At 46.1% G+C, this 144,179-nt stretch overlaps 8 protein-coding genes and 1 pseudogene across 8 annotated transcripts; 1 reads left to right on the top strand and 8 right to left on the bottom strand.

The window, feature by feature from the left end:
• Window positions 1-50,336: 50,336 nt before the first annotated feature.
• On the bottom strand, window positions 50,337-52,382 carry LOC123074313 (uncharacterized; annotated as a pseudogene).
• Window positions 52,383-81,913: 29,531 nt separating this feature from the next.
• Window positions 81,914-82,523, top strand: LOC123077779 (uncharacterized). Its single transcript, XM_044500104.1, has 2 exons — window positions 81,914-82,053; window positions 82,135-82,523. The coding sequence occupies exons 1-2, from the start codon at window positions 81,990-81,992 to the stop codon at window positions 82,296-82,298; spliced, it is 228 nt and encodes a 75-aa protein (XP_044356039.1). The 5' UTR covers window positions 81,914-81,989; the 3' UTR covers window positions 82,299-82,523.
• Window positions 82,524-83,955: 1,432 nt separating this feature from the next.
• On the bottom strand, window positions 83,956-86,098 carry LOC123077778 (CBL-interacting protein kinase 5). Its single transcript, XM_044500103.1, has one exon. The coding sequence runs from the start codon at window positions 85,776-85,778 to the stop codon at window positions 84,384-84,386; it is 1,395 nt and encodes a 464-aa protein (XP_044356038.1). The 5' UTR covers window positions 85,779-86,098; the 3' UTR covers window positions 83,956-84,383.
• Window positions 86,099-87,545: 1,447 nt separating this feature from the next.
• On the bottom strand, window positions 87,546-92,158 carry LOC123077777 (protein MALE DISCOVERER 2). The gene is made up of 12 exons (XM_044500102.1): window positions 91,478-92,158; window positions 91,244-91,376; window positions 90,922-90,993; window positions 90,303-90,446; window positions 90,134-90,235; window positions 89,947-90,011; window positions 89,397-89,861; window positions 88,934-89,124; window positions 88,713-88,845; window positions 88,465-88,622; window positions 88,149-88,334; window positions 87,546-88,050 (listed from the first exon to the last, which is right to left on the bottom strand). Exons 1-12 carry the CDS (start codon window positions 91,572-91,574, stop codon window positions 87,793-87,795), a joined length of 2,004 nt encoding a protein of 667 aa, XP_044356037.1. The 5' UTR covers window positions 91,575-92,158; the 3' UTR covers window positions 87,546-87,792.
• A 958-nt stretch (window positions 92,159-93,116) lies between these two features.
• On the bottom strand, window positions 93,117-96,308 carry LOC123077776 (multiprotein-bridging factor 1a). The gene is made up of 4 exons (XM_044500101.1): window positions 95,979-96,308; window positions 94,453-94,536; window positions 93,580-93,662; window positions 93,117-93,493 (listed from the first exon to the last, which is right to left on the bottom strand). Exons 1-4 carry the CDS (start codon window positions 96,118-96,120, stop codon window positions 93,374-93,376), a joined length of 429 nt encoding a protein of 142 aa, XP_044356036.1. The 5' UTR covers window positions 96,121-96,308; the 3' UTR covers window positions 93,117-93,373.
• A 1,617-nt stretch (window positions 96,309-97,925) lies between these two features.
• LOC123074312 (peroxidase 2-like) lies at window positions 97,926-99,123 on the bottom strand. Its single transcript, XM_044497190.1, has 3 exons — window positions 98,771-99,123; window positions 98,331-98,681; window positions 97,926-98,249 (listed from the first exon to the last, which is right to left on the bottom strand). Exons 1-3 carry the CDS (start codon window positions 99,002-99,004, stop codon window positions 97,926-97,928), a joined length of 909 nt encoding a protein of 302 aa, XP_044353125.1. The 5' UTR covers window positions 99,005-99,123.
• A 3,872-nt stretch (window positions 99,124-102,995) lies between these two features.
• LOC123077773 (peptide-N4-(N-acetyl-beta-glucosaminyl)asparagine amidase A) lies at window positions 102,996-106,017 on the bottom strand. The gene is made up of 2 exons (XM_044500099.1): window positions 105,769-106,017; window positions 102,996-105,630 (listed from the first exon to the last, which is right to left on the bottom strand). Exon 2 carries the CDS (start codon window positions 105,453-105,455, stop codon window positions 103,689-103,691), a length of 1,767 nt encoding a protein of 588 aa, XP_044356034.1. The 5' UTR covers window positions 105,456-105,630; window positions 105,769-106,017; the 3' UTR covers window positions 102,996-103,688.
• On the bottom strand, window positions 105,652-109,007 carry LOC123077774 (F-box/LRR-repeat protein At2g43260). The gene is made up of 3 exons (XM_044500100.1): window positions 108,870-109,007; window positions 107,093-108,265; window positions 105,652-106,023 (listed from the first exon to the last, which is right to left on the bottom strand). Exons 2-3 carry the CDS (start codon window positions 108,242-108,244, stop codon window positions 105,919-105,921), a joined length of 1,257 nt encoding a protein of 418 aa, XP_044356035.1. The 5' UTR covers window positions 108,245-108,265; window positions 108,870-109,007; the 3' UTR covers window positions 105,652-105,918.
• Window positions 109,008-114,658: 5,651 nt separating this feature from the next.
• LOC123077772 (peptide-N4-(N-acetyl-beta-glucosaminyl)asparagine amidase A) lies at window positions 114,659-116,864 on the bottom strand. The gene has a single exon (XM_044500098.1). The coding sequence runs from the start codon at window positions 116,692-116,694 to the stop codon at window positions 114,880-114,882; it is 1,815 nt and encodes a 604-aa protein (XP_044356033.1). The 5' UTR covers window positions 116,695-116,864; the 3' UTR covers window positions 114,659-114,879.
• Window positions 116,865-144,179: the final 27,315 nt, after the last annotated feature.

The raw sequence follows: 144,179 nt of genomic DNA, 5'->3' as shown, positions 1-144,179 counted from the left end.
AATCTCATATCATAGTCTTTGATGAGCTCCAACCATCTCCTCTGTCTGAGGTTTAACTCCTTCTGCGTGAAAATGTACTTCAAACTCTTGTGATCCGTGTACACCTCACAATGGTTTCCGATGAGGAAAATGTCTCCATGTCTTCAATGCATGCACCACGGCTGCTAATTCCAAATCATGCGTAGCATAATTCTTCTCATGGGGTTTAAGTTGTCGTGAAGCATACGAAACAACTCTTCCTTCCTGCATAAGCACTGCTCCAAGTCCTCGACGAGAAGCGTCGCAATAAACTTCATAGTCCTTGCGTTGATCTGGCAGAATCAACACTGGTGAGGTAACCAATCGTTTCTTCAACTCCTGGAAACTAGCTTCGCATTCCTCAGTCCAATTGAATTTGGTGTCCTTCTTCAATAGCTCAGTCATGGGCTTAGCAATCCTTGAGAAATTCTCGATAAATCTCCGGTAGTATCCTGCAAGTCCAAGGAAACTCCGGATTTCTCCAACTGTCGTGGGTGATTCCCAACTTGTCACTGTGTCAACCTTGGCAGGGTCTACTGCTATTCCTTCTCCAGAAATAACATGTCCAAGGAATCCAACTTCCTTCAACCAAAACTCACATTTGCTGAACTTGGCATATAACTGATGTTCTCTGAGCTTCTCAAGTACCAATCGTAAATGCTCCTCATGCTCTTCTTCATCCTTGGAAAAGATTAAAATATCATCAATGAACACCACGACGAACTTATCCAAAAACTCCATAAACACTTTGTTCATCAGGTTCATGAAATAGGCTGGTGCGTTAGTCAGTCCAAACGACATAACGGTATACTCATACAATCCATATCTGGTGGTAAATGCCGTCTTGGGTATATCCTGCTCTCGAATCTTTAACTGATGGTATCCTGATCGTAGATCGATCTTGGAAAATACTTTAGCTCCTTGCAGGCGGTCAAACAAATCATTGATCATCGGCAGTGGGTACTTGTTTTTGATGGTCACTTCATTCAATCCTCGGTAATCAACAACCATCCTTAGTGATCCATCTTTCTTCTCCACTAGAAGTACTGGTGATCCCCAAGGTGACGAACTTGGGCGAATATAGCCTTTATCCAGTAACTCCTTGATCTGCTTCTTAATTTCCTCCAAATCCTTTGCGGGCATCCTGTACGGTCTCTTAGATATTGGCCCTGTGCCTGGCAAAAGTTCAATCAAAAACTCAATGTCTCTATCTGGTGGCATGCCTGGCAACTCTTCTGGAAATACATCCGGATAATCCTTCACCACTGGTACTTCCTCCTGTACAACTCCTGATAAGGAATTCACTTGAGTCCTCTTCGGCATATGCCTGGATACATACTTGATCCTTTTTCCTTCCGGGGTGGTAAGCAAAATAGTCTTGCTGGCACAATCGATGTTTCCTCCATACAACGATAGCCAATCCATTCCCAAAATCACATCCAAACCTTGCGATTCCAAAACAATGAGGTCTGAGGGGAAAACATGCCTTCCAATGGCCAACGGTATCTGAAAACATCCTTGGGTGGCCATATACTCTGCTCCTGGCGAGGTTACTAACATGGGGCTTTTGAGAACTTGGGTGGACATCTTAAACTTGTTTACGAATCCCCTTGATATGTATGAATGCGATGCACCAGTATCGAAAAGAACAGTTGCAGTAAATGACTTAACCAAAAACTTACCTATTACTGCATCAGGCTGAGCTTCAATCTCCTCCACGCTCACGTGGTTCACATGTCCTTTGTTGAACGGGTTCGGCTTCTTCCCAGAGCTTCCATTGCCATTTCCATTTTGGGCTTCGGGACAATCAGTTGCATAATGTCCCGTCTTCTGGCACTTGAAACAAGTAATGTGACTTAGATCTCTCTTGGTTGGGGTAGATGGGTTGGTGCGGTTCTGTCCGTTTCCTCCTCCATTCCCATTACCATTCTTGGAGCCATTATGGTTGTGCGAACTACCTCCTCCATGGGTATGCTGAAACTGTCCTCCCGGCTTCGGGGTAAATCGTGGCTTCTGCTGGGCTCCAGAATTATACTTCCCTTGTCCATACTTCCTCTTGCGGTTTTCAATCTGCTGTTGCTTCCCTTCTATCATGAGAGCTCTATCTACCAGCTCCTTGGTAGTTGTTGAAAGTTGCTACCATCAACTGCATACTCAGCTCATCATTCAATCCTTCCAGAAACTTCTCCTGCTTGGCAGCATCCGTAGCAACGTCATCTGGTGCATAACGTGCTAACTTACTGAAATCTTCCACATACTGGCCTACGGTGCGTCCTCCTTGGCGTTGGTTGCGAAACTCACGCTTCTTCATAGCCATAGCTCCTGCTGAAACATGAGCTGTACGGAAAGCTTGCTGAAACTGGTCCCATGTGACAGTGTCAATAGGGTGCGTGGCTGTATAATTCTCCCACCATGATGCTGCGGGTCCATCAAGCTGATGTGCGGCAAAACGCACTCTTTCCGCGTCTGTGCATCCTGCAGTGGTCAACTCCCTTCCAACTTTGCGGAGCCAATCATCTGCAACAATCGGCTCGGTGCTACTGGAAAACACCGGCGGGTTTAGCCTTAAGAAACGGGCTAAGTGGTCAACAGGTGGTGGTGGCGGTGGGTTGTTGTTGTTGTTGTTGTTGTTGTTGTTGTTGTTGCCTTGGTTCTGAACTAACACTTGCATCAAGGCATTCTGTTGTTGAATCAACTGGGTGATCTCTGGCGGGAAAACAAATCCGGGGTCGCGTCTCGGAGGCATCTGATAGGTTTAGAAAAGATGAGATTTAAGAATAGAATGAGGTCTAGAGAGAAAACACTACCCATATGCTCATGAGACAAATTCAATCAATATCACTCAATCAATCCAAACAAGGCAAAACCATCGATCTAACTAGCGTTACAAAGTGCTTGAGCTATACTACTAAATGGGGGAAGCTACTACTGATATGGTAGTCTACTAAAAATTCTGATCCGTTGAAGACTCCATGATGTCTGCTCCAGCTTCATCAATCCATTCCTCTTCACTTGGTTCCGAGTCGGTGTCGTCGATGATGATGTAGTTATCCGGACAAGTGCATTCGTCGACTTCTGCTTTTGGCACTGGATTTCTCACGAATGCTCCAATCTTATTCTCCAGGTCGTCAATCTTCCCGACTAGTGCGTTGATTTCTTCCAAATAGTCTTCGCGTGTAGTCTTGAGTTCTTCTTGGAGTTCCTTGATCTTCGTGAATGCCTTCTTCAGTTCTTCCTTGTCCGTGCATATCTGGTTCTCCTGGCGTCGAATATGTTGGTTCTGCTCCTGGATGAAAGCTGCAATTGATCCATCCTTCTTGGTCTTGATCATCTCGCATTGCGCGTCTCGACGTCCACAAATTTGATAAATTGTATCCTTAAGCTCCTGGTGATAGACTTCTCCAATGCGTCCCATGGCGATGTGCGCGGCCATGCTCTTCCCTAAACTCCAAGTTGGTGCTTCGAAAACCAATCTTATGGGTTCCGTAATTGGCGCAAACGTTCTTCCTGGAATGATAACTTGAATCTTCCAGCTCTCCTCTTCAGGTAATGTGGCGTTGTAGGTTCCGGTGACGCTTGGTATGCCTATGTTCAAGTACTTGGTGACTTCCTTCAGATGTCGACCAAACGGCGTGTCTTCATCTGGTTGCATGAACTTGCTCCTTGCATTCGCCATTCCTAAAAGAGTAGAAAGTGGAGAGGGGTCAGAAATGAGAAGAGAGAAGTTTTCTAGGGCTTAAGCTTAGTGGTCGTGTCCTATAGTCAGCGTGTGCTCTGATACCAACTTTGTGGCGACCAGACCTCAAATGGCCTGTGCTGCTGTGCACCAGTGTCATCCCTGGATCAGTAATGCTGACACGCACAGTACAAATGGAGGATTTATAACAGAGTAGCAATCACACACTTATTACATCGAATATCTCCAAAGAGATTAAGTATGATAAACATGGCTTAAGGCCATCTAATAACGATAACAGCGGAAGACTTGGAAGATAAGTGAGTCCATCAACTCCAGCGGCATCACTGAGTATAAGACCACGACCTAAGGCACCTTACTCGTCGTCTGAAAAGTCTGCAACATGAAACGTTGCAGCCCGGAAACGGGTCAGCACATAGAATATGCTGGCAAAGCAACACGTAGAGAGCAATGAACAATAATAATGCTATACTATATGCATATATGGCTGGTGGAAAGGCTCTATGGTTACAGTTTTTGCGAAAAGCCAATTTTATCCTACTACAAAGGAATAAATTTTTATTTAACTATCATGGTGGTTGAAAAATTGAGAAGGTACCTCCAACTCAATCCCAATTAAGTAACATCATTAACCCAACAAATTAATTATAAGTATCACGGTGATGAGATTCAAATGATAATCCAGATACTAGATACTCAAGTTGTCCATAACCGGGGACACGGCTAATCATGATCAGTTTGTACACTCTGCAGAGGTTTGTGCACTTTTCCCCACAAGACTCGATCGCCTCCGCTTGATTCTCGCACTACATGATGTTTGAGAAACGGATGACCGAGACACAGTCTTTCAGAAACAGTCACTCTCTACTCTGGATGGACCGGTACACCTACTTTCCCCTACATCTGCTAGTCCACCTCTTCAAGAGATCCTGTAACCTACTCAGCTATGCTAGAGCCCATAATAGCTTGCGGCTGCACACGGAAGTTTCTAGCATGAATAATCTTATGATCCCTTTGAGCCTGGGTGGCGGACCTTATACATACAGACAACACTGGGTTCTCCAGGTGCCTCAATCCACCCAGATGTGAGTTTTAGTTGCCACCTTAAGTTGAACCATTATTAAACAATCTCACATCTGTCATGGATATCTCTCAAACCCAATCCACGTCTACGCATAGCATGGCAATAATAAAAGCAACGTAGAAGTAACTCCCAAGGGTTTGATAGATAACAGGTGATAGGTACTACCTCAACTACTTCCCAATATCCACAGGTTAATTAGATCCTAATCATGCAATGTGTTTGAGGAAATAGATCTAATGCAATAAAACTGGGTATGGAAGGTACATGATCAAAGTGTTACTTGCCTTGCTGATGATCCGCAAAACCTAGCGAGTCCAAGTAACAAGCGGCACACTCCGGGTACTCTATCGCAAACAAACAAGCATACAATCAGTACTCATCTAATGCACAGGTAAAACTCGAAAGAAAGATCCAACCAGAAAGTTCAACTTAAGAACTCCGGTTTGCAAAAAGAATCAACTCGAAAGAAACAACGAAAGTCAAACGGCGAAAGAAAGACACTTCGTTTGCTAATCTGGATCTAGGTCAAATTTTACTGTAGCAAAAACTTGTTTGAGTAGATTAAACGGAAAGAGAATTTCGAGACGAAACTCTAGGCGCTTGAATCGCCTGATTCCGATAAACGAGTGAAAAGCTAAACAGATTCGAAAGTTCGATCAAAAATCGAATCTGAGAAAATAACGAGAAAAATCCGACGAAAAAGAAAAACGGACGAACGGTTAAATAACGGACGTTCGTTAACAGAGAAAAACCGACGAACGCGTTCGTTAAAACGAACGGTTCGGTGAACGCTCGTGAAATAAGAAAACCGAAAAAAACCGATCTAGGGTTTTTTGTTTTTTTTAAACAAAAGGTTTTTTTTTCAGAAAACCGGTCACAACGGACGGCAGTACCTCGTCGGGCTTCTCCGGCGAGGGGCTCCGGGCTTGGCGCGAGGGGCGGCGGGGTGCGGGCTCGGGGGGGGGGGGCGGCTCTGGCGGCGAGGGGGCGGGGCTCCGGTGGCGGCGGCAAGGCAAAAGGCGGGCGGCGGCGGGCGGCTTCCTCCGGTGGCGATGGTGGCGAAAACGGAGGGGGGTATATATGAAGGGGGGCGAGGGCGGCTTGGGGAAGGGGCTACCGAGGCGGCGGCGGCGTCGTGGCGCTCCCGGACTCCGGCGGCGTCGTGGGGAGGAAGGAGAGCGCGGGCGGGCCGTCGGCTGGGCCTTTGGCCCAGTCGGCGCGGGCGCATATATTTTTTTTTAAAAAAAATGTTCCACGGAAAATATTGCATAGAAAAATAAATAAAAATCAGAAAAATATGAAATAACTTTTCCCCGTCTAGTTAGAAAATCTAGAATAGGGTGAACATTTTTAAAATCAAAAAGAAATATTTTGAAAACATGCATATTTTTTAAATGCAATAAAAATTGCAAATAAATCCAAATAAATTTCAAATAATGATTTTAACATTTTCCTCCAGTATTTCAATATTTGGAGAAGTCATATTTTCTCCTCTCGTTTATTTAAAAATGAAATATTTTTTCGGAGAGAAAATAATTAAAACCAAAAATCCTCGTTTGAAAAATCAAATAAGAAAATTCGAGAAAATCCCCAACTCTCTCCGAGGGTCCTTGAGTTGCTTAGGATTTATCGAGGATTTGTCAAAATGCAACAAAACATGATATGCAAATGATGATCTATGTATAACATTCCAAATTGAAAATTTGGGATGTTACAAGCGAACGTTAAGCGTGCGTAGAGTTGTATCAGTGGTCGATAGAACTTGAGGGAATATTTGTTCTACCTTTAGCTCCTCGTTGGGTTCGACACTCTTACTTATCGAAAGAGGCTACAATTGATCCCCTATACTTGTGGGTTATCAAGACCTTTTTCCGGCGCCGTTGCCGGGGAGCAATAGCGTGGGGTGAATATTCTCGTGTGTGCTTGTTTGCTTTATCACTAAGTAATTTTTATTTTCTGTTCTTAGTTGTTTTCTATCTTTAGTTATGGGTAGGAAACGCAAAATACCAAAAAAATTAGTTGTACCTACTTAACCAATGGTTGAAGAACCGCTCAAAATCTATCACACTGCTGATGCTTATTACTTGGATCATCTTCGATCCCTATGTGCTCGTGCTGAAACCCCAACTAGCTTAGTTGAGGGCAAATCTTTAGATGAGCATGCTTGTTATGTGCGACACCGTATACCTAAAAAAGGGAAACTTTTACTGGGTCAAATTCATCGTTTGCAATGTTATGCTTGGAATTTATGTGAAATATATAATTTTACTTGTTGTTCTGAAAACCCTAAGAAACACCTTCCCTATCAATGTGAGTTTAGTGATAATGGAATCGTATCTTCTTATGCTAAGGGTGTTTATGATTACTATGATGTTCAACAAATTGAAGAATTTGTTGCTTTTAAGGGTGCTTATGAAATTGCTTCTTTTATTGAAAAGTATGGTGCTACTCTTTACAAATCTGAAAATTTTGCCATACTTAAATATTGTTATGATAATTATGCTTCTAATGCCTATGTTAAACCATATATTGAGGACTCCTCCGCTGTCCAAGAAGAGACTAATATTTTGCAGGAGTCTATGGAAGAAGAAATTGATGAAACTGTGAGCTCATTGGATGAAAAAGATGATGAGGAGAGCGAAGAACAAAAGGAGGAAGAGCGGATTAGCTACCCGTGCCCACCTTCTAATGAGAGTAACTCTTTAACTCATACATTGTTTAATTTCCCTTCGTGCTTACCGAAGGATGATTGCTATGATGATTGTTATGATCCCGTTGATTCTCTTGAAATACCCCTTTTTGATGATGCTTGCTATGCTTGTGGCCAAGATGCCAATATAAATTATGCTTATGGAGCTGAACTTGCTATAGTTCCTTATGTTAAACATGAAATTGTTGCTATTGCACCCACGCATGATAGTCCTATTATCTTTTTGAATTCTCCAAACTACACTATATCGGAGAAGTTTGCCCTTATTAAGGATTATATTGATGGGTTGCGTTTTACTACCACACATGATGATTTTGATAAATATAATACGCATGTGCTTGCTTCTCCTACTTGAAATTATTATGAGAGAGGAACTACATCTCCGCCTCTCCATGTTTCCAATACGATAAAATTTCAAGAAACTGCTTATACTATGCATTGGCCTTTACTTGGTGTGCATGAATTGTTCTTTTATGACATGCCGGTGCATAGGAAGAGAGTTAGACTTCGTTATTGCTTGATTTATGTTACTTTGTGCTCACTACTAAATGCCAAATCATTGCTAATTAAAATTGGCTTTGATATACCTTGGGATCCGGGTGGATTCACTACTTGAGCACTATATGCCTAGCTTAATGGCTTTAAAGAAAGCGCTGCCAGGGAGACAACCCGGAAGTTTTAGAGAGTCATTTATTTCTGTTGAGTGCTTTTATATAGTTTAAAAACAAAAAATAAAGAGGGGAACCCAAAACTTTTTCAAAAAGGAAAGTGAAAGTGAGGCAGACAAGCATTGTTGAAGTGGGAGCTAGCCTTGAACTTTGTTCATGCTCACAGAAACTTTGTGAATCTTGATTGCAGAAACGTTTCAACAAAAATAATTATCCCCTTGTACAATTCCATTGTATTATAAAAATAATGTGCCAAGGTTTGCCTTTAGGATGTTTACAATGCTTGTTGGTTTGTACGGTGCAGGACAGAAACTTTGGCTGTAGTGCGTGATTTTACATTTTTTTACTGGAATGTCAAAAGGTTCTGATTCTTTTTGCACTGTCTTTATATACAATTTTTTTATTTTTCCTAATTGTTGCAGAATTTTTCAAGTATCATAAGTATGGTGAATGTTCAGATTATTACAGACTGTTCTGTTTTAGACAGATTCTGTTTTTGGATGCATAGTTTGCTTGTTTTGATGAAACTATCAATTTCTATCAGTGGATTAAGCCATGAAAAGGTTATATTACAGTAGACACAATGCAAAAACAAAATATGAATTGGTTTGCAACAGTACTTAGAGTAGTGATTTGCTTTATTATACTAACGGATCTTACCGAGTTTTCTGTTGAAGTTTTGTGTGGATGAAGTGTTCGATGATCGAGAAGGTCTCGATGTGAGGAGAAGAAGGAGAGGCAAGAGCTCAAGCTTGGGGATGCCCAAGGCACCCTAAGTAAATATTCAAGGAGACTCAAGCGTCTAAGCTTGGGGATGCCCTGGAAGGCATCCCCTCTTTCTTCAACAAATATCGGTATGTTTTCGGATTCGTTTCATTCATGCGATATGTGCAATCTTGGAGCGTCTTTTGCATTTAGTTTTCACTTTTCTTTTACGCACCATCCTGGTATGAGATAGTCCTTGGTTTATTTATAGAATGCTCTTTGCACTTCACTTATATCTTTTGAGTATGGCTTTATAGAATGCTTCATGTGCTTCACTTATATCATTTGAAGTTTGGATTGCCTGTTTCTCTTCACTTAGACAACCGCCATTTGTAGAATGCTCTTTTGCTTCACTTATATTTGTTAGAACGTGGGCATATCTTTGGTAGAAAGAATTAAACTCTCTTGCTTCACTTATATCTATTTAGAGAGATGACAGGAACTGGTCATTCACATGGTTAGTCATAAAATCCTACATAAAACTTGTAGATCATTGAATATGATATGTTTGATTCCTTGCAATAGTTTTGCGATATAAAGATGGTGATATTAGAGTCATGCTAGTGGGTAGTTGTGGATTGTAGAAATACTTGTGTTGAGGATTGTGATTCCCGTAGCATGCACGTATGGTGAACCGTTATGTAACGAAGTTGGAGCATGAGGTATTTATTGATTGTCTTCCTTATGAGTGGCGGTCGGGGACGAGTGATGGTCTTTTCCTTCTATCCCCCTAGGGGAATGCGTAGTAGTACTTTGCTTCGAGGGCTAATAAACTTTTGCAATAATTATATGAGTTCTTTATGACTAATGTGAGTCCATGGATTATACGCACTCTCACCCTTCCATCATTGCTAGCCTCTTCGGTACCGTGCATTGCCCTTTCTCACCTCGAGAGTTGGTGCAAACTTCGCCGGTGCATCCAAACCCCGTGATATGATACGCTCTATCACACATAAAACTCATTATATCTTCCTCAAAACAGCCACCATACCTACCTATCATGGCATTTCCATAGCCATTCCGAGATATATTGCCATGCAACTTCCATCATCATCATATACATGACTTGAGCATTTATTGTCATATTGCTTTGCATGATCATAAGATAGCTAGCATGATGTTTTCATGGCTTGTCCGTTTTTTGATGCCATTGCTACGCTAGATCATTGCACATCCCGGTACACCGCTGGAGGCATTCATATAGAGTCATATCTTTGTTCTAGTATCGAGTTGTAATATTGAGTTGTAAGTAAATAAAAGTGTGATGATCATCATTATTAGAGCATTGCCCAAAAAAAGAGAGAGGCCAAAGAAGCCTAAATAAAAAAAGGGGGGCCAAAGAAGCCCGCAAAAAAAGGAAGAAAAAGGGGCAATGTTACTATCCTTTTACCACACTTGTGCTTCAAAGTAGCACCATGTTCTTCATATAGAGAGTCTCTTGAGTTATCACTTTCATATACTAGTGGGAATTTTCATTATAGAACTTGGCTTGTATATTCCAACGATGGGCTTCCTCAAATGCCCTAGGTCTTCATGAGCAAGCAAGTTGGATGCACACCCACTTAGTTTCAGTTTGAGCTTTCATATACTTATAGCTCTAGTGCATCCGTTGCATGGCAATCCCTACTCCTCACATTGACATCAATTGATGGGCATCTCCATAGCCCATTGATTAGCCGCGTCGATGTGAGACTTTCTCCTTTTTTGTCTTCTCCACATAACCCCCATCATCATATTTTATTCCACCCATAGTGCTATATCCATGGCTTGCACTCATGTATTGCGTGATGGTTGAAAAAGCTGAAGCGCGTTAAAAAGTATGAACCAATTGCTCGGCTTGTCATCGGGGTTGTGCATGATGTGAATATTTTGTGTGGTGAAGATGGAGCATAGCCAGACTATATGATTTTGTAGGGATAACTTTCTTTGGCCTTGTTATTTTGAAAAGACATGATTGCTTTATTAGTAGGCTTGAAGTATTATTGTTTTTATGTCAAATGATAGACTATTGCTTTGAATCACTCGTGTCTTAATATTCATGCCAAGATTAGATACATGATCAAGATTATGCTAGGTAGCATTCCACATCAAAAATTATTTTTTTTATCATTTACCTACTCGAGGACGAGCAGGAATTAAGCTTGGGGATGCTGATACGTCTCCATCGTATCTATAATTTTTTATTGTTCCATGCCAATATTATACAGCTTCCATATATTTTTGGCAACTTTTTATACTATTTTTGGGGACTAACATATTGATCCAGTGCCCAGTGCCAGTTCCTGTTTGTTGCATGTTTTTGTTTCGCGGAATATCCATATCAAACGGAATCCAAACGGAATAAAAACGGACGGAGAATATTTTTGGAATATTTGGAAGATATGGGAAGAAGAATCAACGCGAGACGGTGCCCAAGGTGGCCACGAGGCAGGGGGCACGCCTGCCCCCTGGGCGCGCCCCTGACCCTCGTGGGCCACCCGTAAGGCGGTTGATGCGCTTCTTCAGCCGCAAGAAAGCTAATTTTTGGAAAAAAAATCACGGCGAAGGTTTCAGTCCAATCGGAGTTACGGATCTCCATATATATACGAAACGGTGAAAGGGCACCAGAGGAGAGCGCAGAAACAGAGAGAGACAGAGAGGCAGATCCAATCTTGGAGGGGCTCTCGCCCCTCCCACGCCATGGAGACCATGGACCAGAGGGGAAACCCTTCTCCCATCTAGGGAGAAGGTCAAGGAAGAAGAAGAAGAAGGGGAGCTCTCTCCCCCTTGCTTCCGGTGGCACCGGAACACCGCCGGGGCCATCATCATCACCGCGATCTTCACCAACACCTCCACCATCTTCACCAACATCTCCATCACCTTCCCCCCTCTATCTACAGCGGTCCACTCTCCCGCAACCCGCTGTACCCTCTACTTGAACATGGTGCTTTATGCTTCATATTATTATCCAATGATGTGTTGCCATCCTATGATGTCTGAGTAGATTTTCGTTGTCCTATTGGTGGTTGATGAATTGCTATGATTGATTTAATTTGCTTGTGGTTATGTTGCTGTCCTTTGGTGCCCATCATATGAGCTCGCGCGTGGATCACACCATAGAGTTAGTTGTATGTTGATAGGACTATGTATTGGAGGGCAAGAGTGACAGAAGCTTCAACCTAGCATAGAAATTGATGCATACGGGATTGAAGGTGGACCAATATATCTTAATGCTATGGTTGGGTTTTACCTTAATGAACATTAGTAGTTGCGTATGCTTGCTAATAGTTCCAATCATAAGTGCATAGAATTCGAAGTCAGGGATGGCATGCTAGCAGTGGCCTCTCCCACATAAAACTTGCTATCGGTCTAGTAAAGTAGTCAATTGCTTAGGGACAATTTCGCAACTCCTACCACCACTTTTCCACACTCGCTGTATTTACTTTATTGTGTCTTTATCTAAACAGCCCCTACTTTTTATTTACGTCCTCTTTATATTCTTGCAAACCTATCCAAAAACACCTACAAAGTACTTCTAGTTTCATACTTGTTCTAGGTAAAGCGAACGTTAAGCGTGCGTAGAGTTGTATCGGTGGTCGATAGAACTTGAGGGAATATTTGTTCTACCTTTAGCTCCTCGTTGGGTTCGACACTCTTACTTATCGAAAGAGGCTACAATTGATCCCCTATACTTGTGGGTTATCATTCGACCCCTTGTGCTGTCTTTTTCACTCCGATTCCTAGCACAAGGACAATGCCATGTTTCTTGCCACGATTGAGATTGATCCATCCAACAAAAACTTCCTTAGGTCTAGTTTGATTCGAAAATTTTAGGGTTAGCTCTCCGCAGAACTCATCTCGGACCGACCGAACTGCAGAAATCGGTCTCACCGATTTGGCCTTGGTCGTTGCACATGCGCTTCTCGGTCTGACCGAAACGTGCAAATCGGTGTGACTGAGTTCAGGATTCTGTGAAACCCTAGCAATCTCGGTGCCACCGAACGGTGACTCGGCTCTACCAAGTTCACTAGTTTAGGTTCCAAGTGTTGCTTCGGTATCACCGAGTCTGACAATTCGGTAGCTCCGAGATCACTTCTGTAGAGAACTAAAACTAAGCTTTTTGACTCAATTATTTTGCAAAACCTCTGTACTTTGTGATGCTCATCTACTCTACCTCATCTACAACCTATTCACAGGGTCTGCTGTCAGTGAGCTTGAAGAAATGTCTGATCAAAGTGACAGTCAGAACAAGTCAGAAGAGCAGGTTCAGTTGAGTGAGGGAACTAGTCCCTCAGGCAGCTATGATGAGGGCAGTAGGAGCACACCTAGTAACTTGCCAAAGGCAGCTACCAGTACAAGGAAGAAGAAAACCTCGGATTCTGAAGATGAAGATTATGTGGCTGTTGAGGATGAGGCCACCTCAAGAAAGAAAGTGCTGAAAAAGGAATATAGCACTGCTGCTGCAACAAAGCCTGGAATGAAAACAAAGGCTCCAGCAAGAAGAGTTTCAATGTCAAAAGCCAGAGCCTCAACTGCTGAAGCTTCCAAGCCAAAGAAAGTTGCCACAGGTGAAACTATGAAGTTCACCATTGAATCAGATGATGGTGAAGCAGCAGGTGATGGTAAGAAGAAGAAGAGGGCAAGAACCACTACTGCCAGAGTTCCTGGCAAGCCCTCAATGATGAAAGATTCTGAAGGAGAAGAGGAAGAGGAAGAGGACGAGGATGCTGCACCAGCACCCAAAACTCAGAAGCTCATGGGAGATGCAATCAGATCAGGGGCTGCTCCATCTAAGCCCAAAGCTACTCCCAAGGCTGCTGCTCCAGCTCAGAAACCCCCCAAAACCAAAGAGAAGCACCAGGAACATTCCTGCTGAGGAGAAGAACAAGGCCCCAGTGCCTGAAGCTGCTGCTGAAGAAGAAGAAGACTCATATGTTTTGAGAAAGCTGAAGCCCAAGATCCTTGACCACAATGATGCACACCCTGTTGCAGAAAACATGAAAATCAGGAAGGATTCAGGACTGAGATTATGGAGACAGTCTGATCCATATGCTGTCAGGAGGAGAACCGCTGTTGACTACAGGTTTCACACTAAGGAACAGCAAGATTTTTATGAGACAATTTTGCTTGTCAAGAAGCCCATAGTGTGTGACATGAGATGGGTTGACTGGGAGTACATCAAGGAGAATGAAGATCACTATCCAGGTGTATATGATAGCTTCAAGGCATGTGGAGTTGATACATTTGTTGCCCAGAAGCTCACCAAGTGGAATGATGAGCTGATCATGCAGTTTTACTCCACTGCCCACTTCTACCCAGATGGAAAGATCATTTGGATGTCTGAAGGTACAAGGTACCAATCTTCTATTGAAGAATGGGCTCAGTTGATCAATGCTCCAGAAGAAAGTGAGGATGACTTGGATGTTTATGCTGAAAAGAAGAAAGACCACAACACGATGGCCAACATGTACAGAGAGATCCCAGATGATGCTTTGGATACTCATAAGTTTGGATCTGTCCACTTCTTGTTGTCTGGTCTGCCAACCATCAACTAGATCCTAAGGCACACACTGCTACCCAAGTCAGGCGACCACAAGATGATCAGAGGACATGCTATCAACTTGCTACATTTGTTTGATGTGCCTCAAAAGTTCAAAGTCATGAGTCTGATTGTGGAGACAATCAAGAGGACAACAGCTGATCAGAAGAGACGTTGTGGGTATGCCCCACACATTCAGGAGCTCATCAACTCCAAGATGGGTAAAGGCAAATATCTACTGGACAAGGAACACCTGCCCATCTACCCTGAATATGAAGACAACACAGTTGTCATGAATGAGAATGAACCATCTTCAGCTCAAGCACATGAGAAGAGAGAGAAGGCAAGGCCAGAGAAAGCTACAAAGATGCCAACTGTAGAAGAGGCATCTCAAGTGTTCTTGAAATCCAAGCAAGATCAACTTGGATATCTGATCCAATCCAATTTGAGGATTGAGAAGGGCTTGGCCACCCTGACTCAAAACCAGGAGAGTTCGGAGAGGATCATTGAGCAGAAGTTCTATGATCTAGATGTCAAGGTAACTGAGATCCAAATTGCTGTTGAGCAGCTATAGGAGGAAGCAGAGGAGAAGAAGGGAAAGTCTACTACAGATGCTTTTGCTAGAGTGCCCAGAAGCCAGAGGTCTGCTGCAGTGCCAGTCACAGATATTAGAGCTACAGCATCAGCTCCAGCAGCTACAGCCTCAGTGCCACCAGCTCCAGCAGTCACTCCACCAACTCCAGCTACATCAACAGAAGCTTTCGTCCTTGGAGTCATCTCTACACCACCTACCGAAGGTCAAGCCTGAGAGTCGTTTAGCACTATGCATTTTTTAACTTTTTGGTAACTTGTTGCCAAAGGGGAAGAAAAATGTATAGATCATAGGCTTCGAGAGAGAGTGTTGCTTTTTATCTCTCTTGCTTTTTTGGTTGAAACTTTTTATTGTGTGCTTGTGTGAGATACTTTATGTGCTTGTGAGATACTTGTTTGATCATGTGTTTGATCATATGCTACCCTTAATGCTTGTTGGAAGATATTATCTCTTATATCCTTATATGATCATTCACTTGCTTGGTGATGAGTGCATGCTTTTAACTTATATCATTTTGAGCGCTCCACCAAGATGTATGTGACATGGAAGAGTAACCCATGATCCTAATCGATTGTGCATTTGCATTCAAAAGCAAATTTTTAAATAATGCACAAATTTAGGGGGAGCTATTGCTTATCACCTACTTCTCAAAGCGACGATGTTTTTCAATCTTATTTTCATTTGTCGAAGCTTTGATCTATATGTTGTCATCAATTACCAAAAAGGGGGAGATTGAAAGTGCAACTATCCCTGGGTGGTTTTGGTAATTCCTAACAACATATAGCTCATTGAGCTAATGCTATTTCAAGATAAACATTTTAGGAAAGCTCAGTGATTGGCATGGCATGGATGAGAAAAGTGGACCCCTCAAAATGCTAAGGACAAAGGATTGGCTCAAGCTCAAAGCACAAGACTCTACATTTTCATTTTAGTGATCCAAGATCACATTGAGTCCATAGGAAAAGCCAATTCTATCAAGAGGGGGTGAGGTGTTGCTTAATGAGTTTCTTGCTCAAAGTGCTTAGTGATATGCTCCAAAAACCCTCAACTACTTTCTCACATCCACATATGTCTCAAACCAAAAGTCAAACTCGGCCCCACCGAAACTTTCTATCTGGCGCCACCGAGTTCAATTGACATAGCCACTGCCAGAAACCCTAGTCTTTTCGGTCTCACCGATAGGGATCTCGGTCTCACCGAGATGGGATTTTAATCTCTCTGTTTCCCTTCGTAACGTTTCGGTCAAACCGAGATGAGCGATCGGTCCCACCGAGATTGCAATGCAAACTCTCTGTCACCCCTTCGTAATGTTGTGGTCAAACCAAGATGAGCGATCGGTCCCACCAAGATTGCAATGCAAACTCTCTGTCACCCCTTCGTAACGTTTCGGTCCAACCGAGATGAGCAAATCAGTCCCACCGAGTTTGCCTGACCAACTCTCTTTTTGACTATTACCAAAATCGGTCTCACCGAGTTTGTGTAATTGGTCTCACCGAGATTACGTTATGCCCTAACCCTAACAAAATCGGTCTCACCGAGTTGACGTGTCAGTCCCACCAAAAATCCTAACGGTCACATTATGAACTAAATCGGTCTGACCGAGTTTAACGATTCGGTGCCACCGAGTTTGGTAAATTGAGTGTAACGGTTATATTTTGTGTGGAGGCTATATATACCCCTCCACCCACTCTTCATTCATGGAGAGAGCCATCAGAACATGCCTACACTTCCAACATACATTTTCTAAGAGAGAACCACCTACACTTGTGTTGAGGTCAAGATATTCCATTCCAACCACATAAATCTTGATCTCTAGCCTTCCCCAAGTTGCTTTCCACTCAAATCATCTTTCCACCAAATCCAATCCTATGAGAGAGAGTTGAGTGTTGGGGAGACTATCATTTGAAGCACAAGAGCAAGGATTTCATCATCAACACACCATTTGTTACTTCTTGGAGAGTGGTGTCTCCTAGATTGGCTAGGTGTCACTTGTGAGCCTCCGTCAAGATTGTGGAGTTGAACCAAGGAGTTTGTAAGGGCAAGGAGATCGCCTACTTCGTGAAGATCTACCCGAGTGAGGCAAGTCCTTCGTGGGCGACGGCCATGGTGGGATAGACAAGGTTGCTTCTTCGTGGACCCTTCGTGGGTGGAGCCCTCCGTGGACTCGCGCAACCGTTACCCTTCGTGGGTTGAAGTCTCCATCAACGTGGATGTACGATAGCACCACCTATCGGAACCACGGATAAAAAATCTCCGTGTCAACATTGCGTTTGCTCCCTCAATCTCCTCCCTTTACCTTCATATGCAATTGTTTTACTTTCCGCTGCTATACTCTTAGAATTGCATGTGTAGGTTGATTGCTTGACTTGTGCTAAGTTGCTAAAATCTGCCAAGAACTAAAATTGGGAAAAGGCCAGATTTTTAATTGGTCAAGTAGTCTAATCACCCCCCCCCCTCTAGACATACTTTCGATCCTACACCTACGGGTTCGAGAACTATGTAGACATGACCAAGACTCATCTCCGATGAATAACAACCAGCGGAACCTGGATGCTCATATTGGTTCCTACATATTCTACAAAGATCTTTATCGGTCAAAACCGCAATGACAACATACGTCATTCCCTTTGTCATTGGTATGTTACTTCCCCGAGATTCGATCGTCGGTATCCTCATACCTAGTTCAATCTCGCTACCAGCAAGTCTCATTACTTGTTCCGTGATCCATCATCCCGTAACTAACTCATTAGTCACATTGCTTGCAAGGCTTATAGTGATGTAAATTACCAAGAGGGCCCAGAGATACCTCTTCGATACTCGGAGTGACAAATCCTAATCTTGATCTATGCCAACCGAACAAACACCTTCGGAGACACCTGTAGAGCATCTTTATAATCACCCAGTTACGTTGTGACGTTTGATAGCACACAAAGTGTTCCTTCGGTATTCGGGACTTGCATAATCTCATAGTCAGATGAATATGTATAAGTCATGAAGAAAGCAATAACAATAAAACTTAACGATCATTATGCTAAGCTAACGGATGGGTCTTGCCCATCACATCATTCACCCAGTGATGTGATCAATTCATCAAATGACAACACATGTCTATGGTCAGGAAACTTAACCATCGTTGATTAACGAGCTAGTCTAGTAGAGGCATACTAGGGACACTTTGTTTTGTCTATGTATTCACACATGTATCAAGTTTCCGGTTAATAAAATTCTAGCATGAATAATAAACATTTATCATGATACTAGGACATGGGCCCGTGCGTTGCAACGGAAGGATTACTCCCTCCGTCCCATAATATAAGAATGGGACTGAGTAGTATCACACAACCTTTTCACATTCCTTGCCCTCCAAGATCCTTATGTACGATTTTTGTTGATATGTGGAAAATAGAGAAAAGAGAGAAAATATTACATAATCGGTTTTAGTGTTATGCTAATTTCCAACATTAGTTCAAGTGGTTTATATAATTCTACTACCCTTTATTTTATATATATAATTTTTTATGTGAGTTGCATACTAATTTGTAGTCGTTCACCTCCTCCCATCATGACCACGTGGTTTGGCCACATTTGAGCACCATGACCACGGGATCTCGCGGGCGTCCCTCCTCCGTAGTTGTAACAACCCAATACCAATTTTGTCCTCATTATAGTGTTTATTTTATTTTATTTTTACATTTCATGATGATTGAATATTTCACACCAAATTAAAACTATGGACATTTTTGGAAAATCATTTGAGCCTTCCTTGTATTTTATTTAATTGTTTTTCCAATTTCCATTCCAACCTTCTCCAAAATCCCTTGCATTTTCAATTAGAAGTTTGGCCCCCAAAACTTTTTCCAAAATTCTGCAAATTTCGGTGGAACTTCTTTTGTGGACCTAAAATCATGCATGCCACAGGAAAAGTTTCATATTTTTGCATGCAACCTAGCTAGCTATTTATTTTTTCATCATTGTCTCTTCTCCTAATTTATGGGAAAAGGCCAACCGTCCAGGCCGGCCCACTAACTAAGGCACCTAAACATATCCCCCCGATCCCAACTCCCTCAATCCTCCCAATCCCCAGCACCACCACACGCGCTCACAAAGAGTCGGGAGCCCCGTGCGCTGCCGGTCTGCCCTTCCCTCCTCCGGTCATCTCCGCCGACGTTCGCGGCAGACCGGCTCTGGCCTCCCGCCACCATCTCACGGCCGGCCTCTGTCGTCCGCGCCGGAGCTCCGGGCGTCCAGCGTGCTGCGCCTCCGCTTCCTCCCCCCGGCGACGCCCTTTGCCCTCCGTGCCGGAGTCTCCACTTCCTCCCCCCAGGGGACAGCTTCGCGCATGACTGCCGGTCATGTCTGCCACCTCCCTTTTTTTCTTGATTCGATTCTTCACTCGAATCCTCCTTCCTTGTACATGTTCTGTGTATGTTGTACAATTTCCCTTCGTTCTTGTTCTGTGTTGTTTTTTCAGGAAATTTCCCTAGGTATATAAACTGGTAGGCTTTCATGTAAGCAATCGAGGTGAGATTACTGTGAGTACTTGTGTGAAAATCAGGTAAGGTATAGAAGCATGGATGAAAATCAGGTAAGGTACATGCAGGCCGAAACGTGCGTGCAAGCCCAATAAGAGATTGTGGATGCGGACCAATTGGATGGGAAAATTTTTTAGTACCGCCTCGCAATTGGACGGACTGCCCATCAAAATTAACGGAAAAGACTTATCGTCGGACGAAACCAAGAATATCACCTTCCTTATTAGTAGGTATAGATAAGGAAATATAAATAACAACTTTATTATTGCCTCTAGTGAAGAAAATATGCCCTAGAGGCAATAATAAAGTTATTATTTATTTCCTTATATCATGATAAATGTTTATTATTCATGCTAGAATTGTATCAACCGGAAACTTAGTACATGTGTGAATACATAGACAAACAGAGTGTCACTAGTATGCCTCTACTTGACTAGCTCGTTGAATCAAAGATGCTTAAGTTTCCTAGCCATAGACATGAGTTGTCATTTGATTAACAGGATCACATCATTAAAGAATGATGTGATTGACTTGACCCATTCCGTTAGCTTAGCACTTGATCGTTTAATATGTTGATATTGCTTTCTTCATGACATATACATGTTCCTATGACTATGAGATTATGCAACTCCCGAATACCAGAGGAACAATTTGTATGCGACCAAACGTCACAACATAACTGGGTGATTATAAAGGTGCTCTACAGGTGTCTCCGATGGTACTTGTTGAGTTGGCATAGATAGAGATAAGGATTTGTCACTCCGATTGTCGGAGAGGTATCTCTGGGCCCTCTCGGTAAAGCACATCACTATAAGCCTTGCAAGCAATGTGACTAATGAGTTAGTTGCGGGATGATGCATTACGGAATGAGTAAAGAGACTTGCCGGTAATGATATTGAACTAGGTATTGAGATACAAACGATCGAATCTCGGGCAAGTAACATACCGATGACAAAGGGAACAACGTATGTTGTTATGCGGTTTGACCGATAAAGAACTTCGTAGAATATGTAGGAGCCAATATGAGCATCCAGGTTCCGCTATTGGTTATTGACCGAAGATGAGTCTCGGTCATGTCTACATAGTTCTCGAACCCGTAGGGTCCGCACGCTTAAAGTTCGGTGACGATCGGTATTATGAGTTTATGTGTTTTGATGTACCGAAGGTAGTTTGGAGTCCCGGATATGATCACGGACATGACGAGGAGTCTCGAAATGGTCGAGACATAAAGGTTGATATATTGGACGGCTATATTCGGACACCGGAAGTGTTTCGGGTGATTTCGGAGAAAACCGGAGTGCCGGAGGGGTTACCGGAACCCCCCGAGGAAGCATTGGGCCTTAGTGGGCCTTAGGGGAGAGAGAGGGCAGCAGCCCAGGAGGCGGCGCGCCCCCTCCCAAGGGGAGTCCAAATTGGACTAGGGGAAGGGGCACAGCCCCTCTTTCCCTCTCCCTCTCCCTATCTTTCCTTCCCCCTTCCTCCTCCTAGTTGGACTAGGAAAGGGGGAGTCCTACTCCTACTAGGAGGAGGACTCCTCCTCCTCCTTGGCGCGCCCCAAGGCCGGCTGCCCCCCTTGCTCCTTTATATACGGGGGCAAGGGGGCACCCTAGAGACACAACCGACATTGTTCTTAGTTGTGTGCGGTGCCCCCCTCCACCATAATCCACCTCGGTCATATCGTCGTAGTGCTTAGGCGAAGCCCTGCGCCGGTAACTTCATCATCACCGTCATCACGCCGTCGTGCTGACGAAGCTCTCCCTCGAAGCACTACTGGATCGTGAGTTCGTGGGACGTCATCGAGCTAAACGTGTGCAGATCGCGGAGGTGACATACGTTCGATACTAGGATCAGTCGATCGTTAAGACGTACGTCTACATCAACCACGTTGTCATAACGCTTCCGCTTTCGGTCTACGAGGGTACGTGGACAATACTCTCCCCTCTCGTTGCTATGCATCACCATGATCTTGCGTGTGCGTAGGAATTTTTTTGAAATTACTACGTTCCCCAACAGTGGCATCCGAGCCAGGTTTATGCGTAGATGTTATATGCACAAGTAGAACACAAGTGAGTTGTTGTTGGATGAAGCGGCCTGGACCGACATTACGCGTATGCTTACGCGAGACTGGTTCTACCAATGTGCTTCGCACACAGGTGGCTGGCGGGTGTCAGTTTCTCCAACTTTAGTTGAATCGAGTGTGGCTACGCCCGGTCCTTGTGAAGGTTAAAACAGCACATACTTGACGAAATATCGTTGTGGTTTTGATGCGTAGGTAAGAACGGTTCTTGCTCAGCCCGTAGCAGCCACGTAAAACTTGCAACAACAAAGTAGAGGACGTCTAACTTGTTTTTGCAGGGCTTGTTATGATGTGATATGGTCAAGACGTGATGATACATAAATTGTTGTATGAGATGATCATGTTTTGTTGAAGTTATCGGCAACTGGCAGTAGCCTTATTGTTGTCTCTTTATTGCATAAGATGCAAGCGCCATGTAATTGCTTTACTTTATCGCTATGCGATAGCTATAGTTGCAAAAGCAATAGTTGGCGAGACAACCATATGACGACACGTTGATAGAGATCAAGATGATAGAGATCATGGTGTCATGTCGGTGATGATAGAAATCATGACGGTACTTTGGAGATGGAGATCAAAGGCACAAGATGATGATGGCCATATCATGTCACATATTGTGATTGCATGTGATGTTTATCTTTTATACATCTTATTTTGCTTAGTTCGGCGGTAGCTTTATAAGATGATCACTTACTTAAATTTCAAGGTATAAGTGTTCTCCCTGAGTATGCACCGTTGCGACAGTTCTTCGTGCTGAGACACCACGTGATGATCGGGTGTGATAAGCTCTACGTTCACATACAACGGGTGCAAGCCAGTTTTGCACACGCAGAATACTTGGGTTAAACTTGACGAGCCTAGCATATGCAGATATGGCCTCGGAACACTGGAGACCGAAAGGTCGATCGTGAATCATATAGTAGATATGATCAACATAGTGATGTTCACCATTGAAAACTACTCCATCTCACGTGATGATCGGACATGGTTTAGTTGATATGGATCACGTGATCATTTAGATGACTAGAGGGATGTCTATCTAAGTGGGAGTTCTCAAGTAATATGATTAATTGAACTTTAATTTATCATGAACTTAGTCCTGATAGTATTTGCATATCTATGTTGTAGATCAAAAGCTCGCGATGTAGTTTCCCGTTTATTTTTGATATGTTCCTAGAGAAAAATAAGTTGAAAATGTTAGTAGCAATGATGCAGACTAGCTCCGTGATCTGAGGATTATCCTCATTGTTGCACAAAAGTATTATGTCCTTGATGCACCGCTAGGTGACAGACCTATTGCAGGAGCAGATGCACACGTTATGAACGTTTGACAAAGCTCAGTATGATGACTACTTAATAGTTTAGTGCACCATGCTTTACGGCTTACAACCGGGACTTCAAAAATGTTTTGAAATGTCATGGAGCATATGAGATGTTCCAAGAGCTGAAATTGGTATTTCAGACTCATGCCCGAGTCGAGAGGTATGAGACCTCTGACAAGTACTTTGCCTACAAGATGGAGGAGAATAGCTCAACCAGTAAGCATGTGTTCAGAATGTCTGAGTACTACAATCGCTTGAATCAAGTGGGAGTTAATCTTCCAGATAAGATAGTGATTGACAGAGTTCTCTAGTCACTATCACCAAGTTACTGGAACTTCGTGATGAACTATAATATGCAAGGGATGACAAAAACGATTCCCCGAGCTCTTCGCGATGCTGAAATCGGCGAAGGTAGAAATCAAGAAAAACATCAAGTGTTGATGGTTGAAAAGACCACTAGTTTCAAGTAAAAGGGCAAGGGAAAGAAAGGGAACTTTAAGAAGAATGGCAAGCAAGTTGCCACTCCCATGAAGAAGCCCAAAGCTAGACCCAAGCCTGAAACTAAGTGCTTCTACTACAAAGGAAATGGTCACTGGAAGTGGAACTGCCCTAGATACTTGGCGGATAACAAGGATGGAAAAGTGAACAAAGGTATATTTGATATACATGTTATTGATGTGTACTTTACTAGTGTTTATAGCAACCCCTCGGTATTTGATACTGGTTCAGTTACTAAAGAGTAGTAACTCGAAACGGGAGTTGCAAAATGAACAAAAACTAGTTGAGGGCGACGTGACGATGTATGTTGGAAGTGATTCCAAGGTTGATAAGATCGTCATTGCACACTCCCTATACCTTCGGGATTGGTGTTGGACCTAAATAAATGTTATTTGGTTTTTGCGTTGAGCATGAATATGATTTGATCATGTTTATTGTGATACGGTTATTCATTTAAGTCAGGCAATAATTGTTGTTCTGTTTACATGAATAAAACCTTCTATGGTCATATGATGTCTACTACACAACCTTCTTCTTGTAGACATTGTTGGGCCTCCAAGTGCAGAGGTTTGTAGGACAGTAGCAAATTTCCCTCAAGTGGATGACCTAAGGTTTATCAATCCGTGGGAGGCGTAGGATGAAGATGGTCTCTCTCAAACAACCCTGCAACCAAATAACAAAGAGTCTCTTGTGTCCCCAACACACCCAATACAATGGTAAATTGTATAGGTGCACTAGTTCGGCAAAGAGATGGTGATACAAGTGCAATATGGATGGTAGATATGAGTATTTGTAATCTGAAAATATAAAAACAGCAAGGTAGCAAGCGATAAAAGTGAGCGTAAACGGTATTGCAATTCTAGGAATCAAGGCCTAGGGTTCATACTTTCACTAGTGCAAGTTCTCTCAACAATAATAACATAATTGGATCATATAACTATCCCTCAACATGCAACAAAGAGTCACTCCAAAGTCACTAATAGCGGAGAACAAACGAAGAGATTATGGTAGGGTACGAAACCACCTCAAAGTTATTCTTTCTGATCGATCTATTCAAGAGTCCGTAGTAAAATAACACGAAGCTATTCTTTCCATTCGATCCAGCATAGAGTTCGTACTAGAATAACACCTTAAGACACAAATCAACCAAAACCCTAATGTCACCTAGATACTCCAATGTCACCTCAAGTATCCGTGGGTATGATTATACGATATGCATCACACAATCTCAGATTCATCTATTCAAACCAACACAAAGTACTTCAAAGAGTGCCCCAAAGTTTCTACCGGAGAGTCAAGACGAAAACGTGTGCCAACCCCTATGCATAGGTTCATGGGCGGAACCCGCAAGTTGATCACCAAAACATACATCAAGTGGATCACGTGATATCCCATTGTCACCACAGATAAGCACGGCAAGACATACATCAAGTGTTCTCAAATCCTTAAAGACTCAATCCGATAAGATAACTTCAAAGGGAAAACTCAATCCATTACAAGAGAGTAGAGGGGGAGAAACATCATAAGATCCAACTATAATAGCAAAGCTCGCGATACATCAAGATCGTACCATCTCAAGAACACGAGAGAGAGAGAGATCAAACACATAGCTACTGGTACATACCCTCAGCCCTGAGGGTGAACTACTCCCTCCTCATCATGGAGAGCACCGGGATGATGAAGATGGCCACCGGTGAGGGATCCCCCCTCCGGCAGGGTGCCGGAACAGGGTCCCAATTGGTTTTTGGTGGCTACAGAGGCTTGCGGCGGTGGAACTCCCGATCTATTCTGCTCCTGGCAGTTTTTAGGGTATATGGATATATATATAGGCGAAAAAAGTCGGTCAGGGGAGCCACGAGGGGCCTACGAGGGTGGGGGCGCGCCCAGGGGGCAGGCGCGCCTCCCTGCCTCGTGGCCACCTCGTTGCTTCCCTGACGTACACTCCAAGTCTCCTGGATTGCTTCCGTCCCAAAAATAACTCTCCCGAATGTTTCATTCCGTTTGGACTCCGTTTGATATTCCTTTTCTTCAAAACACTGAAACAAGGGAAAAAACAGGAACTGACACTGGGCTCTGGGTTAATAGGTTAGTCTCAAAAATAATATAAAAGTGTAAAATAAAGCCCATAAACATCCAAAACAGATAATATAATAGCATGGAACAATCAAAATTTATAGATACGTTGGAGACGTATCATCATACATCCAATGTAAATGGTTTACTGAATCTCGATCGTAATAATACACATATTCATAATAGTGATGCTAAAAGATGCAAAGTTAATAATGATAGTGCAACATATTTGTGGCACTGCCGTTTAGGTCATATTGGTGTAAAGCGGATGAAGAAACTCCATGCTGATGGGCTTTTGGAATCACTTGATTATGAATCACTTGGTACTTGTGAACCATGCCTCATGGGCAAGATGACTAAAACTCCGTTCTCCGGAACAATGGAGCGAGCAACAGATTTGTTGGAAATCATACATACTGATGTATGTGGTCCGATGAATGTTGAGGCTCGCGGCGGGTATCGTTATTTTCTCACCTTCACAGATGATTTGAGCAGATATGGGTATATCTATTTGATGAAGCATAAGTCTGAAACATTTGAAAAGTTCAAAGAATTTCGGAGTGAAGTGGAAAATCATCGTAACAAGAAAATAAAGTTTCTACGATCTGATCGTGGAGGAGAATATTTGGGTTGCGAGTTTGGTATTCATTTGAAACAATGCGGAATAGTTTCGCAACTCACGTCACCCGAAACACCACAGCGTAATGGTGTGTCCGAACGTCGTAATCGTACTTTCCTGGATATGGTGCGATCTATGTGTTGGGGAACGTAGTAGTTTCAAAATTTTCCTACGCACACGCAGGATCATGGTGATGCATAGCAATGAGAGGGGAGAGTGTGTCCACGTACCCTCGTAGACCGAAAGCGGAAGCGTTAGCACAACACGGTTGATGTAGTCATACATCTTCACAATCCGACCGATCCAAGTACCGAACGTACGGCACCTCCGAGTTCAGCACACGTTCAGCTCGATGACGTCCCGCGAACTCCGATCCAGCAGAGCTTCACGGGAGAGTTCCGTCAGCACGACGGCGTGATGACGGTGATGATGATGCTACCGACGCAGGGCTTCGCCTAAGCACCGCTACGATATGACCGAGGTGGATTATGGTGGAGGGGGGCACTGCACACAGCTAAAAGATCAATAGATCAACTTGTGTGTCTTGGGGTGCCCCCCTACCCCCGTATATAAAGGAGGGAGGGAGGAGGAGGCCGGCCCTAGGAGGGGCGCGCCAAGGGAGTAGGTTTCCTCCTTTCCTAGTCCAACTAGGAGAAGGGGGAAAGGAGGGGGAGAGGAGAAGGAAGGGAGAGGGGGGCCGCGCCCCAAACCCCTTGTCCAATTCGGACTGGGCTTGGGAGGGGCGTGCGCCACCTCCTGGCTGCTGCCTCTCCTTCCCACTAAGGCCCATTAAGGCCCATTGACTCCCCGGACGAAATCCCGTAACTCCCCGGTACTCCGAAAAATACCCGAATCACTCGGAACCTTTTTGATGTCCGAATATAGCCTTCCAATATATCGATCTTTACGTCTCGACCATTTTGAGACTCCTCGTCATGTCCCCGATCTCATACGGGACTCCGAACTACCTTCGGTACATCAAATCACATAAACTCATAATACCGATCGTCATCGAACTTTAAACGTGCGGACCCTACGGGTTCGAGAACTATGTAGACATGACTAAGACACGTCTCTGGTCAATAACCAATAGCGGAACCTGGATGCTCATATTGGCTCCTACATATTCTACGAAGATCTTTATCGGTCAAACCGCATAACAACATACGTTGTTCCCTTGTCATCGGTATGTTACTTGCCCGAGATTCGATCGTCGGTATCCTCAATACCTAGTTCAATCTCGTTACCGGCAAGTCTCTTTACTCGTTCCGTAATGCATCGTCCCGCAACTAACTCATTAGTCATAATGCTTGCAAGGTTTATAGTGATGTGCATTACCGAGAGGGCCCAGAGATACCTCTCCGACAATCGGAGTGACAAAATCATAATCTTGGTCTATGCCAACACAAAAAACACCATTGGAGACACCTGTAGAGCACCTTTATAATCACCCAGTTACGTTGTGACGTTTGGTAGCACACAAAGTATTCCTTTGGTATTCGGGTGTTGCATAATCTCATAGTCATAGGAACATGTATAAGTCATGAAGAAAGCAATAGCAACATACTAAACGATCAAGTGCTAAGCTAACGGAATGGGTCAAGTCAATCACATCATTCTCTAATGATATGATCCCGTTAATCAAATGAAAACTCATGTCTATGGCTAGGAAACTTAACCATCTTTGATTCAACGAGCTAGTCAAGTAGAGGCATACTAGTGACACTCTTTTTGTCTATGTATTCACACATGTATCAAGTTTCCGGTTAATACAATTCTAGCATGAATAATAAACATTTATCATGAAATAAGGAAATAAATAATAACTTTATTATTGCCTCTAGGGCATATTTCCTTCAGTCTCCCACTTGCACTAGAGTCAATAATCTAGTTCACATCGCCATGTGATTTAACACCAATAGTTCACATCATCATGTGATTAACACCCATAGTTCACATCGCATGTGACCAACACCCAAAGGGTTTACTAGAGTCAGTAATCTAGTTCACATCGCCATGTGATTAACACCCAAAGAGTACTAAGGTGTGATCATGTTTTGCTTGTGAGAGAAGTTTAGTCAACGGGTCTGCCATATTCAGATCCGTATGTATTATGCAAATTTCTATGTCAACAATGCTCTGCACAAAGCTACTCTAGCTAATTGCTCCCACTTTCAATATGTATCTAGATCGAGACTTAGAGTCATCCAGATCTGTGTCAAAGCTTGCATTGACGTAACTCTTTACGACAAACCTTTTGTCACCTCCATAATCGAGAAACATATCCTTATTCCACTAAGGATAATTTTGACCGCTGTCCAGTGATCTACTCCTAGATCACTATTGTACTCCCTTGCCAAACTAAGTGTAGGGTATACAATAGATCTGGTACACGGCATGACATACTTTATAGAACCTATGGCTGAGGCATAGGGAATGACTTTCATTCTCTTTCTATCTTCTGACGTGGTCGGGCTTTGAGTCTTACTCAACTTCACACCTTGCAACACAGGCAAAAACTCTTTCTTTGACTGTTCCATTTTGAAGTACTTCAAAAAATTGTCAAGGTATGTACTCATTGAAAAAACTTATCAAGCGTCCTGATCTATCTATAGATCTTGATGCTCAATATGTAAGCAGCTTCACCGAGGTCTTTCTTTGAAAAAATCCTTTCAAATACTCCTTTATGCTTTCCAGAAAATTCTACATTATTTCCAATCAATAATATGTCATTCACATATAATTATCAGAAATGTTGTAGAGCTCCCACTCACTTTCTTGTAAATACAAGCTTCACGGCAAGCCTGTATAAAACTATATGCTTTGATCAACTTATCAAAGCGTATATTCCAACTCCAAGATGCTTGCACCAGTCCATAGATGGATCGCTGGAGCTTGCATGTTTTGTTAGCACCTTTAGGATCGACAAAACCTTCTGGTTGCATCATATACAACTCTTCTTTAAAAAATTCATTAAGGAATGTAGTTTTGACATCCATTTGCCAGATTTCATAAAATGTGGCAATTTGCTAACATGATTCGGACAGACTTAAGCATCGCTACGAGTGAGAAAATCTCATCGTAGTCAACACTTTGAACTTTGTCAAAACCATTTTCGACAAGTCTAGCTTTGTAGATAGTAACACTACTATTAGCGTCCGTCTTCCTCTTGAAGATCCATTTATTTTCTATGGCTTGCCGATCATCGGGAAAGTCAACCAAAGTCCACACTTTGTTCTCATACATGGATCCTATCTCAAATTTCATGGCCTCAAACCATTTCGCGGAATCTGGGCTCATCATCGCTTCCTCATAGTTCGTAGGTTCGTCATGGCCAAGTAACATGACCTCCAGAACAGGATTACCATACCACTCTGGTGCGGATCTCACTCTGGTTTACCTACGAGGTTCGGTAGTAACTTGATCTGAAGTTACATGATCATCATCATTAGCTTCCTCACTAATTGGTGTAGGAGTCAAAGGAACAGATTTCTGTGATGAACTACTTTCCAATTAAGGGAGCAGGTACAGTTACCTCATCAAGTTCTACTTTCCTCCCACTCACTTCTTTCGAGAGAAACTCCTTCTCTAGAAAGGATCCATCCTTAGCAACGAATGTCCTGCCTTCGGACCTGTGATAGAAGGTGTACCCGACTTTCTCCTTTGGGTATCCTTTGAAGACACATTTCTCCGATTTGGGTTTGAGCTTATCAATATGAAACTTTTTCACATAAGCATCGCAACCCCAAACTTTAAGAAACGACAGCTTTGGTTTCTTGCCAAACCATAGTTCATACGGTGTTGTCTCAACGGATTTAGATGGTGCCCTATTTAACGTGAATGCAGCTGTCTCTAATGCATAATCCCAAAACGATAGTGGTAAATCGGTAAGAGACATCATAGATTGCACCATATATAATAAAGTACGGTTACGATGTTCGGACACACCATTATGCTGTGGTGTTCCAGGTGGCGTGAGTTGCGAAACTATTCCGCAATGTTTCAAATGAAGACCAAACTCGTAACTCAAATATTCTCCTCTACGATCAGATCGTAGAAACTTTATTTTCTTGTTACGATGATTTTCCACTTCACTCTGAAATTCTTTCAACTTTTCAAATGTTTCAGACTTATGTTTCATCAAGTAAATATTCCCATATCTGCTCAAATCATCTGTGAAGGTCAGAAAACAATGATACCCACCGTGAGCCTCAACACTCAGTGAACCGCATACATCGGTATGTATTATTTCCAACAAGTCAGTGGCTCGCTCCATTGTTCCGGAGAACGGAGTCTTAGTCATCTTGCCCATGAGGCATGGTTCACAAGCATCAAGTGATTCATAATCAAGTGATTCCAAAATCTCATCAGCATGGAGTTTCTTCATGCGCTTTACACCAATATGACCTAAACGGCAGTGCCACAAGTAAGTTGCACTATCATTATTTACTTTGCATCTTTTGGCTTCAATATTATGAATATGTGTATCACTACAATCGAGATCCAACAAACCATTTTCATTGGGTGTATGACCATAGAAGGTTTTATTCATGTAAACAGAACAACAATTATTCTCTAATTTAAATGAATAACCGTATTGCAATAAACATGATCAAATCATATTCATGCTCAACGCAAACACCAAATAACATTTATTTAGGTTCAACACTAATCCCGAAAGTATAGGGAGTGTGCGATGATGATCATATCAATCTTGGAACTACTTCCAACACACATCGTCACTTCACCCTTAACTAGTTTCTTTTCATTCTGCAACTCCCGTTTCGAGTTACTACTCTTAGCAACTGAACTAGTATCAAATACCGCGGGGTTGCTATAAACACTAGTAAAGTACACATCAATAACATGTATATCAAATATACCTTTGTTCACTTTGCCATCCTTCTTATCCGCCAAATACTTGGGGCAGTTCCGCTTCCAGTGACCAGTCCCTTTGCAGTAGAAGCACTTAGTCTCAGGCTTAGGTCCAGACTTGGGCTTCTTCACTTGAGCAGCAACTTGCTTGCCGTTCTTCTTGAAGTTCCCCTTCTTCCCTTTACCCTTTTCTTGAAACTAGTGGTCTTGTTAACCATCAACACTTGATGCTTTTCTTGATTTCTACCTTCGTTGATTTCAGCATCACGAAGAGCTTGGGAATCGTTTCCGTTATCCCTTGCATATTATAGTTCATCACGAAGTTCTAGTAACTTGGTGATGGTGACTAGAGAATTCTGTCAATCACTATTTTATCTGGAAGATTAACTCCCACTTGATTCAAGCAATTGTAGTACCCGGACAATCTGAGCACATGCTCACTGCTTGAGCTATTCTCCTCCATCTATTAGCTATAGAACTTGTTGGAGACTTCATATCTCTCAACTCGGGTATTTGCTTGAAATACTAACTTCGACTCCTGGAACATCTCATATGGTCCATGACGTTCAAAACGTCTTTGAAGTCCCGATTCTAAGACGTTAAGCATGGTGCACTAAACTATCAAGTAGTCATCATATTGAGCTTGCCAAACGTTCATAACGTCTGCATCTGCACCTGCAATAGGTCCGTCACCTAGCGGTGCATCAAGGACATAATTCTTCTGTGCAGCAATGAGGATAATCCTCAGATCATGGACCCAGTCCGCATCATTGCTACTAACATCTTTCAACTTATTTTTCTCTAGGAACATATCAAAAATAAACAGGGGAGCTACAACGCGAGCTATTGATCTACAACATAGATATGCTAATACTATCAGGACTAAGTTCATGATAAATTAAAGTTCAATTAATCATATTACTTAAGAACTCCCACTTAGATAGACATCCCTTTAATCATCTAAGTGATCACGTGATCCATATCAACTAAACCATAACCGATCATCATGTGAGATGGAGTAGTTTTCAATGGTGAACATCACTATGTTGATCATATCTACTATATGATTCACGCTCGACCTTTCGGTCTCAGTGTTTCGAGGCCATATCTGCATATGCTAGGCTCGTCAAGTTTAACCCGAGTATTCTGCATGTGCAAAACTGTCTTACACCCGTTGTAGATGAACGTTGAGCTTATCACACCCGATCATCACGTGGTGTCTCGGCACGACGAACTTTGGCAACGGTGCATACTCAGGGAGAACCCTTTTACCTTGAAATTTAGTGAGAGATCATCTTATAAAGCTACCGTCGAACTAAGCAAAATAAGATGTATAAAAGATAAACATCACATGCAATCAAAATATGTGACATGATATGGCCATCATCATCTTGTGCTTTTGATCTCCATCTCCAAAGTACTGTCATGATCTTCATTGTTACCGGCATGACACCATGATCTCCATCATCTTGATCTTTTATCAACGTGTCGTCACATGGTCGTCTCACCAGCTATTGCTTTTGTAACTATTGCTATCGCATAGCGATAAAGTAAAGCAATTACATGGCACTTGCATCTTATGCAATAAAGAGACAACCATAAGGCTCCTGCCAGTTGCCGATAACTCTGTCACAAAACATGATCATCTCATACAATAAAATATAGCATCATGCCTTGACCATATCACATCACAACATGCCCTGCAAAAACAAGTTAGACGTCCTCTACTTGTTGTTGCAAGTTTTACGTGGCTGCTACGAGCTGAGCAAGAACCATTCTTACCTACGCATCAAAACCACAACGATATTTCGTCAAGTTAGTGCTGTTTTAACCTTCACAAGGACCGGGCGTAGCCACACTCGGTTCAACTAAAGTTGGAGAAACTGACACCCGCCAGCCACCTGTGTGCAAAGCACGTCGGTAGAACCAGTCTCGCGTAAGCGTACGGGTAATGTCGGTCCAGGACGCTTCATCCAACAATACCGCCGAACCAAAGTATGACATGCTGGTAAGCAGTATGACTTGTATCGCCCAAAACTCACTTGTGTTCTACTCGTGCATATAACATCTACGCATAAACCTGGCTCGGATGCCACTGTTGGGGAACGCAGCAATTTCAAAAATTTCCTACGCACACGCAGGATCATGGTGATGCATAGCAATGAGAGGGGAGAGTGTGTCCACGTACCCTCATAGATCGAAAGCGGAAGCGTTAGCACAACGTGGTTGATGTAGTCGTACGTCTTCACGATCCGACCGATCCAAGTACCGAACGTACGGCACCTCCGAGTTCAGCACACGTTCAGCTCGATGACGTACCGCGAACTCCGATCCAGCAGACCTTCAAGGAAGAGTTCCGTCAGCACGACGGCGTGATGATGGTGATGATGATGCTACCGACGTAGGGCTTCTCCTAAGCACCGCTACGATATGACCGAGGTGGATTATGGTGGAGGGGGGCACCGCACACGGCTAAAAGATCAATAGATCAACTTGTGTGTCTTGGGGTGCCCCCTGCCCCCGTATATAAAGGAGGGAGGGAGGAGGAGGCCGGCCCTAGGAGGGGCGCGCCAAGGGAGTAGGATTCCTACTCCTAGTAGGAGTAGGTTTCCTCCTTTCCTATTCCAACTAGGAGAAGGGGGAAAGGAGGGGGAGAGGAGAAGGAAGGGAGAGGGGCCGCGCCCCAAACCCCTTGTCCAATTCGGACTGGGCTTGGCAGGGGCGCGCGCCACCTCCTGGCTGCTGCCTCTCCTTCCCACTAAGGCCCATTAAGGCCCATTGACTCCCCGAACGAATTCCCGTGACTCCCCGGTACTCCGAAAAATACCCGAATCACTCGGAACCTTTCCGATGTCCGAATATAGCCTTCCAATATATCGATCTTTACGTCTCGATCATTTCGAGACTCCTCGACATGTCCCCGATCTCATCCAGGACTCCGAACTACCTTAGGTACATCAAATCACATAAACTCATAATACCGACCGTCACCGAACTTTAAGCATGCGGACCCTACGGGTTCGAGAACTTTGTAGACATGACCGAGACACGTCTCTGGTCAATAACCAATAGCGGAACCTGGATTCTCATATTGGCTCCTACATATTCTAAGAAGATCTTTATCGGTCAAACCGCATAACAACATACGTTGTTCCCTTTGTCAGCGGTATGTTACTTGCCCGAGATTCGATCGTCGGTATCATCATACCTAGTTCAATCTCGTTACCGGCAAGTCTCTTTAATCATTCCGCAATGCATCATCCCGCAACTAACTCATTAGTCACAATGTTTGCAAGGCTTATAGTGATGTGCATTACCGATAGGGCCCAGAGATACCTCTCCGACAATCGGAGTGACAAATGCTAATCTCGATCTATGCCAACTCAACAAACACCATCGGAGACACATGTAGAGCACCTTTATAATCACCCAGTTACGTGTGACGTTTGGTAGCACACAAAGTATTCCTCCGGTATTCGGGTGTTGCATAATCTCATAGTCATAGGAACATGTATAAGTCATGAAGAAAGCAATAGCAACATACTAAACGATCAAGTGCTAAGCTAACGGAATGGGTCAAGTCAATCACATCATTCTCTAATGATGTGATCCCGTTAATCAAATGAAAACTCATGTCTATGGCTAGGGAACTTAACCATCTTTGATTCAACGAGCTAGTCAAGTAGAGGCATAATAGTGACACTCTTTTTGTCTATGTATTCACACATGTATCATGTTTCCGGTTAATACAATTCTAGCATGAATAATAAACATTTATCATGAAATGAGGAAATAAATAATAACTTTATTATTGCCTCTAGGGCATATTTCCTTCACTCTCCCACTTGCACTAGAGTCAATAATCTAGTTCACATCGCCATGTGATTTAACACCAATAGTTCACATCATCATGTGATTAACACCCATAGTTCACGTCATCATGTGACCAACACCCAAAGGGTTTACTAGAGTCAGTAATCTAGTTCACATTGCCATGTGATTAACACCCAAAGAGTACTAAGGTGTGATCATGTTTTGCTTGTGAGAGAAATTTAGTCAACGGGTCTGCCAAATTCAGATTTGTATGTATTATGCAAATTTCTATGTCAACAATGCTCTGCACGGAGCTACTCTAGCTAATTGCTCCCACTTTCAATATGTGTCTAGATCGAGACTTAGAGTCATCCAGATCTGTGTCAAAGCTTGCATTGACGTAACTCTTTACGACAAACCTTTTGTCACCTCCATAATCGAGAAACATATCCTTATTCCACTAAGGATAATTTTGACCGCTGTCCAGTGATCTACTCCTAGATCACTATTGTACTCCCTTGCCAAACTAAGTGTAGGGTATACAATAGATCTGGTACACAGAATGTCATACTTTATAGAACCTGTGGCTGAGGCATAGGGAATGACTTTCATTCTCTTTCTATCTTCTACCGTGGTCGGGCTTTGAGTCTTACTCAACTTCACACCTTGCAACACAGGAAAAAACTCTTTCTTTGACTGTTCCATTTTGAACTACTTCAAAAAAATTGTCAAGGTATGTACTCATTGAAAAAACTTATCAAGCGTCTTGATCTATCTATAGATCTTGATGCTCAATATGTAAGCAGCTTCACCGAGGTCTTTCTTTGAAAAAATCCTTTCAAATACTCCTTTATGCTTTCCAGAAAATTCTACATTATTTCCAATCAATAATATGTCATTCACATATACTTATTAGAAATGTTGTAGTGCTCCCACTCACTTTCTTGTAAATACAGGCTTCACCGCAAGCCTGTATAAAACTATATGCTTTGATCAACTTATCAAAGCGTATATTCCAACTCCGAGATGCTTGCACCAGTCCATAGATGGATCGCTGCAGCTTGCATATTTTGTTAGCACCTTTGGGATCGATAAAACCTTCTGGTTGCATCATATACAACTCTTCTTTAAGAAATTCATTAAGGAATGTAGTTTTGACATCCATTTGCCAGATTTACCGCTATCGTTTTGGGGTTATGCTTTAGAGACGGCTGCATTCACGTTAAATAGGGCACCATCTAAATCCGTTGAGATGACACCTTATGAACTATGGTTTGGCAAGAAACCAAAGTTGTCGTTCCTTAAAGTTTGGGGCTGCGATGCTTATGTGAAAAAGCTTCAACCTAATAAGCTCGAACCCAAATCGGAGAAATGTGTCTTCATAGGATACCCAGAGGAAACTGTTGGGTATACCTTCTATCACAGATCCGAAGGCAAGACATTCGTTGCTAAGAATGGATCCTTTCTGGAGGAGTTTCTCTCGAAAGAAGTGAGTGAGAGGAAAGTAGAACTTGATGAGGTAACTGTACCTACTCCCTTATTGGAAAGTAGTTCATCACAAAAATCTGTTCCTGTGACCTCTACACCAATTAGTGAGGAAGCTAATGATGATGATCATGTAACTTCAGATCAAGTTACTACCGAACCTCGTAGGTCAACCAGAGTATGTTCCGCACCAGAGTGGTACGGTAATCCTATTCTGGAGTTCATGTTACTTGACCATGACGAACCTACGAACTATGAGGAAGAGATGATGAGCCCAGATTCCGCGAAATGGCTTGAGGCCATGAAATCTGAGATGGGATCCATGTATGAGAACAAAGTGTGGACTTTGGTTGACTTGCCCGATGATCGGCAAGCCATAGAAAATAAATGGATCTTCAAGAGGAAGACGGACGCTGATAGTAGTGTTACTATCTACAAAGCTAGACTTGTCGAAAAAGGTTTTGACAAAGTTCAAGGTGTTGACTACGATGAGATTTTCTCACTCGTAGCGATGCTTAAGTCTGTCTGAATCATGTTAGCAAATTTCTACATTTTATGAAATCTGGCAGATGGATGTCAAAACTACATTCCTTAATGGATTTCTTAAAGAAGAGTTGTATATGATGCAACCAGAAGGTTTTGTCGATCCTAAAGGTGCTAACAAAATGTGCAAGCTCCAGCGATCCATCTATGGACTGGTGCAAGCATCTCGGACTTGGAATATACGCTTTGATGAGTTGATCAAAGCATATAGTTTCATACAGACTTGCGATGAAGCCTGTATTTACAAGAAAGTGAGTGGGAGCACTACAACCTTTTTGATAAGTATATGTGAATGACAAATTGTTGATCAGAAATGATGTAGAATTTTCTGGAAAGCATAAAAGGAGTGTTTGAAAGGAGTTTTTCAAAAAAAATACCTCGATGAAGCTGCTTACCTATTGAGCATCAAGATCTATAGAGACAGATCAAGACGGTTGATATTTTTTTCAATGAGTACATACCTTGACAAATTTTTGAAGTAGTTCAAAATGGAACAGTCAAAGGAGTTCTTGCCTGTATTGCAAGGTGTGAAATTGAGTAGACTCAAAGCCCGACCACAGCAGAAGATAGAAAGAGAATGAAAGTCATTCCCTATGCCTCAGCCATAGGTTCTATAAAGTATGCCATGCTGTGTACCAGATCTATTGTATACCCTACACTGAGTTTGGAAAGGGAGTACAATAGTTATCGAGGAGTAGATCACTGGACATCGGTCAAAATTATCCTTAGTGGAATAAGGATATGTTTCTCGATTATGGAGGTGCCAAAAGTATGTCGTAAAGGGTTACGTCGATGCAAGCTTTGAAACTGATCCAGATGACTCTAAGTCTCAATCTGGATACATATTGAAAGTGGGAGCAATTAGCTAGAGTAGCTCCGTGCTGAGCATTGTTGAGATAGAAATTTGCAAAATACATAGGGATCTGAATATGGCAGACCCGTTGACTAAACATCTCTCACAAGCAAAACATTATCATACCTTAATACTCTTAGGGTGTTAATCACATGACGATGTGAACTAAGATTACCGACTCTAGTAAACCCTTTGAGTGTTTGTCACATGGCGATGTGAACTATGGGTGTTAATCACATGGTGATGTGAACTATTGGTGTTAAATCACATGGCGATGTGAACTAGATTATTGACTCTAGTGCAAGTGGGAGACTGAAGGAAATATGCCCTAGAGGCAATAATGAAGTTATTATTTATTTCCTTATATCATGATAAATGTTTATTATTCATGCTAGAATTGTATTAACCGGAAACTTAGTACATGTGTGAATACATAGACAAACAGAATGTCACTAGTATGCCTCTACTTGACTAGCTCGTTGAATCAAAGATGGTTAAGTTTCCTAGCCATAGACATGAGTTGTCATTTGATTAACGGGATCACATCATTAGAGAATGATGTGATTGACTTGACCCATTCCGTTAGCTTCGCACTTGATCGTTTAGTATGTTGCTATTGCTTTCTTCATGACTTATACATGTTCCTATGACTATGAGATTATGCAACTCCCGAACACCGGAGGAACACTTTGTGTGCTACCAAACGTCACAACATAACAGGGTGATTATAAAGGTGCTCTATAGGTGTCTCCGATGGTACTTGTTGAGTTGGCATAGATCGAGATTAGGATTTGTCACTCCGATTGTCGGAGAGGTATCTCTGGGCCCTCCCGGTAATGCACATCACTATAAGCCTTGCAAGCAATGTGACTAATGAGTTAGTTGCGGGATGATGCATTACGGAACGAGTAAAGAGACTTGCCGGTAACGAGATTGAACTAGGTATTGAGATACCGACGATCGAATCTCGGGCAAGTAACGAACCGATGACAAAGGGAACAACGTATTGTTATGTGGTTTGACCGATAAAGATTTTCGTATAATATGTAGGAACCAATATGAGCATCCAGGTTCCACTATTGGTTATTGACCTAAGATGAGTCTCAGTCATGTCTACATAGTTCTCGAACCCGTAGGGTCCGCACGCTTAAAGTTCGGTGACGATCGGTATTATGAGTTTATGTGTTTTGATGTACCGAAGGTAGTTCGGAGTCCCGGATATGATCACGGACATGACGTGGAGTCTCGAAATGGTCGAGACATAAAGATCGATATATTGGACGGCTATATTCGGACACCGGAAGTGTTCCGGGTGATTTCAGAGAAAACCGAAGTGTCGGAGGGGTTACCGGAACCCCCCGGGGAAGCATTGGGCCTTAGTGGGCCTTAGGGGAGAGGGCAGCAGCCCAGGAGGTGGCGCGCCCCCTCCCAAGGGGAGTCCGAATTGGACTAGGGGAAGGGGGCGCGGCCCCTCTTTCCCTCTCCCTCTCCCTATCTTTCCTTCCCCCTTCCTCCTCCTAGTTGGACTAGGAAAGGGGGAGTCCTACTCCTACTAGGAGGAGGACTCCTCCCCCTCCTTGGCGCGCCCCAAAGCCGGCCGGCCTCCCCCTTGATCCTTTATATACGGGGGCAAGGGGGCACCCTAGAGACACAACAGACATTGTTCTTAGCCGTGTGCGGTGCCCCCCTCCACCATAATCCACCTCGGTCATATCATCGTAGTGCTTAGGCGAAGCCCTGCGCCGGTAACTTCATCATCACCGTCATCACGCCGTCGTGCTGACGAGGCTCTCCCTTGAAGCTCTACTTGATCGTGAGTTCGTTGGACGTCACCGAGCTGAATGTGTGCAGATCGCGGAGGTGCCGTATGTTCGGTACTAGGATCGGTCGATCGTGAAGACGTACGACTACATCGACCGCGTTGTCATAACACTTCCGCTTTTGGTCTATGAGGGTACATGGACAACACTCTTCCCTCTCGTTGCTATGCATCACCATGATCTTGCGTGTGCGTACGAATTTTTTTGAAATTACTACGTTCCCCAACATCTAGGGCATATTTCCTTCAGTAGCACACTTAAACATGGCAGTTTTCAAGCAAAGCAGTACAATATTGTCGATACTAAACCAGCTGGAGCAATGGTGAGTGGTCCTAGACGTTCACGGCAAGGGCCTTGCCGTGCCTCCCGCACTTGGTCACCACTTCAATGCCATCGTCGTTGAAGATGATGACCTTGAGCGTGTCGGGAGTCAGCAACTTGAAGGTCACCATGTACCCGATCTTGATTTGGTGGACAACAGTGAAGGTGGCCCAACCCTGATCGAGGGTGACCCTGCCGTTCATCAGCCTCATAATTACCCTCCATGAGCATCCGGTGTTCATCTTGAGCTTGAACTCCGTCGGCACGGCCGAGAAGTTCTTGGTGAAGTCTAGGGGCATTGGAATGCACTCGAGCTTTGGGGCAAGGATCACCTTGCAGAAGTGAGTTGACCCGTCCTCCTCATGGTAGTGCCCGTACTTCCGACGCTTGCCGCTGGGGGGCTCCTCCGGTGCCACATTATCGTCTGTGACCGACACCTCCTCAGGCATGGTTGGCACAACATCCAAGGGCGGCACCACCTTCTTGCCTTTCTCCATGGGCGGCACCACCTCCTTGCCCTTGTCATTGTTCTCCATCTCGATCTGTGTTATGAACAACACAAAGTGTATAGTGTTATGAAGAGCACAAAGTTCAAAGATTGATAAGCATTAAAACCTACCATCCAAAGCCCCTATGTTGACCCACCCTGACAATCACTACTTACCTATCGGATCTCGGGTTCCGGCAAAACCCTCAAGGTTCGAACATTGGGGTGCGTGCGGAGATTTCCTTCCTACCGATCTACGTCCTAGCTCGCTAAGATCTCGCGGACGAACTCGACGAACTCGCAACACAGAGACACAAGATTTATACTGGTTCGGGCCACCGTTGTGGTGTAATATCCTACTCCAGTGTGGTGGTGGTGGATTGTCTCTTGGGTTGATGATGAACAGTACAAGGGGAAGAACAGCCTCCTGAGGTTGGGGTGTTCTTGTGTTCGGTGTGTGGCTAAGGATTGGCTCTCGATCAGATGAGATCAAGCTACCTCCTTTGGTGGTGGCTAGTCCTATTTATAGAGGCCCTGGTCCTCTTCCCAAATATTGAGCGGGAAGGGAGCCAACAACGGCCAATTTGAAAGGGAATAGTTAGTACAGCTTATCCTGACAAAAGCGGTCTTCGCCTGCAAAAGGCTCTGGTGGTGACGCCGTCTTGGGCTCCATGATGACCTCCGTCCTGCCGTCCGACTGGTCTTGGTCTCATTGCACTGATATGGAAACCTTTGCCTGATGCCTCGGTACTCCGTGCCTGCGCTTGCCTCCTTAGCACCAAAGAGGAAACAAGGACGCTACGTGTGTTGGCGCCTGCCTGGTCTTGATCGTCATGGCTCACGTCACGAGAGCCTCGCGAGATTCGCATCTCCTTGATATCTCCGCTTCTCGTGAGGCAGCCTGGTGAGGCCGCTCCCGTGGAGGTCTTGTGTTGTCCGCCTCGCGAGGCTTGGCCCCTCACGAGGGTCTTGACTGTCTCGTTGATGAAGATGGGCCGTACAGGCCTGCAGCACAGCCACGCCGTGGGCCGCAGGCAGGCAAGTTTGGGGACCCCCGTTCCCAGAACACCGACAGTAGCCCTCGGGCCCAAGGTGCGCTCGGGCTTGGCTTCACGGCGAAGCCAAAGGTCAAGCACAGAGCACCGCGGGCCCCAAAAGCCTGCGGCCTTGGGCGACGTGTGGCGGTTGATTGGACGTGGGCGTCTCCGCTTCCCAACGCTGCCTCGGCAACTGCTCGACTTGACAAGTCCTTGCTATTTCCTGACGTTCACCCTTGGTTGACCAGGCCGATGCCTTCGGCGAAGAAACGGAAGGAGGACACGGCGGCCACGCCCCCTTTGTCGGAGAAAGGAGGTGGCAGCACTCGCACCTCCCCAGCCCGGTCGCCCTCGCGAGGCCAGGGGAGACATCATCGGGAGGAGTCAGCCCCCGTGGCCCCGCTGGCTCCGGAAGTGCCGGCACCTGTCTCGGCCGATGGGGTCCCAGAGGCTCTGGAGCCCTTGATCTCCCATGCCCAGGTAACGACATCGCCCCCTCCTTCTGCCGCGCTCCTGGCTCCAGGTCCTTCTGCTTCCTCCATCGCCCTGGAGTGCTTTCTTTCCGATATGGCTCGGCTGCGAGAAGATCTTCTGGGCGCGGACCTGCGCCTGGTAGCCGGGCGCCTGGAACTGGCCTCCGGCTAGCTTCAATCTGACTCGGCGGTTCGAGCGACGCTGAGCTAGGCCGCGGCGTCCTCCGAGAAGGAGAAGCAGAGCGCCATCAAAGCCGCGGCTGATCGCGATGCGGCATTGAAGGACGCTGAGGCCGCCTGCGGCCGCTGTCAAGAGTTGGAGGACGAGTTGAAGCGTCTGCGCGACCAACACGCAGAAGAAGCACGCGACCGCCAGGTGAAGGAGGAAGAGATGAGGGCCTGGGAGGACGCCATCAAGAACCGTGACACCGATTTGGAGGAGCTGGAGAAGGCGCAGGCTGCTGAGCACAGCCGGCTGGAGGAGTTGGAGCGGGAGGCGAAGGCGAAGGAGGCCGATCTTGACGCCAAGACGAAAGTTCTGGCTGAGGACCGCGCGGCCTTTGTTGATCTTGAGGAGAGGTCTCGCGCAGCACTGAAGACGCTCTACGAGAAAGGCTTGCAGAGGCCGCTGGCCACCGATGAGGACGGCCCTGCTCAGTTGCTTCCCTTCTTGGTGGAGGCGCTCGACGAAGTTGTGGAGGGCGTCGGTCCCATGGCAGAGGCGAAGGCTCGTGTTCTCTCTTCAGCTGCGTTGACCCCAGCGCTCGTCTTGACGAGCTGCTGGAGCCTGTGGCTGATGAACACTGCACAGCTGCCGCTGCTGCCATGCAAGGTCAGGTGGAGGCCTTGCTGAAGAAGTTCTGTGGCTTTGCTTCCACGCCCTCGACCGGGGGCGACACTACCATGGGAGGAGTGCCGCCCGTGGGCATCGACGGTGCTCAGGGGTGACCTGCGGCTCCTTTCCTGTTTTTATTCCTGCAACCATGCATCAGGCCTCGTGGAGGCGTTAAACTTGCGTTTTGGTATTGTGAGAACAATATGTCTTGTAATATTTGCTTCGAGGTTTTGCGTTTTTCTTCCTATCTGCTTTGTGTTCTGCGTCGGCAGAGCCCGGCCCCGCGCATACCTCAACCGCCGTTGGGCCGACCGGAGACTAGGACGGACCAAGGAGTGAGGGGCTACGTGACCAGTTAGGCTCCTGAGTCGCAATGCTCAGGAGTCCCCCTTGACGCGCAAACAACTTATAGGAAAAATGCGCGAGGATAGGTTAATGTTCTACGTCGGCAGAGCCCGGCCCCGCGCATACCTCAACTGCCGTTGGGCCGACCGGAGACCAGGACGGACCAAGGAGTGAGGGGCTACGTGACCAGTTAGGCTCTTGAGTCGCGATGCTCAGGAGTCCCCCTTGACGTGCAAACAATCTCCATACCTGCCCTCGCCGAGGCCTCGGGAGGGGCGTGCTACGACCAGGTCCGGGAGACCTGGTTAGGTGGCGTGCGCTTGGGCGTGACCCGAGCGCAACCCCCAGGTCCGGGAGACCTGGTTGGGTGGCGTACGCTTGGGCGTGACCCGAGCGCAGCCCCTGTGCCCAGCCCCCTCGCGCGGCTCTCCCGAGGGGAGGCGTTGCGGTGAGGCTGGACGCTGAGCTCTGGGGCTCCCTGAGGTTGGTACGGCCGTGAAGCCGCCCTCAGTTGTTTATCACCAGCGCGGAGCGTAGTGCTTCCGCTTGTTCACGGGCATAGCCGCTCCTCGGCAGTGTCGATGGCCAGCGCGGAGCATGGTGCTTCCACTTGTGCGTGGGAGGGGGCTCCCTCTGAGGAGAGCCCCCGGGGCGTGTACAGCCCTGCCCTGACACGTGGCTTGCACGACAGGGCTGCGAGGTGTATCTGGGCACTCGTGAGCCAGCGTGGGACTCACGAGGCCCTACCTCAAGGCGGGTTGCGCCTGGTCTTGGGTCTTGATAGCTGTATGTTCCTGCGAGGCGGTTAGGTACAGATGCTCTACGTCCTCAGGTTCCGGCCCTCGAGCGAGCTCAGCCGCCGCTGGTATGCCAGGTCGCGATGCCGTGGTCAAGGCCAGGGATGAGGGCTGGAGAGCCAGTAAGAGCTCCTGAGTCGCGATGCTCAGGAGCCCCCCTTTTAACGCGCAAGCGAATTGCAAGAGAGAGGGGTGGACCCATGGCAGGTGGCGATCGAGCAGGTGATAACCACATGTAGATTATGCGTGAAAGGCGGGTCAGCTTGGGTAAATGCAACAAGATACATGCCACTGGGTCAGGCCCGAGCGACTTGGGGATGATGCGGCCCGAGGGGCGCCCCCAACAGGGTAAGCTAAAGGCATGCGCAAAAGTGATACATGCCACAGGGACGGACCCACGTGGCCTGGGAATGATGCAGCCCAAGGGGCGCTCCCAGCTGAATGAACTTGGAAAATGTCACCTGGTTTTGTTGATGAAGAGATGTCGGAGCAGCCGAAGGTACGCGGGGACGGGGTCGCCTCTCACGAGCCACCAGGGTCCTGAGCCTCGAGAGGCTCTGGGGGCCCAGGAGGTTCCCTGAGGACCGTCTCCATCTCTGCCAGGACGGCCTGGTGCCTGGCCTCCTGAGCCGCCAGGACGCGCCGCAGGTTGCGCTGGTAGACGAACAACACGCTCGGCATGCCAAATGGCATGCGAACGTAGCTGTGCAGCGGACCCTCACACCGGCCCACGCGCGAAGGCCAGAAAAGCTCCTGAGAAGCGGCCCTGTTGAGCCCTGGGACGTCGATGCAGACGCGCAGCCCGGCATCCTTGCCTGGATGGGGAGCTGCGCCTCGCAAGCGGTGATCGCCGCGCATGGCCCTTGCGTCCTGCAGTTCCTGAGTGGTCTTGGTCATGAACTCCTGAGCGGTGGGCACTCCTTGCCCCGTGTCCTCCTGAGGGAAACGTGCCTTGAAGCACGCCTCCAAGTGGTGCCCGAGCGCCTCCCTCGTGATGTTGGCAAGGTCTGAGGCCCTCCAGAAGAGAGCCCCCAAGCCCTGCCCGAGGAGGGCGCTGGGGGCGCCTTCCTATGCGACGGAGGGAGGCGCCCCTGGAGCGGGCGCTGATCCTGACGAGGTTCCAGCCGCGACGCCACCCTCTTGAGGTCCGGCATGGCGCAGCTGCTTCTTCTTCTTGGGGATGGCCTCCGGAGGGCCATCGCCCTGGCTGTCGGGGTCGTCGATTGCCGCAGCTTGAAAGGCACGCTCGAGGGAGCATACCGCGTGTCTTTCTTCGCATGGGACGGTGATGATTCCGCCGCTTCCCGGCATCTTGAGGACGTTGTAGCCGTGGTGGGTTACTGCCATGAACTTCGCTAGGGCTGGATACCCAAGGATGGCATTGTATGGCAGGCGGATGTGCGTGACGTCGAAGGTGATGAGCTTGGTGCGGTAGTTCTTGCGCTCTCCGAAGGTGACAAGGAGGCGGACCTGCCCTATTGGTGTGGTGGAGCCGTCGGTCACTCCCGAGAAAGGCTTGGTAGGCTGAAGCTGGTCATATGGCACTTGGAGGTTGTCGAACGTGTCGACGGACGGGACATTGAGCCCTGCTCCACCGTCGATGAGGGTCTTGGTAACTTGCACGTTGTTGATGACTGGTGAACAAAGCACCGGGAGGGCGCCAACGGTGGCCGCGCACTTGAGCTGATCTGCCGAGTTGAAGGTGATGGCGCACTGGGACCACCTGAGCGGGCGTGTGACCTCAAGCTTGGGGAGGACTGCATTCACTTCACGAGCAAACTGTTTGAAGATACGCTGCGAGGCTGGGGCCTGAGCTCCGCCCAAGATGCAGGCGATAGCGCGCAGCTCCTGGAAGCCCCCAGCCCCCTCATCTTGATGGTGGTCGTCGTTCCTTCTTGGTGGTGGCGGCAGCGGGGGAAGACCGGCGTTGCCCTGAGGTTGATCCTCACGAGGCTGGTCCCTCCAGGTTCCCTCGCGAGGATGATCCTGCCAGCGGTCCTCACGAGGCCTGTCGCGCCACTCCTGGCACGGGCCACGGTCGTCCCAGCGCCCGCCACCACGTCCTCCCCCTCGGCCATAACCCCGGTCGCTGCGCTCCGGGCGTCGACCAAAGCGTCCTTCTCGAATGGCTCTCAGCTCTTAACAGTCGCTGGTGTTGTGGGTGTTCAGGTTGTGGAAAGCGCAGAACGGTCGGCTACTCTTTGACAACTCGGGCTGATCTCTGCCTCGCTTGGTGTCTGGCTCCGCTGCGAGCACGGCTGCTTCCTTGCGCTTCACGTCCTTGGTCTTGGCTTTCTTCTCCTCCGGGCCTGCAGCTGGCAGCTCGAGGAGGGAGAGGCGCCCTTCCTCGGCTCTTGCGCACTTGGTCGCCAGATTGAACAGCTCCTGAGATGTGCACAGCTCCTCGTGGATAGCTAGCTCTTCCTTCATCTTGATGTCGCGGACACCGTCTGAGAATGCGGAGATGATGGCCTCGTCCGTGACCTTGGGGATCTTGAGGCGAGTGTTGTTGAAGCGCTGGATGTACTTCTGGAGGGTCTCTCCTGGTTGTTGCTTGATGCGGCGCAGGTCACCCGTGGCCGGCGGGCGGTCGCGAGTGCCCTGGAAGTTGGTGACGAAGCGGTCGCGCATCTCGTCCCAGGAGGAGACCGAGCCCTGAGGCAGGTTCAGGAGCCACGAACGGGCGCCGTCTTTGAGTGCCATAGGGAACCAGTTCGCCATGACTTTCTCGTCGCGGTTGGCCGCCTCGATGCTCAGCTGCAAGAACTCCACGGGGTCGAGGGTGCCGTCATAGCGAGGACGCAGATCCTGGCTTGAACTTGCCCGGCCAGGCGACGCTACGCAGCTCGGGGGTGAAGGCGCGGCAGCCGGCCGTGGTCGCCGGGGCCTGTCTTGGAGGCGGAGCCTGGTCTTGACGCCCACGCGCCGCTACGGCAAGCGGCGCGGGGGCCTGCCGCGGCAGACGATCCTGGCGCGGTGGTGCGAGGAGTGGCGGGGCGTTCTCTTGCGGTCGAGGAACTTCTTGGAAGCTTCCTTCTTCACGCGCGGGCGCCGGACGCGGCGGATCGCGTCGCGGCAGCGCACGCCTTGGTACCAAGGCGCCATCTTGGGGCAGAGGCGGTGGAGGCGCTCCGTGAGCTGCGTCGCCTGAAGCTGGCGGTGGGCCCGGCGGAGAGAGGGACGGCGCAGGGGAGCCCCCTGCAGCGCGGACAAGCTCGGCGATGCGGTGGAGCCAATCCTCATAGAGGTCGTCGACCGGGCGGTAGCGCAGGAGCTCGTGCGCCATGAGGAGTGCGGCCCGTGCGTCCATGGGAGCGCGACGAGCGTGAGACGACGAACCAGCGGGAGTCAATGATGGAGTGGCGGTGCGGCCGTCCTGCCGCACCGAGGGGTGCAACGAGGACGCCTGCTGCTCGTTCCCCGCCGGGCCGGTGGCGGCGTTGGCGGCGGGAGACGGAGAACGACGAGGTGGCCCACCGACGGGAGCCGTTCGAGCGACGCGGGTGGCTAGGGCAGCCCGGCGCTCAGCACGAGCACGGCCAGCGTCCGTCATGAAGACGACGGAGCGACTGGACGCGAACGACGGAAGGGAAGTTCCGGCGCACCCCTACCTGGCACGCCAAATGTCGGATCTCAGGTTCCGGCAAAACCCTCAAGGTTCGAACACTGGGGTGCGCGCGGAGATTTCCTTCGTACCGATCTACGTCCTAGCTCGCTAAGAACTCGCGGACAAACTCGCAACACAGAGACACAAGATTTATACTGGTTCGGGCCACCCTTGTGGTGTAATACCCTACTCCCGTGTGGTGGTGGTGGATTGCCTCTTGGGCTGATGATGAACAGTACAAGGGGGAGAACAGCCTCCTGAGGTTGGGCTGTTCTTGTGTTCGGTGTGTGGCTAAAGATTGGCTCTCGATCAGATGAGATCAAGCTGCCTCCTTTGGTGGTGGCTAGTCCTATTTATAGAGGCCCTGGTCCTCTTCCCAAATATTGAGCGGGAAGGGAGCCAACAACGGCCAATTTGAAAGGGGACAGTTAGTACAGCTTATCCTGACAAAAGCGGTCTTCGCCTGCAAAAGGCTCTGGTGGTGACGCCGTCTTGGGCTCCATGGTGACCTCCGTCCTGCCGTCCGGCTGGTCTTGGTCTCGTTGCACTGATATGGAAACCTTTTCCTGATGCCTGGGTACTTCGCGCCTGTGCTTGCCTCCTTAGCACCAAAGAAGAAACAAGGACGCTGCGCGTGCTGGCGCCCGCCTGGTCTTGATCGTCATGGCTCACATCACGAGAGCCTCGCGAGGTTCGCCCCGCCTTGATATCTCCGCTTCTCGCGAGGCATCCTGGTGAGGCCGCTCCCGTGGAGGTCTTGTGTCGTCCGCCTCGCGAGGGTCTTGACTGTCTCGTTGATGAAGATGGGCCGTACAGGCCTGCAGCACAGCCACGCCGTGGGCCGCAGGCAGGCAAGTCTGGGGACCCCCGTTCCCAGAACGCCGACATTACCCAAAACCGCACTCAGTTAATCCTCTCTCCTCTATGTCTATCACTCTTCCTCCTATCCATCACCATGAACTCCAACTCCAACCCCAACCCCTTGCCTTGGGGCATTGGATGGAGGGCTTTCTTCCTCGGGTGCTCGCTCGGTGACCGCACCAAGTTCAAGAACGCCATGGAAGTGTGCTCGAACTTCAGCAACATCGAAGACATGCACAAGGAGGCAGATGTTGTGGTGAAGAAGGCGACGATGGAGGAGTTGAAGATGCTGATTCCTGACCCAGTGAAGGGCGCTATGTCGTCCGACATCCTTCGCTGGACAGATGGCAAGATGGGCCAAGAATAGGGAGTACAGGGCTCCTCATGACCAACATGCCGCAGCATACTGGAATAGGACTTTGGTGGCGCCAGAGGTCATTGGTTTGGAGCCCGAGGAGGAAGAAGAAGCGGTGGAGATGGTTGTCAGGGCATCAGAGCTAAGCTACCGTACTTTGCCAATCGACCTGGACTCCGGTGAGGACGACGAGATGATGGTCCAGCCGGAGAACAAGAACAAGAACAAGGCCAAGGCCACCCGTCGCTCCAACCGCCTCAAGGGTCATCGGGGCTAAGATTAGAAAGTGTTGTGTAAGATTTACCCCCAATCCCCATTCCCCTTGTACTCAATCCGGATCGGAACCCTAAAATACATCTCTACTAGGAACTCATGATGATGTTATAATCAGTACTATGGCTATTTACCCTGATTACCCATTCCCCTAGAATGTGGATCAATGCGAAATAGTAAGTGAGGATGGTGAAAAAAGTGCTTGCCGCCATTACCGAAGTGTTGCGGGTGATGTTGCGGATCGGATACCGCTGATGAAGGCCGATGGTCGCCTTGCTGTTCTCCGATCCGCTGAACACCGCCGCTGCTGGTAAGAGTGAGAGAGTGGGGAGAGGGGAGAGAGAGTGGTGAGGAAAGGTGATGGCAATTATTGTCGACGCTTCGGGAAGCAACACGGCTTCTCAAGCGAGGCTCCCCACGTGCAGCCGCCGCCGCCCACGTGCATCGAGTGGGCCTAGCTCTGGAAAAATCGCCGATTTGAGCGTTCCCAACGGGCCTGGCTGGGAGGTGCTTTAAGGTCCGTGCGATGCAGACCCAACAATGAACACAGGAAACCAAACAACCCATTTTCTTCCCGTGCGGGTCTGGTTGGCCTCTATGTGGGCTACCAAACACGCCCTTATGTGATTCAGAACTCAAGAGTGTGGAAGCATCTTTGCTCACCAAAATGCAGGGTAGGGCTTGTGTCCATGGACGGGAACGTTTGGCTCTCGGATGTAATTACACCCGATTTTTTTAAATAGTAATTTGTAAGAAAGTCAAAAAAATCTGAAACTTTTTGCGAACAAAGTAGATTTATTGTTGCACTCGTATAAAATCTTTCACGAAGAAATGACTTTCATGTTGTTGTGGACGTAAAATAAATAAATTTGTCACTATATACGAGGTACTGTTCACTTGTCAGAGAATATTTGTCATTTTTGTCACAGAATATTTCGTTACAGAATATTTTTCTACGACAGAAGCGACGACTCAAGTTTGTTGGAAAATTTTTGGAGCGTTTTGACTTTTACTGAATGTTTTAAAAATAAAATCAGTTATCATGCATGTAAGCGAGCGAGATTACAGGCTAAAGACCATGGTGGGAAGTTCATCAATGCAGAATTTTACAGAATTTGACTAACTGTAAATTGCATCAGCACAACTCTGGAAAGCTGCTTAATAAGACAGAATTAGGAAACTTACTACTTGGCAGACACTTGCCCCACGAAAATTTAGAGCAGCAACTAACTCTATAGAAATGCTTAATCAGCACAACTGTAGGAAACTACTACTCCTACACAGTCACTTCACAGAAACTAGCACAAAGAAACATGAGATCGGATCATTACACGATCATCCAATTTACTTCACATCTTAACATAACAGAAACAGAATGGTCACTGTAAGTTCACGAGCCAAAACCGAAACGGCAGTATGAAAGATATTTAGTTACCTAAATCCTGGATGACATTGGGGCTGCATATGCTCCATTGTGGAAAACACAGAATATGCACATGATAATGATGACCAGAACAAATTGAAGTACACAAAGATCCTGGAGATCAAACCATCACAGGATCACCCCAAAAATTCAATTTAGCACAGTACTTCTTAGCACAAACAAGAGTGCAAGACAGACAGTCGGTGTAAGCCGAAATCTGTAAACGAACATGAACAGAGGCAGTCAGGCAGAGCAACCAGATCAATCAAATTCGTACCAAAATTCATTCAAGCAATACTCTACTGGATAAGGCGCAGCAACCATTCCGTGTCACAAAAATGTGACCGGAAGTAGGACACATTACATTACTCATCACGACACCATACGACTGCCCAGTCTCTCATTCGAACTACTAGCAGTAAATCCATCATGGCTAGAAACATAGAAGAACAAAATGATCGAGAAGACTCACGAATCACACACCAGGAGCTACTTGCCCCTTGGGAGAGGTCGTCGCTGAGGAGGGGCGGTCGCCGAAGGGTCCCCCGACGCCGCAGGTGCTGTTCGTCTGGACGGCGGAGGCGGCGAGGTTGACGAGGTGGGGGCGGGGGAACGGCATGTAGACGCCGTGGACGGCGATGCGGGAGTTGACCACCACGTCGAGCTCCTTGATCGGCATGTAGTTGATGCTGACGTCGTAGTTGTAGGCCGAGGCGGAGCCGGCGCCGTTGGTGACGACGAGGCTCTGGCCCTCGCCGGCCAGCGTGGGGAGTATCGTGCCAGGGCGGAGGCGAAGGAGGCCGGCGTGGGTGAGGCGGTGGTCGGGGACGATGTGGAAGCGCAACGCTGAGACGTAGTGGTGGCCTCCGCCGACGAAGATGTCCTGGTCGTCGAGCGCGAAGAGCGTCAGGTTGGCGAACCTCTCGAGCTCGGCGAGCTGGACGCGCATGGCCAGCGCCATGAAGCCGTAGCCCCGGTCGCGGAGGCGCGCGATGGCGTCGCGGATCATGATGCGCACCACGGAGGCAGCGGTCGCCGCGGAGGCGGCGGCGGAGCGGGCGGTGCCGGTGAGGAGGTGGTGGTGCGGGCCGTCGAAGCAGGAGTGCGTGAGCGGGCGCAGGAAGCCGTGGATGCCGTGGACGACGTAGCGGCCGTCGTTGTAGAGCTCGGGGTGGGACACCTCGACGCCATCGGCGTAGATCCTGGCGTAGTGGATGCCGAAGGGGCCCCGCTCGGTGAGGACCTGGATGCAGAAGCCGACGGAGGCGGAGGGGATCTTCATGGTGGCCGCGGCGGCGAGCTCGGAGTAGGGGTAGTAGCCCATGGCGATGTGCTGCTCGAGGAGGTCTCGGCGCGAGCACATGGGGCACGAGGGCCTGGACGAAGACGTCGGGTGCCGCGAAGACGGTGATCGCCCCGGGCCACCTCGCGAGCGGCGGCGCGAGGGCGAGGAGCGGCGCCTCCGACGCCAACTCGTTGTACCCCAGGGAGGCGAGAACCCTGGAGAGCTGCTGCAGCCCCTGCTCGGCGTCGGACCCGGCGAGAGGCGGAGGCGGGCTCGCTGCCGCCACCATGGCAGGGAGCGGAAGAAGCGTCGTCGATGTCGACGCGGACCCCTCCTCTTGCGGCTGCGGCGTCGCCTGTGCGAGATCCGGCGCCGCTACGAGCGTGGGAGGAGGCGAGGCCGCGGCCGCTTGGGGCGGCACGACCAGAGCGGGACGGACATCCGCCGACTCCGTGTCGGCGAGGACGGGGTCGACGACGGCGAGCAGAGACTGGGTGTCCGTGTCGAGGTGGTTTTGGTGCATCGAGGGCGCGGCGCTAGGGACGGGGTGGAAGTGGGCGGTGGCCGTGAGCGTGACCGTCGGGGGCCGGTGGCGGTGGTGGTGGCTGCGCGCGGTGCTCTCCGGCGAGTGGGTGGCGGAGGCGGTGGATCCGGGGGGGGGGGGGGGGGGGGTGAGCACGAGGAGGAGGAGGAGGAGCAGGTGGTGAAGATGAAGAGCCATGGCTGGAACGAACGATTTGAAATGGAATGGGGAATGGGGAATGGGATAGATGGATCCACCGAGCCGGGGTTTAAAGCCGCGCTGCGCTACGCTGATGGGAGGGAGCGGAGCACGCCGTTTGCACTTGGTGGCTTGGTGTTGCAGCCTTAAAGGACGGTCAGCGCAACTTGGGGCAGAAGCCATACGCTCACGTCACTCACGTACCACCGTCAAGTGTCCAGACAGATTCACTTTTTCTTTAACAACTCTAGCCGATCCCTAAAAAGCTAACCGACACCTTAGCCGATCTCCTAGTGTGAAATTGGGTAGTAGAAAGGGCGAGGAAGATAGGCACATAATGGACTGAAATACTGAATACTGAAGAAACAAATAGCCATGCAGTTTCAATGCCAAGTGTGCCTCTGAATCTAAACACTAAAGGCTAGTTTCAGCTGTGGGCACATCACAACAGCTTAGGCATAGCTTTAGTCTTACATGACTTTGCTATTTGCCGGCGTTTTTTGTGTGCGTGTGTTGGTGTTGGTTGTGTGCATCTTCGCTATGCAGAGGCCGGGTGTGTGCTCATTGTATTTTTATCCTCTTGAAGCTTCATTTTAAGTAATAAAATCCACCCTTTGTAAAAAAAACCTGACAAATGAAGGGTAAATAGATTGAACCGCCAAATACTAAGAATGGCGCTCACAAATGACGACCCGGCCTGCAAAATCAACATTGACTAACAAACACGGCATCAAAGCAACAAACGAGTTTCTTCAATGTGGTTATGAAAATAATTAATTAGTTTTGGAGCATTCATCCAGTATGGCACATTCCTTTAGTTAGAAAAAATGAAATCCAGTATGACAAACACGAACTGCGCGGAATGGAATTGGGGATGAGAATCAAAAGAGGGATAACGGATCTTACAGTTGGGGAACCACTTTAGCAGCATACTTCATCTATCCCCCTAAAAAGCTAAACGACACCTTAGCCGATCTCCTTAGGGCATGGCCATCGCGTCGCCCCAGACCGGTCACCCCACGAACCAACTGGGCTCAGACGCCATGGTGGCAGACGAGCCGCTGCTTGCAGGTGACAGTCGCTGCTTGCAGAGGAGGCTGGTTCTCCATGGGAAAAAGGGGGAGAAAGGAAAAAAGTAGAAAAAAAAGGCAGGGAGAGTTGGGACAGTTCGTCATTCCTTGACGCCATGCTGCAGTTTTCTTCACCGGTGGCTTCAGGATAATGTGGTGGCTTCAGAAAAGAGCGTTGGATGTAGAAAAATAGAACCTATATCCTCATTTGTTTTCATCTAGCTGGATGTACGGAGGCAGCACCTAGGTGCTGCCCCCATTGTACATGCCCTAAACCGTATAGCAAAGTAAATATTTTACTCATCGGCAGCAAAATTTTGTGTTCTGGCCCTTTTTGCTAACAATTTCAGGATCTGACCCCCCTTTGAATTTTTTTTGGGATCTGACCCTTTTGCCTACCGCTAGGGGTGGCGGCGGTAGATTTGCACGTCCTACCGCCATGGGCTATGGTGGTAGGTACGTTGACGGCGTCTGACGGCCGTCGACTTGTGCTGACGTGGAAAAGGGCCTACCGCCATGGGATGTGGCGGTAGGGTACTGAAGCCTACTGCCAGCTCCTCTGGCGGTAGGGTCCTGGGAGGTGGATAAGGGTGGGAGGGGCTGGATATTTCCTCCCCCACTCCTCAACCACTCATTCAGCCCACCCACTCCTCTCCTCTCCCCCGAGCTCAAGTCTCCCCCTCTCTCTTTGAAGCACAAGAGCCTCTCAAATCTCTCTCATTTGTTTGAGATTTCTCTGGTGGATTCTTACCATTTTCATCACCCAAGGTAGCATTATCATTTCCCCTCATTTTGATTGGTTGATATCTTTGTTTAGTTTGCATTTGCTCATTTGGTTGCAAACCCTAGCTCATGTGGTCAAATCAATTACTATGATCCATTTAGGGTTATGTTTGTGATTTCCTTATGTATGATGTGCCTAGAATTGTTTGTAGAATTGTTTGTGTACCTAGATCTAGTGCTAGTATTAGTGTACATAATTGGGGTTGGGTTAGGCTTAATAAACCAATTAAACCTAAGTTCACTTTAATAGCAACTTTCGAAATGTAGGATGGCGCCATTCGTTTTTTTTGAAGCTTCTGCTGAGGCGGCGGCGAAGCGTGAACGCGAAGTGATTGAGGAAAATATGAACTCCTGGATGGAAGCCATTGATGTGTTGAATGCAGCGTGTAGGGCCTTTTCACATTATTATTTCACTAATGACCGTTCCGAAAATTTTATCAAAAAAAGCAGAGGCAGATCACCAAGCTCAAGACGGCGGAAAATAACTGTAAGCGTGATCTTGCAATGCAAATTGCATTGTGTGCGACAAGGGGAGAATATGTTGAGATAGACATGGGAAATCATGGCCAGATCATTGATTGGTTAGTGAGCCAGCCATTCTAGTCGGACGAGAAGCGGGCTTCTCGTTGGGCATGGGTCAAGGAAAGAAATGATATTATTTGTTGCAACCCGGGACCATACGCCAAATAGAATTGCATGAGGCTATGTAATCTTTGTCATTTGGACTGTAATGACATGTACCCTTTGCTTGGTCGTCATTTGAACTACTATGACTTGTGCCCTTAACATTTGAACTCATTAAGAACTTGGTGTTGTATGTTATATCAAGTAACCAAGTGTTGTACTCCATTGAATTTATTTTCTGTTTTGTTCTATGTCATCTTAAACCCGTATATTCATGTAGGATGGACATTCAATCCATGACTATGAACATAGCGTGTGAGAAGCTCATGCCGGAGCGACACCGTTGCTTGAAGAGAGAATGTGAAGCATGGTTGAAGAGTTGTGATGAGGCAAATGCGGCCATGAAGGATTTCAGCAAGTATCACGTTATCGAGGAACCTTCTAATGCTAAGGAGAAAAAACTTTCCGAAATCTTGTGAACGTGAAAGAGAGGATGCTTGATGAGTTGCAAGACCGGGAATATGCTTGCAGACACGCTTTGGCAATTGAGATTGTGTTCACTGCTAGCAAAGAAGAATTCTGTGAGATGGACTTGAGGAAACCCGGCCAGGTGATAGGATGGGCAATCAAACAAGGCATGTCAAAGAATCTGGCCCGCCATGCTGCATGGGCCTAGTTCCGTGAAACGAATGGTGTGTTGGGTCATTGGGCAGGATCCACCGACTTTCAACTGAAGCGTAATCAAGCGCGTGATGATCAAATTGAACGTCTGATAAGTATGAGAAATATGTTACCTGTTTAGAAAATGTGTCGTTGAGCTTGAGCTATTAGTTTCAACCGATGTCATCTGAACCGGGTCATGTTTTAATTAGTTTGAACATGTGTTATTCGTGAATGTAATGAACTATGTTGAGTTGAGTTATGTATGTGCTTGCGAGATGATCATTCTAATATTTGATAGAAGTGGGTATATTTTTAGAGTTGGCCTTAGATGAGGGGCAGAACAGAGAACTTGCTCTGTTTTTTACCCTACCGCCACAGACACTGATGGTAGGTTGCTGGATCCTACCGCCACAGCCCATGGCGGTAGGGGGCGGCATAGTTGCTGTGACGAGAAAAATCACCTTGGCGGTAGGGTCAAACCCTACCTCCATAGGCTCTGGCTGTAGGCTTACCCTACCGCCAAGGTGGTGTTGGAAATATGCCCTAGAGGCAATAATAAATTGGTTATTATTATATTTTATTGTTCATGATAATCGCTTATTGTCCATGCTAGAATTGTATTGATAGGAAACTCAGATACATGTGTGGATACATAGACAACACCATGTCCCTAGTAAGCCTCTAGTTGACTAGCTCGTTGATCAATAGATGGTTACGGTTTCCTGACCATGGACATTGGATGTCGTTGATAACGGGATCACATCATTAGGAGAATGATGTGATGGACAAGACCCAATCCTAAGCATAGCATAAAAGATCGTGTAGTTCGTTTGCTAGAGCTTTTCCAATGTCAAGTATCATTTCCTTAGACCATGAGATCGTGCAACTCCCGGATACCGTAGGAGTGCTTTGGGTGTACCAAACGTCACAACGTAACTGGGTGACTATAAAGGTGCATTACGGGTATCTCCGAAAGTGTCTGTTGGGTTGGCACGGATTGAGACTGGGATTTGTCACTCCGTATGACGGAGAGGTATCTCTGGGCCCACTCGGTAATGCATCATCATAATGAGCTCAATGTGACTAAGGAGTTAGCCACGGGATCATGCATTACGGTACGAGTAAAGTGACTTGCCGGTAACGAGATTGAACAAGGTATTGGGATACCGACGATCGAATCTCGGGCAAGTAACGTACCGATTGACAAAGGGAATTGTATACGGGATTGATTGAATCCTCGACATCGTGGTTCATCCGATGAGATCATCGTGGAACATGTGGGAGCCAACATGGGTATCCAGATCCCGCTGTTGGTTATTGACCGGAGAGGCATCTCGGTCATGTCTGCATGTCTCCCGAACCCGTAGGGTCTACACACTTAAGGTTCGGTGACGCTAGGGTTGTAGAGATATTAGTTTGCGGAAACCCGAAAGTTGTTCAGAGTCCCGGATGAGATCCCGGACGTCACGAGGAGTTCCGGAATGGTCCGGAGGTGAAGAATTATATATAGGAAGTCAAGTTTCGGCCACCGGGAAAGTTTCGGGGGTCACCGGTAGTGTACCGGGACCACCGGGAGGGTCCCGGGGGTCCACCGGGTGGGGCCACCTATCCCGGAGGGCCCCATGGGCTGAAGTGGGAAGGGAACCGGCCCCTAGTGGGCTGGGGCGCCCCCCATGGGCCTCCCCCTGCGCCTAGGGTTGGAAACCCTAGGGGTGGGGGGCGCCCCACCTGACTTGGGGGGCAAGTTTCCCCCCTGGCCGCCCCCCCCCCCTTGTAGATGGGATCCAGGGCCGGCGCCCCCCTCCCAGGGGGCCTATATATAGTGGGGGGAGGGAGGGCAGCAGCATGACAGCCCCTGGCGCCTCCCTCTCCCCCTGCAACACCTCTCCCTCTCGCAGAAGCTTGGCGAAGCCCTGCCGAGACCCCGCTACTTCCACCACCACGCCGTCGTGCTGCTGGATCTCCATCAACCTCTCCTTCCCCCTTGCTGGATCAAGAAGGAGGAGACGTCGCTGCTCCATACGTGTGTTGAACGCGAAGGTGCCGTCCGTTCGGCACTCGGTCATCGGTGATTTGGATCACGGCGAGTACGACTCCATCAACCCCGTTCATTGGAATGCTTCCGCTCGCGATCTACAAGGGTATGTAGATGCACTCCTTTCCCCTCGTTGCTAGTATACTCCATAGATGGATCTTGGTGATGCGTAGGAAATTTTTAAATTCTGCTACGATCCCCAACAGTGGCATCATGAGCCAGGCCTATGCGTAGTTACTATGCACGAGTAGAACACAAAGCAGTTGTGGGCGTTGATGTTGCCAATTCTTCTTGCCGTTACTAGTCTTATCTTGATTCGGCGGCATCGTGGGATGAAGCGGCCCGGACCGACCTTACACGTACTCTTACGTGAGACAGGTTCCACCGACTGACATGCACTAGTTGCATAAGGTGGCTAGCGGGTGTCTGTCTCTCCCACTTTAGTCGGATCGGATTCGATGAAAAGGGTCGTTATGAAGGGTAAATAGAAATTGGCATATCACGTTGTGGCTTTTGCGTAGGTAAGAAACGTTCTTGCTAGAAACCCATAGCAGCCACGTAAAACATGCAACAACAATTAGAGGACGTCTAACTTGTTTTTGCAGGGTATGCTATGTGATGTTATATGGCCAAAAAGGATGTGATGAATGATATATGTGATGTATGAGATTGATCATGTTCTTGTAATAGGAATCACGACTTGCATGTCGATGAGAATGACAACCGGCAGGAGCCATAGGAGTTGTCTTAATTTATTGTATGACCTGCGTGTCAATGAAAACGCCATGTAATTACTTTACTTTATTGCTAACCGTTAGCCATAGTAGTAGAAGTAATAGTTGGCGAGACAACTTCATGAAGACACAATGATGGAGATCATGGTGTCATGCCGGTGACGAAGGTGATCATGCCGCGCCTCAAAGATGGAGATCAAAGGCGCAAGATGATATTGGCCATATCACGTCACTTTATGATTTGCATGTGATGTTTATCATGTTTACATCTTATTTGCTTAGAATGACGGTAGCATAAATAAGATGATCCCTCACTAAAATTTCAAGAGACGTGTTCCCCCTAACTGTGCACCGTTGCGAAGGTTCGTTGTTTCGAAGCACCACGTGATGATCGGGTGTGATAGATTCTAACGTTCGAATACAACGGGTGTTGGCGAGCCTAGCATGTACAGACATGGCCTTGGAACACATGCGAAACACTTAGGTTGACTTGACGAGCCTAGCATGTACAGACATGGCCTCGAAACACAAGAGATCGAAAGGTCGAACATGAGTCGTATAGTAGATACGATCAACATGGAGATGTTCACCGATGATGACTAGTCCGTCTCACGTGATGATCGGACACGGCCTAGTTTCACTTGGATCATGTATCACTTAGATGACTAGAGGGATGTCTATCTGAGTGGGAGTTCATTAATCAGATGAACTTAATTATCATGAACATAGTCAGAAGGTCTTTGCAAATTATGTCATAGCTTGCGCTTTAGTTCTACTGGTTAAGATATGTTCCTAGAGAAAATTTAGTTGAAAGTTGGTAGTAGCAATTATGCGGACTGGGTCCGTAAACTGAGGATTGTCCTCATTGCTGCACAGAAGTCTTATGTCCTTAATGCACCGCTCGGTGTGCTGAACCTCAGCGTCGTCTGTAGATGTTGCGAAACATCTGACATACACGTTTTGATGACTACGTGATAGTTCAGTGCGTAATGCTAACGGTTTAGAATTGTGGCACCAAAGACGGTTTTTGAAACGTCGCAGAACATATGAGATGTTCCGAAGACTGAAATTGGGATTTCGGACTAGTGCCCACGTCAAGAGGTATGAGACCTCTGACAAGTTTCTTAATCCTGCAAACTGAGGAAGAAAAGCTCAATCGTTGAGCATGTGCTCAGATTGTCTGAGTACCACAATCGCTTGAATCGAGTGGGAGTTAATCTTCCAGATGAGATAGTGATGGTTCTCCATAGTCACTGCCACCAAGCTATTAGAGCTTCGTGATGAACTATAACATATCAGGGATAGATATGATGATCCTTGAGCAACTCGCGATGTTTGACACCACGAAAGTAGAAATCAAGAAGGAGCATCAATTGTTGATGGTTAGTAAAACCACTAGTTTCTAGAAGGGCAAGGGCAAGAAGGGATACTTCATGAAACAGCAAATCATTTGCTGCTCTAGCGAAGAATCCCAAAGTTAAACCCAAACCCGAGACTAAGTGCTCCTGTAATGAGGGGAACTGTCACTGAAGCAGAACTACCCTAGATACTTGGTAGATGAGAAGGCAAGCAAGGTCGACAGAAGTATATTGGATATACATTAAATGAATGTGTACTTTACTAGTACTCCTAGCAGCACCAGGGTATTAGATACCGGTTCGGTTGCTAAGTGTTAGTAACTCGAAATAAAAGCTGCGGAATAAACGGAGACTAGCTAAAGGTGAGATGACGATATGTGTTGGAAGTGTTTCCAAGGTTGATGTGATCAAGCATCGCATGCTCCCTCTACCATCGAGATTTGGTGTTTACGTTGAGCATGATTGGATTATGTTTATCGCAATACGGTTATTCATTTAAGGAGAATAATGGTTACTCTGTTTATTTGAATAATACCTTCAATGGTCTTGCACCTAAAATGAATCTCGATTGTAGTGATACACATGTTCGTGCCAAAAGATATAAAATAGTAATGATGGTTCCACATACTTGTGGCACTGCCATTTGAGTCATATTGGTATAGAACGCATGAAGAAGCTCCATGTAGATGGATCTTTGGACTCACTCGTTTTTTGAAAAGATTGAGACATGCGAACCATGTCTATTGGTATATATGCATGAAGAAACTCCATGCAAATGGATCGTTTGTACTCACTTGATTTTGAATCACTTGAGACATGCAAATCATACCACATGGGCAAGATGACTGAAAGGCCTCGTTTTCAGTAAGATGGAACAAGAGAGCAACTTATTGGAAGTAATACATTTTGATGTATGCAGTCCAATGAGTGCTGAGGCATGCAGTGGATATCGTTATGTTCTTACTTCACAGATGATTTGAGTAGATGCTGAGAATATTTACTTGATGAAACACAAGTCTGAATTATTGAAAGGTTCAAGTAATTTCAGAGTGAAGTTGAAGATCGTCGTGACAAGAGGATAAAATGTCTATGATATGATCATAGAGATATCTGAGTTACGAGTTTGGCACACAATTAAGACATTGTGGAAAGTGTTTCACAATTAATACTGCCTGGAACACCACAGTGTGATGGTGTGTCCGAACATCATAACTGCACCCTATTGGATATGGTGCATACCATGATGTCTCTTATCAAATTACAACTATCGTTTATGGGTTAGGCATTAGAGATAACCGCATTCACTTTAAAAGGGGCACCACGCAATTCCGTTGAGACGACACCGTTTAGAGAAACCTAAGTTGTCGTTTCTTAAAAGATTGGGGCTACGATGCTTATGTGAAAGAGTTTCAAGCTGATAAGCTCGAACCCAAAGCGGATAAATGCATCTTCATAGAAAACCCAAAACAGTTGGGTATACCTCCTATTTCAGATCTGGAAGCAAAAGTAATTGCTTCTAGAAACGAGTCCTTTCTCGAGGAAAAGTTTCTCTCGAAAGAATTGAGTGGGAGGATGGTGGAGACTTGATGAGGTTATTGAACCATAACTTCAACTAGTGTGTAGCAGGGCACAGGAAGTTGTTCCTGTGGCACCTACACCAATTGAAGTGGAAGCTTATGATAGTGATCATGAAACTTCGGATCAAGTCTACCAAACCTCGTAGGTCGACAAGGATATGTACTACTCCTGAGTGGTACGGTAATCCTGTCTTAGATATCATGTTGTTAGACAACAATGAACCTACGAGCTATGGAGAAGCGATGGTGGGCCCATATTCCGACAAATTGTTAGAAACCATGAAATCCGAGATAGAATCCATGTATCAGAACAAAGCATGGACTTTGGTGAACTTGCCCGATGATCGGCAAGCCATTGAGATAAATGGATCTTTAAGAAGAAGACGGACGTGGACAGTAATGTTACCGTCTATGAAGCTCGACTTGTGGCAAAGAGTATTTTCACAAGTTCAAGGAGTTGACTACGATGAGATTTTCTCATCCGTAGCGATGCTTAAGTCCGTCGGAATCATGTTAGCATTAGTTGCATTTATGAAATCTGGTAGATGGATGTCAAAAACAAGTTTCCTTACCAGTTTTCGTAAGGAAAGGTTGTATGTGATACAATCAGAAAGGTTTTGTCGATCCTAAGGATGCTAAAAGGTATGCTAGATCCAGCGATCCTTCCATGGACTAGAGCAAGCATCTCGGAGTCAGAATATACGCTTTGATGGAGTGATCAAAGTTTTTGGGTTTGTACAAAGTTTGTTAGAAACTTGTATCTACAATAAAGTGAGTAGGAGCACTACAACATTTCTGATAAGTATATGTGAATGACATATTGTTGATCCGAAATGATGTAAAATTTCTGGAAAGCATAAAGGGTTTTTTGAAAAGAGTTTTTCAAAGGAAGACCTGGATAAAGCTGCTTACATATTAGGCATCAAGATCTATAGAGATAGATCAAGACGTCTGATGATACTTTCAAAGAACGCACACCTTGACATGATTTTGAAAGAGATCAAAATAGATCAGCAAAGAAGGAGTTCTTGGCTGTGTTGCAAGGTGTGAGTATTGAGTAAGACTCAAGACCTGACCACAGCAGAAGAGAGAGAAAGGACGAAGGTCGTCCCCTATGCTTTAGACGTAGGCTCTACAGTATGCTATGCTGTGTACCGCACATGAAGTGTGCCTTGCCATGAGTTGGTCAAGGGGTACAATAGTGATCCGGGAACAGATCACATGACAGCGGTCGAACTTGTCCTTAGTATCTAGTGGACTAAGGAATTTTCTCGATTATGGAGGTGAAAAGGAGTTCGTCGCAAAGGGTTACGTCGATGCGAACTTTGACACTAATCCGGATGACTCTGAGTAGTAAACCGGATTCGTATAGTAGAGCAGTTATTTGAAATGGCTCCAAGTAGCGCGTGGTAGCATCCACAAGATGATATAGATATTCGTAAAGCACACACGGATCTGAAAGGTTCAGACCCGTTGACTAATAACCTCTCTCACAAGCATGACATGATCAAACCAGAACTCATTGAGTGTTAATCACATAATGATGTGAACTAGATTGTTGACTCTAGTGAACTCTTTGGATGTTGGTCACATGGTGATGTGTCCTGTGAGTGTTAATCACATGGTGATGTGAACTAGATTATTGACTCTAGTGCAAGTGGGAGACTGTTGGAAATATGCCCTAGAGGCAATAATAAATTGGTTATTATTATATTTCCTTGTTCATGATAATCGTTTATTGTCCATGCTAGAATTGTATTGATAGGAAACTCAGATACATGTGTGGATACATAGACAACGACATGTCCCTAGTAAGCCTCTAGTTGACTAGCTCGTTGATCAATAGATGGTTACGGTTTCCTGACCATGGACATTGGATGTCGTTGATAACGGGATCACATCATTAGGAGAATGATGTGATGGACAAGACCCAATCCTAAGCATAGCATAAAAGATCGTGTAGTTCGTTTGCTAGAGCTTTTCCAATGTCAAGTATCATTTCCTTAGACCATGAGATCGTGCAACTCCCGGATACCGTAGGAGTGCTTTGGGTGTACCAAACGTCACAACGTAACTGGGTGACTATAAAGGTGCATTACGGGTATCTCCGAAAGTGTCTGTTGGGTTGGCACGGATCGAGACTGGGATTTGTCACTCCGTATGACGGAGAGGTATCTCTGGGCCCACTCGGTAATGCATCATCATAATGAGCTCAATGTGACTAAGGAGTTAGCCACGGGATCATGCATTACGGTACGAGTAAAGTGACTTGCCGGTAACGAGATTGAACAAGGTATTGGGATACCGACGATCGAATCTCGGGCAAGTAACGTACCGATTGACAAAGGGAATTGTATACGGGATTGATTGAATCCTCGACATCATGGTTCATCCGATGAGATCATCGTGGAACATGTGGGAGCCAACATGGGTATCCAGATCCCGTTGTTGGTTATTGACCGGAGAGGCGTCTCGGTCATGTCTGCATGTCTCCCGAACCCGTAGGGTCTACACACTTAAGGTTCGGTGACGCTAGGGTTGTAGAGATATTAGTATGGCGGAAACCCGAAAGTTGTTCGGAGTCCCGGATGAGATCCCGGACGTCACGAGGAGTTCCAGAATGGTCCGGAGGTGAAGAATTATATATAGGAAGTCAAGTTTCGGCCACCGGGAAAGTTTCGGGGGTCACCGGTAGTGTACCGGGACCACCGGAAGGGTCCCGGGGGTCCACCGGGTGGGGCCACCTATCCCGGAGGGCCCCATGGGCTGAAGTGGGAAGGGAACCCGCCCCTAGTGGGCTGGGGCGCCCCCCATGGGCCTCCCCCTGCGCCTAGGGTTGGAAACCCTAGGGGTGGGGGCGCCCCACCTGACTTGGGGGGCAAGTTTCCCCCCTGGCCGCCGCCCCCCCTTATAGATGGGATCCAGGGCCGGCGCCCCCCCTCCCAGGGGGCCTATATATAGTGGGGGGAGGGAGGGCAGCAGCATGACAGCCCCTGGCGCCTCCCACTCCCCCTGCAACACCTCTCCCTCTCGCAGAAGCTTGGCGAAGCCCTGTCGAGACCCCGCTACTTCCACCACCACGCCGTCGTGCTGCTGGATCTCCATCAACCTCTCCTTCCCCCTTGCTGGATCAATAAGGAGGAGATGTCGCTGCTCTGTACGTGTGTTGAACGCGGAGGTGCCGTCCGTTCGGCACTCGGTCATCGGTGATTTGGATCACGGCGAGTACGACTCCATCAACCCCGTTCATTGGAACGCTTCCACTCGCGATCTACAAGGGTATGTAGATGCACTCCTTTCCCCTCGTTGCTAGTATACTCCATAGATGGATCTTGGTGATGTGTAGGAAATTTTTAAATTCTGCTACGATCCCCAACAGGTGGTGGTTTTTCTCGTCACAGAAACTATGCTGCCCCCTACCGCCATGGGCTCTGGCGGTAGGATCCAGCAACCTGCCGCCAGGGTCTGTGGCGGTAGGGTTTGAGCCAACCGCCAAGGGGTTGCTTTTCTTCGTAAGAGAAACTATGCCCCCCTACCGCCATGGGCCCTTGCGGTAGGGTCCAACAACCTACCGCCAGGGTGTGTGGCGGTAGGCTTGAAAATAGAGGCTTTCCTCTGTTCTGCCCCTCATCTGAGCACAACAGTTTATAAATAAAAATCGTCACAGAAATTGCTGACAAACGAAAGTTTTCACGACACCTTGCAAACATCTCCACACCAAATTCAATAGAAATGGCAAATTCATTCACGACAAGTTCACGACACATGGCTTCTTGCCTTAGTACTACATAGTTCATGATAAATGATAAATGTGGCATGGCTTCATCCGGTTACATGACGAGTCCACCGAAGCGAAGGCTTTACTGAGTCATACGGGGCCATTTCCCCTTCTTGTCACGTGCCTCATCCTCCTCTTGTGCCTTGCGAGCCTTTGCAAGCTTTCTTGCCCTCTCCTCCTCACGAGCAAGCTTCACTTGCCGTGCCCTCTCCTCCTCGCGTTGCTTCCGCTCCATCCTCTCTTTCTGACGACGCTCTTCCTCCAAGCCTCTTTGAAACCTTTCTTCGAACAGCCACTGGCGCCTAAGACAATCTTCATATTGGTCCTTTTGGACATCTTTTGTCACTTCAAGATCTATCCACGTGAAGTACTTGCATAGAGGAGGCGGTGACTGCATATAAAATGGATGTTAGTGTTGACACACATTTTGGAGTAACATGTTACTTCTCTAGCATACCGGTGGAAGGTCATAGCCGTTAGTTGGAAGCGCACGATCATAAGCATAGTTGGGGCAAACAAAATATCTCCTTCCTTCCGTCCATGACTTCTTTCGGTCGGCGGACACCTTCACCTTGCAAACATCTCCACACAAACATGGCGGAATCTTCACATCTTTCTCCTTCACCTTGTCCAAAGATGCGTTCTTCCACTTGTGCGGCATGTCTTCTTGGTTAGCACACGGTGGCCTCGTCATGGAACCAGATGAAGCCATGCCTACAAAAATTAAAGATGTTAAATCAAAATATGAACACATTGACATGTAAAGAGGCAAATATATCAACACATGAACATATTAAAAGTAGTACCATTCACATTATTTCAACCATCCGGATTGAGCAACACGTTGATAGGCCTTCCCCCATCAACCCGACATGTCCTAGAACCACGACCCCCTCTAAGTATTGTTCTTCCTCCACGGCCACGGCCCCCTCCAAGGCTAGTTCTTCCTCCATGGCCCACTCCAAGGCTAGTCCTTCCTCCACGGCCACGGCCCCCTCCAAGGCTTGTCCTCCGTCCGCGTGTTTGACTAGTGGCCATGTTGGTTCTAGGTTTCTTCATGCATGTCCTAAAGTTGTGTCCTGTGTCGTTGCATTCTCCACAATTGTTGTTGTCCGGTGCCTCCATGAAATGACCACTACCAAATTGCTTCCTTCCGGTGTATCCAGCTAGATCATCCATGTCACTCCTGAATCTCTTCTTTCTTCTTCTTCCCCTCATAGGCACCATCAGTGCGGGATCTGGCACAATGTCTGGACCATGATACTCAGGCCACTGTGAGGCATCAAGGAAAGGATTAAACTGAGGCGCCCACGTCAACCTTGTTCGTTCCAATGTGAACTCGTGCAACCGCACCGTTGTGCCATCCCATACCGGCAAGTTTCTCGCCCATGTTGCGGTCATCAAATGCGAGCAAGGCCAATGATACTTGTGTGGCCTCTCACACTGGCACCAATAGTTTTTGAGGTGCACCTCGTAAGCAACTCCACCATAAGACCTACCGTCCCTTGTTGTCCCACCCGGCTCATCGATTTGATAGATCATTTCTTTTTCATTATATTTGATCACTTGTTGTTTGGAAGACTTGCACGCTTGATGCAACAACCAATCCTGAACCTTGAATGGATAGTCCATCTTTTCGCCAATCTACTTGGTCGTGCTTTCAGAATGCTTTAGGAAGTACTCGTTGAGCTTGATGAAAGTGTACTTGAGTATTACAGTCACCGGCAAGGAACGGACACCCTTCAACACATTGTTGAAGCATTCCACCATGTTGCTTGTCATGTCCCCATATCGCATACCTCCTTCATCGTAAGCGTGTGACCACTTTTATTTATCCGGCTCGTGCCTAAGCAAGAATTCTTTCCCCCTTTGTTCTTCTCCAAAGCCTTGAGGAGTTTATCATATCGGCTTTTGAATGTGTCGGTGTTGAATGCAACGCAAACAAGGGTAAGGTCTTTGCAAAACTCCTTGCTCTTGCATGCCCGGTAAAAGTTTGCAACAAAGTGTCTCATGCACCAACGGTGTTGAAGCTTTGGAAGACCGGGAATATCAACGTCTATTGCTTTGAGAATCCCATGATGGCGATCCGATATAATGCATACCTCTCGCTTGCCTATCACCTTGGTTCTCACATGCCCCATGAACCACTCCCAATTATCATCGTGCTCCGAAGGCACCAAGGCAAATGCCACCGGCAACACGTTATCATTTGAAGAGTGGGCCATCGCCACCATCAATGTGCCCTTGTATTTGCCGGTCAAGAATGTACCATCTATAGACAAGACCGGCCGACAATACGTGAATGCCTCGATGCATTGTCCAAAGCTCCAGAAGGCACGACGAAACACTCTGTCAATTGACTCCACCCGATGGCGCATGCCCGGGTTTCGATGAGCAATGGCTGCCAACATCTTGGGCAGAATGTTATATGTGGCCTCATAATCACCATGCAACATCCTAATAGCGTTTTCCTTGGCCATCCATGCCTTCCCATACTTGACCGGGTATCCGAATAGTTCCCCAATCGAAGTCATGAGAAACTTGACCTTCACGGTTGGATCATGTGCTATTTGATTCAACAATTTGTAGCCTAGATACTCAGACGTGAGTTGACGGTGTCTTTTGCTTTGGCCGGCCTTGTCCGGGGGTACGCATGTGTGAGTGCCAACATGACTCTTCAACACCCATTGCCCGATTTCTTTGATTTTTCTACCGCGGACCTTCCATTTGCAACCTTCTTGGTCACATATGACTGTGTACCGAACTTTTTGATTTGAATGACCAACAACAAACGGCCTATGGTTCCTAATGGCGTAGTCACACAACCATATCTTGAACTCTACCAAAGAACCAAACTTGATGCCTTTCTTCAAATGAGCATTCTCATCCTCATTTTCTGGCCGAGGGTCACTGAATTTGGGGCACAGTGTTGGCTCAAAAAACCCTAATCTCAGCCCACCGTCAACAACGGCATTGTCCGCAAGACTGACATCCCTAAACAACGGCGGCCCTCTCTCCTTGCCGGTCACCTTCTTGTAGATTTCATTTTCTTGCTCAGTCAACCCATCCTCATCCAATTCTTCCTCCGGACCCTCGTCATCCGAGTTATATGCACACATACGGTTATAAGGGAGGGTACGGTCCATGTCTTATTGCCGCATGATGTCTACTACACAACCTTCTTCTTGTAGACGTTGTTGGGCCTCCAAGTGCAGCGGTTTGTAGGACAGTAGCAAATTTCCCTCAAGTGGATGACCTAAGGTTTATCAATCCATGGGAGGCGTAGGATGAAGATGGTCTCTCTCAAGCAACCCTGCAACCAAATAACAAAGAGTCTCTTGTGTCCCCAACACACCCAATACAATGGTAAATTGTATAGGTGCACTAGTTCGGCGAAGAGATGGTCATACAAGTGCAATATGGATGATAGATATAGGTTTTTGTAATCTGAAAATATAAAAACAGCAAGGTAACTAATGGTAAAAGTGAGCGTAAACGGTATTGCAATGCTAGGAAACAAGGCCTAGGGTTCATACTTTCACTAGTGCAAGTTATCTCAACAATAATAACATAATTGGATCATATAACTATCCCTCAACCTGCAACAAAGAGTCACTCCAAAGTCACTAATAGCGGAGAACAAACGAAGAGATTATGGTAGGGTACGAAACCACCGCAAAGTTATTCTTTCCAATCAATCCGTTGGGCTATTCCTATAAGTGTCACAAACAGCCCTAGAGTTCGTACTAGAATAACACCTTAAGACACAAATCAACCAAAACCCTAATGTCACCTAGATACTCCAATGTCACCTCAAGTATCCGTGGGTATGATTATACGATATGCATCACACAATCTCATATTCATCTATTCAACCAATACAAAGAACCTCAAAGAGTGCCCCAAAGTTTCTACCGGAGAGTCAAGACGAAAACGTGTGCCAACCCCTATGCATAGGTTCATGGGTGGAACCCGCAAGTTGATCACCAAAACATACATCAAGTGAATCACGTGATATCCCATTGTCACCACAGATACGCACGGCAAGACATACATCAAGTGTTCTCAAATCATTAAAGACTCAATCCGATAAGATTACTTCAAAGGGAAAACTCAATCTATTACAAGAGAGTAGAGGGGGAGAAGCAACATAAGATCCAACTATAATAGCAAAGCTCGCGATACATCAAGATCGTATCACCTCAAGAACACAAGAGAGAGAGAGAGATCAAACACATAGCTACTGGTACATACCCTCAGCCCCGAGGGTGAACTACTCCCTCCTCGTCATGGAGAGCGCCGGGATGATGAAGATGGCCACCGGTGAGGGTTCCCCCCTCCGGCAGAGTGTCGGAACAGGGTCCCGATTGGTTTTTGGTGGCTACAGAGGCTTGCGGCGGCGGAACTCCCGATCTATTCTGTTCCCCGATCGTTTTAGGGTATATTGGTATATATATAGGTGAAAGAAGTACGACAGGGGAGCCATGAGGGGCCCACGAGGGTGGAGGGCGCGCCCAGGGGGGTGGGCGCGCCCAGGGGGTGGGCGCGCCCCCCTGCCTCGTGCCTCCCTCATTGCTTTCCTGATGTGCACTCCAAGTCTCCCGGGTTGCTTTCCTTCCAAAAATAACTTCTCCAGAAGGTTTCATTCCGTTTCGACTCCGTTTGATATTCCTTTTGTTCGAAACACTGAAACAAGGGAAAAAACAGGAACTGGCACTGGGCTCTGGGTCAATAGGTTAGTCCCAAAAATAATATAAAAGTGTTTAATAAAGCCCATAAACATCCAAAACAAATAATATAATAGCATGGAACAATCAAAAATTATAGATACGTTGGAGACGTATCAGCATCCCCAAGCTTAATTCCTGCTCGTCCTCGAGTAGGTAAATGATAAAAACAGAATTTTTGATGTGGAATGCTACCTAACATATTTCTTAATGTAATTTTCTTTATTGTGGCATGAATATTCAGATCCATAAGATTCAAGAAAAAAGTTTAATATTGACATAAAAATAATAATATTTCAAGCATACTAACTAAGCAATTATGTCTTCTCAAAATAACATGGCCAAAGAAAGTTATCCCTACAAAATCATATAGTCTGGCTATGCTCTATCTTCACCACACAAAATATTTAAATCATGCACAACCCCGATGACAAGCCAAGCAATTGTTTCATACTTTTGACGTTCTCAAACTTTTTCAATCTTCACGCAATACATGAGCGTGAGCCATGGACATAGCACTATATGTGGAATAGAATGGTGGTTGTGGAGAAGACAAAAAAGGAGAAGATAGTCTCACATCAACTAGGCGTATCAACGGGCTATGGAGATGCCCATCAATAGATATCAATGTGAGTGAGTAGGGATTGCCATGCAACGGATGCACTAGAGCTAAAAGTATATGAAAGCTCAACAAGAGAAACTAAGTGGGTGTGCATCCAACTCGCTTGCTCACGAAGACCTAGGGCATTTTGAGGAAGCCCATCATTGGAATATACAAGCCAAGTTCTATAATGTAAAATTCCCACTAGTATATGAAAGTGACAACATAGGAGACTCTCTATCATGAAGATCATGGTGCTACTTTGAAGCACAAGTGTGGAAAAAGGATAGTAGCATTGTCCCTTCTCTCTTTTTCTCTCATTTTTTTGTTTGGGCCTTTTCCTTTTTTATGGCCTCTTTTTTTTCTTTTTTTTTCGTCCGGAGTCTCATCCCGACTTGTGGGGGAATCATAGTCTCCATCATCCTTTCCTCACTTGGGACAATGCTCTAATAATGATGATCATCACACTTCTATTTTCTTACAACTCAAAAATTACAACTCAATACTTAGAACAACAATATGACTCTATGTGAATGCCTCCGGCGGTGTACCGGGATATGCAATGACTCATGAGTGACATGTATGAAAGAATTTTGAACGGTGGCTTTGCCACAAATACGATGTCAACTACATGATCATGCAAAGCAATATGACAATGATGGAGCGTGTCATAATAAACGGTGGAAAGTTGCATGGCAATATATCTCGGAATGGCTATGGAAATGCCATAATAGGTAGGTATGGTAGCTATTTTGAGGAAGGCATATGGTGGGTGTACGATACCGGCGAAAGGTGCGCGGTATTAGAGAGGCTAGCAATGGTGGAAGGGTGAGAGTGCGTATAATCCATGGACTCAACATTAGTCATAAGGAACTCACATACTTATTGCAAAAATCTATTAGTTATCAAAACGAAGTACTACGCGCATGCTCCTAGGGGGATAGATTGGTAGGAAAAGACCATCGCTCGTCCCCGATCGCCACTCATAAGGAAGACAATCAATAAATAAATCATGCTCCGAGTTTATCACATAACGGTTCACCATACGTGCATGCTACGGGAATCACAAACTTTAGAACAAGTATTTCTCAAATTCAAAACTACTCAACTAGCATGACTCTAATATCACCATCTTCATATCTCAAAACAATTATCAAGTATCAAACTTCTCATAGTATTCAATGCACTTTATATGAAAGTTTTTATTATACCCATCTTGGATGCCCATCATATTAGGACTAAATTCATAACCAAAGCAAATTACCATGCTGTTTAGGACTCTCAAAGTAATAAAAGTGAAGCACGAGAGTTCATCTATTTCTTCAAAATAAAACCACCATTGTGCTCTAAAAGATATAAGTGAAGCACCAGAGCAGACGACAAACTACTCCAAAAAGATATAAGTGAAGATCAATGAGTAGTCGAATAATTATGTAGCTATGTAAAGACTCTCTCTCATTTAAGAGTTTCAGATCCTAGTATTTTATTCAAACAGCAAGCAAAGCTAAAGAAAATAAAATGACGCTCCAAGCAAAACACATATCATGTGGTGAATAAAATTATAGCTCCAAGTAAAGTTACCGATGAACGAAGACGAAAGAGGGGATGCCATCCGGGGCATCCCCAAGCTTAGGCTCTTGGTTGTCCTTGAATATTACCTTGGGGTGCCTTGGGCATCCCCAAGCTTAGGCTCTTGCCACTCCTTATTCCATAGTCCATCGAATCTTTACCCAAAACTTGAAAACTTCACAACACAAAACTTAACAGAAAACTCGTAAGCTCCGTTAGCGAAAGAAAACAAAACACCACTTCAAGGTACTGTAATGAACTCATTATTTATTTATATTGGTGTTAATCCTACTGTATTCCAACTTCTCTATGGTTTATAAACTATTTTACTAGCCATAGATTCATCAAAATAAGCAAACAACACACGAAAAACAGAATCTGTCAAAAACAGAACAGTCTGTAGTAATCTGTAACTAAAGCAAACTTCTGGAACTCAAAAAAATTCTGAAATAAATTGGTCGACATGAGGAATTTGTCGAGTAATCATCTTCAAAAAGAATCAACTAAATAGCACTCTCCAGTAAAAAGTTGAAGCTAATCTCGTGAGCGCTAAAGTTTCTGTTTTTTACAGCATGATCATAAAGACTTCACCCGAGTCTTCCCAAAGGTTCTACTTGGCACAAACACTAATTAAAACACAAAACCACATCTAAACAGAGGCTAGATGGATTATTTATTCCTAAACAGAACCAAAAAGCAAGAAACTAAAATAAAATTGGGTTGCCTCCCAACAAGCGCTAACGTTTAACGCCCCTAGCTAGGCATGATGATTTCAATGATGCTCGCATAAAAGATAGGAATTGAAACATAAATAGAGCATCATGAAGAATATGACTAGCACATTTAAGTCTAACCCACTTCCTATGCATAGGGATTTTGTGAGCAAATAACTTATGGGAACAATAATCAACTAGCATAGGAAGGCAAAACAAGCATAACTTCAAGATTTTCAACACATAGAGAGGAAACTTGATATTATTGCAATATGTAGAAGCATATGATCCTCTCTCATAATAATTTTCAGTAGCATCATGAATGAATTCAACAATATAACCATCACATAAAAGCATTATTTTCATGATCTACATGCATATAATTTTTATTACTCTCCACATAAGCAAATTTCTTCTCATGAATAGTAGTGGGAGCAAACTCAACAAAATAACTATCATGTGAAGCATAATCCAATTGAAAATTAAAATCATGATGACAAGTTCCATGGTTATGTTTATTCTTTATAGCATACGTGTCATCACAATAATCATCATAAATAGGAGGCATGCTTTCATCACAATAAATTTGCTCATCAAAACTTGGGGGACTAAACATATCATCTTCATCAAACATAGCATCCCCAAGCTTGTGGCTTTGCATATCATTAGCATCATAGGTATTCAAAGAATTCATACTAACAACATTGCAATCATGCTCATCATTCAAAGATTTAGTGCCAAACATTTTAATGCATTCTTCCTCTAGCAACTGAGCACAATTATTGGAATCCTTATTTTCACGGAAGACATTAAAAAGATGAAGCATATGAGGCATCCTCAATTCCATTTTTTTGTAGTTTTCTTTTATAAACTAAACTAGTGATAAAACAAGAAACAAAAAGATTCAATTGCAAGATCTAAAGATATACCTTCAAGCACTCACCTCCCCGGCAACGGCGCCAGAAAAGAGCTTAGTTGACGGGGTGTGAGTGCCGCTTACCTAGCCTCCCCGGCAACGGCGCCAGAAAAGAGCTTGATGTCTACTACACAACCTTCTTCTTGTAGACGTTGTTGGGCCTCCAAGTGCAGAGGTTTGTAGGACAGTAGAAATTTCCCTCAAGTGGATGACCTAAGGTTTATCAATCCGTGGGAGGCGTAGGATGAAGATGGTCTCTCTCAAGCAACCCTGCAACCAAATAACAAAGAGTCTCTTGTGTCCCCAACACACCCAATACAATGGTAAATTGTATAGGTGCACTAGTTCGGCGAAGATATGGTCATACAAGTGCAATATGGATGATAGATATAGGTTTTTGTAATCTGAAAATATAAAAACAGCAAGGTAACTAATGGTAAAAGTGAGCGTAAACGGTATTGCAATGCTAGGAAACAAGGCCTAGGGTTCATACTTTCACTAGTGCAAGTTCTCAACAATAATAACATAATTGGATCATATAACTATCCCTCAACCTGCAACAAAGAGTCACTCCAAAGTCACTAATAGCGGAGAACAAACGAAGAGATTATGGTAGGGTACGAAACCACCTCAAAGTTATTCTTTCCAATCAATCCGTTGGGCTATTCCTATAAGTGTCACAAATAGCCCTAGAGTTCGTACTAGAATAACACCTTAAGACACAAATCAACCAAAACCCTAATGTCACCTAGATACTCCAATGTCACCTCAAGTATCCGTGGGTATGATTATATGATATGCATCACACAATCTCAGATTCATCTATTCAACCAACACAAAGAACCTCAAAGAGTGCCCCAAAGTTTCTACCGGAGAGTCAAGACGGAAACATGTGCCAACCCCTATGCATAGGTTCATGGGTGGAACCCGCATGTTGATCACTAAAACATACATCAAGTGAATCACGTGATATCCCATTGTCACCACAGATACGCACGGCAAGACATACATCAAGTGTTCTCAAATCATTAAAGACTCAATCCGATAAGATTACTTCAAAGGGAAAACTCAATCCATTACAAGAGAGTAGAGGGGGAGAAGCAACATAAGAGCCAACTATAATAGCAAAGCTCGTGATACATCAAGATCGTATCACCTCAAGAACACGAGAGAGAGAGAGAGAGAGATCAAACACATAGCTACTGGTACATACCCTCAGCCCCAAGGGTGAACTACTCCCTCCTCGTCATGGAGAGCGCCGGGATGATGAAGATGGCCACCGGTGAGGGTTCCCCCCCCTCCGGCAGGGTGTCAGAACAGGGTCCCGATTGGTTTTTGGTGGCTACAGAGGCTTGCGGCGGCGGAACTCCCGGTCTATTCTGTTCCCCGATCGTTTTAGGGTATATGGGTATATATAGGTGAAAGAAGTACGTCAGGGGAGCCACGAGGGGCCCACGAGGGTGGAGGGCGCGCCCCCCTGCCTCGTGCCTCCCTTGTTGCTTTCCTGACGTGCACTCCAAGTCTCCCGGGTTGCTTTCCTTCCAAAAATAACTTCTCCAGAAGGTTTCATTCCGTTTCGACTCCGTTTGATATTCCTTTTCTTCGAAACACTGAAACAAGGGGAAAAACAGGAACTGGCACTGGGCTCTGGGTCAATAGGTTAGTCCCAAAAATAATATAAAAGTGTTTAATAAAGCCCATAAACATCCAAAACAAATAATATAATAGCATGGAACAATCAGAAATTATAGATACGTTGGAGACGTATCACTGCAGAATGATATCCAAGTTACCAATTGGATTGTAATGAATCTCTTCATCCTCCACGTAAGCATCCTCTTGAGCAACAATAGCATCATCATCAACATGACCACTATCATCTTCTTCAACATGAGGAATAGCATCATGCCGGAGTACTATGGCGCTAGCATTGATATGATCTTCATTGGGTTGGCTACTTGGTGGTTGGCTAGAACAATTGGGGATATACACCTCGGCGCTATCATCATGTATTGGGGAGGATGCATTGCGGTTCAAATCAATTTGCAAGGGAGGAGGAGGATCAACCTTTGTGGCAAAGATCTCAAGAGACTTGTCTTGTGATGCGTCTACTTTGTCCTTGTACAGATTCCAATGAAATTGGGAGGTGATGGCCATACTCTTTAATCGGGACTTCACTCCCAATCCAACGGCGTACCTCCCAATAAGCTTAACCTCGGCATTTAGGTCATTCCAATGTAAGACACTTCTCATTTTAACTACAAGATCATCAAAGCTTGGACTTGTGTCAAAAACCATAGCCTCTTTCCCTTCATCGTCATTTCCAAGCATAAATGTCGTCTTGTCCAAATAATGAACATTTACGAGCTTATGCATCTAAGAAATTGGAAACAATAAAATCAATCCATATATGTCATCCAACCAACTCAAATGGACAAATAAACTAAATTTTGCACAAATTGAACAAATAACTACTATTCAGTCAAGTTAACCTAACCATTAATCCTAATCCTAACCATAACCCCCAACATAACCACTATAACCCTATCCCTAACCCTAACACTAACCCCTAACATAACCCTAACCCTTGCCATAAATTCATCATAAATGTGTCATAAATGCACACAACAAGATCAACACCTAGGGTTTGCAATAAATTTGACCAAATCAACACAAAACAAAGATCTCAACCAATCAAAAGGAGGGGAAATGGGGGAGGTACCTTGGGTGATGAAAATGCTCCGGATCCACCGGTGAAATCTCAAGCAAATGGAGGGGATCTAGGGGGGTTTGTGAGGGGGAGAGAGGGGGGAGGGCTGAGCACGGGGAAGAAGATGAGTGGGGAAGAAGAGTGGTGGTGGGGCCCACAAACCAGCCCCTCCCACCCTTATCCACCTCCCAGGACCCTATCGCCAGAGGAGCTGGCGATAGGCTTCAGTATCCTACCGCCACATCCCATGGCGGTAGGCCCTTTTCCACGTCAGCACGAGCCAACGGCCGTCAGACGCCGTCAACGTACCTACCGCCATAGCCCATGGCGGTAGGACGTGCAAACCTACCGCCGCCACCCCTGGCGGTAGGCAAAAGGGTCAGATCCCAAAAAAAATTCAAAGGGGGGTCAGATCCTGAAATTGTTAGCAAAAAGGGTCAGAACACGAAATTTTGCCCTCATCGGCTCGACGGGCGACTAAAATCACTCGGCCTCGACCCAGCCGAGTAAACTTTACGGCCACTTTACCACCTCCCCACCCCCACTGCTACGTCGCCGGCTCACCTCCCGGTGACCGTCTACCGCCCCCGCCGCTACCTCGCAGCCTCCTTTGGCCATCCCCGCCCTTTTACCTGAGTCCGAGCCCTTCGCCAGCCGTAGCTGATAACCCACAAGTATAGGGGATCGCAACAGTTTTCGAGGGTAGAGTATTCAATCCAAATTTATTGATTCGACACAAGGAGAGCCAAAGAATATTCTCAAGTATTAGCAGTTGAGTTGTCAATTCAACCACACCTGGAAAACTTAATATCTGCAGCAAAGTATTTAGTAGCAAAGTAGTATGGAAGTAACGGTAACGGTGGCAAAGGTAACAGTAGCAGTTTTGTAGTAATTGTAACAGTGGCAACGGAAAAGTAACTAAGCAAAGATCAATATGTGAAAAGCTCGTAGGCATTGGATCAGTGATGGATGATTATGTCGGATGCGATTCCTCATGCAACAGTTATAACATAGGGTGACACAGAACTAGCTCCAGTTCATCAATGTAATGTAGGCATGTGTTACGAATATAGTCATACGTGCTTATGGAAAAGAACTTGCATGACATCTTTTGTCCTACCCTCCCGTGGCAGCGGGGTCCTATTGGAAACTAAGGGATATTAAGGCCTCCTTTTAATAGAGTACCGGACCAAAGCATTAACACTTAGTGAATACATGAACTCCTCAAACTACGGTCATCACCGGGAGTGGTCCCGATTATTGTCACTTCGGGGTTACCGGATCATAACACATAGTAGGTGACTATTGACTTGCAAAATAGGATCAAGAACTCACATATATTCATGAAAACATAATAGGTTCATATTTGAAATCATGGCACTCCGGCCCTAGTGAGAAGCATTAAGCATAGCAAAGTCATAGCAACATCAATCTCAGAACATAATGGATACTAGGGATCAAACCCTAACAAAACTAACTTGATTACATGATAAATCTCATCCAACCCATCACCGTCCAAGCCTATGATGGAATTAATCACGCACGGCGGTGAGTATCATGAAATTGGTGATGGAGGATGGTTGATGATGACAACGACGACGGATTCCCCTCTCCGGAGCCCCGAACAGACTCCAGATTAGCCCTCCCGAGAGAGATTAGGGCTTGGCGGCGGCTCCATATCGTAAAACGTGATGAATCCTTCTCTCTGATTTTTTTCTCCCCGAAAGTGAATATATGGAGTCGGGGTTGACGTCGGTGGAGCCTCAGGGGGCCCACGAGGCAGGGGGCGCGCCCTCCACCCTCGTGGACAGGGTGTGGGCCCCCTGGTGTTGATTCTTTCGCCAGTATTTTTTATTAATTCCAAAAATATTATCCGTGAAGTTTCAGGTCATTCCGAGAACTTTTATTTCTGCACAAAAATAACACCATGGCAATTCTGCTGAAAACAGCGTAGGTCCGGGTTAGTTCCATTAAAATCATGCAAGTTAGAGTCCAAAACAAGGGCAAAAGTGTTTGGAGAAGTAGATACGATGGAGACGTATCAGTAGCCATCGCCAGAATCGAGGTGAAACACCGCCACCGCCTAGATCAGTTCGTCGGATTTTTTCCCCTTTAGTTTTGTTTCATACAATTGAATTGAACCGAGCCGTTTGAACTGAAGATGAAGAGGCTAAGAGAGATGATCTTCGAGGACTAATCGTCATTCAAAGAGGAAGAAGACGATGATGACTTTGAAACTGTTCTTGGCATGAATTTTAATGATGATATTCGGCGGCCGAGGAGAGGATCGTAGTTTGGCCGCATACAACTCAACTGTGATAGAGCGAAGGGCCATGCCAAGATCATGATAGGTTATTTTGATCCAAATTCAACCTATCCGGAGAAGTATTTTCGTCAGCACTTTCGGATGAACACAAGTCTTCTCTCACCATTGCAAAAGTCATTGAGAAGTATGGTGATTGGTTCAAGCTTAGAAGGAATGCATGCCGAGAGATAAGTGCAATCCCTATGATGAAGTGCATTGCGGGCCTTTGAGTTTTTGGCATATGGGTGTTTGGCCGATGCAATTGACAACTATGTAGAAGACACAATCTTGGAGGTCGTTCGAAGGTTCACAAAAGTAGTGATCGATGTTTTTGGACGGAGTACTTGAAGTCACCCAACGAGGAAACACCGAGAGACTTATGGCACAGAGTGAAGCAAGAGGATGGCAAGGGATGCTTGGATCAGTTGACTGTATGCACTGGACCTGGAAGAATTGTCGTGCTGGTGGAAAGGGCAGTACAAATGCAACTGCAACAATCCAACTATAATTCTTGAGGCTGCTGCATCGGATAATCTATGAATATGGCATTCATTCTTTGGATTGCCTGGATCTCACAATGACCTGAATGTGCTATCGAGATCACCACTGTTCGTTAGGCTTATTACAAGAGATGCTCCTCCTTGCAACCATACGGTAAATGGTCGAGACTACACGATGGGTTACTACCTTGCAGATGGCATCTATCCTCCATAGGCCACATTTGTCAAAACAATTACACGTCCAAAAGGTAACAAAAGATCTCACTTTGCTACACGTCAAGAAGCGGCTAGGAAGGATGTGGAGAGAGCCTTCGATGTGCTTCAGAAGCGCTTTGCAATCATTCTTGGCCCTGGCGAGTGCTGGAGCTCAAGGTTCTATGGCTTGTTGCATCATTTTGCATAACATGATCATTGAAGATGAGAGAGATATGCCAGCGAACTTTCGATACATCACCAACAGGACTCCTGTTGAGCAAGAGCACGATCAAAATAGGATCCAGGCATTCCTCGAAGCACATCGTAGGATCAAAAACCGATAAGTTCGTACCCAGTTCCAAGATGATCTTGTCGAGCATCACTGTCATCTTCATATCACTTCCTAGTTGTGCTTTTACCATGTTATTTTCTTCATTTGAACCATTCAGTGTGTTTGAATTTGAATAATTTGGTTTGTAAACTTTGGATTCGATTTGTAAACTATATTCGTGATTTGCGTGAACCTTCATTATTATGTTTGGTTTTTATATGTGTGCTAATATGTAGTTCAATGTAAACTAGAATTGAAATAAGTTCGAAAAAACAAAATTTTACTCCGTTATAATTAGAGGATTGGCTAGATCCTGCAAATATTTAGTGGACTAAAATTACTCCACTAAGCTTTGCCAAGACGGTTTACTCTATTTTTCTAGAGAATCGGCTAGAGATGCTCTAAGCACGCAAAAAAAAAGAACACGCACTGGAATTTTGTGTTCTTCTTTTGTTGTGAAAGGAATTTTGGGTTCTAATTAACTAAGTTGCTTTTATAAATTCTAGGGTGGAGTATTCACAAGTCTGCACATATATACTCTAGCCCTAATGTACATACTCATACTGTACACACTCATACATTCCCTCTTTGTTCTTTTTTTTCTTCCCTGACTTAGAACTGAAATTGTGGTAAATAATGCATGTGATTTTCTCCTTCTAGTAATGGCATTCGTTCATCTTTTTCTGCATGTGCTGATAGTCATAATCATGTGACGATTGTAGAATGGAAGTTAGCAGTCGACTTTGTTTATGTTTACCTTTCGCAAATTGAAACCACCTAGTGGCACACATAATATACATCTCCTCCTGCTTCTTCTTTTCTCGTTGTAGCATTCTCCCAAAATAATAACTGTATATATATCGGGTTCTTTTGATGGAAGAATTTCCAAAACTCAAATATATAGCATTAGATTGTTTCGCTAGGGTTTTGCACTAAATTGAGGGTTGGCTACACCATAGGGAAAAGAGAAATTTAAAGGGAAAAAATACTAGGATTCAATTATGTGAATCAAATAACCAACATAAGAAAATTTCTAAGGATCCTAATCTTCCAAATTTCTATACAAATCATTTCAATCAAAGGAGCCCTTAGCATGCACTCAAACCGCTTGGAAAGAATCCTTTATTGTTTATATGGGCCAATCAAACAAACCAAAATCTTGTAGGATTCATATGGGCATGACATTGCAATTCTATATTTTTCCTATTCATGCATTTTTGGAATCCTTTATTGTTTTTGGAATTCTACATTCATTTTAGCGACAACTAATATGAGACGGAGGAAGTAATTACTATTATTCAAAAACTAGTTTAATTGGTGCATGACTATTGCTATACATGGAAATATATTTTGGGCTTTTATTTGTGTCGGCTTTTGTTACGGAGAACTTAAGAGAGAGGAATGGTTGCATGCAACATTCCGCGGTCTTGCTCACCGTAAAAAATGCAACCATTTCTTTAGGGAAATAGCAGGGCTCTGCTGCGTATTTTTGTTATTTTTTAAATAAATAAATACAAAGAAGGTACCAAAATAAAATAAAAGAGCTATACAGGTCCTAGGGCAAGAAAAGCATCAGAAAAAAGAAACAAAAACAACAATACCACAAATACAAAGGTTGTGATCATCTGGAGGCATTGACCCAGTCTGCCAGACCACTGTACTCTTTCTCGGCCCTGTATGTGATCCATTTCATCTCCACCTTGGCAACCATTTTATTTCTTTTGGTGTTTTTAGATAATTTATATCTTTTTGAATCAAAGTTTATGGATTTCTGACAACAAGACCTTATTTGAAACAAGATCAATCTAGGGTACATTTGAAACTAGTTCAAATTCAAGTCTCACTACAATTTTAGTAATTTATTTACACGGTGAAATTGAAACCATTTGACTTCCTATCACCCTTTTCGTTCATGATTACTTTCATTTCGAATTATATTTTTACTTTAATTTTTGCTTTTTATGGTGGCATACATGATCTTCTTAAAACAATATTAACATATATTCATACATGCACGAATAACTCTTTTTAACAAATGGGCCTTTTTCAAATACATGAATATGTTATTGTATACAAGAACATTTTTAAATACATGAGATAAAACTTCATCTCAAATATGTGAACATTTATTACATCCTAGTCTATGAAACTTTTTCCTTTTTTTTTGCAATGTATGATTTTTTTTTCTTTATATCTTAACATGGTTTCTAGAGCATGTTAAATGAAAAACATAATAATAATGTAGGAGTATCTGTTAATGGGCCGTGTGCCAGTTGCGAGCTCATTTAGAAGTTGTTGAAGCGAAATGCTGACTACATGTCATGGCCCATGTCTGTATCTCGCACAGAAACAACATAGCCCGAAAAGGAAACCGAGAAAACAAGCCCGCAAATCATAGCCCAGTCCAAAGCAGTTCCCATGTCCGCCGCCGGCGAAGCCTCCACCACGGTCCTCCGTTTCTTCTCCTTCATCGGCGCCGGTGGTGCGCATCCTGCTCTCTCTGTTTTACATTCCTGTACTCATATGCTTTACCCAGGGGGGCTTAACGCCTCTGTCTCCGCAGTGATCTGCACCAAGGCCATCAACATGTATCTCGACCACGAGCGCAAGCAGGAGGAGGCGTCCGCCGCGGCTGAGGCAGCAGCGGCCGCAGCCACTTCCGACTCCGCTGTGTTGGTAGCAGCCGACGCGTCTCCGGCGAGCGCCGTCGCCGCCGCGAAGCCCTGACCTCGGAGGAGGGGCCGTCTTTGCTGGTTAGGGTTCTCGCGATGTTGCTTGCCACTCGCGAAAGGGGGGGAAATAGTACCACTTATTCTGTTTGTATAATGTTTTTTGATGACATGAACCGACGACCATCCTTTTTTTACAATGTGAAATTGTGAATGATGCGAGCTTGAATCCACCTGCTCAGCTGTGTCCTGATGAATAATAATATTACACTTTTGTTCGCTATGGAGTCGTGAGGCTGCGATGATTTACATGTTATTAGTTCTATCAGGAAAGCTTTCAATGTTGTTTCGGCCGATGTTCATGTGGTAATTTGGCAGAACCGCTCATCAAACCTTAGGTAGTTTACTGGTAAAACCTGAGTTGCAGCATTCTCCTAGTTATAAACGTTTTTCTCTTTTACTTCAACAGTATGCACAGATTGAAGTAACATATAAACACTCTGGGGGCTTTTTTCTGTCGAGATTCTGTGATGCTTAGGATCAACTTTTGCCAAGTATAAGCATATGCAATTAGGGATTCTTGATTTGCAGTTATGGGTTCTGTGAATTGATCTTACAATGGTGAAAACTTCATTTATTTCATGCTGCAAGGGATTTTTAGGATCCTTAGGTTCTTGTTGTTGCTCTATCAGATTCTTGCAGCAACTAGGGTGAATTTAAATTCGATGGAAAGACTCTTCTTTATAGCAACTAGACAGCTAAATGTTTGTGTGTTTACCATGTAGGTTTCCTTCTAGACCAGGTCTTGGGACACTCTTGGTTTTAGTATGGAAATTATCCACTTCCTTGATAAAATCTGTGCTATAGCATTTCAGGAGCCATGGTATTATTTTTGCTTTCTATGTGATTTCAGTGACCACGGCAGATTTGATGGTATCATGGAGAGTTTTTTTAATGGCTATGAATAATTGTTAGTGTAACTGCTTGAGTAGGTGATATGTTGGCAGTCTTCAAATACATAAGAGTATTATGTCTTCAGATTCGCAAAAGGGCTCTTTATAAACTATCTAATTCTTGATTTACCCTGTGGACCTCTCCAATACAATCCGCCTCTGTCAAGTTTGATTCAAGGTTCTTTCCTGGTTTGGATCTGTCGCAAATAAAGTTATATCAAGAAGTTTGGGTGGGTGAAAGGTCATCAACTATGTTGTTCAAATTTCATTTGGAGTTGGTTTATTTTGTATGTCAACTGGTTTGATAATGTTTATTACTCAATTAGAACAATAAGTCAATAATGCCATCATAAGACCGTGATTTCATATTTTCCGTGTATGGACAACAAAGATAAAGCTCTCTGCTTCTTTGACTTCTGGTGATGTCACTTTGTATATCTCACATGATTTTGATAATATGTAAGTTGATTGTGGCTTGTTTCTGCTGAAGAATTCTTATCCTAAGTTGTTTGACCAGAATCATTCATTTCTGGTAGAAGCATGCATTTGTAACATCACCAAGTGAAGAGGTTGATTATTTTGTACGAGCAACTCTGGTGGTTAACAGGTTATATATAATATTGGTCCCGTGGTTTATTTCTGCTTTAATATACTCACTCCGTCCCAAAACAAGTGACTCAATTTTGTACTAACTTTGTACTAAATAAATAATTGTTGGGCACTTCAGAATTTTATTTCTGCGCTCCATCAAATCCATGCTACTTGTTTAATGCATCTGTATTTTACTTAGAACTTCATAACAAGTAGGATGTACTCAAGTCGCAAGAGAACATACCGGGAATATGACACAGAGAGGAATCTGTTCTATGCTATCTGCCATGGTCATTTATGAAGTTCTAATCATCCTATAATAGCTTTGGCTCTTACAAAATCTTTTTTGCAGGTGATGGTATGCTTGTCCCAGAGCAACACTGTAAGAGTGTTACCGTCACCTTTTGTGCTTCTATTGGTGAACAGAACAGGAGAACCATATACTACAATTGCTACCACAAATTGGAAACTGCAAAAAAAGATTAACAAAGAGCCCTAAAGCTTGATGCTCAGCTCAAGTGAGCAAAGTCTCAGCTCTTTGAGGAGGGAAGAAAGAGAGAGGAGAATAGATTGTAATTGCAACTCGGAAGATATCACACTTAAATGCCATTTCTTTTGGTCGACTTGGAGGACGGAGTTGGAGGTACTGACTCCGATACTGATGGAAGCTTTTCCTCTGACGGACCATTCCAGCAGATGTCCTTGAGAGAAGGCCGTAGGCCCTTCTTGCAGAACCGTTCGTACTCCAATGTGTCTCCTGCCGACTTCTTCACCTCAACAACATAGAAGGATGGAGTCACTTCAAAGATCTCCGCATCAATCGCAAGCTGCCCCTTCCTCCCTTCTTTGGATCCCTGCAGCGTCACCAGTCCGTCCTGCTTCTTCACCTTGAAGGACTCTGTCTCAGCTATCTGCTCCAGCTTTGACACTATTGCTGATGCGGGTTTTTGGGTCATGAACCGCGAGTTCGACTTCTGCTCTTGGTCCTTCTCAAATAGGCCAGAAAGATCAAAACCTTTGGAGAGGGAGATTATGTCAAACGCATTCAAGCTCGCTGGCTTCAATGGGCTATTTGGTTGTTCTGCCCTGTTGCCTTTACCATCCTTTTGGTCCGTGCTGAAAGCAGCCTGGACATCATTAAGATCCTTTGAGGCACGTGGCGTTGCCAGAGTCACTGCTGGTTTGTACCCTTTCTTGAACCACGGGTGCTCAATCAGCTTGTCCATGGTGATCCTAGTGTTTGGATTAGGGTCGAGCAGCCTGGATAGAATCTTCCGGGCATCAGAACTGAACCACTGTGGATGCCTGACATCACCTTTGCTGATCTTCCGGTACATCTCCATCAAATTTGAGTCTTGGAATGGGAGGTAACCAGCAAGCAGAACAAAAAGTATGACACCACAAGACCATATGTCTGCCTTTTCTCCATCATAGCCCTTCTTGTTGATTATCTCCGGCGCAACATATGCAGGTGTGCCACACGTTGTGTGCAGCAGCCCGTCTTGCTTCTGACACTCCTTGAGGGCACTCAACCCGAAGTCGGACACCTTGAGGTTTCCATGCTCATCCACAAGGAGGTTCTCCGGCTTGAGGTCCCGGTGATAGACATCACGGCTGTGGCAAAAGTCCACAGCCCCTATCAACTGTTGAAAGTACTTCCTTGCAGCATCTTCCTTGAGCCGGCCCTTGGCCACCCTGGCAAAGAGCTCGCCGCCCCGGACATACTCCATGGCAAAGTATATCTTGGTCTTGCTGGCCATGACCTCGTGCAGCTGGACGATGTTTGGGTGGCGAACCAGGCGCATGATGGAGATCTCCCGCTTGATCTGGTCAATCATGCCGACACGCAGCACCTTCTCCTTGTCAATGACCTTGATGGCGACGCTCTGGTTGGTCGCAAGGCTCCGCGCATGGTACACCTTGGCGAAGGTGCCTTGCCCGAGCATACGACCAAGCTCGTACCGGTTCATGAGAATGGCGGACTTCCTCTCCATCCTATCGGATCCTTGTGCACAAGAGCAGCAGCAAGCTGGGTGGAGGTAAAATTGGGTGTTCACAAGCGTCTACTCTGCGCCACTTCGTGCCTCTGTGTCCCTCCCTCCCCGAGAGGGAGGAGAGGTGAAGGGCGAGAGCGCGCTGTGATTGGGGGGAAAACTAATACACGACTGGTCTGTTTTCTCAGAATCCTCCAAGGATGAAGGAGAGGATGGTGGGAGAGAAGAATAGTCTGCGGTGGCTAGAGCTTTCCTCGCGACATGAGGCCAGGAGCTCGCCCTTCCCTCTCTGGAGCTGGAACAGGCCGCCTAATAATAAGCCGGGCACGTTGCGTTGGATGGCTGTGGTTTCTGGTGCTATTTGTAGGCAGGGGGAGCCTCACCGGCCTGCTCTGAATGAACCCATCCACACATCCTAGCCTTCCATCCCAGCCTTCCATCTTTCTGTGCAACAATTACATGTGTCTTTCGTGATGGGAACTGCTTGCTGGTGCATTGCATTATGTGAATAGTAGTAATTGAATGTCATATCCATGATTGGCTTGTTTAACAAGATGTGGGGTGGGTGGGGTGTTGGGCTGGTGACCACTTAGCTTGGGCCGCGCATGTGGCCATCACGGCTGATGTCTCCGAGCAAGGTGTTAGGTTTTCCATAATCGACCAGTTTGCCGAGCTGAGGGTGCAACAATGCATGTGCTGAGCATATGTTTCTGGGGTGGTTTGGCCGTGGTCTTGCGTGATCTGGATGCAACTGATGCCAACCTCCCTTTGCTTCTTCCTTTGTTTTTCATTTACATACATTGGGTTTTTGCTTGAAGAATTCTCACTTCTCCACAATCAGAGACAGAGCCACACGCATGCTGTACATATGCGTTCAGGTGGTACTTTTCTTTCGTTCTGAATCCTGGCAATAGGTGTCCATCCTTTCTCATTTTTAGCTGACAAATGGACGATGGTGAGAATCTTCCAGGACATTGACCCTAGTTTAGTCTCTTGCCACAAACGCCAGGTATATTTGGTTGGCTGAAACTTGAGGCGAAACTTGATACAGAGAATGCAGCACTCGGCTTGTCACATCCAATCTATTTATTTCTTGAAACTCGTGTCACACTCAGATGTTGATTAATCAGTAACCCACATCCAATCCATCCCGTCATGTCCTTGCGTGGCCAGTTCTTTCCCATGGGTTTCTGCGGTATATTTTTTCGACGACAGAATCGGCATGTTTCAGCCGTAGACTAGATCGCGCTGTTCCTTCCCCGACCATGTGGTCGGCGCATGTAGCCTGCTAAATCCACGTGTCAATCGCATGACATTTCTCTCACCATACTGATTTTTCAGAAGAAAAAAATTGCCACACATGAATGTCCAATTTGGTGTGGTTGTAGGTCATGGTCGTGCCATGTGTCGAGTGCATGATTTGCAAGAAGCTAGGTTAAAAATAACACCTGAATTCCATAATTTCTACTTATAATATCTGGCTGCTTGTCGATAGAACAGACCCTAAAAGGATTGATTATTGATTGGGTGAGTAGCTTCTGAATACTTGGTGCACGATTTCACCGAGCAATAGAGAGACAGACAAGAAATGAACATAGTTGAAATGGATGAATTTTCATATGGAAAACTTAAACCATGCATTGGTTAGACCTAGTTTTATCATCAGAGCTTTGAATCAGGTGGCATATTCAGAAACTAAAAACTGAAGATTCACATGGTAGGTGGTAGCACCAGGCACTTGTTCGAAAAAAAATTACACCAATAAAATGAATAATACTCAGTAGTACTGTACATGCCCATGGTATTCCCTCATCTTGAGTAAAGATCAACATGTGCATTTAAATCAGTAGCTGCATCACATCTGTCATTTACAACCTTTTCCCTGCACGGGTGATCACAGCGCTCAGCCAAAGTTTACAGCGAAACTGTTCGTAGGATCAAGAGGGATGATGTTACAACGGCACGTTGGTGCCCACCCAAACAAATGGTATACATATGCAGCAGCAGCATCCTACTAGGTCGACTTTATGGACAGTAACTCGAGCTCAGCCCACCAGAGGGGCGAGAGCCGCGGCGCCGCCGCCTCCGGCGAGACGCCAAGAACCTCCCTGAGCTTTCCCGTCACGTCTCGCATTGCTGGCCGCCGCGTCGGGTCGGGGTCGGTGCACTCCTCGATCACCTCGCAGACGGCCTCCAGCTCGTTGGCCTTGTGTTCCTCGAGCACAGTGTCGACGAGCTCGACATAGTTCTTGGCTTTGAGATGCTTGGCAGCCTGCGCGGCAGAAAGCAAGTTGACAGTTGTAACGATGCAATGTTTTCGGAAATTAAGTTTGGAGTTTGGAGTTGCGCGGTTCGTTCGTCGTGTTATACCCAGATGCAGGTCAGTTCATGGCCACCTGGTTCAGGAAGCTTTCCGGATATGATCTCCAGCAGAAGCATGCCGAAGCAGAAGACGCTGCCCGCGAGATCGGGAGGAGGTTCAGAGCGGCTGCTGCCGTCCTGCTTTGCAGCCTTTGCTCTGTCCGCGAGTTCTTTCCACATGCCAACATCGGCAATCTGCAAATCAGTGTCCATCTCACTCAATGGTTGTGTTAATTATAATGTGGTAGCTTATTAATGAACCATGCCTGCACTGAACTCCGTGTTTCAGAAGAAGAAAAAAAACTGATTTCCTTCAAATGGATACCTTAGCAGCATAGTCATCTGTCATAAAGATTGCGTCGGAGCGTATATCGTTTATCGCCACAGGCGGATTGAGCTCATGGTGCATGTACTGGAGGCAGTACGCCAGGCCCATGATGATCCTCATCCTCGCAGCCCAGTCGAGATCCTCAAACACCTTGACTGCGAGGTTAGTAATTCAGTTTGGAGGCGGATATATAGAGTATACATAGCTTATGCGCAAGGAAGTAATGCGAAAGTAAAATTCCTTACGATGAAGATGCTCAGAAAGAGTTCCATTCGGAGCATACTCGTACACCATCATCCTCATGAAGGGTTTGTTTTCTATGCAATATCCGAGGAGATTGACAAAGTTCTTGTGGTTGACTCTTGACACTGTATCTATCTACACAAGGAAATGGGGTGATTAGAAAGGTTACTAGAACTTGCAACTTGTTTATTGTTGGCTACTACTAGAAGATGTTCGGAATCACCTTTTTTCTGAAGAACGTTTCTGAACTCTTGGACCACTCCTTGACCGATGAAATGGAAGTGGAGACAACACAGATCTCGACTCCACTGGATAATGTCCCCTTGAACACGGTACAGAAAGGCAGAGCGTTGAGAATGTTGCTGAAATCCTCGCAAGCGGCCTCGAGTTCTAGTCTGTTTAGCTGTGGAACACCTGAATGAAAGAATTGAGCTATCGAAAGTTAAATTGTATTACCCGGAGGCAATGGCATCTCAACAAATATAATGGAAGCACAAGCGTCCTGAGCTGATCATGTGCCAGTTTTAAATAAGAATATCTGGTGCATATAAAATACAAATTGTATCACAGAAGACCCACATGTTCTTGAAATGTTGTCAGGCTATGCATGTGTTTATTATGTTTCTTTCATGAGATATATTGACTTCATAAACAATAAAAGCCAATAGGATAGTTAGAATGTTTGCCTGTTACAAATGCCTTCCGAAGTTGGCCGCTTAGCCCTGCTTTCCAGGGGGCTATTGATCCATCCCCTCGCTTCCGACAGACCAAGATCGGCGCAATAATCAGGCTAATGAGCAGTATTGCAGCTAGAAATATGAGGACATAAGTCCAAATGCCATACTTCGCACCAGATGACTCTTTGTCGTCTGATTGGGTCACTGCGGCAGGCACCTGCTTTGGTGTTGCAGCATCAACATTCTCAACGGATTCTGGAACCGAAGGCATCAGGATTTGGCCATCCGACTTTGGGAACGCAGGAAATGAACCAGTCCCTAGAGATAGAACATCAGCAGGTCTCTGGATTCCTGTTGAATTTTCCAGGTCATTATTCCCTGAAAGAGCAGGCAGATTGCCAGCTTCAAGCAGCCTGCGGCGCATCGCACTTGCTATGGACTGCAAATTCTGCATTATGTGTGACTCGGTAAAACCTGACAGACAAAATGTAATTGTTTAATGATGTGTAACACATCAGACAAAAAATGTTGAGTCGACATCCTGACAATGCCCAATTACTTGGTAGATTGTTGCAATATTTCCCACGGAGGACGTTGAAAGAAATCCAATTCTTAGACCCCAGCCTGTAAAACGAAAATCTGTTAGGATGTGAAATAAAACTTTCAGAAATGAAACCTATGAATAGTTGAAGGCTAAGTTGAGTGACCACAAAAGTAGGGCCGGGCACATCCATGTAGCCACTTACCAGCAACCTAGTTTTCTGCTCAAGCAGCATGTCTGCTCAGCAGCTCCACCTTGTATGTTGAAAGATGAGACGCCTTCTTGGAACTGATTATTGTGAAGTGATCTGAAACACAATGGTACTTCATTCTACGAAGCAAAGAAGAGATCACAAATGATGCAATTGGCCTTACAGCTGTTTGAGTAGTGGCATCGTCCCTAGTTCTTTTGGAATTGTTCCATCCAAGTTGTTGGCACTCAAATCCAGTACTTCAAGGGCAGATAACCCTCCAAACTCTCTGGGGATTTGCCCATGGAAATTGTTCTTTGGAAGTAAACTAGACAGAAATAAGAATTAAGCCAATATCACCCAACACACGTATTCACATAATATTGATCAAACAAAAGAACATTTTGGGCAAACGCTTGCTAACGTAGGTGCAATGGTGCATCTAGAAATTTTCATCAAAAACTAACATCATTTTTGACATGTACGAAATAAACGAGATAAGTGAATAGTACCCGATACAGTTCATTTATGTCCTTTTGTTTTTGTACAAGGTACAAAAACTCATAACTTTAAATGAAAGTTTATAGGTGCACATGATATAGCGTAATGTATGTCCATGCTTTTTTGCATGATTTTTCGAAACCAGCAAGGCTGTAAGTGCGACATGCAATGCTTGCAAATGCAACCGTCTGTGATTCAGAATTATCCTGATCAAATACGCCATTATATAGAAATAAGCATCAAACAATGGAATTCTAAACTAACCTCTTATAATCCAGATAAAGTATAGTTAAAATACTCACAGTGATCTTAGACATTGTAGGCTTCCAATCTCAGGTGCGAGGGTTCCAGCCAGTTCATGACCTGTTAAATTCCTATATGTTGAAGAAAATAAGAACTAAAGGCACATGATGCACAATTACTACACTACCTTAGCTAATCGTATTGGCACAAATGATTTGCAAACATCTTAATTTCAACTTGGAAAGAAGCTATTTCCTGACATAAATCTGGCACGATATGATTTGAACAATGTAGGCAATTACAAAATTTGGCACATAAATAATCGCGTGGAGGCATTGCATCAACATTTGGAAGAAAATAGAGGGGGAAAAACAGACTTACAGAATCTCCACATTGCCGTCAGAGCATTGGACGCCGGACCAGCTGCAGGGATTGTTGTCCATGGGATCCCAGTCATGGAAGACTCCATGGGGATCTCCCTCCACCCTCGCCCTCAGCTCCAGCAGAGCCAATCCTAGCACATGTACAGGATTGCACCACACCCATGAATCATCCAGGCACAACCACAAATCGAGCGCTACCATCGGTCTCTCGTGTGATGGCATTGTGAGTTACCTTCGCCGTTGAGCGGAGCGGCGCCGGCCCATGCCTGCGCCTGGAGCAGCACGACGAGGACGAGGAGCAGCATGAGCCCCCGACGCGCGCCACCCATGGCTACGACGCGGGCGCCTCCCGGCGGCCACTCGCTGGCTGGACACACCGACGCCGTCCTCGGACGGACACCCGCGGTCTCTCAGAGCGGGGCAGAACAAGACGAGTAACTAAGACGGAGACCGGTGGACGAACGGCACGGCCGGCCCGGAGGCGCTAGCTAGCTCCGGTGGGGCCTTGCTTCAGGGCGGGCGTTTCTCCTCGGCTTGGCCATCTATCATGCCGGGAGAGCAGAAGAGGGGGAGGAAGGCCCGGGAGGGCAGGACGCCGCGGCGCTGGTTCCGGCGAGCTATTCGCCGGCGGCCATGGGTGGATGAGGGAGGGAGGCAGCTGCTGCCCGGGTTTGGCCTCCTGCTCCGCGAAAGCTGGGGGGTTGTCCCGGCGGAGCTGGATAGGTTCCTGCCGGGATGTGCGGTTGGCGGCGGCGCGAAGGGGACGGGGGATTTCGCGCGCGAAGGCGGTGGGTGGTGGTCAGATTCGGACGGGGGGAGGGAGGGAAGGCCGCGAAGACGGTTGGCGGCGGCGCGTCCCCGTCGCCGCCGCGCGCGGCAAACCGCAGAAATAGAGCATGGCCATTTCAGGTCCTCTTTGCTTCAAAAGAATTCTATACCCCTTCCGTGTCTTTTTAGAATTTAACTAAATTGGTACAGAAAAATATGAAGCTTTTTACAATATAAAATAAATACTACTAGAATCATCATGGAATATATTTTCATATTGAACCTATTTGATATTCTAATATTTTTCAATTTTGCTAAGTCTCAGATTCGATACTATCTTTCTTTGATTTTACATGGAGATTCGTGCAAAAAATTGTTTTCAGTTTTTCTTTTTTTCTTCTTATGCTATATCACTTGATATTGTAAAGCTTCATGTATTTTTTCTACAAGCTTGATCAAACTTCAGAAAGTTTGATTCAAGACAAAGCTACTATGCAGAGTTAAGAAAAAGGAGGGAGTACCAGAAATTTAGAGATATTTTGTTACCAGAGAATTTTAAATAATTTTTGGGGGAGTATGCTCCATGTGACTTTTTCCAAATTGAAAACCGTGTTTGTTTTTCTCCATAATCTAGTGCAATTTCAAAAGAAGATTTTCATATATATATATATATATATATATATATATAATATATATATATATATATTTGTCTTTCTTTCAGTGACAAATATGTCATGCACTTACCATGCCATTTCAGTTCTTCTAGAATTCTTTAATACTCCCTCCGTTCCAAAATAGATGACCCAACTTTGTACTTGTACAAAGTTGGGTCATCTATTTTGGAACGGAGGAGCAAGAATTATGTGTTTTCTGTGTGACACACCCAAAACATCTTATTACATGTTCAGTTCTTCTACTAGAACTCAACATGCCATGGCATCCAATTCATGCATTTTCAAAACCCTCAAGATAACAAGGGCCCTGACATTAACATGAAATGCCCAGTAATAACATCCTACTAGTAGAAATAAAAATAAACCGAGACGCAGAACTCCAAAAATAAAAATGAACACGCGGGAGCAAGTGTTAATAATGCAGAGACATTTGGTAACAGAGACAAGTTATATAAAGGTTCAGGCATTCAGAACAGTTCACATTCACGAAGACACACTGACGAAACGAAACCCAGATACAGAGTTGTTCACAGAAGCTAATAATTACATTCACCCAAACCTGAGCGAAATACCAAACTCCAGGGTTTTCTTAAGTCGCATGATTTAGTAGACAAGCTTTATTTAGCGGTAAACTTGCCCAGCCAAGCTCTCTTGAAAGCCTCGACTCCTGTCAGATGCACGCGGCTTCACTTCTTGCCTCGCAGCTTTGTGCCAAGAGCCCTTTCCAGCTTGCCGATGATCTGTTGGTTTGGGATAGCCTTGCCTGACTCGTACTCCTGGATGACTTGTGGCTTCTCATTGATCAGCTGGTAATCAAACAATGTGTCTTAGGGAATGAAGGCAGAGAGATGTTACAGATTTCAGGTTGGTAGTGAAGTAAGATTCATCATACCTGTGCAAGCTGTGCCTGTGTGAGCTTCTTGTCCGTTCTAGCCTGCATAATGCTCTTCTTCAGGTCTGACGGCACACGCTCATCTGTTGAAGATAACCCCCAATGGTTAAAAAGCAATAAAAGACGTATTGGCATTCAATAACAATGAAAAAGTAAGGATCATTGAAGGATTCAAATTCCTTGGGAGTAAAATTTCATAGAATAGCATTCCTATAATGTAACTTAAGTTTTAACATCGTAATCCTAAATAAAAGTATAGGTACACCCATAGAAAAATCATGATTACCATATTTGTAGAATATGATATCAAATGCAGCAGAATACACACTGCTTCTAAACAGCAAATTTGCTCTGAAAGGACAGTACAGGTACATTATAGAGGAACTTATTTTCCTTGTGATCAACAGTTGAATTAATATCAGTAGAAACAAAGAAAAAACTGACTTGTACTTCACAACAAATTATGTTTATTACAAACCTCACAGAATTCATCGAACAATTGGGTAAGTCACGAGTCCATGATAGTAGATCAATTAGGAAATAGTGTTGCCTCGATAGTGTGGAACACTCAAGCAAGCACAACATTCTTTACTAGATAAGTAGACACATACAGAAATGCATGTCAACGCATTGAGAAACAAGGGAAACTGATCAACTAACAAGCATACTCATGTATAGTTCCTTTTAACCAAAGGAAAAAACATTGCCATATTTCACAGATATTATTAGATTTAACTGAGACATACACGCATCACATAAACAAAATGATTGCCATACGCACATCACATAAACAAAATGATTGGACAATAAACAGCTTTGCTAGGTAGTCATTCCTTTTGAAACATATAGAAGTAAAAAGTGTAAGGAACTCACGAGCAAGATTCTCTGTATCATCATCAAGCCTCTTTGTATTGAGCGATGTGGTGCTATGAGCAGCTTTGTTTGTCCCAGCATTATCTGCATTCATCAACAATGTCATCCAAGTTAAAGCAATATATAAAACTCTCACATATCTATCTCAACAAAGTGTGCAAAAGATGCACAGATAGATGTTCTGATCATACGATGGAAGCGTCTCTTTTACAGCACCGCCTATTATACAAGATATCACATACTGATCATGTTCAAGCATTTATGATGGCCATATGCATAAGAAAACTAGAAAATAACTCATCATAAAAGAGAAAGGTATTCCAGGACAGGCTTAACTAAACCTCTTCAATGGCAATCACTTAACTAACATGAGCAAGAAATTACTGTTCAATGTTGGCATGAAGTGCGTTACTGCAAAGGAAACCAAGACAGTAGACATCACTAACTCCCCTTATGCACAAAAATAAACAGTTAAACATATGGATCATATAAAATCCACACTTAAACACAATAGGTGTGCACTAGAAACTAGGCACATGAGGTGTACAGGTGCACTAAAAGGATAATTAACATTTCTAATAGTCATATAGAATTCTGATTATAATTTAGAAAAGACTAATATAACATGGATCTACCAACACACTAATTTTCAAATCCAAGCTCAACCCACACATCGCGGAAAAAAAGGGGCAAACATTGCTGTAATAGTAGCAGAAATCTACCTTGCTAATGTCCACACCAAGATTGTCACTTCTATTTCTCAGCGTGTGATTGAACTTTTTTCATAAGGTACATAAATGTTATATTAATATTGTTCTTTCTCGTCCGAAAAAATTCATAAACTTTAGACATGCTAATTGATGCAACGTCATTCTACTTATACAGATCTTGCCCCAACATATCACAGGTTCTTATCAACACTTTTTGACGATTTTACATGCTGCAAAGGAGTGTAGATATTTTAACTTTCAGTACCAAATCCGAATGCATGATCACATCAGAGATGCAATCAGAGCCACTCCTGCAATACAGACTACAAGGATTAAACCCCAGTAACTGTATGTTCTAACCTCAGATTCAGTACAAGTGCTGCATCATCACCAATCAAACAAGTGAATCATAAAAGAAATAAAGAAAATCTCATGAAAATAAGATGCTTAGCACAATCAAATGACCAAACAAGAACATGCCCTGGTCTTCTAAAGCTTACAGACAATTTATTCTTCCAAAATTTCATAATAATTTATTTCCCTAAAAAAAAGGCCAAGGAATCCATTCTACCGAAAACCCTCGCGTGAAACAAGAACATGCTTCGGATTACCACGCCGATGTACGATTATAATCAAGGAGACTCTATCCAACGCCCTAGGATTCGCAGCATCGCACGCCAATCTGACGAAAAACCCGCGCCTACTCTAAGACAAACTAGCCACTACGCGGCCAAACCAAATCCACCGCCGCGTCAAGCGATTCCTTTCTACTCCGAGACAAGGTGTCGAAAAGGACGGGCCAGGAAGGATGCGTACGCTTCTTGGCGATGTCGATGTCGACGCCGGCGCGGCGGGCGGCGTTGACGGCCTTCTCGTCCTTCTTGGCGGCGGCGTTGGGCAGCTTCTTGCGCACGACCACCGGCTCCCAGTCCTGGGCGATCGGTCCGGTGCGAGACATCTCGGCTTGCTCCGGCTTCGGGGGGGGGGCTTGCGATTCGGTGGGGCTAGCTAGGGTTTCGCCGAGGTTGGAGACGATGAGGATTTGGTCGGTGCGAATGATCGGGGTTAAGGTGGCGACGGTCTCGTGACTCCTCTTGAGGTGAACGCAAATGGGCCCTTCCGCGAAACTGATGGGCTGGTAACGTGTCGGAGCGGACTTGGACCATTTAGCTTTTTCTCTCTTTGGTGACCGCATTTTTTCATTCATTTCCGCAACTCACACTCGCTCCTGAAATGAAGCTTCCCCAAACTTTCACGACCGCATTTAGTTTTTTTTTCAGATTGTTATATTCGGTATTATCTTTTTTTTGTTTCACGGTTTTTTCCAATGTATATAAACTTTTCAATCCGTGAACTTTTTCAAATACATAAATTTCTTAAAATCCATGAATATTTTTATTGAATGCATGAACTTTTTTCAAATTCACGAAGTTTTTCAAATCCCAGAAACTTTTTTCAAATTTCATGAACTTTTAGCGTTAAAACTTTATGAACAATTTATTAAATCTGTGAACTTTTTTCAAATTCACATTTTTTCTCAAGTTAGTGAACTTTTTCCAATTAAATTTTTCAAATCCGATAACATTTCTCAAGTTAGTGAACTTTTTCTCAATTTCATGAACTTTTTCAAAATCTAGCTATAGAAAAATAGAATCAGGCAAGAAATTGCGGAGAAACTAACACATGCATCTAACAAGGGAGCATCAACAAAAACCTACGATTGAGTCTCACCGATTCCATTATGATTGTAGCCCTATCATAATGGAATAAACTACTATTGATCTCGCAAAAAAAAACACGAGCAACCCACAAATCTGAGCAAAGAAAAAATAAATTTAAATTAGGAACAAAGGAGAGAAATGCAAGGATGAGGAGAGATGAAACCAACCACAACTGTCTCAAGAGCTCCAGACGTCTCACCACCAAACCCTCAAACGAGCAGCGAAGGAGAGATCCAAAACAAAATTTCCATGTCTCTCTGAGCTATCGTTGGAAAAAGAAAAAAGGGGAGGAGAAAATGGCGGCTACAGAAGAGAAAAGAAATTTTTTAAATGAAGGGGCACTCAGCCTGTCAGCCAGAAGACGCCAGGCGCGCAAAATACTTGATCTCCTTGGAAAAGAATGCGGCCTGGTAACAACCAACCAACCCGGAGCCAAAAAGAAAAGGAATAGCAAGAATTTCAACATATAGATGGCGGACAAAAAAAATGATTGAACGCCAATTGATTTCATCCAACAAAACACTAGCAAATCTGAAAATAAATAATATACATATAACAGTGATAGACGATGCCCCCGTCCCTAGGCCCTAGCCCTTGTTTGTCACGTGGCAAAACTCTCTAATCTCGCCCTCACGATGCCGTTGAGCTCGCTCATCTTCCGCATGGAGGCCGTGAACTTGGGCCGTCCATTCCCACTGGTCCCCCGCATTATCTTTCACCATTCGTCTCGTCTCTTTAATATGTCCTTAGTAAATTTGTGCCAATTTTCTTTTTAATATGTCCTCGGTAAATTTGCGCCAATTTTTAATCTCATTGCAATGCACGAGCATGATCCACATTAAATTGCATCGATTTTGTGTCCCGTTGCAACTTTTTTACTATGGTCACTTGATAGTTTTTTTTTCCGACACTGAAGAGTCGTTCCCACAATATTTTCACCCAAAAATGATTTTCCACAATCACATGTATCAACAAAAAATACGAAAACAAAAGCTACAAATAAATAAAATCAAGTCGACCGTGATGGACGATCCCCCCGTCGCTAGCCTCTGTTTGTCACGTGGCAGAACTCCCTGATCTCGCCCTCGGCGGTGCCGGTGAGCTCGCTCATCTTCCGCATGGCGGCAGCGAACTTGGCCGCCCACTCCACTTGGTCCCCCGCGTTCTCCTCCACCATCCGCCTCGTCTCGCCGTCGTCGATCAGCGCCCGGTCCGAGTTGAAGGGCACCCTCCCGGCGAGCACGTTCTCGAAGTACCGGCCGTCGAGGTCTCCCGACGTCGCCTGGTCCTGCTCGACCCGTTCCTCCGCCCCGGCGTCCTCGGGGCACCGCGACCGCATGTCGGCGCCGTAGCTCGGGTCCATGGTCTCGTGCACGGCGGGGTGGATCCGGTCCCTGGACGACGAGCAGTGCGCGCGCCCGATGGAGTGCGCGCCGGAGAGAGCGACGAGCTCGTCAATGCCGAAGCCCTTGGAGGCGAAGGCGCGGACGAGGTCGTCGAGCTGCGCGAACGGCGGCGGCAGGCTCTGGCTGGCGTCGGACGCGTCGGAGGTGAGCCCGTCGCGGCGGCCTGAGGGGACGTCGTAGCTGATCGCCCCGGAGCTGAGGACGTAGGCCGCGTCGCGGGCGGCGAAGGCGAGGATGTCGGCGCACGACACGGTGCCGGGGCACGTGGCCTCCAGCTGCCTCTTGGCCTCCTCCACCACGTCGATCCCGCGGAGGCCGCCGTTCGCCGGCGAGGCCTTCTCGGGGTCCGGGTTGACGGGGCTCGGATCAATGAGGACGGAGCCATCACAGCCCTATATACAATGATGCATCAGCAGAGCGACGCTAGATCAGTTTCTGTACATTTGGCACACACAAAATTTAACTCACGTACGTTACGTACCTTGACAAAGCAATCATGGAAGTGGAGGCGGATGAGCCCCGCGCCGGAGCCACCGTCGCCGGACCGGGAGACGTGCTGCTCGACGACGCCCCGCACGACGGCCTCGACGTCGACGGTGCAGTTGGTGCTGGTGCTGTAGAAGCCGTCCTGCAGGGCGGCGTTGGTGGACGATGGCAGCAGCCCATGCAGAGCTATCAAGAGCACCATTGCCACGTTCACCCGTCTTCCTGCCATCTCCTACTACACGCGATGCCTAATCAAGATGTCAACTCTAAGCAGAGAAACTGCAAGTGCAACAGCTAGCTGCAAGATCCACCTGGTGATGAAGAAGAGAACTACTAGTGATCAGCTAGTGCCAGTGGTAGCCTTGTACGTACGCATTTGTATATTACGGGGATCTAAGTATCTGAGTGACTTGCTTGAATTGGAGGTATATATGGAGACGCTTGGAATGTGGCCCGTCGCGTCCAGCAAGCTTGGAACATGCATGGCGCGGGCTCTGCAAGCTGCCCGCTGACAATCTCGGCATTCAGGTTACAAGGAATGATGGACAGCGATTAGCCAAAAAAAAAAGGAATGATGGACAGCGAGGATCCGCAGATGGGAGAATATATTCTTGGTATCACCAGCTAATTCGATCTGAAACAGAGAAGGTACGCCTGCGGTTAATTAATTATTGGCGCCATGTACGGATGCACAGAAGCAGCTTATGCTACCGAAATTCGTAGATCCAAGGTGTCGAAGAAATAATAATTCGTAGATATCATCTGCGGTTAATTAATGCATCTGAACCGTGGATGATCTGTTAATTAGTGAGGTGACATGGCAAGGCAGAAGGCCTCTCGACATGCAGACCTTGGATTTAGGGTGTGCCATGGAGATTCAGAAACAAGAGACGAGGTAGAAGAAATGTCAGAGTCCGTTTGGACAGCGCAAATCTCTTTTTACCGGTGGCGGGAGGTACCGGTGAAGTATCCACCGTCGGTATAGTTTGAGATTCGTGCGGTTTGGTGGCCCACATCATTCCAACTTTGCCCGCCCGTATCCACCATTACGTCGCATCATGCGTAGGTCCCACCCATGCATGCATGCATGACACATCCACTCTCTGCTGCAAATGCACGAAAACGACACATCTGTCTCATCTCTCGTCCATGGCTTTTATTTTCTCTTCGGCATTTCCAATCGTTTATATCTTTTAAATAGTAATTTTGTTTTTTATTTTTTTATATATTTGAACTCCTGACACTAAGATCTTTAGAACAAGATCAATATTGGATAGATTTCAAACACATTAATATTTTACGTCTATTTTCACACATATTCCAGCGAAATCTGTTATTCGAAATGAGTGAAAATATGTGAAACGTGTTCTTTCAAACATGTGAATTTGATTGTTTCAATGCGTGAAATTGAATATTTCAAATATATGAAATGGTATTTTTAAAAACTTATGAAACATATTTCAAACTTATTTGAATTTCAGGGAAATCATTTTTTGGAACATAGTGAAATTGGATTTTTGTGTGTAATTATAACGTAACTTTTCATTGAAATTAGTGAAATGTGTTTTTTGAAATGAGTGAAATTGGTTGTTTCGAATGAGTGAAATATGGTTAAAATTTGAGTGAAATATGTTTTTTCAAATGAGTAAATCCGTTTTCTAAAATGAGAGGAATTTTCGTCAAGCTTGCTTATTCCGGTGTGTGAAAAGATGTGAAATTAGTTATCTACAAAATGTGAGACTTATATTTGTCAACATGTGAAAGTTATTTCACTCAACTTATTTAAATTTCAGAAAAATCAGTTTTTGAAACTAGTTATTTCAAACATGTGAGACTTATTATTTCAAAACTTTTTTACAATGAGTGAAATATGTTTTATGAAGGGAGTGAAATTGTTTTTGGAAATAATTGAAATATGTTTTTTGAAATAATTGAAATTAGTAAATTGAAGTGACTGAAATCAAAACATGTGAAATCTGTCTCGTAATAACTGAAATAAGTTTTTTCAAATGAGTGAAATGAGTTTTATGCAACAATTTATGTTTTTGATATAAGTGAAATTTATGTTTTGAATTGAGTGAAATCTGTTTTTTAAAAATCAGTGAAATTAAAACTAGTTCAAATGTATCGAGAATTGGTCTTGTTCTGAAGATCTTCTCGCTATGAATTCAAATATATATAAAACATCAAAATTGAAGTTTTGATTCAAAAAATATCTATCATCCAAATTTCCACAATAAAATTAAATGAAAGTCTTTTGATGGGGGGAGAGAGATTATTTTCGAAAAGTGTAACGTCCACACGTGTGGGTGTTAGCCAACTCACCCACACGTCTCCATCACCGTCCAGTAACTTCTGCATGAATCTTGGCACGAATTAGCTGATTTTGTATGCCACGTAGGACAACTCGCGTGTGTGGTGTGTGAGAGAGGTCGCCCACACATCCGTTTTACCACACGGAGGGGCCGGTGTGTGGGCGTTTAGCAGTTCGCCCACACACCAGTTTTCGGTCACGCACAAGGGCTGGTGTGTGGGCGTTTGCCATCTCGCCCACACGCCCGCCTCCTTTCCCACATCCAAGCTCCCAGTGGCCATGCGTTTTGCAGTGTACATGACAACTGCCCTAGTGTGATTGCAAGCAGATGGCAACTCTCTTTTTTTTACCCGAACATGTAAGTTGCCATATGTTTTGCATGGTACATGGCAAACTGCCCTAACGTGCACGTAAGCAGATGGCAACTGCCCTAGCGTGCTTGTGAGCACATGGCAACTCTCTCTAGTGTTAGTAGGTGGCAACTCCTAAAGTTTTGAAATCATGGCAACTGCAGTAGACCAGACCACACATGGCAACAGCCGTAGTTGTCCAAAAAATGGCAATCTGAAACTTTGACCTGAGATGGCAACTGCAGTTGAGCAAACATGGCAACTGCACTTAAACGAACATGGACGAGGGTTCGACCCATGGCAATTGCGGGGGGCGCGGTAAAGTGTCACGTGGGCGTGCGGGACCACGAGGTACGTGGCTTGACGTACCGGGCGTGTGGGCATTATCTATTTCGCCCACACGCACGCGTGTAAGTGGGACCGGGAGGGAAAAAAAGAGGCGTGTGGGCGCTAGTTGTTTTGCCCACACACAGACGTGTGGGCTGGTCCTTTTAGGCACCACATAAAACATGTGGGCAGATTCCTTAACGCCCACACGTGTGGCAGTTATCAGCGTCCATTATTTTAGCATATGCATGCAGGCGATCTTCTCTCCATCCTTTCTCTCTCCTGACATAAAGCTGACAAAAGCATGAAAAAGGCCCACATATATTCCTAAGTATTTCAATTCTTCTCTCTTATACACAAAACAAGGGCCCAAATCCCTAAAAACACTCCAACGGCGGATGCTCCACCGGTACCTCCCGCCACCGGTAAAAAAAAATCGGTTTGGACAGACGACACATCGGTGGCTTGTCCCGGATGTCTGAACCACTTCTCGGGGTTGAGCGTTCAGCATTTGATCTCCTTCAGGTCTGGCCACTTACCCATTTCAGTGCAGCTTGCAAAGCTTAATCCTAGCATGCCCTTCTCTCTAGAGCTTATTATTCTCGCTTCTTGGGCAATTTGGATCACAAGAAATAATTATATTTTCGAAGGCAGCACTCCCAGCTTATACTCCTGCATGTATTGATGTATTACTTTATAATGTAATTAATAATATATATGGCTGAGGTCATCCTTCTTTTCCAAAAAAAGAAAGTTATACTCGTGCAGGAAAGCTTTCAAGGAAGAGGTACACTGGCTTACTCACAGGGCTATCAGAAAAAGAATATGCAGGCTTCCAGGATTGGGTCGATGCATTCAGATGACTTTCTGTAGTTAACCTGTACATGTTGTGTGTATCTTTTCCTCTTGCTTTTTTCTAGGGCCTTTTTTGCAGGATGTTAGTCCTGCTGCTGTATAGATACTTCTTTCCTTTTTCCGTATAGACTCTTTGTACTTAAAAAAAATCAATGAAAATACGCAGCAGAGGCCTGCTGTTTCCCTAAAAAACAAACTTAATCCTAGCAGTCAAGAGTCAGAAGAACATAATCCAAGGAGAGGGGGCTACGAGTTGGTGTGGGAAAAAATAACCATCCTTCGCTGCATGAGTTGGTGCTGCCTGGAATTTCGACTGACAAAGCCGCCAAATCTCCAGCGGAAGCTTCAATTGCTGAAGACAACAGTGAGCTCAGTGACCAAAAAAATAAGTGAGATCAGCGAAGAACGTGCGGCAAACAGAAGTTTCGTTCTGTACAAAAGGAACTTGAAAGGCTCAGAAAGAAAGAAGCTAGCTGGAAAACCACTACATCAATGGAGCAGTAGCACTTCGTTTTCCAATGTGAGCAATTAGTTGCCTCCGCCTCCACCCATAGCGTTGCACCACTGCTCAGGAGATATGAACATCTTTTTTATGAATGAACTGGAAGAACATCTCCAGCACTGCATATTGCAACACCCATCTTGTGAGCACGCTTTCTTCTTCCCGGTGTCACTCAAGAGATCTTTTCGAGGGGCTAGGGCTTCTTTTTTGTGACAGTAAATCGATCTCCATTCTCCAGCGATGAGCGATTGAGTTGGAGATTGGAACAGACGCAGCAACGCCAAAACGAGATCCAATCAGATGCTTGTGAACATGCAGAAAATAATGTAATCAGTAATAATGACAGAAGCTTGATTATATTAAGTACTAAAAGTGTCAATGATAATCATAACCTGTGCGGAGCAGAATCATTTCAAACCAAATTAAAAGTGTCACTGATACATTCGAAAACAGTGAGTTTAAATTGAATTTTCCAAGATTTCTACCTACCACACGAGGCACAGGATAAACTATGCAAATCTTATTCTCTAACTTGCAGTACAGTTCGATCAACGGATCGTCTAAACTAACTGGAGGGGAATCTGGAGCCTTTAACTTGTGATCCCTTTAAGCACGAGTCATCAGAGTGGTCGAAAACGATAGTGTAGTTCTTGCTGCTCACATCTCTGGAGTAGCATCCATCGGTACCCACATATTTATACACCTGATGGTTCTCACCAGACCCAGAAGTCACCAAATTCCCCTTCACCCTCATACTACCGCGTGCCGACTGCGCATTCCGCAGAGAGCTGTAGGAGAAGCCTTGCTCCGCACCAGAGCCCCTCTTCTCATTGATGCTCAATTTGATAGCTGAAACCAGCGAGTACTCATCACCCACTTCATCTGAGGTCCCAGAGAAAAGATAGAGTGGGAAGACCTGGTGAACTTCTTCCGAGAGCAGCACGGCGCCGTTTGTGGTGGAAACACCTGACTTGGCATCGATCGTTTGGTTCACCACTTGCTCACTGCCGTTCTTGCTATACACATTGCTGTTTTTGTAGTTGAATCTCTGGTAGAAAGTTGTCATGACCTTTCCGTGCGACGATTCCACCCACCCGGTGGCGGAGACATGCCGGCTTGCGCTCGTCACGAACCGCCCGTCCAGCCCGCTGAACTGCGAGTCCACATTTGCCGACGACGCTGCATCATAGCTGATCAAGCTCCCAACTGTCTTCTTGCTCTTGTGATCCAACCACAGATGTAAATTGGCATCAATGTACCACATATCCAATGCATTGGTCACAGCAAACCCAAAATTGTGCTCCTTGCCATCCATGAGCTTGCCCAAGAAAGGCGTGATATCAATGTCATAGGTAGGTAGGTTGAATGAGCCAATGCCGGTGATTGGCCGCCAGAGAAGCGGGTTGACACCGCCGGTGTAGATAACAGTGAACGGCCAAACAGCACCGACCACATTGTCATCGACTTTAACAATAACCTCCCGAAACGCACCATTGCCAGGGACGCTGGACAAATTGTTGGCCTCAATGTACTCGTTGGGAGGGTTGGTGTACCAGAACTCATCACTGGAGTGGAACGAAACGAACACCTCAAGGACCGCCCTGTAGGTGTTCGACGGAATGGCGAGCTTCCTCGACTGCACATCGGCGGAATTCTGGATGGCGAACCACTGCCCGTCGTTCAGAGGTAGGCTCCTCGAGATGGGCAGGATCAAATCGGCGTGCGGCAGCGGCGGCGGTGACGGCGTTGTGGAGTGGAAGTAAAGATGGAGGGTGAGGTTGGCGTGGTAGACGCCGGTGTACGTGCTGTCGACGATGTTGCCAAGGTACACCGCGACCTCGCCAGGCTCGGAGAGAAGGGCGGCGTACCTCGTGACGTCGCGGGAGACCGACCAGAGGATGCCGTCGGGGCGCGGCTCGGCGGTGCAGCTGCGGAGGAGCTCGGCGCCGGAGAGCCAGACGCCGAAGATGCGGTCGAACTGGCGGCCGCGGCAGTCGGCGCTCCACTCGAGCACCGCGAGCGCGAGCGACCCGCCCCGGGCGCGCGCGGCGGCGAGGCACTCGGGCGGCACGTAGGCGGCGGTGGCCGGAGGACGGCCGTAGGTGTAGCCGAAGGAGTCGGAGAGGAGCAGAGCGGAGCAGGGCCCGACGCTGCCGCGCGGCGGCTGGATCGGGCGGTCCACCTCGAAGAAAGTGGTGGGTGGCTCCGAGGCGTTGACCGGGGCGAGCTGGAGCGACGGAAAGCGGTGTCTGCGCGGCACGGCGACCGCGGCGAGGGGGAGAAGGAGCGCCAGGAGGAAGATCAGGCAGGGGCTGGTGGTCCGCGATGCCATGGCTGGAGCTGGAGGGAGTGGGTGGAGTGGGAGTGGAGCTGGTTTAAACAATTGTCAACACTGTTGAGCCAAAATCCACCAATCTACCCCTTCTCACGATTGGGCCCACATGTCAGGCCCCTAGGTGGTGCCACTAGTTTCAGGCCCACATGTCAGGCCCTAGGCCATATTGACACTGCATCAGGAAATCACAAGATCAGTCAAAGCATATTTTCTTGCATAACTTCATCAAGAAGAAGAAAACAGGCTAGCAACAGTGTTCTCTAAGACCCAACTAGGCTGACATATGAGAACACAATCTGTTGGATCATACTTGAAATTGTCTATTGGCATTGGTAATTGGTGAAAGCCTAATGGATGTCCAGTTACGCCGGCAGCCCTCCAAATGCAAAAATGGTGTGCAGCGCCGTTCACATACACATAAAGCCAATACGGGCCGTTAGTGAAAAGATGCCCGGGAAGGTCACCGTCGTGCAAACATGGCTTCATACATACAATCTTGACAGGTTACATCATGTTGGCCGGCTTCGAGGGTGAAATAGCAGCCACAGGTAGTGCAACGTTCAGCCTGCAAGAACAAAGGCACGCATCAGAACTTCAATCAAACCCAATATATATACTGCCAGTGAGTTAACCTCCCACACAACTACAGATTTGGAAAAATTATGCATCTTATGAAAATCACAGCATCAGCATCATACATTCTTGATATGTCATTACCAATCTACATGTGACATGAAGATGAAATAGTAGAGTAGACAATCTACCAATCAAACATTGCTGGCAGTTTATTTTAATTCATTGGACAAAATATGTATGTGTATGTGCCACTAAGAGTAGACAAACTATTTGGAGAAGAAAAAAGTACACAAGCTAGACGAACATAAAATGTAGGTAACCTGTCAATCTACTTCCTCCGTTCCTAAATATTTGTCTTTCTAGAGATTTCAACAAGTGACTACATACGGAGCTAAATGAGTGAATCTACACTCTAAAATATGTCTATATACATCCATATGTGGTAGTCCATTTGAAATCTCTAAAAAGAAAAATATTTAGGAACAGAGGGAGTATAACATAATTAACCAGTAAAGCCTAAATAGGATGAACAGACACAAAAGTAAACTGGACAAGTCTGAACACTGGTGCTGTAAATATGTTTGTAGCGACCATTGTGAATCAGACCCTCAGTTTCCTGACTCTTTTTCTTTTGTGTTGAGAGTGCTTTGACACACAACTCTAGAAAAAAAACTTGTTAGATGTGATATTCTCTCACTGGTGGACCTTTGAATAAAACCTAAGAAAGCATCAGCAATCTAAATTAATGTGACAATAATTTCCATTCTCAAAAAGGAAGGGATCATCATCTGCGGGTGCCAAAACTGCACAGCTTGATAGGAGAAACTGATTCAAAACATGACCACAGATATAGAGAAATTCATATACTAATGTTGTGCATCACACCTATGACACTACAACAATTACTTTTCCTAAAAATGCATCCACAATTCTTTAATCCCTAATAAATGTTCCTTACATCGCCTAGAAACTTATCTCATGATACAAGAATAAAAGCAAATAATACTAAGGACAGGACAACATATAAAAAATCACAAGCACATGAGGATAACACTCGCCTCAGAAGTGAAGGTGCTCTCTGAAGACAACAGACTTCCAGTGTAAGTACCAACTGATGTGGAATTTCTCATCCCAAAATCAATGTAAGTCTTGGTAATTGGGTTATATAGTCTTAGTGATCCTGATGCAGACAGGATTATCTTCCCGTCATTTAGAATTTCCAAGGGTTGAGCAAAGAGATTTTCAGGCTGGAAATCCAAGCTGTACCTTTTATTCCAGAGACATTTCTCAATATCCATCAAAAACCATAAGTCCAAAGAGCAACCTTCAGGATTGTGTGCCATGACTAGGAACCCATCCAAATTTGCCAGTGATAGATCCGAGTATAGACTAAAGTAACCGCACCTGCCACTGCTGTCCTTAACAAAGCTGCGCACTGGAGTTGGACCTTGGACAATCCCCATCCACTCCTCTGTCTCAAGGTTGAACAAAGCCATGCTACCCGGTTTCACACGGGCCCCAGAAAATGTGAAACGTTTGTATAGAAAATCCAACAAGAAATAAACTACTCCATTGACAACAATACTTCTGTTATGGTTACTTGTGACAGGGGCCGGAGGGCCCTGTTTTCCCCTCCATCTTGCATGGCGACCATCATCAAGGGTGATGACCTCACAGAGCATCGGGCTGGACTCATGATCGGAATTATCTATGCTAACACAGCGTAGGGCCTTGTATTCTCCCGTGGAGACAACCTGTCCAAAGTCAAACGATTGTGGGAAGAAATGTTGCACATGTGCATGCTCCTTTGCGCGGCGACTGGGCAATGCAAAGGTATCACCCGTGGCAGGGTTGATCACATGGCAGCCCTTACGTCCGGTGACACAAATAAGGTCCAGGCGGCGTGTGCGCACCATCCTGGCATCCTTCATGGTGGTGGCTATCCGCTTAACGACATGGCCAGACAAGTCCAATAAGTTAATGGTGCCTCTTTCAAACATCTCACAGTTACATGTGACGATTAGTGGACCAGGGTGACAGGACTTGTGGGCTGCAACGAAGAGCGGATCCGAGAGGAGGGACCTCCAGGATTGGCAAACCGCTCGGAAGAGGCACACCGCCTTCGTGGGGAGGCACACGAGGATGTGACGCAACATGTCTTCAGGCAGCGCGCCATCGTTTGAGGCGGCGACGGACACCTTTGGCGGCATCACTGAGGCGTCACACTTTGTCTGCAACAACAGCAGGGGAGTACGCTTATTATGTTGCTCAGTAATCAGTCGAGCAAGAACACCCAAATATGCACATAGAGACTACAGGTACGCATCAAGTGGGGATTTTCTTTTGATTTTCATTCTACTATTCACCAATCTTGTGCCTCACGTGTAACGACCCGTATTTTTTTCCACATAGTAATTCCACCCTTAACTAGATAATTAAGTAGGATGTATTAAGCAAATCCATCTCAGATTTCTTCAACAAGCATAATCAGTCAAATATATATATAAATATAAATATATAAATAAATATATATACACCTCCAACAGTACAGCTGTACAAGTGTATTACAAATCTTTGGAAAAAGAAAATGTAGGGAGACCAGACTATGCTAATCTATACAACAATGCCACACCAAACTTAGACAAACCCAAAAATATCTCTGGGTCAACCAGAATAGCAGGACACATTTGAGACACACACTGACCACCACTCTCACGTGCACAATAGATTAATAGTCAATGGGTCAACAGTATAGTCTATGTATGGGCTTCAACCTTCAGCCAATTAGAAGCTAGCACCTGTGAGAACAATGGAGAAGGGGATGGGCAGCCATACCAGCCAAGGAAGATGGTTTTCTGATATCAAAAGAAGAGAGAGCAGAGCAAGCCATTGCAAAGACTTCACACGTCTCCATTCTTCCCCAAATAGCCAAACCAGCAGCTTGTCTTCCCCCCACTGTCTTCATCTCTCTACCTGCAACCAACAAAGATCCAAGAACAACAAGTGAGGATGGTGACATGAGCAATCAGCAGTAGACCGAAGGGGACAGGCTGGAGCTAGAAGCTAGCCTAGAGGGGTGGAGTCTGAACGTAGGAGCAGCTGGAGTAGGGCCAGCAGAGAGGGCAAAGGAAGAAAGGTGAGTTCTTCTTGCCATCTTCTAGTTCTCACATATAGAAAGAAATTTTGCACAGTAGCACATTCAATATTTCTCGCTAGTTCTTCACAGATGCACAAAAATCACAGTAGTAGCATTGAACTCAGTTCTTGAAATCAACAGTAAAAAAAACATGGATAATGCCTTAATCAAGTAAAATAAAATGGAGCAAGATAATGTACATCATCAGTACACAAACGTCTTGCACAGGAGGAACTTGTTCAGTACACACACATGCACATGAGACTAAATTAATTTACTAAATCTGAGAACTTGAGCATAAAAAAAAATAGGGAGAGGAACAAGGGCACCACTAACCTGCACATATGTTCGATCTGCTCCATGGCCACGCACTGGAGGTCTGACCTGCACCATCCAGCATCACGGCGGCCACCAACGCCGACCACTTCAATCTGGAGCGGGGGAATCACATCCCCAATAGGGTTTGACCTGCAAGCCAAAAAGAACACACACACAGGGGGATTAGAGAGTTGAGGCTGAAATTCATGGGATAATATGGGGATTCACATCAGGGGAGAGAGAGTGTGGAGGATCTTGCAGCGGCATCTTTCCCGTCGCTGGTGGCGCCATCGATCTGGGCAAGGAGCAGAGGAACCAGAGGAGGGCATCAGCGTGTGCTACTGACTAATACAACTGGACTGCTCGTTCGGTTCAGAACTTGTACTAGTACTAGTACTAGGAGAGAGAAAGAGCCACTTAGCCTAAGCTGAAATGTCACGTACACTCTCAGGATATTAGTACTAATTAGCTAGTTAGATGCCATCTCAATAATGCTAGCTACCCAGTACACAATACACTGATGCATATCAAATATCTGGTATAATAATATTTGACTGTAGGATGACCACACTGCACCGACGTATATATATTTATTTCCCTAGTATTCACTCGACTTAGTCTCGAAATATATATATTTGCCGAACTGCAGGAAGCGAGTATAGTCCGGAGAAGGAGGCGCTACAGAAGCAGATCGAGTCCGGATCTGAGTACGAAAACTCAGGCAAGCTCTCCTCGATCATGCTGAGTAGAACTGTTTTTCTAAAGAAAAAAAACACTATTCTCTACTATCTTATCATCAACTTGCATAAAATGTTTTGGTAATAAATTGTGTGGAGTGACTGTTGACAAAGAGTTGGGTTAGCTGATGGAGCAGCTAATTCATTGATTGATTTATTTTTATAATTATTTGGTGGGTAGAGGGTGCCCTGGATGGACATACTGGAAGGTGGGGCCCTCTACATATGGCTAGTATATTAAGATTAAATAACTTTCACTCATTTTATGCGCCGTACTACAACGTATCAACCATGGTCTCGTCTAAGACGAGTTGAGCCCAATACCATCAAGTTATTATACTCTCCACATGGGTAAGTAGTAGTAGGATGGGCGATGAGTTCCCACGCTAATGCCGGATGGGTGCATTAGCAAGCGCTCTATATATTAAGCGTTGGTGGAGTGCGGGTTCCGAAAACCCGACACAACGGCTAGTGACCACTAGCCGGGTGGAGATATAATATACAAATGGGAAAAAAGCTTAGGTTCTGAACCATGTCTCGCATCTAAGGAAATGCAGATGGCAATTATGGTTTCGAGCTCTATGGGTAAAGTGATACAAAGTCAGCAGAGTTAAAGTAAAACATGAATTCATGCCAGTCTCGTGGATTGGAGACTACGGGGACCTATTGGTGGTCTATCTCGCAGTATGAGTGTTTGATAGCTTTTATAAATTGAAATGAACTTCTGCAACAAATGTTTATTTTGAAAGGTGTTGAGTTGAGGTAGGACTTGTTGATTTATATTGAGCCATCATGAGTGTTGCATTTTGCTATTTGAGCTTGTTGAGTACTTTGTACTCACTCTTGCTATTAATCATCTTTTTCTTAGAGCAAAGCTTGTATGAGAATCCTACTGGACCAAATGAGGAGAGCAATGGTGATGGATACAACTACACAGGGGACCTAGATGTGGATCCATCTAGTGCTATGTACGATCTGGATGCCACATATGGGGGTTGGGATGAATAAGTAACTATGATCTAGCTATGTAATCCAGAAACTATTTTATCATCATCTATCTAGTACGGCTAGTTGGAACTCCGGTGTTAGGAAATGTAATAATTTGGCAAACATGTGAGAAGCCTACCTGAGACTTTTAGCCCTGTGTGGCAAGGTATTGTACTATAAATGACCATCTCTAGCTATTTCCCTGTTGCATATCTCTGACATGGATTATTATTTGACAAAACAAGATTTTGTCAAGAAATAATCCAAGGACTAGTGTCATTATCTATAGTAATAATGACACGGGTCGTCACATCACGTAGTTCCCTTACTATGATTACGCGGCTACGAAATTACTAGTACGAATGTCGTTGCACACGTCTAGGGTTACCCAAGCTAATTAAAACCTAGACTAGATCCAAGCCAGCGAATCAGCCACCTGGTGGCGTCTCAGAGATGGGGCTTGAGCGTAGATAAGGTATTGCCGTGGGGAGAGGGAAGGGTCGTTACCACGGAGGCGAACGCTGGTGAGGTGCGCAGGCGTGCGGCCGGAACGGATGGACGGCGACGAGATCGGAGGTGGCGAGCGGAAACTGGCTTGCCCGAACCCAATCGGGAGGCAACGCTGGTGAGGTGCGCAGGGGTGCGGCCGGAGCGGGTGGGTGGCAACGAGGCCGGAGGCGGCGACTGGCTGGCGAGCAGAGAGGGGAGACTGCCGACCGCCGTCGCCGAGTCGACTGTCTTACTTAATTTGGGCCGACCTAACTGGGCCTTTGGTTTGGTTTGGTTTGTATCCTTGGGCTCTGCATTACATTTGTTTTTCACTAGTTTTCAACATGGGCCTCCTATTTTTTCACAAAAGAAAAATGAGGCCTCGTTTTTCAGTTCTCATGGACTCATGGTCCATATGTCGTCTTCATGCGTCCTCAGAGAGAGAAAAACTGTTGTCTTCATTATTTGGCTGAACATGTGATTTATAGAATCAGTACAAGCCCATAATTATATACTCCCTCTGTAAACAAATATAAGAGCATTTAGTTTTAGTGATCTAAACGCTCTTATATTTCTTTATGGAGGGGGTACATAGCATGAAAGTATATTATATAAAGAATACAATGATACTAATTTGATGTTGTAGGCATAGGAATATTTTTCTATAGACTTGGTCAACTTAAAGAAGTTTGACTTAGGACAAACGGAATACTTCATATATTTTGGAACAGAGGAGTATGAGCCTAATTGGTTTAGTGCAACATTTGACAAGGCAACATTTGGTAATTAAAATTAAAAGTTACCAAGATTCGGTAAGAGTTAAATACACCATGGGTGCCTCAACATGTCCGATGCGATCACTTTGATGCCTAAACTTGTAAAATACATGACTAGTGCCGTAACTTGTCCAAACGTTCAAATACGGTTCCTCCGTCCGTATCCGGGCATATGCACAGCCCACATGGTGGGCCAACATGGCATCGACCCACATGTCAATTCCTGTGAGAGGAGTGGGCTGGTTGTTTTACAAAAAATTCCTTGTACTTTAAATAATTTTCACAAAAAGCTTCTGATATTTTATTTAAATATGCCAAGCTGCATTGATCTCACCTGTCAGATTTAGGCCCCGCATATCAGCATGTGGGATAAAATAGAGTATAATTAAAAAATAGCCCACCGGCAGGGTTCGAATTCATTACCTCACGCACAACGTGCACATGTGCTAACCAATAAGCCAAGAATAGTTATCTACACAATACCCAGATACAGTACTATTTATTAGGGATATCAGACGAAATAATAAAGAGAAATAAAAAAGAAAAAGGTTGACTTGCAGAAAATTTCAAAAATTATTAAGAAATTCTCACGTTTGAAAAAAAGAGAACAACTCAACATATTACCTGCCATCAACTTAAAAAAGTGTTAGTGCATTTTTCTAAAAAGCAAGATATTTTTGGAAAATTCTCACTTGTATTAAGAAATTGTAAACGTGTATTTGAAAAATGCCCGTCACGCATTAAAAAAAATTACAACATCTATTTCATAAAATGTTTGATATGTATTAAAATAATTATTGTGTAAAATTATTCTTACATTTCTACAAACACGTTTAATATGTTTTAACCCATTTATAGAATTTATTGTTTTTACACAATCATTTTTAATACGTATTGAACAATTTTCAAAATACAACTTTGTTGATTTTTTCATAGTTATATATTCTAAAAATACAATGAAGATACAAAATAATTCTCCGTACTTGTGGTCCTGAATGAAGATACAAAAAAATTAGGCAATATTTCATAATGTACGTTGAACATTTTAAATCCACATAAATTTTACAAATAGTTCATTTTACCTCTTCGAACTACAAATAATAAAAATAGAATAAATATTTTAATAGACCACAGTCGCATATTTGTATATTGGACATTTAAAATATATTGTAAAAACCAAACAGTAACTTGAAAAATTATAATGGAAATTGCAGCGTGCTATTTAACGTGGAGGTCCCAGGGTCGAAACCAATTCGATGATGCAGTATACTCCCTCCGTTCCATAATAGATGACTCTTTTAGTACAAAGTTGAGTCATCTATTTTAGAACGGAGGGAGCATTTTTTAATGCCTTATTTCTGACTTTAATTAAATCTCACGGGATTTTCTGCAAAAAAATAACTCGTACGCATTTCACCCAGCGCAGGCAACGCTCACCCACTGATCTGTGGGCCAGCCGCCAGCTGTCACACCACAGCGAGAGCAAATACGGTGGCATACGGACATACAGACGGAGGCACCGTATATGCACCTTGCGACAAGTTGTAGCATCACTTTTATGTATTTTACAAGTTTAGGCACTAAATTGACCGCAACGAACAAGTTTAGGCACTCATGATGTATTTAACTCATTCGGTAACTTATCTTGGCAACTTTTGTGAGCTTGGCCAAAATGGAAAATAATAACCAACCAATCACTAGCCAATATTTAACATTTACCAAATTATGACATGGCAATTTATGGCACCAAACCAATCATGCTCTATTAGAGCCAACTACGATGCTAGGTGGTTAGAGAAGTGCTGAGTAAACAAATCAATTTTAAGTGCAGGTGGTTATTTAGACACTCGACAATACAAATTTATGGTTTCAATTTTTCTTAATGAAAATTTTCGGATTCTGTCCTGTTTTTGTGGAACAATTTTCTGTCAAAAGCAAAAAAGCTGGCCATTTAAATTGCGCTATTTTTTCAACAGGAAGCACATTATTCAGACAAAGAAGTAGAGAACCCAAAAGACGGAGTTGGCATATTGTCTTTAACTCATCCGTAAAAAAAACATCAATCATGTGCCAGCAACCCCATTGCATATCTTGAGCAGGGAAAAAGGAAACCAGTCTCTTTATACTTCTCCGTCTAACAAGTTGAGAAATATTTGATTGCGTCTACTCCTACTTGGAATATTTTGAAACCCAAGCGCCACTTTTATTGATTTATATACATTCCAGAAGAGAAAGTTGTCTTCTACTAGAAGACTTACAAAGTGGGATGCTTGTAGAGATAATTCCAAACATATATTCTTACCTAGTACATGAACGATAATCTAACCTAACAAATCTCGAGTGAAGAGACAAAGTAAGTAAACTGAACGATAGATAATTCAGTTGCCCACCTTAATTCCAAGTTACAGTTTCAGCAACCTTTTCCTAGCTGGTTGATTTTTATTGGAGGAGAATTTGACACCACTAGATGGCGATCCCTTTGAGCAAGAATCACCAGAGTTGTCAGAAATTATAGTGTAATTCTTACTGCTCACATCCCTGAAGTAGCATCCATCAGTACCCACATATTTGTACACCTGATGTGTCTTCCCCAGTCCACTAACCACCAAATTCTTCTTCACCTTCATAGTGCCGCGTGCTGACTGTGCATTCCGCAGAGAGCGGTACGAGAACCCCAACTTCCCACCTAAGACACTCTTCTCGTTGATGCCCAATTTGACAAGTGAAATCAGTGAGTACTCGTCGCCCACCTGGTCTGATGTTCCAGTGTAGACATACAGCGGAAACACCTTGTGAACTTCCTCCGAGAGAAGAACAGCAGAAGTATCCTTGACAAAAACACCAGACTTTGCATCAATCGTTTGGTTCACCACTTGGACAGTGCCATTGTTGGTATACACATTGCTGTTAACATAGCTGAATCTCTGGTAGAAAGTTGTGGTCACCTCCCCGTATGATGATTTCACCGACCCGGTCGCGGAGACATGCCGGCTTGCGCCCGTGACGAACTTACCATCCAGCCCACTGAACCCAGAGTCCAAATTCAGTGCCAATGCGGGTGCATCATAGCCGATCAAGCTCCCGACTGTTTTCTTGCTCTTGTGATCCAGCCACAGATGTAAATTGGCATCAATGTACCACACATCCAATGCATTGGTGACAGCAAACCCAAAATCGTGCTCCTTGCCGTCCAGGAGCTTGCCCAAGAATGGCGTGATATCAATGTCATAGGTAGGTAGATTGAATGAGCCAATGCCGGTGATTGGCCGCCAGAGAAGCGGGTTGACGCCGCCGGTGTAGATGACAGTGAACGGCCAAACAGCACCGACCACATGGTCATCGACTTTAACAATAACCTCCCGAAAAGCACCATTGCCAGGAACGCTGGACAAATTGTTGGCCTCAATGTACTCGTTGGGAGGGTTCGTGTACCAGAACTCATCGCTGGAGTGGAACGAAACGAACACCTCAAGGACCGCCCGGTAGGTGTTCGATGGAATGGAGAGGCTCTTGGACTGCACGTCGGTGGCATTCTGGACGGCGAACCACGGTCCGTCGTTCAGAGGCAAGCTTCTCGAGATGGGCACAATCAGATCGGCGTGCTGCGTGAGCGGCGGCGGCGCAGGGCGGAAGTAGAGGTGGAGCGTGAGGTTGACGTGGTAGACGCCCGTGTAGGTCTTGTCGACGAGATTGCCAAGGTACACCGCGACCTCGCCGGGCTCCGCGAGGAGGGCCGCGTACCTGGTGACGTCGCGGGAGACGGACCAGACAATGCCGGTGGCGCGCGGCTCGGCGGTGCAGCTGCGGAGGATCTCGGCGCCCGAGAGCCAGACGCCGAAGATGCGGTCGAACTGGCGGCCGCGGCAGTCGGCGGTCCACTCGAGCACCGCGAGTGCGAGCGACGCGCCCCTGGCGCGCGCGGCGGCGAGGCACTCGGGCGGCGCGTAGGCGGCGGTGACCGGGGGGCGGCCGTAGGTCTCGCCGAAGGAGTGGGACAGGAGCAGCGCGGAGCAGGGCCCGACGCTGCCGAGCGGCGGGCGGATCGGGCGGTCCACCTCGAAGAAGGTGGTTGGTGGCGCCGACGCGTTGAGCGAGGCGAGGTGGCGGGACGGGACGCGGTGCCTGTGCGGCGCGGCGGCCGCGGCGAACGGGAGGAAGAGAAGCGCGATGAGGAGGAGGTGGAGGTGGCTGGAGGCGGCCGCGGCCGGCGACGCCATGGCTGCTGGGCTGGAGGGCGGGGAGCACGAGATGCGGGGCGGTGGCAGTGGAGCCGGGCAAGTAAACCTGGGGGTTTAAACGAGGTGAAAGATGGCGTATAATAAGAGAGGTTGTTGTCGTCGTTATTACGCCGTAATCTAGGAGATTTGGGTCGGAGGCGGGCCTAACCAAGGGGTTTCGTGTGGATTTTTATGTTTGATGAGTCGTGTAAGTTACAATATTATGTGTTGCGTGCGCGTGTCCAGCGTGGAAACGTGAGCCTGCTGCATCTGGATCTGGATTCTGGATGCTCCCGTGTGTGCACGTGCGGATGACGAGCCTACTCCGTCCGGATCCGGATCTGCGACAAACGCAAGTAATTGCAGTGCACTTCTAAGACTTTTTTTTCCGAGTGAAATAATGTATTACTCAACTGAGGCAGTTCATACAATCAATCGTAGCTAGCTCCATAGCATCCTAAGGACCCGAACCAATTCAAGTCATGGTTCTGCCTCCTACACGAGTAAATTTGGCTATGCTATCACTAATTTTATTTTGGCTACGATCAACATGAGTAATATAAGAATCACGAAGAGACATAAGGTAGCCATAATGGGTAGTAACATAGAGTAGTACATAGAGTAGTAACATGTGTTACTACTCTATGTTACTACCTCTATAGTGGGGAGTAACATATGTGTGGTAACATGCAACACTTCATTTGTTAGGCTATAGACTCATCTTGCCTTGATATGTGTGATGTTACTCATACTAGTAGTAACTATCTATGTTACCACATGCCTCTTTTTCTTCATTTATTGCTTGCCACATCATCTATTTTATCCAGATATATGTAATGTTACTACCTATGTTACTCCCACTATGGGTAGTCTAAACTATTGTGGCAACTCCATCATAGAAAAGCTTTTCACCGAAATTCTTTAGACAAAGTTACAACGTGTGCATGACCATTAATAGTGCACTCCATCCATCTGAGTGCACACCTGCGAGGATTAAAACCATAAGTTAAACTACTAACTGGAGTGGAGGCACCGGGATTCTTCTCACCACCATGGCCGGGGAGAAAGTTTTCCCTGGTCACCTAGGGTTAGAAAAGGAAAACTCAAGAGGTACATATAGATACGTTGGTATTTCTCACTTCGTGTCATCGTTTTAGTCCTAGATGAGGTGGACTATGTATCTTTTAATTTAAAATAAAGTACACATAGTTTTGGTCCTAAGGACATCTACATCCGCCCCCCTTAATTTTTACTCCTCAAACGTTCACAGATGCGTCTGATCACTGTCAGAATGTGTTTTCAAGCCTCATTGTACATGCATGCAACCATGTCCCGACACTTTGTCTCACGGGCGAAGCCAAGAAAAAAGTCATTGGTATCAACACGAATAACTAGCACTAATGTATACTATCAAAAATAACATATCACTAATGGCTCGAAAATGTGTAAATCATATTAAGTAACATTTCCACATGATTGCCCGTCCAGACCTTCAAGCAATTACTCCCTCCATTCCTACATATAAGTCTTTTTAGATATTTCAATAATGAACATACAGAGCAAAATGAGTGAATCTACACTCTAAAATATGTATATATACATATGTATGTAGTTTGAATTGAAATCTCTAAAAAAAATATATTTAGAAGCGGAGGGAGTATAAGAAAAATTAAGACATCAAACGAACCCTATGATAATAAGAGAATATGAATTTAGGTGCTAAAGAAGAAGCGCCGCCATCCGTCCAAACGTCACCCCTGCTAGGACTAAAACCCTACTTATCTACTAATTGGAGTAGAGGCATTAGGATTTCCCTCCTCAACACCGGCCGCCAGAGTGGCAGGAGAAAGGGAGGCAAATTTGTGGGCTTGTCGATGGATATAAGGAAAGGACTACTTTCCCTAGTCACCTTGCACGAGGGAAACGAGAAGCAACATGGTATGAGTCGATGGAGATCAAGGTGAGGACTACTTTCCCTAGTCACCTTGCAATAGGGGAACGAGAAGGGACGCGGCGATTCGGTGCTCGGGCTCAGCTGCACCTGATATCTCGGTTGTTGGCAACTGTGTTGGGATGGGTAAAGTGTATCAGACATGTCAGGGCCGGTTCGCACAAAAAAAGGAATACATGCGCTATACTGTCCTCTACAGTGGTGGGCGAGGGCCCGTTTGTAGAGGGCGCGTGGTGTTCCGTCACGGTGGTGTTCTGATCCTAGGGACAGAATGTCGACGACCAAGCTGAGCCATGGACGATTTCGTTAGTACGGGGAGAGGAGTAGTAACTGAGCCGTCTAAGCTGTCGGGGAAGCACGCACGTGTGGTCATGGGGCCCCCGTCGAAAATTAAGTTACTGAAGTAGATGGTTCTGATCGAGGCTGCCTCGGTGACCCTGCCTCGCTGGGAGATCCATCATCCCTCATGACGATGGCTGCTTTCCCACGGCGACCAGTCCATGAAGGTCAACTGATTGTAGTTCAGTGCACAGCTGCGCAACCAGTTCATCTTTTTGTCATCCATTACACTTTTATAGGAGTTGGTTTCCTCTCGATTTTTGTCCGCGGTAAACAAATTTTGAGTTGCACCCATTGAGGGAGTCCTGGACTAAGGGGTCCTTGGGCGTCCGGCCTGTTATCCATGAGCCGGACTGAGGGGCTGCGAAGATACGAAGGCCGAAGACAATACCCGTGTCCGGATTGGACTCTACTTGGCGTGGAAGGCAAGCTAGGTGACCTATTATGAAGATTTCCTCCTATGTAACCGACCTCATGTAACCCTAGATCTCTCTGGTGTCTATATAAACCGGAGAGCATAGTCCGGATAGGACAGAGTCATTACCATATACTTATAGGCTAGACTTCTAGGGTTTAGCCATTACGATCTCGTGGTAGATCAACTCTTGTAACACTCATATTCATCAAGATCAATCAAGCAGGAAGTAGGGTATTACCTCCATAGAGAGGGCCCGAACCTGGGTAAACATTGTGTTGTTGGGGAACGTAGCAGAAATTCAAAATTTTCTACGCATCACCAAGATCAATCTATGGAGTAACTAGCAACGAGAGAGAGGGGAGTACGTCTTCATACCCTTGAAGATCGCGATGCAGAAGCGTTGCAAGAACGCGGTCGGTGAAGTCGTACACGAAGCGATTCAGATCGCGGCCGAATCCGATCTAAGCACCGAACAACGGTGCCTCCGCGTTCAACACACGTGCAGCCCGGTGACGTCTCCCGCGCCTTGATCCAGCAAGGGAGAGGGAGAGGTTGGGGAAGACTCCGTCCAGCAGCAGCACGACGGCGTGGTGGTGGTGGAGGAGCGTGGCACTCCAGCAGGGCTTCGCCAAGCACTGCGAGAGACGAGGAGGGAGAGGGGTAGGGCTGCGCCAAGAGAGAGGGAGACTCGTGTCTTCTACAGCCCCAAAACCCCCACTATTTATAGGAGGAGGGGAGGAGGGTGCGCCCCCTCTAGGGTTCCCACCCCTAGGGGGGCGGCAGCCCTAGATGGGATGGAGGGGGGCGGCCAAGAGGGGGAGAGAGGGGGGCGCGCCCTAGGGTGGGCCTTAGGCCCATCTGCGCCTAGGGTTTCCCCCTTTCCCCTCCAAGCTGCGCCTTGGGCCCTGGTGGGAGGCGCACCAGCCCACTCAGGGGCTGGTCCCTTCCCACTCTTGGCCCATGCAAGCCTCCGGGGCTGGTGGCCCCTCCCGGTGGACCCCCGGAACCCTCCGGTGGTCCCGGTACATTACCGGTGACGCCCGAAACTCTTCCGGTGGCCAAAACCTCACTTCCTATATATTATTCTTTACCTCCGGACCATTCCGGAACTCCTTGTGACGTCCGGGATCTCATCCGGGACTCCGAACAACATTCGGTAACCACATATATCTATTCCCTATAACCCTAGCGTCATCGAACCTTAAGTGTGTAGACCCTACGGGTTCGGGGACCATGCAGACATGACCGAGACGTTCTCCGGCCAATAAACAACAACGGGATCTGGATACCCATGTTGGCTCCCGCATGTTCCACGATGATCTCATCGGATGAACCACGATGTCGGGGATTCAATCAATCCCGTATACAATTCCCTTTGTCAATCGGTATGTTACTTGCCCGAGATTTGATCATCGGTATCACAATACCTCGTTCAATCTCGTTACCGGCAAGTCACTTTACTCGTTCCGTAATGCATGATCCCGCGACTAACTACTTAGTCACATTGAGCTCATTATGATGATGCATTACCGAGTGGGCCTAGAGATACCTCTCCGTCATACGGAGTGACAAATCCCAGTCTCGATTCGTGCCAACCCAACAGACACTTTCGGAGATACCTGTAGTGTACCTTTATAGCCACCCAGTTACATTGTGACGTTTGGTACACCCAAAGCATTCCTACGGTTTCCGGGAGTTGCACAATCTCATGGTCTAAGGAAATGATACTTGACATTAGAAAAGCTCTTAGCAAACGAACTACACGATCTTGTGCTATGCTTAGGATTGGGTCTTGTCCATCACATCATTCTCCTAATGATGTGATCCCATTATCAATGACATCCAATGTCCATGGCCAGGAAACCATAACCATCTATTGATCAACGAGCTAGTCAACTAGAGGCTCACTAGGGATATGTTGTGGTCTATGTATTCACACATGTATTACGGTTTCCAGTTAATACAATTATAGCATGAACAATAGACAATTATCATGAACAAGGAAATATAATAATAACCATTTTATTATTGCCTCTAGGGCATATTTCCAACAGTCTCCCACTTGCACTAGAGTCAATAATCTAGTTCACATCACTATGTGATTGCAATGAATCCAACACCCATGGTGTTTTATCATATCACGCTTGTGAGAGAGGTTATTAGTCAACGGGTCTGAACCTTTCAGATCCGTGTGTGCTTTACAAATCTCTATGTCATCTCCTAGATGCAGCTACCACGCGCTATTTGGAACTATTCCAAATAACTGCTCTATTATACGAATCCGGTCTACTACTCAGAGTCATCCAGATTAGTGTCAAAGTTTGCATCGGCGTAACCCTTTACGACGAACTCTTTTACCACCTCCATAATCGAGAAAATTTCCTTAGTCCACTAGTTACTAAGGATAACCTTGACCGCTGTCCTATGATCCATTCCTGGATCACTCTTGTACCCCTTGACTGACTCATGGCAAGGCACACTTCAGGTGCGGTACACATCATAGCATACTGTAGAGCCTACGTCTAAAGCATAGGGACGACCTTCGTCCTTTCTCTCTCTTCTGCCGTGGTCATGTATTGAGTCTTACTCAATACTCACACCTTATAACACAGCCAAGAACTCCTTCTTTGCCGATCTATTTTGAACTCCTTCAAAATCTTGTCACGGTATGTATTCATTTGAAAGTACTATTAAGCGCTTTGATCTATCCTTACAGATCTTGATGCTCAATGTTCAAGTAGCTTAATACAGGTTTTCCATTGAAAAACACTTTTCAAACAACCCTATATGCTTTCCAGAAATTCTACATCATTTCCGATCAACAATATGTCAACAACATATACTCATCAGAAATTCTATATTGCTCCCACTCACTTCTTTGGAAATACAAGTTTCTCATAAACTTTGTATAAACCCAAAATCTTTGATCATCTCATCAAAGCACATATTCCAACTCCGAGATGCTTACTCCAGTCCTTAGAAGGATCGCTGGAGCTTTGCATACTTGTTAGCATCTTTCAGGATTGACAAAACCTTCTGGTTGTATCACATACAACCTTTCCTCATGAAAATCGTCAAGGAAACAATGTTTTGACATCCTATCTGCAAGATTTCATAAATAATGCAGTAACTGCTAATATAATTCCAACAGACTCTTAGCATCGCTACGAGTGAGAAAGTCTCATCGTAGTCAACTCCTTGAACTTGTCGGAAAACATCTTAACGACAAGTCGAGCTTTCTTAATGGTGACACTTACCATCATTGTCCGTCTTCCTTTTAAAATCCATCTGTACCCAACAGCCTTACGACCATCAAGTAGTTCTTCCAAAGCCTATACTTTGTTTTCATACATGGATCCTCTCGGATTTTATGGCCTCGAGCCATTCGTCGGAATCCGGGCCCACCATCGCTTCTTCATAGTTCGTAGGTTCATTGTTGTCTAGCAACATGACTTCCAAGACATGATTGCCGTACCATTATGACATAGTACGCATCCTTGTCAACCTACGAGGTTTGGTAGTGACTTGATCCGAAGTTTCATGATCACTATCATCAACTTCCACTTCAATTGGTGTAGGCTCCACAGGAACAACTTCCTGTGCCCTGCTGCACACTAGTTGAAGTGATCACTACAAAAAAAAGACACATCCGTGACATTTTGGGCCGAACGAATTTCTTTTCTGTCATACATATGACACTTCTATGACGATAATTGTGACAAAACCCGGTATCATCATAGATGTGGTGGGCTCCTACTTCTATGACAAAAAATCATGACAGAAAATGGGATTTTCGTCCTGGGCGGGCCGGAGACGCAGCTGCATGACATTCTTTGGGCCGTCCATGACGGAAAAAACCGTGGTAGAAGCGAGGGCGAGGAAAATTTCGGGGACTTCCCGGTTACGGTGGGAGGTCGGGGGCCGAGCGATGCGCGTTTCTCTCGTACACGTACGCGCGTGTGTGCGAGGCGTTGGCTCTAACTGAACCCGAGCGAGGCGTTGGGCTCTAACTGAACCCGAGCGATTGCACTGCAGGCTACGCGTTACTGAACCCGAGCGATCGATCGATGGCTGTTAACTGAACCCGATCGAGCGATTCCTTCGCTACTGCTGCTAACTGAAGCCGATCGATGCTGCCTCTGGATGAACAGTGAGCGTTGCTGGGGGGGGTTTGGATGAACAGTTCCCGGTGGGGGTGGATGAACAGGACCCCGTGGTGTTGCCTCTGGATGAACAGGACCCCGATCGATCGAGCCGGTTGGGGCTGGATGAACAGGACCCCGTGGAGGGCAGGATGAACAGGACCACCCCGTGGAGGGCAGAATGAACAGTAGACGGTGGAGGGCTGGATGAACAGTAGCCCGTGGAGGGGTGGTTGAACAGGAGCCCGTGGAGAGGGCTGGTTGAACAGTAGCCGGTGGAGTAGCGCGTGGTGGAGGCTGGATGAACAGGAGCCCGTGGATGAACAGTCGCAGGTGGAGGCTGGAGGAGGTCGACGGTGGATGAACAGTAGCCCGTGGAGGCTGGAGGGGGTCGACGGTGGAGATGAACAGTATCCCGTGGAGTCCCGTTTTGCGGTACGCCACACCCCTCCCGATGAACAGGACCCCCGTTTCGACCGTAGCGCTCCAACACAAGTCCGTTTCCTCCGTTTTGCGGTACGCCACACCCCTCCCGATCAACAGGACCCCCGTTTCGACCGTAGGAGGTCCGTTTCCTCCGTTTTGCGGTACGCCAGACCCCTCCCGATGAACAGGATCCCGTTTCAAACGTGGCCGGTCGAACACAAGGCCGTTTCCTCCGTTCTGCGGTACGCCAGGCCTCGTTTCCATCGGCTGTTCCGTCCAAGCCCTCCCGATGAACACGACGACGCATTCCGTTCCGACCCAGCCGGTTGGCTCCCCATGAACACGACGACGACGCTGTTTCTCCGTTCCGACCCAGCCATGTACACGAGCCCTGGCCGTACGTATGCGCGAGTAGGCGTTCGAGACCCCGCCCGTATGTACACATACGTGGCCGTATTTTCTTTCTTGCACCCTGGCCGCTGTACGTACGTGTACATGCTACGTGCGCGCCTCTACTACGACACGTACGCGCCTCTACTACGACACGTGCGCGCCTCTACATCCACCAGTATATATGTACGTACACGTTCGCGACCAGAATGACAACGCTACGTACGCTTCGACCAGGTGGGTCCCGACTGTCAGGCACTTCCTTGCCTGCGAAGATGTAGCTGGTGGGTCCCAGCAGTCAGGGGGGCGAATCGTTTTTTTTGCCCGGACGCACTTCCTTGCGTGCGAAGATGTAGCTGGTGGGTCCCAGCAGTCAGGGGGAAACGTTTTTTTCGTGAAATACAGTGGCCCGTCCGGTGGGTCCCAGCTGTCAGGTGGAGGAATAATTATTTTCCGCGTAATAAGGAGGCACTTCCTTGCTGCGGCCGTGGACCCAGCTGTCAGCCTCTCCACGTACAGTCCACGTCCGATGGAAGTCGTTCCTTGACCACGTTGACCACGCCGCGCCGAGAGCACCAGGGCGGTGGACGACGGCGAGGCCTAGGAAGGGGACGACGGGGAGCCGGGGAAGACGCGGCAGTGGAAGCCCGCGCGGAGAGGAGTACGAGGGTTCACTGGTTCGGCTGCGGTGTGAGGCTGCCGTCGCCGCAGGGCCTGGCCAGCGGTGGGAATAGTAGGGGGCGGTGAGGCCTCCGCGGCAGCACAGCCGGCCACGGGAGGCAGGAGCATGCGGCACGAACGGCGCTGCTTTGGGCGGCTGGAGCAAGAAGACCAGAGGTTGAAGAAGCACTACGGCCGTTGGATGGACATCGTACGGTCACTGGAGCTAGAATCGTGCATATTGACTAAGTTGACAAAGCCCCCTGTCCCCGTCAACTTAGTAGGCCCACAAGTCAGCCTGCCACTATACTGGGTCCCAGCTAACAGGGGGAGTATTCATTTTTTTGTGCGTAATAAGGAGGCACTTCCTTGCGTGCGAAGATATAGCTGGTGGGTCCGAGCTCTCAGCGGCGGTAACGTTTTTTTCGCGAAATACAGAGGCCCTTTCGGTGGGTCCCTGATGTCAGGTGGAGGAATCATTATTTTGCGCGTAATAAGGAGGCATTTCCACGTACAGTCCACTTCAGATGCATGTCGGTCGTTGACCACGTTGACTAGGCCGCGCCGAGAGCACCAGGGCGGTGGACGACGACGAGGCCTAGGAAGGGAACGACACGGAGGCAGGGAAGACTCGGCAGTTGTTTCCCACGCGGAGGGGAGTACGACTGTACGAGGGTTTACTGGTTCGTCTGCCGTTGCCGGAGAATAACAGCAGGTGTGGGTGAGTAGAGGGATGGCTAGGCCAGCGATGGGAGTACGGTGGGGCGGTGAGGCCTGCGCGGCAGCAGAGCCGGCCGCGGGGAGGAGGGAGCAGGCAGTCCCGCCGGCGCTTGTTTGAGCGGCTGGAGCAGGAAGAGCAGAGATTGAAGAAGCACGACGGCCGTTGGATGGACATCCAACAGTCAGTGCTTGTGCGTCAACCTTTTTTTAGGAAAGCCTCAAATCTGTGGAAAATAGCATACAACCCATCTGCCATTATTTCTAATAATTTACAGCCCATTTGCTAATTATTAAGGTTTTTTTGGAGCCCATATTCTTTTTGTTAGCATTACAGGCCATATTGTGGCCACGGTTAAAAAATTATACGAAATTTTGCATATTTCGGTGCGGTCCGAACTGTTTTTAATCCCGAAATTTCGACTCACATTCAAACTGATTTTAAAAATAAATGTATATCAATATAAAATCCAACAAATTCTCCACGCATAAAAATTAATGTAATTTAAAATCTCGAAATGAAAAAAAAGATATTTGAAACTAATTGCCGGTTTGATGTGTTTTAAAAATGTACAGCCCATTTCTCATTACTGATGGGCCATTTTCTCGGCCAGCCGAATGAAAGCTCTCCTCGTCTTGAAAGATTTGCAGCCCAACAGGCCTGACAAAGCGACTTACTTGGCAAATCACAAAAAAACTGGGCTGTGGCCGTGGACCCAGCTGTCAGCCTCTCCACGTACAGTACTCTTCCGATGGAATGTCGTTGACCACGCCGCGCCGAGAGCACCAAGGCGGTGGACGACGGCGAGGCCTAGGAAGGGGACGACGCGGAGCCGGGGAAGACGCGGCAGTGGATGCCCACGCGGAGAGGAGTACGAGGGTTCACTGGTTCGGCTGCGGTGTGAGGCTGCCGTCGCCGCAGGGCCTGGCTAGCGGTGGGAGTAGTAGGGGGCGATGAGGCCTCAACGGCAGCACAGCCGGCCACTGGAGGCAGGAGCAGGCGGTCTCCCCGGCGCTGGTTTGGGCGGCTGGTGCAAGAAGAGCAGCGATTGAAGAAGCAGCAGGACCGTTCGATTCAAATCCAACGGTTACTGCTGCTAGAATCGTTTGTTGACTAAGTTGACAAGCCCTGCGTACGCGTCAACTTAGTAGGCCCACAGGTCAGCCTCCCAACCGGTGCGCCCCAGATGTCAGTGGGAGGAATCATTTTTTTCGCGTAATAAGGAGGCAGTTGATTGCGTGCGGCCAGGCCAGCGGAGGGAGTAGGGTGGGCCGGGGAAGCCTGCGCGGCATCACAGCGGGCCACAAGAGGAGGGAGCAGGCAGTCCCGCCGGCGCTAGTTTAGGCGGCTGGAGCAGGAAGATCAGAGATTGAAGAAGCACGTCGGCCGTTGGATGGACATCCAACAGTCACTGCTGCTAGAATCGTGTGTTCACTGACAAAGCCTTGCGTAAACAAGTCAGCCTCGAAATCTGTGGCGTGTACAGCCCATTTGCTATTATTTTTATAATTTTTACTCATTTTCTAATTCATATGGAATTTATTGCAGCCCGTTTTCCATTTTTAGAATTGCTGGCCATTTTCTGGTCAGTACCAGGGTCAAAAAATTAACTAAATATGTGGGAAATTTTGAAAATTCGCAAATTTTTGCTGGGGAACGAAATATTCTTAATCCAAAAATTAATAGCCATACTAAAACAAATTTAAAAATAAATTAGTACTATGTCATGTTAAATCCAATGAAATACGTATAAGATATCAGTGAAGAACAAAAACAAAAAAGAAACTTATATCCCATTTGCTATAATTTTTTTGGAATTTTCAACCCCTTTTGATATTACTTTTAACAGACATTGACCATACTCTTAAGCCAGGCCGGAATGCATCCCTCCTCGTCTTGAAAGATTTGCAGCCCAGTAATTCGGAGAAAACAAATAGGCCTAGCTTGGGTATTCTTCAAAAAGAAATACTGGGCTACCTATTTTCCCAAAGAACTGGTGCATGAGCATTTAGCTTTATTTATTTATTTACTTATTTATGTTTAGGGGACCATGAGCATGTACCTGGGCCGGATTCATGTGAGAGCCTCCCTTCCAGTTAATTATGGGCTTCTCTATTGGGCCTTCATCAGTGGGCTGCATGTTATCAACAAGTGGAAAATGTGTTCCGTACGAAAAATAGTATGCGCTACGTACGGTACGGGGCACTAAAGGATCGAACCGTGCAACGACTTCCAAAACATTGTGTTTGTCGTTCTAACAACACATTTATTCAACCAACAGACGAAATATACTACTGATTGTACATTGAAAACAGCAGCAGCAGCAACCAGGGCTGGGGGTGCAACAGAAGCAGTAAGCAGGCCAGAAGAGTGAAGACGCAGCTCTCTCTTCCAAACCAAACATCAGCCATCATTACAAAAGGGCTACCAAAAAAGAACAAGTGTATGCATCAAACTAAATAAAGATCCTACTACACCAAGTGTACGCATCTAACTAACTGGCTCAGTTAGACGTTACTATTTATTAAGCTGTGGAGATTGGCTGACGGCTTGAACCAGATGGGTGCCTGACGGGGGAAACTCCAGCCAGCAGGTCGAAGTCTGATACTTGCGACCCTCTCTCCTACTTTGGGCTGCAGAGCGTGGCGGCACATATCAGGGTATGGTGCATGCAGAGACGCATGGTACGCTGTGTACACACAGTTTTGCCTGATGAACGAAACCGCGCTGCCATCATGATCCTTGCCGTCGGTTATCTCCTGGTTAATCGGATAATTCAGTCCGACAAACAGAGAGCGTGTACCAAGGCTACTTACCAGCCTCCAGTCAAAAATTCCTGAAGGCCCAGAGAAGCTGGGATCCTGCTCAAAGACCTTGCAGTGACTGTGATTGTATTCCGCGAAACAACACGTCCGGTACGTGCGAACGATCATCAATCTTTCGCCGTCGTCTGATCGAGCCAGGAACCACCTGCAACTGCCATGCCGCTTTTCTTTGAAAGGTTCTGGGATTAGGAAGGGTAGGGACACCAGGCGGCCTACAACATCATATCAAGTTGGAGTCAAATAAAAAAGGGCTCTTGATTTAGTCAATCTTAAGAACAGCATGTTATGAGCATGAATATTTTTTCAGCAAATGTTGACAGTAATATAAGCAAGCCATCATGATATCATAGGAAAGTAACATACTGCTGTAACAGCCGTTTGTAGCGATGACTGGAGTAGGCCAGCAATACGTCCAGCCATAGAAGGAGTCGACAGCGTAAATGAAGCCCTTGTGTTCAATGGCATCAGAGAACCATGGAGGATGTATGATCCTGCGATGGACGTGCAGATTTATCCACTTACCGCAGTGACCTGTCAGATAGGCGAGACCGCGGTTGAAGAACGCAATTAGCCTGAAGTCTTTATAATTCGCAGATCTTGTGGGCACTTGGCAGATTACAACCTTGAGCAAATCAAACTTGGTATCATGTTGGCTACTGTAAGATTCCGAGTATTCTGGGCCGCGGTGCCAAAGCAGTGCAGTGTTAATCGAAGGAAGGGGGATCAATCGCCGGGTGTAGACCTCCACGAGCATCCAGCTGCCGCGACCGTCGACGAGCACCATCCAAGACGTGTTCATGCCGACCCAGTACATACCGTTAATGTAGTTGAGGCTGACGGGGATCGGATCGCAGTCAAGGGGGTTGATGCTCGCCACCCTACGATCGTTATGCTGCGTGACACGCCGTTTCTGAAGATCAGGCGGCATCAGCAAGCAAGGAGCTGGCTTAAAAAGCTCCGGCCTGAGGGCTTTGAGTAAACGGTACAGCCCCGACGAGCACGCGGCGAGCGGCATGGTACTGAGATTGTCCACACGCGAAACAATGAGCTTGATTACCTCTGTGGGGAGCGAATTCCAGCCACTCTTTCGGCGGACGCTGCTCGGTTCTGCCATTGTTAGCGGGGATGGAAGATTGGACGAGATTATGTGCGGACAAAGATGGAGAAGCGAATATGTGCTGCGGGAAGTGGACAGGTGATGATGACTACAGCACGCCGCTTGACTTACGAGACACATACCAGCAGCGTAGGGTCATGTCGATGCCAGACAACTTGCTTGAGTGATCACAGTACTGGTACTCCCTACAGTGCTATGCCCTAACTTGCTTGAGTAGAGTAGTAGAGTAGGACTCTGCTCTACTACTAGCACCGGAGGAGTAGTATATTCTAATCTAAAATAGTTACAAACTTCAATGCCCGAGCGTGGAACGACTACGAACCGTGCTCAAAGACCGTGTCTACGTGGTGTTTGGACATGGGCGACAACCTCAACGCCAACGGTGCTGCTCCCGTTGCACCGTATGTGTTTCTGTCCTTCCTGTTCGAAATCGTGGTAGAATTCATGTTTCTACTCTGTATCCTACTACTATGCTAGTCCACATGATTAGTTTCATCTCTGTTATAGCCGTCATGATTTATTTTGTGCTTATTCGGATTAAATCTCGTAGTAACTTGCTCATATATTCAACTGGCGCAACGTCCCCTACAGCCACTCCCGTTTCATGGACGGCCTGGTCGATGCCTCCAAGGAGCCCTTCGTCCACTGCTATGAGTGCCCGATGCCGTTTTGTGGCTCGCCGGCGGACATGGTGCATCACCTCACGGATGCGTGCAGCGGTCACTGCTGGCCCTTGGCGGAGAACATCAAGTACGAGACGTGCTACCCGTTCACCATGCCGGAGTCGCTGGAGGATCACCGCCGCCTGCTAGTCTCGGAGGAGGACGGCAGCGTCTTCCTCTTGATCGTGGGCAGGAGTAATCCCATGTGTAAAAACTAATGATATCTTGAGAATTTTATCGGAAAATAGTATGTCGACCATTTCATCGAAAAAATGATATGTCGAGAAAGATGATAGAGGTGAGGAGGAGTGGGGCGTGGTGGTGACTGGTGGTCGGACTGGGCGGAGGCATGGGGATGGACGGCGCCGGCAGCGGCCACCATGCCAGATTGTTCCAGAGACTTCCTTTTGTAATTGCTCAGCAATGAGGTTGTGGGAGATAAGGATGAACGAGGCAAGGCCTTATCTGTAAATGTGGAGAGAGGAGCGGGTATCTTTTGTAAATTTGTCATAGTTTGCTTTCTATCCGTCAGATATAGATCGGACAATCTATATTATAAGATGGCAGGCGCACCATCATCACCAACTCGGTTTTTTCTCTACTCCTACTCCTATAAAAGACTCAGTTGGTGATGATGGTGTGTCTGCCATCCGCCATTTCTGACCATTAGATCTGCATCTAACGGCTGTGATGTAAGTTGTGGACTTTTGCAACAATTCCCACTTCTCTGCTCCAGTTTACACAAAACCCCTTAGTATCTTGAAACCAACCACATTCCTCCCTTACTTCATCAAAACAGCCCAAAGAATATATTTGGAGTGAAACATAAGATTTTTTTAGTGATATGTATATCAAAAGTAAACTGTTTTCTTTCAAATTTGTGAATATGTATTATTCTACTTTGGATCTGTTGCAACGGACGGGCTCATAGTTATAAAGGTTTATCTCTTGCATTCTCCGCAACCAACACCTAGTGTACTGGTCCGGGCCGGATGCTCGCAGCCCGATGACCTGAGTTCGAATTCTGTCCTAAACTTTAGCTTTTTATATTTTTTAATATATACTACTTCTTTTGCTACTGTACTGGCAGTGGAACCCACAGAGTACTTAGAATACAGGATTAAGGATGGATTTGTTTCTTTTTAACTTTCTGTACGAATCTGTAGCCAGCCTGCAAGTCATGTACACTGTACTGACAGTGGAACCCACAGAGTACTTAGAATACAAGATTAAGGATGCAATTAACTTTTTATAGAGGGAGAATCATACACGCAATTAACTCAAATGGATTGGACGTGACTCTATTATTCTCCAACTGCAACCGACAAATTTCCTCCCGCGGGCCAGAGTAGGTTTCTCGGTTTGCATGCGGGTTTAACGGAGGGGTTTGATGGAGGCGAGGAGGCGTGTTCAGCCGGGCGTGCAGTGGACGGCGCAGTACTATTCGATTTGACAACTACAACTAGTATATTATAAAAAACAAAGAAGAGTAGTAGAGATAGAGATAAGAATAGAGACTAGGGAGGAGCACCATCTACTGCTTCGTGGGCTACTCCTGCGCTCCATTCGGCGGCCGCAACGTCCCCTACAGCCACTCCCTCCTGCGCTCCATTCGGCGGGCGCTGTTGAAATTTGGGGAGCGCACTCTCGCGACTGCTAGCAGCGACGACTTCACCGACGACGACTTCTTCCCCGACCTCGGCAACCTCTTCCTCAACGACATGGGCGACAACCTCAACGCCAATGGTGCTGCTCCCGTTGCACCGTATGTGTTTCTGTCCTTCCTGTTCGAAATCGTGGTAGAATTCATGTTTCTAGTCTGTGTCCTAGATTCGATCTGTTCATCTACTATGCTAGTCCGCATGATTAGTTTAATCTCTGTTATAGCCGTCATGATTTATTTTGTGCTTATTCGGATTAAATCTCGTAGTAACTTGCTCATATATTCAACTGGCGCAACGTCCCCTACAGCCACTCCCGTTTCATGGACGGCCTGGTCGATGCCTCCAAGGAGCCCTTCGTCCACTGCTATGAGTGCCCGATGCCGTTTTGTGGCTCGCCGGCGGACATGGTGCATCACCTCACGGATGCGTGCAGCGGTCACTGCTGGCCCTTGGCGAAGAACATCAAGTACGAGACGTGCTACCCGTTCACCGTGCCGGAGTCGCTGGAGGATCACCGCCGCCTGCTAGTCTCGGAGGAGGACGGCAGCGTCTTCCTCTTGATCGTGGGCACCGGCGAGGCCCGCGCAGGCCGCCGCCCCGTCTCTGTAGTGTGCGTCAGGGGCGCTGACGCTGACACTGACACGAGGCCGATGTACGGGTGCGTGCTCACTATTACTACCCCTCGGAGGTACGTGGGCGGCGACACTGGCTACGTCAAGCTGACTTGGACTCTGCCGAGCTGGGACCTTCCCGCCGATGTGGACATGGAAGACGCATGGTATTATTTGACCCCCAACAATGTGCACGGGGACTCCAAGGAGGTTCACCTGGACATCTGCATTATCAAGTTAAATGTTGATCATTAGTCTTCGCTCAATGTAATCCGCTGTCTAAGCATGTGGAGACTTCCATGCATGATCTTGCTCTATTGGAGTATCGCGCATGAATAAAAGTGTATCCATTTATGGTTTAGTCTAGAATCTTCCATGTATGAATTTTTACTACAGTACTGGTGAAAGACTTATGATGAACCATTTCTTACATATCCTCTGCCCCCTTCCAAGTCATCCTGATTTAATCCCTCCGTCTAGGTGTATAAGGGCATGGTTAATACTTAAATAGTATAGCCAACTGTTGACTATAAGAAAGTGCCATGTCATCTGTAGCCAACATGTATAACAATGGATACTCAAAAACTAATTCTTGAAGATCATTTCTTGCAAAGCACAATAAGAGTTATTTCTTCACAAGTTTTGGATGCAGGTTGAACAGTTGAACGCTTTTGTTTGCAAAAGATACTTTTTATCTATTTCACCCGGATGTTTGTGAGCTCTAGAGATGAAATAATATCGGAACAAACCTATCGATACCCGTTACGCATGAGATGACCCCCACATCCTTTGTCAAAATAAACAACTCCCCGATCAATGCATTTCACTCTTCCGTGCAACGCACGGGCACCTTACTATAGATTAGTACGACCAAAAATTGAACTAACATTATATATAGTACGATAAATGATGATGCATGTCACCTAAAATTATATCATTGAAAACTATGTTCAAATACGAATCCAACGATATAGTTTTTGTTGACATGCACTAACATTTTGTCAGTTAAATCTTCAGTCAAATTCAATGGGGGACTAATAAACCACGACCGATGTAGTACAAGTGTAGAGGGCGGCGCTGCACGGGAGTCTCACCTCTCAACCCCGCTCGTGGCGCGGCAGTAAAGCCGTCATATCACAAAACCCAACCACTCCCAGTAATAAGTGGCCTGGTAAAATAAACGGACAAGCAACCATCACATCCCTCCGTCTTTTTTGCATTTCATCTCTCTGCATTTACTTTCTCCGGTTCATCTCGCACACTCGATCCCTAGCTACTACTCCTAGGGCCAGTTCTTTTGGCGGCTTCCCCAGCTTTTCCCACAAGACTAGTCACAGTGGAGAGTAACAATAAGGCGCCTCACTCATTTATTTGGGCTTCTAAACTACTACTCCGTCCTGGTTTATTCCTCACCATTGTAATTTGTGCTAAATTTTGACCAAAGATTTAACTGGTTTATTCCTCACCATTGTAATCCCTCCGTCTAGGTGTGTAAGTCATCTTACGAAAACCAAATAATCCCAAAACACTTAGGCGCGGTGCATTAACTTCTACCTCGTTTCTTGTTTCTTGACATATCAACCAATAAGAGATAAAGAGTGTGCATGCTTTTAATGACTTGAGATATCAAACACGACATGCAGTGGTTAGTTCATTGCATGCAATACTATTAATTAGCAAATAAACATTAACGTTTCTCGTTTTCTCCTCCTCCTTGGTCACGGTGCACAGCCTAAGATGACTTACTCACCTAGACGGATGGAGTAGTGCATGTGACATGCACTAACATTTCATTAGTTAAATTTATGATCAAAATTTGACACAGATTACAATGGGGACCAATAAACCAGGACGGAGGTAGTAGTTAGAGCATGGTTAATAGTATAGCCAGCTGCTGGCTATAAGCCAGTGCCATGTCATCTACAGCCCATCTTATAGCCAACATGTACAATAATAGATCAAAAGAGTGTACTACTTTTTTATTATGTGGCCCACTTCTCATTCTCACAAAGTGCCTAGGAGCACGTGCTAGAGCTGGCTCTTCACGAAGAGCCCGCTTACCTTCTCTCTCCTCTTCTCTTTCCTCCAACTAAGCAGAAATATACTAGTTTATTTCTTATAGCCCGCTGACTCAGCTCTATTGTACTTGCTCTTATGGGATTACTAATCTAGAAGCCTAAAAGAACTGGCCCCTGGTACTCCTACTAGTAGTAGTACTCAAGTTGGAATTCCAATTGCACGGCACAACTTGTTAGGCAAAAAATTCGATACAGGGTGTAGGAAGCGGTTTGGGAATTTGCATGCCTTTCCAACCAGTGAGATACTCCGTACAAAGTACGACAGAGAAATAACCACAGAGAAGGAAGCTAAAAGTAAACAATCAAACGAGCATTTTTGCATTTGTTTTGCATTGAATCGTTTCACAAGCTTGACTAGTGTTGTTTTTCTACTTTTACAAAAACCGCATCGTAATGTTAAAACGTGCATTTGCACGTACATAAGTAATAGTAGTACTCCCTCCGTCTAGGTGTATAAGTCTTCCCTCCTTCTTGGTCACGGTGCACAACCAAAGATGACTTATTGACCTGGACGGAGGGAGTAGCACAGTCTGCAAGCATATATCGAGAGAGACGTGTAGTGCGATAGTATATAGTAAAGTTTGTGCTATATGCACGTACTTGCAAAATGCGTACGAATACACAAGGTTTCCAAACTTTCCCTTTTACATACTTAATTAAGGATGCTAAAAATTCCTGAATGTTCGGGATTTATCATTTGCGTCCCAAAACTAATGAGATCGCCTTACGAAACAAAAATTATACTCCTAAAATCCACGGCGCTCGCAGGAGCGCTTGCGGCGCGTCACGAGTGCCCTGGTGCGCGACCGTTTCCCAGCGCGCCGACACAACGCCTCTTCCTCAGCCTCGCAACTCGCGAGGTGCTGATTGGCGGCTTGCCGGCGGGCGAGCGCGATCTCACCGGTGTGGTGATCCGGCGCCAACAGGTACTCCTCCTCGCTGGAAGCGTGCACCCGGTCCACGTACCGCCAAGTGTAGATGAGGCACTTGGGCCCGACTGCACTCAGGGCGTCGGCACGGGTGTCCTCCGCCACCCTCACGTCCCTCGCACGAGCCTTCTGCCAAAGAGCCAATTGCCCGACTCTCTCGGACGCGACATAGGCCTCCCAGGCAGCTTGTTCCGCGGTGCGCTTCTCTTCCTCGGCCTTTTTCTCCGCCTCTATTTTGGTGCGCTCTGCTGGAGGCAAAGCCTCCCACAAGGCGACATCCATTTCTTTCCAAAGCTCCTGAAGGCTGGGGGGCTCGACGGGCGGCGCGGCGTTCTCCTCGTAGCGGGGAGCCGATGCGTCCTCTGGCGAGCGTGCTGGCGAGATTGGGAACGCCGACGCGCCCACCTCGACACGTCCTCCTCGACTAGTGGCGGCGAGGAACGGAACGGCGACGCGTCGCGTAGCGGCGAGGAGCGGAACACCGATGCGTCCTCCTCGACTAGTGGCGGCGAGGAACGGAACGGCAACGCGTGACCGTCCGCGCCGTGCAGCGAGGGGCTCCTAGGGCTTGGGAGGGCGATGCCATGGTGGTCGACGTGAGAGGGAGGGGGAGGAGATAGCGATGAACGTGAACGTGAGGGGGAGGAGATAGCGATGTCGTGGGAGGCGCAGTATTTATAGCAAGCAATGGCACACCTACGTAATATATGGACTGAGCTGCACTGACTTAACTGCAGGTCCAGTTGCGTCACTGACATGTGGGCCAGACCCCTGTTGGGCCCATATGTCAGTGACCCAATGCACCTGCAGTTAAGTAACAACTACGTGGGCATATTTGTTGGAGTAAATTACAGGGGAGCGAATGGGTGGAAATATTGCTGGTCACAACGGATTGGACGAGTGTGGGGGAGGAGAGTCATGCATGCAGATTTTTTCACACGGGGTGGAGTGGTGGGACCGCTGGAGGGAGAAGGAGAGTTTGGCAGGCATATTGTTTCCACACATGGAGAGGAAAAGATTTGGAGACGAACGGGCTTCCTGCAGGTATGGGGAACGGTGCATAATAAGTCATCTTGCATGTCGGGCTAGGTATAGTCTCAAGTCATTAAAAACATACATGCCCCACACATGTTCATATTTCAAGGTGCACTAAATTATTGCATGCGATGATTAAGGCTGGCCATAATGGTGGTATCTTAGCTGGTATCATGCACACGGGAATAGAAAACATGCTGATGTGGCAAAGAATTAAAGAAGAGAGGGGGGTTAGAGTAACTAGTGTTCATGCATGCATTGGTAAACACATTTTTTTGTGAAGAACGACAGCACTAGTTGAGTACTTTTGCAGACTTCAAAAACTATTCCACCGCCTCTACTATCTTGCTAAGAGTAGGTGAAATTTTTGAATCGAGCCCTTTAAACTAGAAGGGAGGTAGTGGTACTCTAAGGCTGGTCATAGTGGGGAGTAACTTAGACTAGTAACATGCATATGTTACTAGTCTATGTTACTACCTCTATAGTGCATAGTATCATAGATTAGTATCATAGGTGGTCTCATTTATTGCCATGCATGACACATAGTAGCATCACATTTATTATGTTACGGTATCTACCTATGTTACTATAATCATCTCTCTCTTATACTCATTATAATCAGTATTGTAGATATTGATATTTTTAGTATAAATTTGGTCGTGGGATTTCATTGATGCCTGTCAAAGCGTGGAGGAAGCGGAGCTTAGGGCTTGCATTGCCGGTCTCTACATAGGTATTTCTCTTCATAATCCTGTAATTTTAGAGACTGATTGCGCTTTTGTGGTAGCGTCTCTTGCATCGGGGGACTATGACAGGTCTGCTATGCGTGACCTGAAGATGAAAGCGTTGAGCATCTCGAAGTTGATCAACAATCTTCAATTGTCAAAGATTAGCCGTTCGGCCAATAAGGTGGCACACTTAATCGCTAAGTATAGCTTTGACAATAGATTAGATGGTATTCTTGTAAATAACGTACCGCCCTGTGTGGTGAATATTGTATCGAATGAGTGTACTGGTGTGGCTGGTTAATTAATATAAGGTGGTGTTCAAAAAAAGTATAAATTTGGTCAAACACTTTGCAAACGGTTGACGGGAGTAAAAAGGACCAGAGGGAGTATCATGCATGCGGAGTAGGCAAAAAAAATTGCTTGTCTAAAAAAAGGCAAAAAAATTGCTCATTTATAGCCGGTCGAAGTCTCAAAGGGCGCGACCGCGCGAGGGAGGCGAAGGTCGTGGGAGGCGCGACGTTTGACGGAATTAAGTGAAGTTACATCCACGCGCCGGCATGGCGTGCGAACAGGCAGAAGCTATACCGTCAGGCCTACGATATGGGTCTAGTAGACATGACATCTAGTGGGTCCCGCATAGTTCTCGAGAACTCTTTGGGGGCTTGCAGCCGTTTATCCACCGGGCAAGCCAGCAACCCCACGCCGTTCGCACGCCCTACTCGTCCCCGTCTTCTACCTTACAACAGTTCGCTCCCAGTCGTCCCGTCCTTTCACATTAGTTCGCTCCCAGTTTTTTTTGCGGGGTACAACAGTTCAACTTCTCCTAACCCTCCTCCAAAATCCATGGCCTCCCAAATCTCCATGGTCGCCGCTGAGTACCAGGTTAGAGCCATCACCGGCGATCAGTTCATCGTCATCTACACACGTGGATCCGAGACGGTGAAAGCATGGCTTGCTCGCTTCCTACGCATGTTCAACAGTTCAACGGATGAGTGGGTCGCTGGGCTAGATGTTGAGTACACCACAGTCCTGGGACGAGAGAAGGATCTAAAGGACGAAGAGAGGAAGAAGCCCGCCGTGATCCAGGTTTGCGTACATAACGTTTGCTTGGTCTACCACATATGCCATGCCGACGTTGAGTGCCAGGATTTTAAGAACTTCCTCAAGGACAAAAGAGTGAAATTCGTTACTGTAGGCTTTAAGAACGACAGGGATGTCCTGCGTCGGATAGGTCTCGTTGTAGGCCAGCCCTTCGATCTCCAGAAGGCAAGCCTGGTGTCCTCCTCTCAACCTTCAATGCTGACCCTGGCAGCAGCCATGATTGATCCTTCGTACGCTAAACTGAAGAAACCTCATCACGAGTTTCATCATGCATGGGAGTCGAAGACATTAGATGAAGATCACATCCTGTACGCAGCAATGGATGCCTACCTTTGTTTAAATATCTACAAGGGTTGGATGAAGAAGCAGAGCCCAGTGTCCGGTTCAAGCAAAGAAGCGTCGGCGAAGAGGAAGAGGAAGAGGGACGAGGACGAAGTCGAGGACGTGGACTCGGACTCCGAGTAGGTGGCAGTGCCGTCGCTCATGCTGGTTCTACTGCAGTGTCAAGCGGACTAGTTGCTTAGTTTATTTTCAAGGGTGTGTTGTGCTGAGGCCCCAGCAGAACTATGTTTATGTTCTTTCTCGTTATTTGAACTCTTTAGTACGTACAGTAGTACTAGTACTATGTCTTACTACTGTTCTTCTTGCAGTTGGTACTACTGCTCGTATCTTCGTGTTCCTACTGTACTTAATACGTTCGTACTAGTAGTATAATTTGGGTCAGTCGATTTGTGAAAGAAGTTCGACGGAGCGAAGGAAGAAGACGGCAGAAGAGGTGGAAGAAGCCCTTCTAGCCATCCATGTTGCATCAAACGGCTCACATGAGTCGACTGACCCAAATTGCTCCTTCAGATTGCAGGATCCACGTGGCATTCAAGGTCTCGAAGGTAGATTCCGCGTCCGCACCCGGTTTGCGGGCTCGACGCGCGCGCGACCGGCTTCCGCCGCGACAGCCACCATGCGCGCCTCCTCCGCGCGGGCGGAGACGACAATGACACGCTAGTTCCTCCTCGCCGGCGTGCTGGAGCACGCGCTCGTCCTCCTCTTCGTACGCTGCGTGCATAGACGCGGCTCCACCAGCTGCTCGCGTGCTTGGCAGCGCGGCGGCATCGCGAGGAGGGACTGCAGACGACGTGAGCGGGCGAGCCTTCGGCTTCATGGCACAGGGATGGCGGCGACACGGCGGTGATGGGCGAGAAATTGTTGGCCGGAGCAGGCGGGCGCCGGCATGCGCAACGGCGGCGGCGGCATATTGATGAGTGCGCGTGTGGGAGCTTACTTTAGTTTTATATATAAGGTTGGTCAAACTTAAAAGAAAACCGTACTAGTACACGTAAACATTAGACTTAGGCAGCGCTTTTATTAGTTAGTACCACAGCCACGATACGGAATCCTGTGCAAGCGCGTGAACCGCGGCCGCGCGGTCGATCGAACGGTGCGTCACCGTGTCGCGCTCGAAGGACATCCACCGAACCTTTTTGTGTGTGTGAAAACAATCCTCGAATATTACTCAACTTTTTTTCCTGTGAAAGTTCTTGACGCTGCAATATTTCCATATATTTGAATTTAGCTCCAGTTCGTGTTTATTTGGATTTGGACGTTTTAGGTGCGCCCTAGTTTTTTTAATACTGATTTTGTGTGTGTGACTGAGAGAGAACGTGTGTATGTGTCCATATGTGTGTTGTGGCGGAAGGGCAATGTGGAGACGGTGTGCGTGTGATACAGACATAGAGAGGTGTGAATGTGCAAATGATCATGCATGAGTGAGACATAGACAGATGCCGATACGTTGTGTATACATGAGAGAACGGTCTTCTAGTTTACTTTGTGTGTGTGTGTGTGTATGTGAGTTTGAGCATGTTGTGAAGTACTATAGACCTTGTATACATCTTGGGATTCGACAATGATTGTAACTATTGAATTGTATAGACCATTACATTCGAAGTCAATAGCCTAATATATTTATTTCACAATTTCAACAAATGATTAGTTCACTACAAACTAAGAAAACAAATGTGTACTCCCTCCGTTTTTATTTAAGTCCGCGTATTAGCATTGGTCAAAGTCAAGTTTTGTAAACTCTCAGAAAGCTTATAACAAAAAATATTAACATATACAATAACAAATAAATACCATTAGATTCATTATTGAATGTACTTTCACATCATACATATTTGTTATGGTAAATGTTTATATTTTTCTATAAACTTGGTCAAACTTTAGGAAGTTTGACTTCGGTCAAACCTAATATGCAGAGTTTACTACTACTACTCGCTAGTTGCTTAGCCGAATCACTCAACACGCCACACGGGGAGTCCAGTGTCACAAAATTTTGAGGTCGGCGGGAAAATCTCCCGCGACCCTGATTCGAGCAGTGGGAAGTTACCATCATAGCCTTCGGAACAGGCCTACGGATGACGCTTGGTAGGGGGCTGTTTTCGTAACTTCAGGTTCACCCTACCCAGCCAACCCCACCCCGGCACCCAGAGTAGTACACCTGAATACTCCCCATTTTCTATCCCCACCGCAAAATAGACTTCTCCACGGCACCGCAGCCTTCGTGCTCCTCCCCTTTACATCGGCGCACTCGTCCACCGCAGCGCATCTGCCTCATCGACGACCTCGTACGCCGCACTGGAGCCGGTCCACCGTCGTCGTCGTACACGGAGCCTCTTCCCCGGCATCGTCTTCCACGGTCTCGGATCTGCTTCCCGGAAGCCGACGCCAAGCGCAGAAGTACCACCGTCGTGGACAATGAACTGACTCCCGTTGCCGACCATGACTCACAGAGGCCGCCGCGACCATCGTTCTCCTCCTCGATTGGTAATGTGTGTATTGAATCACTTAGCAGTACATGTGCAGTTCCAATTTTGTTCATACCTACCCTTCAAATTTCCTGGGTGCTATTGTTCCCGTAAAAGTAATTGGTTATAGCCTCCATTGTCCAACAGAATATCAGCTTGTAATTGTGCGTCGCTCCTGTATCGCGCTGTGCTTGGGTAGGTTTTTCATCTGCAACCAGTAGTGTGGCAAATGATGGAAAGGTTTTTAGAACTAGCAAGATGCCCATGCGTTGCACGCATCAAGATGCATTTGTATGAGTAGTTTATCTTGTGGGAGAAAAGGATGAACGAGGGAAGGCCTTATTTGCAAATCTGGAGAGGGGTATGGGTATCTTTTTGCAAAATTCCCATTTGTTTCCTTCCTATCTGTCAGATATAAATCGGACGGCCTATATTGCAAGAAAAAAAGTATAGAGAAAAAAGTAGACAGTAAAGGAAGTAGAGATAAATATTAATATAAATATAATAAATATAACAGTAGAGAAGAGAGTAGAGATAGCAGAGACGTCGGGAAAGGATCGCGCGCGCGGGGGAAAAAGCGGCCGGGCGTGCGCTAGTTTTGGCGCGCGGCGTCCGGCGCGCTTTATAAAATCCAACGCCCTCCCACCGCTCTGTGCCTTGCCACCGCTCTCTCCCCGCTCTGTGCCTCGCCACCGCTCTCTCCCCGCTCTTTTTCGCCTCGCCGCCGCCGCGCCACCATGCCGCCGCGTCGCCGGGAAACTTGGGGATACCACGGCGTCCGCGCGCGCCCCTCCGGCGGCTTCTCCGCCGAGATCCGGTTCCGCGGGATGCGCCTCGGCCTCGGCAATTTCGACACCGCCAACAAGGCCGCCCGCGCGTACGACGCGGCGGTGTGGCGCCTCCGGTGGCCTCATAGAACATTGAACTTCCCCAACGTGCCGACGCGGGAGCGGGCGCAGGAGCTCGCGCCTCTGCCGCGGCTTAGCAACGACGAGGATCGTCGCGACAACCGGAGGCGGGAGCACCGTCTCGGCATCACCGAGATGGACGAGGAAGCCATGGCGCTGTGGCGCCAACACTTCCCGCAGGACATCATCAAAGAGCGCGAGTTCTACGCGCAAAGGAGGGCGGAGAGGGATAAGAGGAGGGCGGAGCGAGCCGCCTATCGCGAGGACAAGCGTAGGCGAAAGCGGACGCTCAATTCAACATGAGGCTAGGAGCAGCGTCGCCCTGGGAATCCGACGACGATCGTATCTTCACGCCTACAGTCAGACGTCGGAGGAGGACATCACCGAGGAGGAGTCGGACGACGAGGAGTAGTTGAATTATCTTTTTTTTATCTATCTATGCTGAGAACTATCCTCTACTCTCTAGTATCTACTTCTCGATCTCAGCACTGTAAACGCTTTTTAAAGGCCGCGTGTTGCGATTCTGTTGGAGATGCTCTAACATGGCAGACGAGTGCTTTAATGTTCCCACAAGATGCGCGAGTATTACTAGTAGTATATTTTCTTGCCATGTTGAGATTTTAAAACCACGAGTGCGAACATGCAGAGGAGCAATGAAGACCAAACATCGGGATATTCGGGACATCTTCAAGGAGCGTGGCAAGTTAAAGAGGAGCTGCACCGAACCTGTAAAACGAGCTTTGGTAAGTTAACACCCTTTCAATTACTTTCGTGTAGCCTCGTGTTCTTCGATGTGTATATGTTGTAGTTTCTGTTTCTCTTAAGCGTGGTGTTCTTCGATGTGTAATAAGAAGAGTCTTAATCGTCCTAATGCTTTCGTTTTTAGCTTGATGTAGGAAGTGGGTGTTCTCACCTTGTAGTCTGTTTTTATTTTTTTCCTTTTGAATTCACTTCTCCGAGTTCTGCTTATCTGGCTTCTACTAAATGGATCTAGGTTGCTCTGAGTATTGATCTAAAAAAAGAAGTAACTTCATGTCAGGATGCAGTTCCTGCGAGGAGGGAAGTATGGTAAACCTCGAGATCATGTTTCCAAAATGAGGCTAGATTACACACAAGGTGCCAGTTCCCTAATGATGCTGGATTAGACACAAGGTGCAAATTCCCAGATGATGCTGGATTACACACAAGCCAGGTGGAGTCGTCAGCTGTTCGTGTCCTCGTGGCATTAGTAAAGGCTGAAAGAAAGCGTGCAGCAGCCCTTGAGAATGTAGCTGAGTTCCTGAAGAAGCGAAAAGAGCAATCAAATGCTCTCTTCACCCAAGCCAAAGAAGAGATGGAAGAAGCAGAAATAAGCTAGCAGAGGCAGAGCAGGCTAGGCGTCTCCTGCTATCTAAAACTGTTGTCAATACAAAATTTCCTTGATAATAGCTAGGTTCAAATGTTTATCCAGTCAGCATGCCTGTTGTGATGTCCGTGCATCTACTGATGTGGCACAATTTTTTTTTCGGGTCATGTAATAATAGCAATTACTTTCCAAACAATAACAGACGAAGCATTGGACATGGTATAGTTCACGCGCAAGCCCGACATTCCAAGTTCAACTTCCACATCAAACTCATGTTCACAGATATCTGCACATTCATACGTAATGTCCACAACCATGATTCACTTCAAAGCCAACAAAATGTGAGGAGAGTTATAAATAAAGAAAATCTTCTACTAGTTCCTGCTACCAGTGCGAGCACAACAAGTTAAGACCATGCGTAAATTAATTATATTTTAGTCATTTTTTGTGTTCTAAAATGCCTGCCGGCTCGTGTAAGGACGTGTTGCTGGCACATGCGCGGATTCAATGAAGGCAGGCGGGGCAGTCTTAAGCTGGTTGCACGCGGCGAGGAGGCGTGCTCAGCCGGGCCTGCAGCGAGTGCGGCCCTCTTGGCCGGCGCGCCGGTTCAATGCCTGCGCTATGAGAGGTCGCA

Source organism: Triticum aestivum, chromosome 3D (assembly GCF_018294505.1).
Source record: "Triticum aestivum cultivar Chinese Spring chromosome 3D, IWGSC CS RefSeq v2.1, whole genome shotgun sequence".
Classification (NCBI taxonomy): Eukaryota; Viridiplantae; Streptophyta; class Magnoliopsida; order Poales; family Poaceae; genus Triticum; species Triticum aestivum.
The sequence above is the reverse complement of the archived record's forward strand: the minus strand, read 5'-3'. Positions and strand labels throughout refer to the sequence as shown.

Excerpts from the sequence above, each read along its gene's own strand:
- LOC123077779 (XM_044500104.1), top strand. The coding sequence starts at position 81,990 with ATGTCCGCCGCCGGCGAAGCCTCCACCACGGTCCTCCGTTTCTTCTCC. Across the intron at positions 82,054-82,134 it reads CTCCTTCATCGGCGCCGGTG|TGATCTGCACCAAGGCCATC; the intron begins GTGCGCATCCTG and ends CTGTCTCCGCAG.
- LOC123077778 (XM_044500103.1), bottom strand. The coding sequence starts at position 85,778 with ATGGAGAGGAAGTCCGCCATTCTCATGAACCGGTACGAGCTTGGTCGT.
- LOC123077777 (XM_044500102.1), bottom strand. The coding sequence starts at position 91,574 with ATGGGTGGCGCGCGTCGGGGGCTCATGCTGCTCCTCGTCCTCGTCGTG. Across the intron at positions 90,236-90,302 it reads ATGCCACTACTCAAACAGCT|ATCACTTCACAATAATCAGT; the intron begins GTAAGGCCAATT and ends ATTGTGTTTCAG. Across the intron at positions 88,846-88,933 it reads AAACGTTCTTCAGAAAAAAG|ATAGATACAGTGTCAAGAGT; the intron begins GTGATTCCGAAC and ends TTCCTTGTGTAG.
- LOC123077776 (XM_044500101.1), bottom strand. The coding sequence starts at position 96,120 with ATGTCTCGCACCGGACCGATCGCCCAGGACTGGGAGCCGGTGGTCGTG. Across the intron at positions 94,537-95,978 it reads CATCGACATCGCCAAGAAGC|ATAATGCTGGGACAAACAAA; the intron begins GTACGCATCCTT and ends TGATGAATGCAG. Across the intron at positions 93,494-93,579 it reads CACAGGCACAGCTTGCACAG|CTGATCAATGAGAAGCCACA; the intron begins GTATGATGAATC and ends TTTGATTACCAG.
- LOC123074312 (XM_044497190.1), bottom strand. The coding sequence starts at position 99,004 with ATGGCAGGAAGACGGGTGAACGTGGCAATGGTGCTCTTGATAGCTCTG. Across the intron at positions 98,682-98,770 it reads TCCATGATTGCTTTGTCAAG|GGCTGTGATGGCTCCGTCCT; the intron begins GTACGTAACGTA and ends CATTGTATATAG. Across the intron at positions 98,250-98,330 it reads GCTTCGGCATTGACGAGCTC|ACCATGGACCCGAGCTACGG; the intron begins GTCGCTCTCTCC and ends GCCGTGCACGAG.
- LOC123077773 (XM_044500099.1), bottom strand. The coding sequence starts at position 105,455 with ATGGCATCGCGGACCACCAGCCCCTGCCTGATCTTCCTCCTGGCGCTC.
- LOC123077774 (XM_044500100.1), bottom strand. The coding sequence starts at position 108,244 with ATGCCGCCAAAGGTGTCCGTCGCCGCCTCAAACGATGGCGCGCTGCCT. Across the intron at positions 106,024-107,092 it reads AGAGCACCTTCACTTCTGAG|GCTGAACGTTGCACTACCTG; the intron begins GCGAGTGTTATC and ends TTGTTCTTGCAG.
- LOC123077772 (XM_044500098.1), bottom strand. The coding sequence starts at position 116,694 with ATGGCGTCGCCGGCCGCGGCCGCCTCCAGCCACCTCCACCTCCTCCTC.